The 124,374-nt window shown below is 62.5% G+C and overlaps 2 protein-coding genes across 3 annotated transcripts; both read left to right on the top strand.

Moving 5' to 3' along the window:
* The first annotated feature begins 5,199 nt into the window (after positions 1 to 5,199).
* On the top strand, positions 5,200 to 94,051 carry ZC3H3 (zinc finger CCCH-type containing 3). Of its 2 annotated transcripts, none has more exons than XM_058699296.1 (12): positions 5,200 to 5,329; positions 6,707 to 8,015; positions 9,077 to 9,273; positions 40,714 to 40,867; positions 66,346 to 66,533; positions 71,425 to 71,467; positions 71,553 to 71,714; positions 71,792 to 71,861; positions 73,941 to 74,072; positions 90,553 to 90,737; positions 91,713 to 91,779; positions 93,582 to 94,051. In XM_058699296.1, the coding sequence occupies exons 1-12, from the start codon at positions 5,242 to 5,244 to the stop codon at positions 93,771 to 93,773; spliced, it is 2,787 nt and encodes a 928-aa protein (XP_058555279.1). In that variant the 5' UTR covers positions 5,200 to 5,241; the 3' UTR covers positions 93,774 to 94,051. The 2 variants fall into 2 exon arrangements, with proteins under 2 accessions (XP_058555279.1, XP_058555278.1); XM_058699295.1 differs by having other exon boundaries at positions 91,394 to 91,779; positions 93,582 to 93,755.
* Positions 94,052 to 100,114: 6,063 nt separating this feature from the next.
* MAFA (MAF bZIP transcription factor A) lies at positions 100,115 to 102,794 on the top strand. Its single transcript, XM_058699318.1, has one exon. It carries the CDS (start codon positions 100,478 to 100,480, stop codon positions 101,570 to 101,572), a length of 1,095 nt encoding a protein of 364 aa, XP_058555301.1. The 5' UTR covers positions 100,115 to 100,477; the 3' UTR covers positions 101,573 to 102,794.
* Positions 102,795 to 124,374: the final 21,580 nt, after the last annotated feature.

The following is a 124,374-nucleotide window of genomic DNA, read 5'->3' as shown; positions in this document are numbered from 1 at the left end:
CGTGTGCACGTAGTGTGCGCACGTGTGTTCACACGTACACATGTCCACCACGTGTGCCTGTGCGTGCACGTGTGTGCGCTTGTGATGAGGGAGCAGGGGGCAGGCTGGGGCCGGCGCAAGCTAGCACCCCCGCCCCCCACACGTGGGACATTCCTCAGGCCCTCCCGGCTGCCCAAGGACAAAGGAGAGGACAGAGAACAAGCGGCCAACCGACAGAGATCCAGTCCTGCAGGACCTGAGTCTCCATCAGTTTACAAATATCTTAGTAAATTGCAAGAAAAAGGCAGTCTTCTCAGTAACCTCATCTCCAGAAACCCACAGACTCGGTTTCCTGGAGCCCCAACATCACCCCTCCGTAGTGACGTGGGGAACAAAGGCAGAAGGAAATAGGAGGTAAAACTAAACGTCCTTGTGACCTGCAGCCCATCGACAGGCAAGCCGCGGCAGGTACAGAGTACAGCTTCTCCAGGAACAACCCTTCTGTCCTAAAGTTAATGTCTTACTAGGTGGAAAACCACCTCAGCTTGACAATAGCCAGGCTCAGATATCTTAGGAGTCCTCTTTAGCAGATCGAAGGCCCTCTGGACGCCTCGCATTTGACCTTGCTCCCCCAACTTCATAGCATATGAGGAGCCACTCCTCACGACCTCAGGGCAGCTCTCCCTGCCCACGGGTCCTGGCCCCGTGCTTTAATAAAATCACCTTTTTGCACCAAAGACGTCTTCGAGAATTCTTTCTTGGCGGTGGGCTCCGGACCCCCCACCGTCACCCCCAAACCTCATCGCTTGTACATTTGTATTTGTGTCTGTACATGTTTGCATGTGTTGTGTGCGTTTGTGTGTTGGGGGCTGCGAGGCCCACAGCCCCTACGTGGGGGCTGTCTCTCCTGCAGCCCTGCCTGTGTCTCTCCCTATTCCTGCAGGCAGTCCCCCCACCCCCCACCCCAGGGCACGGGGTCTGGGGCAGAGGACCCAGGCAGGGGCCAGCCACGGGCGAGCGAGAGGAGCAGTGCCACACTGCCCAGGGCCACCACCAAGGGCGGCCCACTGTGAGCCGGCTGCCCTGAGGCTTCCGGGGGCCACCGCCTCAGGTGGGGCGAGGTGGGGTGAGGCAGGGCGGGGCGAGGTGGGGTGAGGCGGGGCGGGGCGGGGCGAGGTCACCACAATTGCGGGTCCACATTTTCAGCTCTTCAGCAATAACCCAAACAGGAGGCCGATGTCAAGCCTAGCGCCATGACCTGGGCTCCTGACTCTAGAGAGGACAGAAGTCAGCCTGAGAGGGCGGGGGTGAGCCTGTGGGGAGGAAAGGTGGAAAGGGTGGGAGGGGATGGCCCGCAGCCTATCCCCTCCCCGGGTCCCATTCCAGAGGAAAGGGGTGGCCCCCAGGACATTCTGAGGGCCAAGGAAGTCTGGGGTGCCATTATGTCCTCCTCCAGCCCCCTCTAGGTCACACTGAGGGAGATCAAGCCTGCCGTGGCCCAGGGGTGGGCGAGCCCTGGGGTCCGCAGCTAGGGCGGACACTGTGTCCCTGACAGCGTGCGGTGACCAGGGACTGGGAGCTTTCGCGCCTGGACGGGTCGGGGAGGCTGGGCTGGGGTGGGGGGGGGGCGGCGCTAAGGTGCAGGAAGGCGGAGGGCGCTTGCTGCCACCAGGAACTCTGCCTGACCCCATCCCGGGGAAGGGGCCGGTGCAGGGGTGGCAGTGGGCAATCCAGCGCAGACCCTGCCCTGGGGTGCCCTGCCCTGGGGGTGTCCGGCCCCTGGCCAAGACGAGGCAGGTTGCTAAGATTCCAGAGACAACCCCGAGGGCTGGGTGGAGGTGGAGGAGGGAGCGGGAGCCGGGGCTTAGGGACGGGAGTCCGGAGGCAGCTGCATTCCATTTCAGGCACTGGGGTGGCGGGGCGGGGCGCCAGGTTCCCGGGGGCTGGGGGGGGGGGGGGAGGGGGGGGTCGGCAGGCCGGTGCAGCGCCCCCAGCGGGAGCCGCTCAGGCCGTCCCGCCCGACCCTCCCGGGACACTCCGGGCGCCCACGCCCTCCGCGGCACCCCGCCCCCCAGCGGCCCCGCTCCCCCTCCTCGGGCGTCACCCCTTGCCGTGTTTGTGTCCCGCCCTCGGGGCCCCTGGGAGCCCTGGCCCGGAAGAGTGGCAGTGGTCAGCATTCGGGACCCGCCCGGCCCAGAGAGCGCCAACGCTGATAGCAAGTCCCGACAGTCCCAGCTTTGGAGGGACTGGGCGACCCGCGGGGCATCCCTCCCGCTGGCCGCCTGGGCCACCCCGTCACTAGCTCTGGACGCTGGGGCGTGCCCGCAGTGGCCTGGTCAGCAGGCTCTGCCCGGCAGGCGCTCAGGCAGCGTTCAGAGGGCCGCCGGGCCGCCTGGGCAGCCCCAGAACAGGGCGACTGGGTTCAAGGACAGCTCCGGGGGCGTGGGCGGCAGGAAGGCACCGCACAACGGCTGCTTCCTTTTGGAGTCCCCTGCTGCGACCTGTCTGGCCCCCTGAGCTTTCTGCCTGCTGGCGGCGGGGGCACAGAACCGTCTCCCACCCCACTGGGCCTCTGCAGGAGGAAGCAGCCCCCTTGCTCTCTCTCGCTTTTTGTATTTTGAGCCTCACTCCCCTCTGCCCTGGCCAGGACTAGCCTTTCCGCACAGCTGGAATCTGGGCATTGCTGGGGCAGGAGGGGGGATTATGGGCTGTTTGCTCAGTGCCCGGCACTGGGAGGTTTGTCTGGTGAGGTTCATCCATCCTGGTCCCGGAGAGCCTGGTGGAGATGCTGCCATTTAGGGAACAGTAGACCAAACACTCTCCTCCCAGAAGGATCTGGCTCAGAGAGTATGAGGGTCGTGCTGTTCAGTGAGGGCTAGTGATGCTGGCGTGCAGCAGGGGTCCACAGGGTCCTCGAGGGCAGCTGTCTTCCACACTAACTTCCTGCTCTCTTCCCTCTGGGACGAAAGGCTTGGGGGCATCCATGGGGTAGCAGTCCCAGCCTGCCAACCACCTGTTCCCACCTGAGTTGGGTCACCTGACTCCCACCCGCCTGCAGATCTGGAGGGAAGGAGGAGGCAGGGAAGGGAGACCCCCAGAGGGGTGGGGGTGCTGGCTGGGTCGGTGGAAGGAGGGAGCGGCTCAGGCAGGACAGATTTGACATTTTGTGCTGTCCATCCTGCATCAGGCCAGCGCTGACTCATTCACAAGGTGACAGTTGTAGGATCCTCAAGAGAAACAACACAGGGCAAGTCCAAGAGTGTTCCCCAAGCTCCCGAAGGGGGATTCCATCTCAATCTTCAAGCACTCCCCTCCCCTGCCCTCATTTTGCCAAGGCCTCAGGATCTTACACCAGTCCCAGTACGTAAGTCACCCTGAGCCTGTCTCCATGGCCGCTCCCCTGGGGTGCCTCTGGCTGCCTTGTGGGAGAGGGAGAGGTGAGCTCCAGTTAGAGTTCGGCAAGGACAGTGGCGGTGGGAGCGGAGGAGGGTAAGACAGAGCATGGACAGGGCTGGGCGGCGCTTGGAAAGGGGCCAGAAAAGGCCCAGGAAGCAAAGATGGTTCCAGATAGATTCTACTTCTCAAAGACATCTGGGTTGGGAGGGATTCCCAGTGGGGTTCTGCAGCCTGAGTGCAGAGGCAGCCAACGCAGGCTGGTCTCCTCGGCCAGGCACATTATTAGCATCATTATTTATATTTTTATCGCAACTGCTTGTTTTCATACTTTTTTTAAGGTTTATTTTCGAGGGAGCGTGAGCGGGGGGGGGGGGGCAGAGAAAGAGGGAGACACAGAATCCGAAGCAGGCTCCAGGCTCCGAGCTCTCAGCACAGAGCCAGACGCGGGGCTCAAACCCATCAACTGTGAGATCGTGACCTGAGCAAAGCTGGACGCTCAACCGACTGAGCCACCCAGGCGCCCCTCTAACTACTTCTTTTAAAGCAAATAAGAAGTGAGAATTACAATATACTAGCAAATTTTCCATTTCCTGTTCTCTTTCTTCACACAGATGTTTCCACGTCCTATCATTTCCCTTCAGCCTGAAGAATTTCCTTCAACATTTGCTATTGCACAGGCCTGTGGCAAACACATTGCCCATTTCATGTGGTAAAAAAAAAAAAAATTACAACATACAAGCTGTCACACAGCTATTTCTAAGTGTCCAATTCAGTGGCATTAAGTACATTCACAGTATTGTGCAGTCATCATTTCTTTCCCAAACTTTTTCATCGTTCCAAACAGAACCCTGTACCCACAACGTTTTAACTCTCCATTCCTCCTTCCCACAGCCCTTGGTTACCTCTAATCTACTGTCTCTAGAAATTTGCCTAGTCTAGATATTTCACAGAAGCGGAGTCATACAACATACGTCCTTTTGTGACCCGTTTATTTTACTTAGCAAACTGATTTTGAGGTCCACCGTTGTCACAACGGGGATCGAGAAGTAGTACATTCCTTTCCGAGGCTAAATCATAGTCCACTTTCTGGACAGACCACATTGTCCATCCATTTATCCTCGGGGACAGTTGAGCCGTTCCACTGACCATTGTGAATAGCGCTTCGTGGAGCAGCGGCGTGAGTCCCCGCTCTCACTCCTCGTGGGTACACACGCAAGGTGGAACTGCTGGGTCATATGGTAATTCTAGTTTTGACCTTTTGAAGAACCTCCAGATTGTTTTCCCCAGCAGCTGCACCATTTTGCACCCCCCAGCAGCGTACAACGTTTGTACATCTGTTTTGCACTTGTTCCCGCTGATAAACCGAAATCTTTCATGTTTTCAGAGCTTCCCCGCCCAGGGACCCCTCGTTCCGGAGTTTCCTCTCCTGCCCTGGCCCACGGGGCAGCGTTAACAGAGAGCCTCTCCGGCGCTCGTGCCACCAGGTCCCCCCGCAGAGCCTCCACAGCGTATTCTAGGCGGAGAAGGAGCTGCGCTGCGGCCGAAGACGGGTCCGGACTTCGGCTCCTCGCCTGGTCCCACAGGGAACGAGAGCCCGTAGCACCGGAGCCAGCTGCCGCCGCACCAGGTCCGAAACCACCCGCCTTCGGCCGTCTCCGGGCCCGTGCGCTCGCGCCCCTGGCCGGCGCGCCTTGCTGACGTCACCCCGCCCCTTGGCCTGTGCGTGCGTGACCCGGCTTTCCGCCGGCGTTGCCAGGACGACGGCGCGTTCCTCGCAGCCCGGCCAACGCCCTGGCCCAGCTGCAGTGCGCAGGCTCGGAGCTTCCGTGGGCCCCGCCCCGCCGGCGGGGAAACAGTCGCGCGGCGATGACGTCTCGGGGGCCTGGCCGGGCGTCGCGGACTCCGGAGATGGAGGAAAAGGAGCAATTACGGCGACAGATCCGTCTCTTGCAGGGTGGGTCGGGTCGGGCCGGGCCGGGCCCGGGTCGCGCGTCCCTTTCTTTACCCTTCCTTACCTCACGAAGGGCCGCTGCCCGCCTCCCCGAAGGGGGTCGCTCCGCGCCCTCGGTCTGGACGGCCGGGTCGGGTCGGGTGGGGGCGTGGGTAGGGTCGGGGAGGCGGTGGGGAACCCCGAAGGGCATCCGGGCCGGCCGGGGTCAGCCCCTTGCCCGTTTCTCCGGACGGGTAGTGCGTGTCCTTCAGGCGCTGCAGCGGGTGGCGGCGGGGCCGTCGCTTAGTAACCGGCGGGAGGCATCCCCCCCCCCCCCCCCAACACCCACGGGCGGGCACTTCCTCGGCGCCCTGTCGCTCTCGGTGCCACACAGTAGGGTGGAGAGCTTGACCTGGTGTCGCGTGGCAAAGCCCCTGGACGCCTCGTCTTGGCTCCTTCCCTTCACACACAGTCCTCTTGATATTCCAAGGCCCCCACTCGCCAGGCCTCAGTTTCCCATCTTTTCAGTTTTTACACCCAAGTTGAGGTTTCTGTTCTGAAAAATTTCCCCGTTTAAAGTTTTCCCATGAAGAGAAGACTTAAGGATTTGGAAAATGTGTATGGGGGAGAGTCCAGGCGGGCTGGTCCAGCCTGCCAGAGGCTTCTGTCACAGCTGTCCTGGCGTGTCACCAGGTCTGGACATGGCTTTTCTTGGGTCTGGGGACGGGACTTGTGGTGGGCAGCGTTGGAACGGAGGACTTAGCTACTGGTTTGCCGGTTGAGGCCTAACTCCCTGGGGTGTTCCAGCTGAACCTGTACCCCTCCGGCCCCGGGACTGCTATCCACTGTCGGGCCTCCAGACAATCAGGGCTCTTCTCCCCTTAGAGGAGGACGGTGTGACATTCCCATCAACTGTGGAGTGCCGACCCCTGTGTCACTTGTCTTACGCTCATTGTCCCGTGCGCCAGGCAGGGGGGATTATTAAGGAGTACTCCTGCCTCCTTTGCATCCGTGGGCAAGCCAGAGGGCCTCCGTGGCTGACCGGCCCCCTTGTTGAGGCATTAGAGCATGGGGCCTTGCTGGTCTCTTCATATCAAGTGACATTTCACCTCAAAGCATTGTGGACCCGGTATAATACTCCCGACAGATTAGGAACATGAAGCCACAGGGGTGTGTTTTCAGTGTAAGCGACTAGGATGGAAGCAGACTGATGGGAAAGGCTCATGGGAAAGATGGGCGGAGGGAATTCGGGCTGAACTGTCCTGGGGCCAGGCGTGGGCTCACGAGGGAGGTGGGGTCTGTGGGGTGTCTTGTCGGCTGATGCGCCTCCGGGGGACTGGGCTGTTGGCTGAGTTTACTGTCAGCCTCTGGTTAATTGAGCCCGTGATTCTGCCTTCTCAGGTCTGATCGATGACTACAAAAACCTCCATGGCAACGCCCCTGCCCCGGGCACGTCGGCCGCTGCCCGCTGGCAGCCACCTGCTTACAACAGCAGCCGGGCCTTCGGTGCCAGCTACCCTCGTCCCGGCCGGAGGGGCTTCTCCCTGAGCCATGGGCCTGCATGGCGCAAGAAATACTCCCTGGTGAATCGGCCCCCAGGAGCCTCAGACCCGCCCGGTGACTGTGCCGCACAGCCACCTCTCAGGGCTGGGAGCAGCCGTGGTCCTGACCCCGCGCAGTATGTCCTGGAGAGGCAGGTCCAGCTGAGTCCAGATCAGAACATGGTTATCAAAATCAAGCCACCATCAAAACCGGGCTCAGCTAGCGCTGCAGGGGTCTCTCGGGGTTCCTTGGAAGGATGTGAGGACCCCTCCTGGAGCCACCACAGGCCTCAGGAGGGCGAGGGCGAGCCCCCTGGTGGGCAGCAGCAACCCTCGAGGCCGGGAAGAGCCAAGGGGAGCTGCGGTACAGAGGACCCCCTTCTGGTCTGCCAGAAGGAGCCTGGCAAGCCTCGGGTGGTAAAGTCTGTGAGCAGCGTGAGTGACAGCCCCTCCGAGCCCCGGCGGACTGTCAGCGAGAGTGCGGTTGCGGCCAAGGCACGCTTCCTGTCCCCCACCCTGCCCCAGCGCAGTGGCGCGGCTCCGGGCCGGAAGGTGGGCTCACACTCTGTGGCCAGCTGTGTCGCCCAGCACCTTGGAGATGGGAGAGTGAATGCTGGCCACCCAGATCAGCCGGCTTCCTCCGGCTCGGTGGCAGGCCCAGCCAGAGCAGCTTCTGGACCCAGACAGGCCCGGGAGCCCTCACTGCTCGTGTCCTGTCGAACCAGCAAGTTCCGGAAGAACAACTACAAGTGGGTGGCTGCTTCAGCCAAGAGCCCCCGGGCCACTCGCAGGGCCCTCAGTCCCAGAGCAGCCTCGGAGACCGTGTGCAGGGCCCCCTTTGGCACAGCAGCACAGGGGGAGAAGCCACAGCTCAGAGCTGATCCGGATGCCAAGCCCAGGAGGTCGTCCGCGTCCTCCACGCTCGGGGCCTCCCCCAGCAAATACAAGTGGAAGGCGTCCAGCCCCTCGGCCTCCTCATCCTCCTCCTTTCGTTGGCAGTCGGAAGCTGGCAGCAAGGACCATGCCTCCCAGCTCCCATCTAGGTTCCCCCCAGGGGACAGACCGGCAGTGGGACCCAGCGGCTTGAAGCCCCTCTTCAGTGAGACCCCACTCTCGGCTTACAAAGTGAAGAGCCGCACCAAGATCATCCGGAGGCGGGGCGGCGCTAGGTAGGTGCCCCTGCCAGCACCCCAGGGTCCTGTCTGGGCAGGCAGGGGGGCAGGCCTGGGCCTGGCAGCTCCCTGCTGGGCATGCGGAGCGTGTGGGAGGGCTCACCTGCGGGGCCGTGGGAGGAGGAGATGAAGCATCACCGGCCACGGGTCCAGCCGAGCGTGGCTGGCGGCGTTACTGTACCCAGTGCAAATGAGGCTGGGGTTACTGGGGTAACCGGGGCTCAGCCAGTGACGACAGGGGGAGCCCTCCCATCTCCTGTTGGTGACAGACCAGAGGCTGCTGGGGCAGCTTCTGTTCCGGGTCCACTGGGTTTGTGGATGATGCTTTATACCCAGCTACGCACTAGGTCCGCAAACCCAGGGCGCACCGGGAAGTCTGCCTCCTTGGCAGCCAGGTGACCAGGGGAGTCACTGTTTCACTGAATACGGGTCGTTTCCCTGGCCCTCCACCTGCAAGGATCGTGCAGAGGCTAAAAAAATGGCGTTGTGGCTCAGGTTTGGTCTGGGGTTCGGACTTCATCACGGCAGCTGGTAACTGCAAGGGCAGAGTCACTCTCACTGTGAGTCCCCTTTGGAGGTCCTTCCTGCTGTCTGACCTTGGTCCTTGGCCCTGCTCTCCCAGACAGTTAAAAAGTCCCCTGCCTTTTCTGGACGGTGGCCGTCCTGTCTCGGCTGATGTGGACAGGGGAGCTGTGAGCAGTAGCCTCTCCTGCAGAGGTGGCTGGGGGCAGCTGGTGGCGGCCCCTCCCCTGCGGTGGCTCCTTAGCGCTGCCCCCAGCCCCCAGCCCCACTGGAGGGTTCATCCGGCCTAGGGACACCGAGGGGACCTGGTGCAGATACACCGGGTGGGGGTCAAGGGTTGGGAGCCGCTCTCCCTCTGCCCCGGCTCCGGGCTCTGAAGTGGGGGAGGAGCGCACGGGCCGCTGCTGAGAAGGCGGGCAGGCTGGGACCTCCCGGGGTGATTCCACGGTGCTGGGGTCTGGGTGGGCAGGGGTAGATGGGGAGAGCCGCCCTGCTGGGGGGGCCCATTGGGACCTGCCTGCTCTTTGTCTCTGCAGCCTTCCCTGCGACAAGAAGAATGGCGCCCCGCCTGCCGCCACCGCCAAGAGCCAGCTGAGCCTGCGGCGGAGGCAGGCCCCCCGGGGGAAGAGCAGCCCCGTGCTGAAGAAGAACCCCAACAAGGGCCTGGCGCAGGTCACCAGGCACCGGCTGTGCTGCCTGCCTCCTGGCCGGGCCCACCCCCCCACCAAGGAAGGTAGGCCCGGGGGGAGGGGGTCATCTCCTGCAGCTGCGCCGGCTCCGCTCGCCTGTTACGAGCCACCTTCCCCGTCCCGGGGACGCTCAGCCTGGGGGGCGGCGGGTGGCTCGGGCCGGAGTGGAGGGGCGGTCCGGATGGACGTCTGTCCCCACAGATGAGCCGTCACACCGGGACGCTGCTCAGGGCTGGCCGTGTCCACAGGCCCCTTTGCGTCCTGCCCCGGGTGCTGGGGGTCTCGGAGGCATGGGGCGGGGCGGTCCCTTCCACTCTCCTGCCGCTGCATCCTAGCCCACGGGCACCAAGACGTTTCCGTAGTGACTTGCCCCAAGGAGGGCGGGTCGGGGCAAGTGGAGATTGGGTGGCTGGGCCAGGGGCCTCAAGATGGTGATATTTCAGTGAAACTTGAGTACCAGGGGTGTGGCGTGAGGCACCTTGGGGAAGGATGTTCCCGTCACGGGCGGCAGTGTGTTGAGTGGCCACGGCTATTCCAGATTCTTGCTCTGAACGGAGGCTGAGGGGAATCGGGGACTGTGGCTCTGGTGCCTGGTGGCTGACTGTGACCCAAGTGGGCCCAGCTGGTCCCAGCTTTCTGGGTCCTCCGTGTGCAAGCTCCCCTTCCTTAGCGGGTCGGAGAGCGAGCAGACAGTGTGATCTGGGCCCCAGATCCGCCCCTCCGGAAGGGCCGCCCTGGCCTGCTGCTCTCAGACCCGCCGGCACCCAAGCTGGGGTTTCTGCCTCTGGCTGGCCTGGGAGCTCCCTGCTTTCTGCCCTGCCTTCTTGGGGGCCAGAGTGCTCCGCAGAGCTGGGTTCCTGGAACGCCGGTGAGCATCCGCCGGGCGTCACCCCCCTTTGCTGGGCCTGGAAACAAGTGTTCGTGGAGTTGCCGAGCCAGGTGTTGAGTGGGGCAGGGTTACACAGACCGCGCCCTGGGCCCCTCCATACCCTTCTTGTGTCCCAGGTGCAGGGTGTCCTAATGGAGGGGTGGGCGCCGAGGGGGTTTGCAGGGCATCCCAGGTGCGCACACTTGACCTCTTCAGCCTGTACTCTTGGTGTAGCTTGGCCGCCCTCCCAGGAGTCCAGTGGGGCTGGCCTTGACTGTGGCCTGGCCAGGCCTCTGCTATCCGTGTCCCCAAGGAGCCTGGTGTGGGGGCAGACAGGCCTGAGCCAGACCGTTGCCATTCCCCATAGCAGGCACCCCAGAGGAAGGAGCGCTATTCGTACGAATACTTCTCCCGTCTTGTTACTGAGGGCCTGCAGCCGCGGACCCCTCTCCGGACGGGGCAGGGGGCGGACGACTCTGGGGCCCGCCAAACAAAGCTGAGCCTTCCTGCCAGGCAGGTGGTCAGGTGTGCCGTGTGCCCTTCCCTGCTCCCAGCAGGAGGACTCTGTGCGGCTGGGGGCTGGGGCGGGGGCTGCCGTGGGCGCGGACTGGATGGACCGGCGGGCAGTGGGCCTGCTACCGGAGCTGCTGGCTGAGGGGCCTCTGGGGAGAGAAGGACACTGGCCACATAGGCCGCGTCCTGGGGCCATGGCCTGGAGCCGGCACCCTCACATAGCGACCCAGGCCAGTATGTTCTAGGACACTCAACTGTGGCTGCCAGGTGGACAATGGCCTGGAGGAGTGAGGGGCTGACGGGGGTGCTGGGTCTGCGGGTTTATGGGAGGGGAGGGTCTGTGTGTCACCCTGGAGCGGTGCCCACAGGCTCAGGCCCACATGCTTGCGTACCTTGCTTATGGGGCCTGGGATGACCGTTCTCTGTCTGGGCCTAGAGCTTTAGCGGGTGTCCCCTGAGGACGTGGAGGTTGCCTCCTGCTGGTGGGGGTGTGTAGTGCTGTGTGAGAGGAGGAGAAAGGCTTTGGGCGAGATGGGGTTGGGGGGGAGGGGGCTGACACAGTCCCCGCCTTTACACTTCTCTCCACTAGGGGGCGAACGGACAAGTTTGTAGTTAGAGGAGAACCCTCCATCCCCACTGCCCTGGCAGGAAAGTGCAGGGGTTGGCGGGGTCGGGGGTGGGGGGTGGGGGGGAGAGGCCTGTTGGGGGAGGGGCTTGGAGAAGCTTCCGCTCACTCATCCACTTATCCATCCCCTCCCTCCATCCTCCCCCCATCCATCCAACTGTCTGTCCGTCCATTCGTCCATCCGCCTATCCATCCATCCACCTTCCATCCGCTACTCCCTCAACCTGTTTATCCGTTTATCCGCGCACCCTCTTATCCCCCGCATCTGCCCTCCATCCCCCATCCCCCATCCCGCATCCGTCCTCCAGCCAGCCATCCTCCATTCACGTGTCCTCCACCGTCCTGCGTCTCCCCGCTTACGCCTCACCATCACCCCAACCATCCGGCGAGCGTGCATCGAGGGCCTCTGTGCAGGGCAGCGTGCTGGCTCCCGTGGGCCCTGACGTGCTGGAGCCGCATCGTTGTCGTGAAGACAGACAGCTACTGGGTGTCGTAAACTAGCTGAAAAGCTCCTCTCAGGTGGTACAAGCGCTCAGAGGAAAGGGAAACGTGGGATAAAGCGGTGGAGAGCTGTTGGGAGGGGTGGATGGTCAGCTTTAGCCAAGCGGTTGGCGTCTCTGAGGAGGGGACATCCAAAGAGACCGGCGTGAGGAGAAGAGAGGCGTAAATGCTGTGCCTGTCCGCAGGTGACGGGCACGGGTGGGAATGAGCTCTGCCGTGCTGCAGGAGCAGAGAGGGGTCCTGTGTGGCCGGCTTCCCTGAGGGTGGGAGGGGCCGAGGCCAGAGGGAAGGCGGGACCTGATGATGGGCGGGTGGGGCAGGCCTCCGTAAGGCAGGGGGCGGTGACATGGGACCTCCATGGGACCTGCATGAAGATGCTCGGGGATGCGAGGTGGCTGTGTTGGGGGCCCCAGGAGTGTCCGGCAGGCCTGGAGGGGCAGTGAGCCGGGAAGGGCCTGTGGCCAGGTCAAGGAGTGGGGTCCTCATTCTCAGAAGTGGGCAGGACGCTCGGGAAAGATGCTGGCGCACGGGCCTAAAACGCTGGGCACGTGGCTCCAGACATGCCACCCTGCGACCTGGAGACTGGCCGAGGAGGTTGTGGTGGGACCAGGAGTGGGGACGAGCATTCCCCTGGTTGGAGGACTACCAGGGAGTCAGTGGGTGACTCCCCCAAGCACCTTCTTCTGTAGGGGCCACAGGCTTCCCTCTCTTGTGTCCCTCCTTCCCCTGCTGCACCTGCCTGTCCCCAGGCCAACTGCGAGCTGCCTCACACACAAGTTTCCGTTTACTGCCGTGGGCATTTGGAGTGCAGACCCTGGGCTCGGGCTCGGAGCCCTCCGGCCGTGCCTTCCTGTGGTGGACAGGCTGCTTTGAGGGTTCCCTTCCCCGTTTCCCCACACAGACCATTGGCTCAGGTCCAGACTTCCTTGGAGCAGTGTAGGGGAGGGACCTGGGCCCCTGTGGGCTCCTGCCGAGTGCGGGGGGGGGGGGTGCGGGGGAGTGCGGGAACGGAGTGAGGACAAGGGTCAGGCTTCCTGAAACTGCCCGCCCCCACCAAGGTCCCTTCTTCAGCCCTGCCGAACGGCCTGGTGGCCAGCAGAGGGCGTCCTTGCCCCTCTTATTCGTCTGTCCACCTTTTTCTGGTAATTGATTGCCTAATTTCCTCTTTATGTGAAAGAAAGCAGATATCAAGTAATTTGCAGCAATAACCTGCTAATGCTAGGCCAGTATCGAAACTCCCCTGTTCATTTCAAGTGGCAGATAAAACACTAATACATAATTATCCTTGCAAATTGGATTGTTTTAAATAACCAAAAGGCTACGGCCAGGAGAAAGCGATCCCATCTCCCTTGAGTTACTATTGCAGTGTAATTGCCGCGTTCAATCAATTTCCCTGGCATTAGAAATTCCATCACAATCAACATTAAGCTTTATTCATTGTGATGGCTAAGAGCCGGGCCATTTCTCCTCTTTTTCTTAACTGGCAAAATTAATCAGGGAAAAGATTTTAAACATTTACCCGTGCGAAAGAGGTCAGCTCTGCCACTATATTGCTCAGCAGATAAGGGGGCTAATAAAAAGAAAATTGAATTACTAATGATCACCAGGAACAGAGTATATAAAACCTGGCAATCGCCGGTTCAGGAAAAGGGAGAATCAATTTTCCTGGGACAAGGTGTGCTCATTTTTTATTTTGGCGCATATTATCAGCAATTTAATTTGAGAGCGCATAAACAGGAGGAAACAGTTAGGGAATAATGAGCCCGGAGGTGTAAGTGCCGCAGGCTATATGCTGTACACAATTTATTTGGCACAACAGATAATCGCTTTAATTGAATTCAAAACTGCATTGTTCAGCAGCCGTGTGGCCGCTGGTGCCTTGGGCCTTGGGGACTGAGCATTATGAAGATCTTGCCCGACTCCTCCTCCTGCTGTCTCCCCTCTGCCTTTCCCTCGGCCTCCCCTCCCGGGCTCCCCTGCCCTCCGACCCTCCTGCCCGGTTCACCCCGAGTCAGACTTTGGTGGGGGGGGGGGTGGGCCAGGTGGCCCCTTGGGGACACCGTGTGACCCCCCCCCCACTTCCTGTGCTCCCCACCTCTCTGCCTCTCGCCTTCCTTCCTCCACTTTTCTTCTGGGGATGAGTCTGTTGGCAGCTGGGGTATCAGGAGGTGACACTTGAGGAGGGGCCCAGGGGAGCTCCATTTGCTGAGGATTGGTGGGATCTGCCACATTTTAGCTGCACAGAGACCCTGCTTGATCCGTCTCAGGGCGTCCAAACAGTGGAGAAAGCAGAGAGAAGAAAACCTCTCATAGACCTCAAGAACGGGTTCCGATTTACCACCCATGTAATTGTGGCAATTGGTGGTTCCAGCTTGTGGTGTTCACAGCGCACACGGCTCACGTCGGCCCCCGCTCCGTTGCAGGGTCTGGGTGTCTGGGCCAGCTCGGCTGGTCTCTGTCCATGCTGGGCCCAAGGCCGTGACTTGGGCCACCCTGAGGTGGCAGGCTTGGTGTGCGCCTGGAGCGTGGCTTGTATAGAGTGGGTATTTCCCAGCCCACTCGCACCCGTGCCCTGGGCCAGGGGGCTTCAAAGTGGCCGCAGGTCATGGGGTCCCTGCCAGCCACTTGGAAATGTTTGCTGTCGTGTGCCAAGGAAAAGCCATGGGTGGGTGGGCAGGTGGGTGGGTGGTGGTGTCACCTCCCAGAAGCCGCTTGGGTGGGAGGGCCCTGTGCCTCACCTGCTCAGGAGGACGGTATTCTGCCCTCCTCTCCCTCCCCTGCTTCACAAGCCTGGGGCCTTGTGCAGGACGCCCCGGACCACACAGAGGAGGGGCTGCTGTGGTGGGTGAGGGTGAGGGTGAGGGTTTGGCGGTCACGCAGGGCTGCGGGGGCAGGGATGCAGCTGGCGGGAAGAGCCTAGTTCTCACGGCGGCCTCAGGGACAGACCAAGGCTTTCCCAGAAGCCAGGCCTCACCCTGCCACTTTGCCCCCAAACCTCTGTCCGCCGCGTGGGCCGCGCGGTCTGGAGGAACTGCCGTCCCCTGTTGCAGATGAAAGCGGGGTGTCCGCTCGCCTTAGGTCACTGGCAGAAAAGGCAGCTGTGGTCTCGGACCCTTGTGCGGGTCTTGCCGGGTCTTCAGCATGCAGCCCGTGACAGTCCCCTGGAGCTGGTATGCAGCAAGGGGGATCTCTGGCTGGGACTGCCCGGTGCTGGGGGGGACCACCCCGTGACCCCAGCCAGAGGTGGGGCACCTATTCCCCGTGTCCAGGTTTCTCCAAGGAAGGGCTCAGGGCGTGTCTCCCCACGAGAGCTCTCTTGGGCCCTGGACCCGGGCACCTCAGCAAGCCCCTTGGGTGGCCGTTCTACCTTCCTCCTGGCCCCGGAGCAGGGACCTGATGCATGCTCAGTGGTGGACCTCCCTACCCCCCCCCCCCCCCCCCCCCCCCCCCCCCGGTCCCTGGCTGGAGACGCTGCAGGCTGTCCTGCCCGTTGCCCATCCCCTCCTGGCTCCTCAGCCTCAGGCAAGTGCACCTGGCCCGCTGTCCTGGGGCTTGAAGGGCTGTCCCGTGGTTCCTGGAGAGGTCAGAGCAGGCCCTCTCAGACTATCTGGGTGTGCCCAGTTTGTGCAGAAACGTCTGCGGGGTTCCTGTTGAGCAGGCGCCAACTTGGGGGACTCGGGCTGTACCTTCAGGGGGTCCACCCATTGCCGGCTCGCTCCTCCAGCAGCCACTTGAGCAGTGGCCCGGGGAGTTCTCTAATGCAGTTCTCCCTTTGCTTCCTTCTCGGAAGGCCTGTGGCTCCCTGTGCGTGGAAGAGGCCAGGGCTGGGCAGACAGGGCCCCCCTCTGGCCAGGGTACCCAGTGACCGGGGCAGGGTGCCGTGGGGCAGGCAGTAGCACTGCAGCGTCCCTCTTGGGTGGCAGCCCCAGGCCCGCTCGGTGCTGGGCAGGCCCGTGTGTAGCGTGTGCCGGCGTTACGGCTGCGGGCGGGTCGGTGGGCAGAGGGAGCAGAGGGAAGTCCCAGATGTCGCCCTGGGCCCCCACGGGGAGGAGGCTTGTTCTCACCACTGGTGCCGATGGCCGTTGGGAGGGTGGGGAGCGGAGGGTCTGGCCAGCTTAGAGGGGGTGCGGTCAGGCGGCGGGGTGGGCCCTCCGAACTGGGTGGCCTCCCTGGGAGGCTGTCGGGTAGTGCCCAGACTCTAGGGCACGGTGCCTGAGGAGCAAAGAAGCTGGGGGCAGGGGCGTCACTGCCCGCCCAGGGCTAGCCTCCTGGACGTGACATGGGCCTTTTGTGGTGGTTGGCTAGCTCTCCTCTACTGAGCTAGCCCGAGGCTGCCCGTTCCAGCCTTGGGGCATGGGAATCTTGCCGTCGACACCAGGGGCACCTCTCTCGGGCCCCAGGCCCTGTGCCGTGGTCAGGGACTTGGTACTTCTGGCCCCAGCCTCTGGAGGGCCCTGGCTCCTGCCCCCCAGCCGAGGGGGAGGAGGGAGGGCTTCCTGTGTCGCGGCAGGGGAGGGAGGGGGGCCAGGGAGGGCCCGGGCTGGGTGACTTTAAGGAGGCGTGTCCCTCCTGTGTCGCCGGGTGCTGGGAAGCCAGCCCAGGGGTTGGGAGCCTTCCACACCTGGGATGGGACCAAGGGTCGTGTCGGGGGTTGCTGCCCTGCTGGTTGAAAGAGCCGGGAGGTCAGGGGGCTGGGCGGGGCTTGGTGGGGTCTGCCGTGGCTGGCGCTCGCTGGTGCGTGGTTGTCTTGTTCGGTTTTACCAGGGTAGATGCCGTAAAGAGCAGTTAAATCCGCAGTCCTGCTTTCCTAAGGAAAAGAGAAAGTGCTGAATTAGGCGCTGTGAGAGGCAGCAGCGGCAGCGATCCTGGAGCCTTGCATAAATTATCAGGCGCATCGGAGGCCTGGATTTCAGTTTGTCGCGGCCGTGCTAATGAATTGCTCCGCAAGGACTGGCGTGGGAGTGCGCGCGTGCGTGTGTGTGTGCGCGCGCGCGTTTGCCTGGCTCCTGGGCAGCTTCGGAGCCCCGAGGGAAGCCGAGGGAAGCCGTGACCACCACAGAGCTGGGGGGCTCCCGAGTGATGCCGTGAAGCCTGTCTGGCTGGGGCAGGAGGAGTGGCGTCCTCAGGGCGGCGGAGCTTGTGTCCCTGGGGAGCGGGACACCCCTCCCGTGGGCCTGGGGCTCTGTGTCTGGTGGTCGGACGCGCTGCGGGCCTCCTCGCCCACCGCTCCCAGCCCGGTGTGAGGGTCCCTCTCAGCCTGGTGGGCTCGCGGGTGCCCACCTGTCAGCGGGCACTGGGGTGCGGGCGAAGGCTCTTCCACCCCCCTGTCCTGCCACCTTTCCTGGGCCCAACCCCTCTCACCCCTAGGAAAGGCTTCAGCGGGGGCCTTCTGGTGCAAGGGTGGGGGTTCGTTCACTTCCTGGAGGTGGGGCATGACCTTCCAGGTCTCTGGAAGTCGACACCTCTCCACAGCTGTCAGGATATTGTTGGGCACACCCTCTCTCAGGCCTGGGGTCTTGTTCCTCCCCCTGGGGCCCTGGGGCACCCCCCCCCATGCCTCTGTCCCCCCACGGTACCCTCGCCATGGACACCTGCGGTAGCACCAGGTCCTCAGTGTGCTCGGGCCAGGCAGGGCCACGGGTGACCAGAGCTCCACACGGATGTGGGTCCTCATCAGGGGGCCCCCGCGTTCCCCCCGACCAGCAGTGTCCCGTGCTGGGTGTCCACTGGCGTGCCGGGGTGAGGTCCTGGCGGGAAGGAGGCACCGGTTTCCTTTGGTGCCCCCGCACGGTGCCGGGCCATCATGGCAAGGGCAGGGGGCCGGGGAAGAGGAGGTCTCTGGGAGAGGAGACAGCTCAGCCAGCGCCTCCTGCCCCTGCCCGTGGGGCCCCGTGTCTTCTTGCCATTTTCTCCTCTCTCTCTGCCCCCAGGAAGGGAACGTCACTGAGTGTCTCCGAGCCCTAAGCTGGGCTAGACATGCGGCCTGGCAAGGCCCCAACAGCAGGGGGTGAAAAGGAGGGGCCGACAGCCCAGATGTGACTCCTGGTGGCAGAGAGAAGACAGAGAGAGACTGGCCAGCTGGCAGAGAGGCAGGGAGGGGGTGCCTGGCTGGGCAGGGCTTCCAAGGGCCAGAGGGCGGAGAGGGGCCCAGGACGCCATGGGGGCGCTCTGAGCAGAGAGAGCCCAGCCTCGGCTTTCTTCATCTGGGATTGCCTGGAACAGGGGGACAGAGGGCACGGGACGCCTACAGCAGCAGGGGGCCTGCAGTCCTCTGACGCCTGCCTCTCCCGGCCCCAGGGGGACTCTGTCAGTTCCTCCCGCTGCTTCATCAGCGGAGTGCTGGGAATGTCTTCCTGTTCCACCTCTGCCGACAGGCTGCCAGTCTCCTGAGCCGTCCTGGCGCTGGGCTCTCGGGGAGGCTGCCAGAGGAGAGGAGAGAGCTAAGTTTACTGAGCGACTGCTGTGCAGCGGAGCTCGGGGTGACCCAGCTCCCGGAGGCAGAAAGTGAGGCCGGGGGTGGGGGTGGGGGTGCGCTGGGCCTTCCCTCTGTGGGCAGCAGTCTGCACCTGACTGTGGGCCTGTGCCCACTTCTGTGGCCCGCGGAGTCACGCCTCGGAGTGTGCCAACCCTCTGGGCTGCGTGCCAGCTGCAGAGCGAGTGCTGGGTGTCCCTACGGGGGTGGGCCCTGGGCTGGGGGGGAAGCTAATGGCCCCGGGTATGGTGGCAGGCACAGGGGCTGCTGTGTGACCAGAGAAGTCCAGCAGGCGAGGAGGTGGGCCGGGAGAGCCCTGCTCTTGTCCCCAAGCCCTGCCCTGGGTCTGTGGTAGGAATCTGGTGCGGGCTGATGGCCAGACTGGCTGCCGTGAACGCGTCCTGAGTGCCAGATCCTAGCGCAGCGTCCGGGAGCAAAGCCGGCAAACTCCTTGTAGGCGCAGACAGACGGAGGACACAGAGATCCTCAGGCTGGGTGGCCCCCGGACTGTGGGTGGCCCCGAGAGGCCTGGGCATCTAGTTGGTAGTTGGCAACGGCCTCAGCAGGTTGGCCTCTCAGTGCCCCTTTTGTCCCATGGGCACCAGGGCTGAGGTAGACCTGTCTTGACTGGAGGCTCATACCTTGGCCCTGGGAGGGCTGGGGGCTGTGGACCCCGCCTGCTGTCTGTTGCCCCCTGTGGCATTTGGGGCTGGAGCCAGGGCAGTGGGCTGGGGGCGTGTGCCCCAGCTGTCCCCTTGGCACGTCCTGGCCCAAAGGTTTTGCCTAACAGAGGAAGGGCAGGTGTGTGATTTGGAAGCTCCCCAGGAGCTCTCCCAGTGGAGCACCGCCCCCCACCCCTGGGCTACTGAGATACAGAGCAGAGCAACGGCCAGGCTCTTGCTCAGGGACGCTCGCCCCAGGGACAGGCGCTCACCCCCAGGGACAGGCGCTGGGAGCTGCCTGGGAGGAAGTGCCCCAGAGGCCTGGTGTTGGGGGTGGGGTTCTTTCCTGCTAAAGGCAGCTGGGTGAAGGAACAGGACATGTGGGGGGTGGGACACGGTGTCCCCAGGCTGGACCTTCTGGTCTAGGCCTCTGGAGAGGGATTGGAGCTGAATTTAGTAGGGGACAGCAGTCCTGTGGTGTGTCCCCTTCTGTGGGCTCAGCTTCCTGATGGTTGTATGTCTGGCCCCGTCGGGGGCAGCAGGGCGAGGCTGCCGTCGATCGCTCCCGAGGAACCCGCACAGAGAGTCCCCTCCCCGGCATACCTAGGCCGGCCCTGTGTCCACCCGGCAGCGGCATACCGTGGGACTCTTGAGAGCAGGCGGTGTGGCCCCGAGTCAGACCCGAGCTGCCCTTTGTGGTTCCTCTGCTTGGTGTGGGGCTCGGAGGGGCAGGTGGGCACCTCACGGAGGAAATGTGGAAGCGTGTTTTTCCTCTGGAGCCCTCCGCACCCTGGCTCTCCTCGCTCCTCGTGTTGTAAAGGGGGCAAGGTGCCGTGTGGGGTTCGTTGTCTAGACCTGGCTCGGGCCGCTTCCCCCGCACGGCGTTGTCCCCTTGGCTTGTGAAGGATGGGGGAGTGGACCCACCGCGTCTCAGGCTGTCCTGGGCACTGGAGCTGGCTGCTGTGTACGTCCTTGACTCTGGACCCTGTGCCTTTGACTCTGAGGGGCAGCGGGTGGGGAGCTGGGGAGCAGAGGCCGGAGGCAGGGGCTCCTGTTCCGGGTGCGAACTGCCCACACAGGCCACGGTGGACCTGAGCTCGGACGCAGTGCCAGGACACGGTGCCAGTGGCCTTAGCTCTCTTTTTTAAAATAGGCACGTGTTATAAATTCCTCCTGAGCGTAGCTGTATCCTGCAAGTTAATTATTCATGTTTTCTCCAAATTGTTTTTCTAATTTTTCTTTGACCCATAGGTTATTTGGAAGGGTGTTCCTTCATTTCCAAACTTATGAGGGCTTTGAAGTTCTTTGTAGTTACCGCTGCTAGCTCAGCCCCGCCTGTGTGCAGCGTGTGAGTTCAAGTTCTTTTGAGTTTGCTGAGACTTGTTTTATGGTCCAGCTTACGGTCAGTTTTGGTAAAGCTCTTGAGGAGAAGGGAGTCCCGGTCGCCGGCTGTGGGGCTGTGGGGCGTCGCGTACCCACCGTGCTCGCGGCTTCCGTGCTCACCGATGAGGCCACAGGGAGGGGCGGGCGCCTTCTCCGCCCGGCCCCTGTGGCACCTGTGGTTGTGAATCTGCCCATTTCTCTAGTTGTCAACTTTACATTAAATGTTTTGAGGCCATCTCACTGAGCGCAAACCAGTTTGGGATCGCTGTATCTCCCTGGTGCATTGGGTCTTTGAAGGTTACGAAATGTTCTTTCTTGTTTACAGTAATACTTCTTGCCTTAAGGTCTGCTTTCTCTGATGCAAGTGTAGCCGCGCCTGATTTCTTTTAGATGGTATTGTAAAATGCACGTGCATACGTGCACGTGTGCGTGCACAAATATCGTACGTGTGCCATGCATACATGTGTTTACGTTCAGCTTCCTGTGTATCACAATTAGAGAGTTTTTGTACCCAGCAAATAGCTGGATTTTAACTTGAGTCTGAGATTGTCTTTTTAAAAAAATTTTTTTAAATGTTTATTTATTGTTGAGAGAGAGAGAAAGAGAGTGAGAGTAGTGGAGGAGGGGCAGAGAGAGAGGGAGACACAGCATCCGAAGCAGGTTCCAGGCTCCGAGCTGTCAGCACAGAGCCCGACGCAGGGCTTGAACTCACAGACCGTGAGATCATGACCTGAGTGGAAATCAGACACTTAACCTATTGAGCCACCCAGGCGCCCCTGAAATTGTATTTTTTTTAAATTTATTTTTATTTTTTGAGAGAGAGATGTGAGTAGGGGAGAGGGGCAGAGGGAGAGAGAGAATCCCAAGTAGGCTTCGTGCTGTCAGCACAGAGCCCAATGCAGGGCTTGATCTCATGACCGTATCATGACCTGAGCCGAAATCAGGAGTCAGACGCTTAACCGACTGAGCTCCCCAGGCTTTCCTATAATGTGTACTTTTTACTTAGTGATATCAGTACTTCGAGATGTGTCGTGTGATTGCTTCCCAGGCAGCAGAAGCAGCGTGGAGTCCTTAAACTCTGTTTCCCTCTCTCCCATCTTCTGTTCTAGAGCTATCATGATTTTAATTCTCTTCGTATTTTAGATTTCACAAAACATTCTACGCATTCAGATTTACCTGCGTGTTTATTTTTCACCTTTTCTCTGTTCTTTCTCCTGTTTGAAGAACCCCTCTTAACGTTTCCTTGAACACCTGCGGGTCTGCTGAGGACCGTGCCTCTCAATAGACGTTTATGCGAACAATGTTTGTTTCTGCCTCCGTCTCCGAAGGGTTTTTGCCGTGTGAAGCGTGTGAGGGTGGCAGGCATTTTCTATGGCGCCGGGGAAGGGTCTTCCGTTGCCTTCTGACGCCAGCGGTGGCGTGGGGGAAGCTGGCTGCTTTTTTTCGCCGGCAACCGGGCTCTTCCCTCTGGCTGTGCCACAGGCCTCCTCCGTCTGGCTTGCAGCAGCTGCTGTGGGATGTTAGTGTGCTTCTGCTTATTCTGCCGGGGTTGGGGGTATTTCCGGACACTGCAGCTTGACAGTTTTCACTTGTGAAAGTTTTCAGCCCTCCTGCCTTTGGTATTGCCTTCGCTCCACTCTTTTTTGCTTTTGGGGTCTCAGCTACATTTACATTAAAGCCTTTCACCACATTCTGTGTGTTTCCTGTGCTCTTTTCTGTATCTGCCATATTTGTTTTTCTATGCTTAAATCTGGTCAGTTTCTTCTGACTCATTTTCTAGGTTGCTTGTTGTCTGTCCAGCTCTGTATAATCTGTTGCACCGTCTGGGGAGGATTGGGGGGCTTCAGTTATTTTTAAATTCCAAAACTTCCATTTGTCTTTTCAAATAGTATCTAGGTCTGTGCCAAAATTTGCAAACTTGTCTTTAAGCCCTTGAATACGTCAGTAGTATTTAAAGTCCATTAAAAATTTTTTTTATAAAGTAATTTTTGCACCCAATGTTGGGCTTGAACTCATGACCTTGAGATCAGGAGTCACATGCTCCACGGACTGAGCCTGCCAGGAGCCCTCTAAAGTCCATGTTTGATCAGTCAGTCATCTGTTCAGTCCATTGTCTGAACAGATTTTTTTAAATATTGTTTTTTTAAATATTTGTTTTTGAGAGAAAGAGAGAGAGCATGAGCAGGGGAGGGGCAGAGAGAGGGAGACAGAGAACCCCAAGTAGGCTCTATGCTGTTAGCACAGAGCCCAATGTGGGGCTCGAACCCACAAACCCTGAGATCACGACCTGAGCCAAAATCAAGAGTCAGATGCTTAACTGACTAAGCTACCCAGGCGCCCCTAAAATTCTTAGTTCTGGGTCATGTCTGATCTGCTTGTGTGTCCGTGATTTTGTTTTTGTTTTTGGATTTTTTTTGTTTCTTTTTTGTTTTTAAGTTTATTCATTTTTGAGAGAGAGCACACGCGAGCAGGGCAGCAGGGTGCAGAGAGCAAGGGGGCGGAGGATCTGAAGCCAGCTCTGAGCGGTCGGCACAGAGCCTGACATGGGTCTCGAACTCACAAACCTTTTGGCTTTCATGACCTGAGCCGAAGTTGGACACTTAACCGACTGAGCCATCCAGGTGCCCTGTTTGTTTGTGTATTTATGAAATGTTTATTTGTTTTGAGAGAGAGAGGGTGCATGTGTCTCGTGTTGGGGAGGGTCAGAGAGAGAGGGAGAGAGAATCCCAAGCAGGCTCCACGCTGCCAGCGCAGAGCCTGACACAGGGCTCAAACCCACGAACCGTGAAGAGTTGAAGTCAAGAGTCAGACGCTCAACTAACTGAGCTACCCAGGCGCCCCTGTTTTGGTTTTGCTTGTTAGTTTTGGAGTTTATTTATGCAATCTCTACACCCAACCATGGGGCTCAGACTCATGTCCCTGAGATCAAGAGCCACCTGCTGTGCAGACCAAGCCCACCAGGCGCCCCCGTCTGGTTATTTTGTGTTGAGTGGTGGGCATTGTGGACGGAGTTATGGAGATAATTCAAGGATGGATGATGTTTCTTCTCCCAGACAGGATATGGGGCCCTCAGGGAGGTAGGCCTGCAGAGTTAAGGGCAGTGTTGGTGGGGTGGGGGGTGCTCCAGGGGTACAATGCCCCAGCAGGCTGGTCTGGCAGAGCAGGGTCTGTACAGGAGGAGGGGTAAAGGTGGGGCACCGGGAGACCACACAGCCCATCCCTGCATCTGGTGGCCCACTTTCCTGTCTGCAGGATGGGGACGCTGGAGTGCCCGTCCCACGCCCAGTGTGTGGCTGGATGGGGAGGATGGGTGGCTCAGAGTATCCAGTGACCTGTGTGTTGGGGACAGGAGCGGCTCACTCGCCTGTGGCCTCTGAGAAGTCTCTGGGGTGTAGTGTCAACAGGGCAGCCTGTGGGCCTCCTGGACGGTGGCCTTGTGCCTGCAGGCGTCTCCCTGCCCCAGTTCCAGGTCCTGAGAGGGACCTCCAGTAGCCATGCTCAGTAGGGATGCGGAGCCTGAGTGGCAGAGCTGGGCAGGCCTGGCGTAAAGTGAGGGCAGTGGAGGCTGGGTGAGGGGCCTGGGGGGGGGCATGCTGCCCAGGGGTGGGCACTGAGCTGCTGAATGGGGTTGAGTGACAACTGGGAAGGTGGTGCCCATGCAGGCAGGCCCCCTGGGGACAACCAGGGAGAGTCTTGGACTTCCAAGGGTGGCCCCTGGGGGAATGGCCCCAGTGCCCAGCCTGCCTAAGGGAGCAGGGCAGGGTCTCTGGTTCTAACCCAGGTCCTGACAAAAGTTGACTGCCTTTGGGGACACTCTCCTTGGCCTGGGTGGGTGGGGCCCCCCTGAGCGCAGGGGACGGCTCTGTTGGCATGAGAGGACCAGGAGGGTGGAGGGCTTCTCCCCTGCGGGACATGGGGGCTAGGGTGGGTCTTGGGGTTCCTGAGAACTCGGCCCTGCTCTCATAACCTGTGCTGGGCCAGAGCTGCCGGTGGCTAGGAGACCAGGGTCTGGGGATACTGGGCCCATCACCTCTGTGCACCCGAGGCCCCACTTCTCCTTGTGGGAGCCTCTGGGACACAAAGGTGGGAAAAAGGCTCTTTGCCAGGAGCCGGTGGGTGGGCGGGCGGACAGGTGGCGGTGCTGTCCTTGCAGCCCCCCGGGCTGTGTCCCTGCAGTCCACCCTGCTGCCGTGTCCTCACAGGACCACGCCGGGACAGATGGAGCCTCTTAGGATGGGTACCGGGATAGGCCTCCCCACGCCCCTGGGATCCGAGCTGGAACCCTTTGTGCTGCTCTACCAAGGGAGGGATCCCTCAGTGGCCCTGGAAAGGGCAGGGTCACGTGGCCCTCCGTGCCCCTACAGCTGTCGGGGCTTCCAGATGGTGCCTGTGTCCGTGGGGGTCCTCTGCTCCTTATGACCCTCCTGCTTTCTTGTCCCCCATCTTGGGTCCATGGGAGGTGGTAGTGGCCTCCCCTAAGGCCTCTTGACAATGACCTGTTTACCGGTAGGGACCCTTGCTCCCAGACAGGCAGCTAGGATCTCCTGGGGAGTGGTGGCGGGTGGAGCCCTGGCCGGGAGGAGCCTGAGGTAGCACCACTGCCGGGCCTTTTCTGGAGCCACCCGGGGCCACGCTTGTGACCTGGGGCTCTCCGTGCTCATCCACGTAGCCTTCCAATGATGAGATTTGGTCTGAATGGACAGAATTGGTGGGATTTGCGAAGGAAATCTGTAGCCGCACGCACACACTGACCGTAAATCCCAGTCTCTCGTCATTAAGCGTCCGATATTTGGTCTGCGGATGGGGAGACTGCCGCGCACCTCGGCTGCCCGGTGCCCTGGCACGGTGCCTCAGTCTGGAACGGCCGGAGCCTGGAGGCTGGCTCCCGTTCCCAGGCAGGTGTGCGGGGCCACCCCCTGGCCGCCGTGGACCCGCCCCCGCCCCCCCAGCGCTCACTGGCCTGTTTGTTGTCATTCTGCGGGGCTCTGCGCTTTCTAAATTAATTCTGGAGCTGTTGTGTTTCCTTTCACAGTGTATTCCGAGCCGCACGGATCTGTGATGGGCTCTGGCAGCTTTTCTCCTAATTGCCCTTTCCGCATCAGCGGCGGAGCGATTAAGTGGCGGGGTGCGAGCCTGAGCGCGGCGGGGTGCAGCAGCCTTAGAGAGCGCGCTCAGCGGTGCGAGAGCCGAGAGCCGTGCCGCGGCCACTGCCCCGCAGCCCCGCCCCCGGCTGCCCGGCGGCCACGGGGCGGTTTCGGGGAGGGCGGTGCCTGCGGCAGCGGGGCGGGGCGGTGAGGGGGGCCAGTGAAGCCTCCTCCGTGCGGGTCGGAAACCACCTTCCCGACGGGGGCCCCCCCGGAGAGCGTGTGCCTCTTGGGCCGAGACCTCTCGCCGAAAGAGGGATGGCCCGTGTCAGAGGTGCTTCCCGGCCAGCGACCGGTGTGCGGGGAAGCTGCTGGCCGGGCCTCGCTGTCCTGGCGGGTGGAGATGTGCTAGATGGATGGCGGGCCGGGCCTCTGGCTTCGTCCGCCCGTGTGGGGAGATGCTGGGGTCACCGGGTGGCTTGGTTGCCGGTCCCCTGGCCGGGCGTTCTCGAGGGCCTCCTGCAGGGCCCTGCTGCCGGCCAGCTCTGGGGAGGCCTGGTCCTAGGGTCGCCCGTGAGCAGGGCACAAACCCGAGGGAAGAGTACCCCCCTCCCGCTGCCAGGCCTGCCCCCCACGGTGCCCGGAACTGAAGGGACCAGGGTTCCTGCCCGAGTGCAGTCTGCCTGCAGGCTGTGGTGTGGCCCTGTCCCTAGAGACACGCTAGTTGGGGCCCTGCTGAGTGACAGGCTCTTGCAGAGATCAAGGGCCGGCAAGTTTTCAGCCAACTGAAGGAAACAGGCCTTTAGTCAGAGAGAAGCCCCTGTGGGTCCCCCGAGGCGCCGCGTGCCCTGAGCACTCAAGACACTTGCGGAGATTGGGCTCTGCTGAGACAGAGGTCTTGGGCTTTATTTCAGGGTTTCCAGTGCTGTTTCTGTCCCTCTCCCTCCCCTGCTCTAAGCAAAGGCTGGCTGGGAGGGGGGGCAGCTCCCGCAGTCAGCACTGGAGGAACCTTAGGGGCCCGTGGCCGACCCCTTCCTAGAAGTCCCCCCCCCGCCACCCCCCCCCCCCAGCCGGGACCTGTGACCACAGCTCAGAACCACGGTGCCTGTGCTGTCACTGGTGAGCCTGCCGCCCCCCTGTTGTGCTCCCCTCTCCGGGCTCGCGCCCCGTGGGACCTGTGTGCGCATGCAGGGGACAGCTGGGCAGTGAACCTGGTGGCTGGCCAGCTGCCTCCTCTCTCTGGCTGGGGGTGGGGCCACGTCCTCGTGTCTCAGGAGGGGAATCCAAGCTCAGAGGATGAAGGCGGGGAGGCTGAGGTGAGGGCCGAGCAGGCTCCACGGAGGCTGGGAAAGCTGCCCTGTGCCCCTGGATCCCCACCCACGGGAGGCCAAAGACCCGCCAGGTTCAGCTGGGCAGGGGCCTGCTGCCTCCCCATCCGCATCCCCGGGGGGTCCCCGGGGGCACAGTGTGGGCCGGTGGAGCCTGGTGTGTCTGGGGGGTGGGGCTGACCCCGCTGCTTCTGGAAAGACAGGCTCGGGGCCTTGTGGGAAAACGCGAGCTCCCCAGCTGCAGGCCCCACCTCAGAATCTGGGGAAGGATGAGGAAGGGAACCGTGCTCTGTGCCAGAGCGTTGCTTGTGTTGGGAGGTGTGGGGAAGCCGGGACAGGCCCTGGGCCCCACCAAGCCCCCACGTGCTGGGGCGAGCCCTGCTGAAGCCTGTGGCTGTCCAGAAAGTCACCGATGCCACGTGTTCCCGTCGCTGCTGAGTCTGCAGCTTGTGCAGCTCTGGAATGCTGACATGGGGGCAGGCCCGACTGCTGGGGCGCCCCCGTGGCTCTTGGGACCTGTTCTGCCCCAGCATTCTGGCCGCGGCGCAGTGGGGAGGCGACGCTGAGCGAGGCCGCCTGTGTCCCGTGCCCCTCTAGGAGACGCCCCTGGTTCCTTCTCTTGGTTCTCTTCACTGCTTGCTCGTGGCTGCCTTCTCCTCAGCCTGGCCTCCGGGTATGTGCGTGCGTGTCGCAGTGGGGTGGCGTCACCCGTGGGAGGCTGCAGGCCCTGGTCCCTGCGAGAAGGCCGTGCAGACGTCCGGCGGCCGTCAGGGGCCTGTTTGGGGGCCGGTGTGCCGTGGTGCGTCCGCCAGCCTGTCCCTGCAGCCGCCTGTGAGACGGAGCGGTCTGAGAGCAGCCCCTGTGGGCCACTGGGCCTCTGTGCTGTGTCCCCGCCTGCCCCTCTCTCCCTTGTCCCTCCCTTCTCTCCTCCTTACGCCCTCCCCAGCGCTCCTCTCCTTCCCACTCACAGAGCACCGAGGCCTGTATCTGTAGGGGGAGCCCCCCTAAAGCTGCCCTCTGGCCTTACGTTGCCTCCTGCGGAGCCTCCCACGTGTGTGGCCCATGTGGCCACGGGGCCATCACTGAGGCCCGTGCTGCTGCTGGCCTGGTGGCTGCACCCTGTGCTGGGGCTGGAGGGCCCTGGGCAGAGAGGTGGGCCGAGCACGGTGGGGTGCCACCTGCCGGGCTGGTATGGGCAGTGCAGGTCCCGCTAAAGCCGGCCGTGTCCCCAGCTCCTCCCTGCGGTCCCCTCCCCGGCCAGGCCCATGTGGCTCTGCTGGGCACTTCTCTCTGCATGTGCGAAGCACGAGCCAGTTTGTACAGGCCTCCCTGTGCAGTAATGGAGCTAGGGCCCCCTGGACGTGTGGCTCCCACACTGCTGTCTCTGGCTGCCGTGGCGAGCTGTCTCTGGCCCTGTGGCAGCCACGACGGACCCCCAAGCAGGACTTGGGGTGCGTGAGGCCGGGACACACCCACTGCCCGGGTGCTCGCCTCTGTGGCCCGCTCGCTGCCCTTGCACCATAGCCCTGTCACTGTGGCCACCAGAAAGGCAGTGGCCCGTAGGGAAACCGGGGAATGTCAGGAGAGGGTCCCGGCAGTCTGGGTTTTGTGAGGGGGACACATGGTTTTCTGTGAGTGACAGCTGCTCTTTCTAGAGGCGTTCTTTGCAGCCTCCCTGGCAAGCATCTCTCTTTAGCCCCAACACAGAGGAAGCAGGGGAGGGACCCTGAGAGAAGGTGCAGCTGTGGTGAGCGGGACGCTGTGCCCTTGCAAGAGCCCCCAGGCCCGGGCTCTGTGGGGAGCTGGGACCGCGGCCCCTGTGAGGTCAGGCTGGTGGAAGGGCCCCTGGGCCTGGGCGGGTGGCCCTCATGAAGCTGCGGTTCCCTGGGGGCTGGGGCTGCTGTGTCTGCTAGGGGGACTCCCCTCCTGGTGCTCCCATCCCTGTGGGTGAGAACAGGGGGTCACTAGGGAGGAGGCAGGCTCTGCGTGCCCTTCCTCCCCCGTGGGCGGTATGGCTGCATTGGCTCTGCTGTTGGGATTGCCGTCAGCGTCCACCGGGAGGACAGGGCGCGCTCTGAGCCTTGCCTTCCCCCACACCAGCATCATTGCGTGTCAGACCTGCACCCGGGACAGGGAGCTGGGCTCTTCCCCGTCTCTCATGGCTCAGAATGTGGGGTGTCTGTCCATCTGGGAGCGGTGGGCCCTTCCCATCACTTTCTTGCCCACCCAGAAGTCCCCCCAGCAGCAGCTACCAGGCGGGGTAGATGGGCCTTCATTTCATGGGCCAGGCTCTGCCCCCTTGGCTGGACTGGCCCTGCTTGAATGTGGGCCCCAGTGCTGTTGGTGAAGAGTGGATGTGGCCCTTCACCTGTCCCTGGTGGACTTGGGAGCCCCCACATTGTTGCCCAGAGCCTCTGGTCTTCTGGGGTTTCAGCCTGGCTGTGGAAGCGAATGCCTTTGTACCTGGTAGGCTGGCCTTCCCGTCCCTGTCTGGCCAGTCCCCCAGATGGAAGGGGCTTCGAGATGACAGAGCACTGGACGTTTGTGAGGCCGGAGACCGCACGCTAGCAGGCCCGGTGCGGGGGAAGGTGTTGGCGGGCACCGGTCCTGCCTAGGTGGTGGGGGCTGTGGCCTCAGGCCGCTGCACTGGGCACGTGAGCCCTAGCAGTGGCATAGGTGAGACGCCTTGGGAGGAGACTGTGGCCTGCTCCCGGGCCTCTCCTGCTGGGCTGGCTTCAAGTCCCGTCCCCTGGCAGGTGTTAGTGGGGGGGAAGCGGCGCTGGGCTCAGCTCCGTGTTTACCGACACAGGGGCTCCAGCAGGCGGCCCCCACTCTGTGCGTCGTCGCACCTGGGTCACAGGGAGGACGGGCCACCAGCACCGGGCCCTGCCGGGCAGCGAGGCCTGCACTGGGGTCGAGGGAGAGCAGTTGGCATTAGGCCGGCAGGACCGCAGGGTCATCTAGGCTCTGTGTCAGGCACAGGATGGGCTACCTTGAGAGGAGTTCAGGCATTTCCTGTGGCACTGGCCCCGGAGTCCCTGCAGCTCCAGGTGGGAAGGCCTCGCGCAGGCTGCGCCCTGGCAGGGACCCCGCGGTTCTCCAGGTTGGGGGGGCAGCAAGTGCTGCCACTGCCTCCCCTCCCCTGACGTGTTCCCTGGGGGGGGGGGTCCCTCCCTTCCTGGGGGCGGGGTGGTCTCGGGGGGGGGGGGAAGGCTGGGGGGTGCCCACCTGCCAGGAGAGGACCTTGAGGGGCTCGCTGAGCTCCCTGCTTCTTCCCAGTGCACGACAGGTCTTGCCAAAAATGCGTTGAATGAGCGAATGAGCAAGTTCCTGCCAGAACCTTCTGCAGGGGACACAGCGGTGTCGGTGCTGCCTTCCATCAGAGCCTGGCCTGTGCGAGGAGCTGGGGGCCAGAGTCCGCACCCCTGTGGCAGCGTGCCCCGCGTGGAGTCCGCTTCCTTCTCAGGCCTCTGCTCTGCTCTGCAGTTGCTTTCCAGACGCTGTTTTCACTGTTCGCGTCTTAAACTTTCCTGTTGTCCTTGGCTGCATGATTCCACGGAAGTGGTAGATGGACCTCAGGCCACCTAATCCTGGGGCTGTGAGATGGGCTCGCCCGGCTCGGTGCCTGGCTGTAGACGACGGACCCCGAGTATCATGGCTGTCAGCGTGGGCCTGGGGGCCGGGCCTTGTGTTCTGGGGGCTCCGCGACTTGGGATCCAGAGGCCTGCACGCGAGCACGAGCACCGGTTGGCCTCAGAAGGGCTGAGGGGTCCCCAGGGTTGCCAAGGCCAGAACTGGGCTCTGAGCACAGGAGGGTACAGGCCCGTCCTGTGACCTGGGGCCAGGGGAGGAAGGGACCAGAGTGGGCCCCCTGGCCACGAGCTCTGCCTTCCTGAAGCTGGAGCTGAGCCCCCGGACCCGCCACGCACCATGGACAGACTCCGGCGCCCTTCGGGGGCGCCGGCCACTCCCTGACGCATGTGTGCTTGCCTGAGGCGCTGGTGCTCCCCGCGTGCTGTCCTGGGGTGCTGGGGTCCTGCAGGGCGTGCTGAGCCAGAGTCGTGCCCTGCCTGGAATGTCCTCTCCCTACCTGGATTCCTTAGCTGCCTGCCACGGTGCCCCCGTGGCCTTCCCAGTGTGTGGGGGTGCCTCCTGACCTCCCAGGAGGTGCTGGGCCTCCCTGCCCCCCGTGCCCATGCCTGCGGCTGGGGGATTGGTGAGAGGTGCTCAGTCTCCCCCTTGCTCTGGTAGGTAGCACCGTGGTTAAGAGGGGAGGGACGACCCACCCCCGTAATCTATAGCGACTGTCACGGAGCAAACTACTCCCATCTCATACAGACGGGTCAGGTGTCGGCACGATCGATGGCTCACGCACAATAATTATAGGAACTAGCGGCTTGTGTTGCTTGAGTGAGTTTAAGAAGAGTAGGGTCTCAATCTTTCCTCTAATAGGGCCCTGACAGTCCGTGGCGGCGTTGGCGCTGCGTCTTGGGCTGACAGTGTCGTCATTAAACACCAGGTAGTGTGGGACGACAGCGAACACGGCCCGCTGGGGGACAGGCAGCTGACAGCCCTTGTTTGTCATCACCGAGCCGCCCACGCTCTTCAGGCTGCAGGGCCGATGGCTGCTCGGTGACGTATGGCCTGTCGGGCTGCCTCTGTGATTTGATCATCGCTAACCGTTTGTCAGCGGCCGGTCCCCGGCTTGGATGACGGTGCGGCGGAAGGCTGGCGGCGAGCGCCTGCAGGCCGCGGGGTGCACGTGGGAAATCAGTGGGGCTGGATGGACTGCTGCCCCTCAGACCCCCCTTCCCGGGCCCTGGGGTCCCTATGGCTCTGTCACAGAGGGGTGTGTGCTCGGGTCCGTGCTGATTTGGCCAGGGCGCCCTTTCCACGGGCTGGCCTCTGAGCAGAGGGAGCACAGAGCCGGCCTGAGAACTTCCGCGGGGGCCTGTGGATGCGCTGGCCTCCGATGGCCCCAGGGTGCCCGGGAGGGTCTCCAGCTGCCCTGGCTCCTTGTCCCCGGCCACCAGCAGAGACGAGGGCCAGACCATCTGATGGCAGCGGGGCTCTTCCAGCACTGGAAGTGCTGGGAACCATCAAACACAGGAAAAGTGGAGTGATTTATTAGACTCATAAAAATTCATACTTTGTGATTCCAGTCATCCCACCACTGAAGCTTGTTAGAGCTCAGTCCCTGGCAGCTCCTGGCGGGTGAGCGCTGGGCGGGGCGCGCACTGCCTTCTGCCTGGGCTGCTGTCACGCCTCATTTGGAGAAGTGGACGGGCCCCTGCAAGCACATGAATAAGTGTTCACAGGGTGGGGGCTCTGTCACGGTACGGCTGTGCTCTCTCGGGTGGGAACACGGTGGCCAGGTCCTGTCACCTGTGTGCTTCCTGCACCTGCGGGGCCTGGGTGGACAGCAGGGCACCTGTGCGACGGTACAGGTGGAGGTCTGTGGGCATGTTTATAGCGGTCTTTACGGGGCAGGATGACGTCTGCCTCCTGGCCGCTGTTTTCCAGGCTGGCGTCAGTGGAATCGAGCTCCTCTCCTGTCCTTCCTGAGGGGCCCTGGGCAGAGGCCCCTTGGCCTAGCGCCGACCTGCCCCAGCGGGGCTCCTCCCTACATCTGTACCCCGAGGGGCCAATGTGCCCTGTCAGCTGTGCTGTTCGTCGGGCTTTGTGTGTCCTATGTGGAGGGCAGGAGGGAACGGAGGCTCCCCCTTCTGATGAAGATGTTCCACTAGAGCCGGCCAGAGCCAACCCTGCCTGGGAATCAATGCCCCGCACACAGTGGAGGGGCCTGGGGGCCGGTGGGGGGGGGGGGGGGCGGGGAGAGAGGCTGGGAGCCTTGTCGGGGAACCTGGGACTCAATCCCCTGCACACAGTGGAGGGGCCTAGGGGCCTGGGAGCATGTGGGGGGGTGCAGGGAGAGAGGCTGGGAGCCTCGTGGGGGAACCCGGGAATCCCCTGCACACGGTGGAGGGGCCTGGGGGCCGGTGGGGCGGGGGGAACCGCTTCCGTCTGCCTCCTGGCTCGCAGCCTGCCGGTGCGCACCTCCGCGCCATGTGGCCACCCGCAGGGAGCTGGCTTCTCGCTTGGCCGGCGGGAAGTGGTGCCCAGCAGCGCTAATCTCCCGCGCCCCTCGCCGCCCCGAGGGGCCGTGCTGCCGACCCTCGCCTCCTGCCGCAGGTGGGGTGCCGCTGACAGAGCAGCTGGGAACAGCCTGGCGCGGGGCCTGGCGGGGGAAGCCGGTGGTACTTTCTAAGCCGCTGTGTCTGAGGCAGCGGCGGGTAGGGGGCGCCGGAGGTTCCCTGAGCATCCTGGCGTCCGGGCAGGGGGTGTACGTTCGTGGGGCGGTCTGGCGGACGCTGCAGCTGAGCTCGGCTGCTGAGGGGCCCAGACGGACGGGCGGGGGATCAGGGAGGAGGTTTGGGCTGTTGACCAGAAAGGACGCGTGCTTCTAGGCTCACCAGAGACTAGTCTGCAGACGGGGCTGGGGGAAGCCGGCACGGGGCCCCGCTGGCGCTCAGGCGGAGGGGCCCCCGGTCTGCAGGCCTGGGAGGCCCAGACGCCTCCCCGCCCCCGGCAGCCCCAAGCGCTCCGACACAGGTGTGGCAAGGTGTCCGCTTACTGCCCTAAACGCGCTGACCCGCGAACTCAATTAGAAGGCAGAGATCGTCAGAGTAGAAAGGCTGAGCTGAAGCCAACGCTGCCCACAGCGGTAGCACCGCCATCCGAATGGGACCCGGCTTGGTGGGTTCTGCCCGTGGTTCCAGCTGGGAGCAGGCCCCCGGCTTCCTGGGTAGAGCGGCCCGCCCTGTTGCCCGGGGCCCTTGGCTGAGTCTTTCCCATGTGGTGGGCCTGGGGGGGGGGGGCGGGGGGGAGAAGGGCAGTCCAGCCCAGTGTGGAGAGATGGCCAGGTTGTTGCTCGGCGTCCTGGAGGAACCCTGCAGCTCGCCCCCAGCCAGGGGGCACCGGCGTCAGTAGAAACTGGGGCGTCGGTGTCCTCGCCCCAGATCCCAGGGCTGGATCCCATTCCGGGTGCTGATCTCCCAGTAGCACAGAGATGGGGGCCCATCTGAGACGGGGCGGGGGGGGGGGGTGTGGACCAGCCCCGTGTCTGGACACATCCTTCCTGGTTAAGCGCGTAACTGAAGGGTCTGGGCTTGTGCTGCAAAAGCCCTGGTGGGTCTCGGAGGGGCTGGCAGGCAGGCCACATGCTCAGGAAATGACCGCACACGGTGTGCATACATCTGTGCCGGCCCCCGTGCGGAGCCTCGGGCGTGTGGGCCGGGCCGTGCGGCGGGACTGCGGTCAGAGCCGGGGGCACAGAGTCGCCAGGGCGGAGTTCGGGCCAGCGTTCCCTTGGCAGCTACTGCGGACACTGGGGAGCAACCGGCCTGAGGCTGAGTGGGGAGGGGAGGGGAGAGCAGGCCTGGGACCCCCTTCGGCGGCACCCGACGACCAGAGCCCGGACCCCACAGGCCTTCCTTCTGGCTGCTTCCTGCAGATGGTGTGCATCCACGGACCTTTCCTGGTGGCCTCTGGGGTCGGCTCGCCCCTCCTAGGAGTGGGGCCCTTTTCACCCCCAAATGCGGCCCCGGTTCCACCGTCTCCAGGACCGTGGGGGTCACCGAGGGGACAGCTCAGATGACGTTGACCTTCAGAAATGCCCTGGTGGACGGGCGGTGTCTAGAGAGAGCGGGCACACCTCACTGTCCCTTCTGAGGCCGAGTGGGGCTTGGGGCCCACCCCACAGCCCTTCTCCGGGCCCCAACCCCCGGCCCTGCCACAGGCAGACAGGACGTGTTGCTGCTGTTCACCCTGGTCCTCTCGAGCACTGCCCGTCCTGCCAGGCCCAGGGCTCCGCAAGCAGCTCGGGTGCCCCGCGGGGTTTCAGACGTGAGGACGCCGTGGCACGTTGAAGGCTTCTCAGCTGGTGCGCCTGCTGGTCTGCGTACGTTGCCGTGGCCGTTTTGCCAGGAGTGCGGCACACCCGCCGTTAGTACGGAGCCGGGCTCTGCTGGGGTCCTGCAGGGTTGCTGTGACATGTGCGTTTGTGGCCACTGTGCAGCCCACCTGCCACCAGCGGGGAAAGTGGCCCGCCCCTGCGGCACCTCCCGCTGCCGAGAAGACCAGGCGCCTCTGGGCTGGCCTGCACCTCACCTGCCCCTGCCCCCTGCACCCACGGTCTGTCGAGTGGCGGTCTCGGGTCAGGGAGGTAGGGTAAGGCCCTGGAGGGCTGGGTGATGCACCTCGAGCTGGGTGCGGGGAGCCTGCCTGGGCCCAGTCCTACCGTTGGCTCTCTGTGGGCTCCTTGTTGCCTGCGCACCCTCCAGACCCGCCTGGCTTGCTTGGCCCTCACTTCTGCCCCTGTCACCGCCCCTGGGGTGGTACAGAGTCTGAGGGCGAGGTGAGGCCTTGGCCGCAGGTATGAGCCTTTTGCCAACCTGGAGGCGGTGCGGGGAGGCCCGGGCCCCGTGCTAGCCGGCTGCTCCTTTGTCCCCCGGGAGCCCCCAGGGCACCTCCCCGCTTCCTCCAGGAGAAGCCAGCACCCTGCTTGCCTAGAGCTGTTCCCTGCTTTTCACTGCCTGGGGCCTGGGGCTGTGCTGTCCCTTCTGTTTGGACCCGACTCAGGCCCCTCCCGGTCCTTCCAGGCTGGCGGTGTCACTGCTGGGGGCACTCGTGACAGGTCCTGCCTGCCGTGTGCACCTCTTTGCACCCCTGACCACCATCAGCTGCGGTCACAACCGTATGCTGGCCGCTGATCTGAGAGCCTTGCTCTTGCTGGAGAGCAGAATTGTGTCCGGGGCCTGCCCCAAAGGCCGTGGCTCTCAGGAACTGCCCAGGGAAGAGGCCCCACAGGGGACGGGTTTGTGGGCATGCAGGTGCCCAGGTGCTCACAGGGGCCTCCCACCCTCTCTCTCGGGCACATCAGCGACCCCACTGCCAGGTGCTGTCCCACGTCTGTGCCAAGGAGGGGGCCAGGCTGGTTTCCGTGGCGCGGCCCCCTCCCTGCTCTGGCCCCTCTTGTCTGCCTTAGGCCAGGCCTCCCTCACCCAGTGCCAGGCCCGGGGCCGGGTCAAGTTGGCACCTCATCAAAAACTCCGGTTAAGGCTGGAAGGAAGACCTTTTGGAGTGAGTTTGGGTGCACACAGCTTGCCGGCAGTTGGCACCCACGGGCCCTGGTCAGGTGGGGGCCCTGTGCCCATTTCGGTTGGGGGCTGTGGGCGGCCTGACAGGAGGCAGGTGCGGGTGGGTGGGGGCACTACCAGCCTACAGCAGGGTGACCAGCTGGGACCTGAGCCGGCTGAGAGTGGACAATGGCTTCTGTGGCAGAAGAGCAGAAATCCCTGTGACTTCTGAAATGCTGAGCCGCAGCACGGCCTTTTAGAGCTGTCTGCAGCCTGTTCGCAGATACTGACGCATCAGGGTAGCTGTTGATGAAAAGCGGATCAGGCAGAGGGAGTTGAATCTCCCTGGACTGGGAACTGGGGAGCCTGGGCCAGCAGAAGCCCTTGGCCCCATGGCCACCCCACCAGCCGGGTTCCCCACCCTCAGCCAGAGGGGTCTCCCCCCCCCCCCCCCCCCCCGCCCCATGCTGCCGCAGTCCCGAGAGGCCAGGGGTCTGGGGCCAGTCTTCCAGGAGCATGGCTTGGTTTGGAGGGTGCACGACAGGCAGGCTGGATCCCGTCTGCGGGCTCTGTCCAGTCCTGTTCCACTGGCACAGGTGAAGTTTGTGCTTAGGTACCAGTCACTCGCTTTTGCTCAGCTGTCCTGTCCCCCAGCAGGGAAGAAGTGCTGGAGACAGCCCTGCCCTTAGTCTGTGCCTCCACCAGCAACACCCCCGCAGCCTCTTCACAAGGCCAGAGGCTCAGGGAAGAGGGTTCTGGAACGGGGTGCGAAGCCAGCTGTGCACAGGTCTGTCATCTTCATGGGGCCTGTCTCTGGAGGCCCCAGTGCCCCTGTCTGTGGGCCGCTGCTGGGCGAAGGCCAGAGGCTGGTGGATGGGAGGCCACGGAGCCAGGGGCGCGTGGTCCCCGCCCCGCCCCCCCACCAGGCCCCTCCCTAGGGGGCCGGACAGTGGGGCGCTGCTGGGGACACTCGCTCAGCCCTGAGTCTGCCCGCCTGTATGGGGAGCAGCCTCAGGCAGCCCTTTGCACAGTCTTGTCTTCTCCTTATTCATTAAACAGTTGTGAAATTAGCAGCTCATTTTCTACCTAGTTATTGCCCTTTGAAGTTCCATAAAAATCTGAACTCCGTCTCAACTCCTGCTCTGCACTAAACCAGAGAGAGCCGTGACCTCCGTCTGATAGGCTCTCCCGTCTGGTGGCTGGTCAGGAGGGGGACTGGGGGAGCCGGGATGGGGCAGGGCCCTCCCTTTCCTGCCATTCGCCCAGTGCTCTGGGGCCCTGGGAGGGGCTGGTGTGTGCCCCGCTTCCACAGCTGGATCACGGAGGGCAGGACGTGCTGGGGGCAGGAGCCAGGCTGGCTCGGCTCCGCCGCTGGATGGGTGTCCCGCCTCCCTGGGCCTCAGTGGCCTCCCTCCCTGCCACCACGCCTGCCCCGCGTGCCCGTGCTCGGTGCTCAGGAGGGCTCCTGGGTGCAGCCTAGCCCCCCCACTCCGTCTGGGGCCCCCGAGCACGGGCACGCGGGGGAGGCCGGCCCCCGGGCCGACTGTGCAGGCGCGAGGGCTCTGCTGATAGATGGGCTCATATCCCACTCAGATATGATGCCAGCAGTTTTCTGTAGTTCGTCTTCCATTGCGGTAGTAAAGTTTTTAATTAGGAAAGCTAATGAGATCGATTAGTCATTAGAAGTGACCTCTGCACGGCAGGGTGGAGAGGGCTGTGTGTGTGGGCCTGATAACGCGGCGCCCGGGCCTCGTTGGCAATAAAGGCGCGAAGGGTTTGATTTGAGTGAAATGTGCCACAGGGAATACATCATGCGGAGAAAAAAAATTACAACCCTGGGAGTCTGTAATGAAGGGAATTAAACCCACATCCTATCTAAATAACATGATTATCTACACAAACCCTCGGCCAGCCGGGGGGAATGGCCGGCTGCTGGGCTGCCTTCCCAGCCGCGGGGTCGGGGCGAGGCCTGGGCTCCCGAGCCCCGGGGAGCAGGGTGGGCGTGTGCCACCTTCGCCCTGGGGCGGGCCTTGCCGCCTCCCACCCCAGCTTCCTGGTCCCCATGTGCAGGCACAGTGTTAGGGTCCCTGCGCCTGTTGGCCACGGGGGCACACACCCAGCTGTGTGTTCTTGGCATGGGCGCCCTAGGCGGCCTCTCTGGGGTCACTGCCGTGAACCCTTCCACTGCCTATGCCTAAACTGCCCATTGAGGAAAGATGGGGGCCAGGAGTGACCAGCAGGCCAGGCTGTAGGGGTCACAGCCCCGCCGTGGGGCAGGGTGTGCCCTGCTGTGCCCTCCCCTCCCCTTGTTGCTCAGGACCACGGGGGGTGGGGCCTCACGGATGACAGTGTGAAGCAAAGGACACCAGGCTGCCTGTTTAAGAGGAGATCTGCCTTGTTACTTTGTGTTTCCCAGAAGTGGTAATTGGGCACTAATAAGTAAAATGCAGTAAGTTAAGCAAAAAGTTGATTTTACAACAGGCCTGCGCTTTGCAGGAGTGCATCCTGAATGCAGTTGCCTGTTAACTTGAATGCAGAGTCCAGGCCTTTGGGCGTGGGGGCGGGGGAGGGGGCTTCTCAGAGGTGGCAGTGCTCACATCCGGAAGAGGAGAGTGGGGCTGGGCCAGGCCTGGGTTCCCTATGCTCAGGACGAACGGGGTGGGGCTGGTGAGTCAGCAGGGCTCCCGGGCAGGAGTCCAGCTGCAGAGCCAGGGCTGTGTGGCTCCAGCCGTGCCAGGGCTGTGTGGCACCTCCCATCCCAGAGCAGCCAGCGGCCGCTGCCTGGGAGGCCTGGGGTCAGGCGTGCTGTCCGGATGCAAGGGCCGAGGGAGCAGGGCGGCTGTGAGGGTAGCTTGGGGCCCGGATGACTTAGAGGAAGGCTCTTAGTTGGAACAAGCTGTTATTGATTTTCTGTGGTCCATCCTTGCTTGTAAGACCTTGAAAATTCAATTCAGCAAACATTTATCTATCGATGCCCACTGTGTGCGAGGCTCTCCCCTGCGTCCCAAGAGCGTGTGGGGTGCTCAGAGCTAAGGATCCACTCACTTTGGTCACTCAGCAAGATCAGGTGTCCCTGGTGATGCCATCTCGCCCTTTGGTTTTGCTGACCTTCTGTTTTCTCCCCAACTCCCTGGAGCTGCTGCTCTTGGAGGGAGGGAGAACCGAGGAGAGACAGAGACAGACAGAAGGGGTGAGGGGAGAAGGGGGGTCTCCCCTGTTGCCGGGGTGTCTGTCCTGGCCTCACCTGGATGTGTCGTGGCTCCCTTTGGTGGGGAGCTGCTGTGCGTCCCTGCGCCAGTCTGGTGACCAGAGCTGTGCCCTGCCCCTGGCACTCTTTGGGCCTTGAAGCCCATGTCCACCTCTGACAGGTGAAAGGGCCCTGCACAGTCTCCTTGGTCTGGCAGCAGGCGTGGACCCTCTAGTCCGGGGCACTCGGGAGGGCTCTGACCCATGCCGTGTCCTGACCTTGCCGTGTGGGTTGATGGGTACCCTGGCAGAGGGTGAGGGGACCCCTGGAGTAGGGGCTCTTCTGACATCCGGGCAAGGGGCACAGTGCCAGATACCAGGCTTGTCCTGCTTATTCCCGGCCAGGTGTCCCCCTGGGTGTAGTGGGTTCTGGCGGGCCGGGCAAGCCTGGAGAGGAGGTGTGTGAAGCCAGGAGCTGGTTCGGGGGCCTGGCTGTGGGCTGGAGTCTGTTGGGTCTAGGGCTCTGAAAGATGGGTTTTAGCTGTCTGTGATTCATAACAGCTCCTTGCAGGCCGGCAACGGGGAGGTTCCCAGTCTGGTTCGGGATCTGTGGGTTCTGGGAGGGTCTAGCGGAGCAGGCCCGGGTCATGGAGCGCTGGTCCGTGCTGTCGGAGGAGCCAAAGGACTGGCACCGAGTGGGACTAGCGAGGGGACGTGGGGGTTTGGTGCCGCCCCGTGCACTTCTCCCTCCGGGCCACCTGGGGCCCTGGCAGCCTTTGGCTGAAGGGTCACGGGTGTGCTCTGGTGCTGATGCTCCGGCAGTGAGACCCTGTGCGTTTTCCTGGGGGCTTCGCCTGGCAGGCACGCCGCCCCTCCCCCCCCCCCCCCCCCCCCCCGCCCCCGCCACTGCCCGACGGCCTGACCCGGCATAGCGTCTCTGTGAGTGGGAGCCCCAGGAAGCTACCCATGCTGGGGTGCTGTGCCGGCAGGCTGGATGGGACGAGGAGGAGCCCACAGGGAGCCTGGGTCCCAGCGCCGGTCCGAGAGGGGAGCTTCCGGAGAGGCTTCAGCGCCCCCGTCCCGCGCTGCGTTCGCTTTAATTATCTGGGCAGTTAGAGCTGTATATTATGCGAGCCGGGCAATTAGGTACGTTCCTCGAAGCTGTGGAGAAATTGCCGGCTATCAAGTGGAGGGGAACTCGGGCAAAACAGATCCCTGTTAATTGCATGAACCATTCAGCAAAAGAGAAGCTGTGGTGTACATACATCCCCCGCAAGATGCTATGAAAACATTGGTGATTAAATACATAAATCTGCGTGAGCATGTGCTGGGGGTGCCCAGAGAGGGAGGTGAGCAGTCTGCACCCCGGCCTCCTGCGCCCTCCTGCGGCCCCCTCCACGCTACTCCTGGAGGCTCTGGGGAGTTGGGGCCAGAGTGGGGGTCCTGAGTCTGGGGGCTGCCTGCTGAGGGGCACCAGCCCATGGTGCCGCCCTAGTCAGCTGGCCCCGGGGCGCTTCTGCCGCCCCCCCCCCCCCCCCCCCCCCCGCCGCCCACATGTCACTCGGCATCCCCAGTGCCCTGTGTCTCAGGACTCCAGGCCTGTGCCCAGCTCTCTGGAGCCTCGGGCCCCTGGGTGCTCTGGGGCTGTGTGGGGCGGGGCTGGAGTGAGTCGAGAGGCCCCCTGCTGACCTCCACTGACCCCCTCTGTGTGCGTTTTCTCTGCAGCATCCAGCGTGCACACCCTGCGGACGCCTCCCACCAGCAAAGTGATCAAGACCCGCTACCGCATTGTCAAGAAGACGCCCGTGTCACCTCTCAGCGCCCCCCAGTCTCCTCTGTCCCTGCCCTCTTGGCGGTCACGGCGGCTCTCGCTGTCCAGGTAGGACGCCCTCATCCGGGCTGCCGTGGGCCTGGGGCCTGTAGGGGACCGAGCTGGCCACGCAGAAGCGCTTGGTCTACAGTTTGCCGGCCGTGGAACAGGCTAATTTTTCTGTGTAGCAGTTTCTGCAGCAGACCTGCGGCCAGCCTGCGCATGCTGCGTGCACTCACGGACGCACGCGTGCACAGACACGCATGCCCTCCACCGCTGTCTGTAGGCTGTTAGCTGGCAGGGGACGTCCGTGGGGGAAGCCACCATCTGGACAGTTGAGGCCACACCGGGCTTTGTTCCACTTCATGGAGAAACTTCTGGTTAGAGGTAGGACCTGAGCTGCCCTCTGGGAGCTGTGGCCCATCTTTCCTTCGGCACACGGGGCTACGGCCCTCTCCATGTCCCCCCCAGTGGGTGCTGCCTGCACCCCACCCCCCAGTGCTGCAGCCTTGCTCTGGGCCGCTCCTGGCTGAGGGCGTACAGAGTGGGGACAGTTCCACTTATTTTCTGGGTGCCCTGGCCCAGAAGTGGGAGGGCTCTGTTGGGGCAGCAGCTTTAGGGGATAGAAGTCGGGGGCCCCTGTTGTGAGCCTGCTGAGCCCTGGGGCCTCAGGAGGCCTGTTGTGGGGGGCATGGCCCCTTCCTTTGCTGAGGTGGGGGGTGGGGCGGCAGCTCTGGTGGGTGAGTGGGAACGGGGCGCCCTCTGGGAGCCTCTTCCTAGGGGAGCAGAGTGGGAGCTCCCTCATCCAGTGTCGGCCTCCACCCGGGTGCGGTGGGCACTCTGGCCGAGGGCTGTGGACAAGGGACCGTTGTGCCCCACGGGACTGGACTACACAGAATCCTGGGCAGGGGCCATCCTGCTAGCCCACCAGGAGCCCCCCCACCTGCTGGCCAGTGGCTCCCTGGCTCTGGGGCTGTGAGAGGAGGTGCTGGCCTGCTGGCCTGTGGCAGGGCGATCGGCCTACCCAGGCCGCGGCACCCACTCCCTCCTCCGTTACCGCGAGGCTGCACTGAACTTGGCCCTGCTGCTGGTTTTTCTGGAGGCAATAGCTGCAAGTATATTTTAAATTAATTTTACTGCACTTTTTGTAATATTTTTGTTTTAAATAGATTTATAAGTATCTTGGGGGCTATTTCTACAAATTTATGAAGATAATTTTCACTCTCTCGATAAGGTTAAATTTACACCTGCTATTTCCATATTAATTCACAGTGCTAAGTGGGTCTAATTTTCTTCCGTTCTCCTATCTAGTGAGCATGGCCTTTCCTAATGCAATTTCCCCCTCACTAAATCACTGTGATCGGGAGTCATGATCGAGCTAAATTAACTTAAATTAATTTACTTAATAAGAGCCCCAGATCATCGTGAATGAGGTTCAGATTTATTGATCTTGCTCCCGCCTCCCCTCCCGCGGTCCGAATTCCGGTCCCGCCTCCCCCAGGGGGCGTGGCTGGGGGCTGGGGCGGCCCTGTGGGGGTCACTGACCAGAAAGGGCTGCCAGGCCCAGTGGGGCGAGGCCTACTGGGGGGGGTGGCTGGGTGCACCCCCCCTGGGCCGTAGCCGCCTCATAACCAGGCAGAACGTCAAGTCCATTAGGTGGGGAGCAGCCCAGTCGGAAGCAGGACAGAGAATACCTGCCTGCGCCTCAGTGTGGGAGTTGAGCAGGTGGGGGTAGAGAGGGCGCTTGTCCATATGCCGTGTGGGCGGGTCTGCGAGGTCTGACCTCCCGGCTCAGGTGGGTGGGATGGGCCGTGAGGGGAGGTGGGCCTTGTGCTGTGGGCACCGTAGGCCCGGCTCAGAACAGGACAGGCCCGGACCCAGCTGCCCACCCTGCTTGGCCACGGCTCCCCCCGGGCCGGCTGCCTTGCAGGGAGGGCCGTGGCCGTGTGGGTGCCCCAGCACAGGGGCCCGGCTATGGGTGAGGACGCCGCTCTGGTTGGCCCTGTGACGCCCTCTGCCAGGCCGTGCTGGTGTCAGACGGCTCAGGTCCTGTGGCCCTGACTCGTGCGCGATGGCTGCGGGCTCAGGTCAGCTTTGCGGGTGCTCGAGGTTTCCAGTGCTCGCTGTGTGCGCAGGCGTGGCTGGGCCCTCCTCCCCCCAGGACCGGTACACGTAATCTGAGGCCACGTGTGGAGGCTTTGCTTAGTGGGGTCTCCCTCCACCTGACCGCTTTACTCCAGGTCTGTGTTACCCATTGCCAGGGCTCCGGGACACACCCTGAGCACAGAGTCCTAGGTTCTTGGGGGCCAGGCCCCCGGGCTTCGCGGGCCTGCGGAGTAGGGTGTGGTGGAGGCCGAGGGCTGAGCGGCTCAGGTCCTGGGAAACGTGGCCGCCAGCGGACTGGGCTTCCTTTGCCCACGGTCAGCTGGACCCTGGTGGGGGGTGGGCTTCCTTCTCAGCAGAGTGGCCGCCCGCCAGCCTCCCGACCTGTCGGCTGCGCCCGCCTGGGCTTGTCTTGTTGAGGCAGCGGAAAGGGCCTGTCTCCAGGGCCGGCGGCCAGTCTGGTGCCCACTCACCTGCTACTTTCAGCTCCGTCAGAGCTGGGGGCTGCCTGTGTGCGGTCAGTGGGTCCAGGGAGGCTCTGGCCGACTGGCCTGGCCTGTGGCCTTGACCTCCACCCTGTGCATCTGCAGGCTCTTCAACTTTTCCCTGGGCATGAGGAGGGGTTGAGCCGGTGGCTGGGCCCAGGCCAGTGTGGTCTGAGGGCTCAGGGGTGAGAAAGCAGGGCTTCCCGCCGGGTGGCCAGCCTGAGCCCAAGGCCCGTGAGCTCTCCTTGGCCCTCCTGATCCGGACGCACCTCAGAGGGGAACACCCCTGGGGGGTGTGGCAGGCAGGCCCCGACAGTCCTGGAAGTCTCAGTCGGCAGTGTTGGGGACTGGGAGACACAGGCGGGAAGTAAGTCAGGTGACCCGGTGGCCGAGAGTGCCGGTGTTGGCATGGGTGGCCCTGGATCCCACCCTCCTGCAGACACCCGCCGTGGAGAGAAAGCTGTGTATATGTGTGTGTGGAAATGCTGCCGTCGTGGGGGAGCCTGGGGAGCGCCGCTGGGGAACACACGCCGTGTGACCCTGAGCGAGCGGGAAGGCTGGGGGGCGGAGCTCCCAGAGGCCCCTGGGGCTGCCTCACGGAGTGGCCAGGTGTCCTGAGCAGGGCCGGGGCGGAACCTGGCTTATCAGCTAGATAGATGGCCAGTGGTCGTGGCAGGTCCGTGCCCTCCCTGTCCGGAGGGATGACACCCCTCGTTGTGGCGAGGGGTTGCCACACTCGGTCCTGTGCCACAAGGGGCCTGGCGTCAGAGCGAGCGTGGGGGCAGCAGGGCCGCTGCCACTCTTGCTCCAGGCAGATGGGGCCGCGCTTCCCGACTGCCTGGGACTATGGGGTGCAGGCCCCTCCTGGCAGTGGCTGGTGGCCCCAGGGGCTGCGGGTGGGATCGCTATGGGACCCGCAGGATGTACGGCTGGGCCCCGAGGACCGCACGCCGCTGCTGCCCAGACCGGCCCTGGGGTGTGGGGTGTCTTGGGGGGCGGCGGAGGCTCCCGCCGAGCGAGGGTTTAACGTGTTTGTTCTCAGGTTTGTGGATTTGCCTGTGCCCTCGGCGGCTTCCAGCAAGTTCATTAATCTGAACTGCGGCTGAAACGTGACTTATATCCCTAAACCGCCTGTCACTTTTCACTCCTTCCAAACTCATTTGACGTGAAAGTGCGGGGTAAACAGAAGCCGCTGAGCTCAAGCAGATGAGTCTGGAGGCCGCTCCGTCCCGACTACAAATGGCGCTGTCACAGGGGCTGCCGCGCGCAGGCCCGCCTTACTTTATTTTATTTTATTTTAGCGCCCGTGCGGTAAATCTTAAGTAATCTCTGGCTGGTTTGACGAGGCTCGGGCTGCGATTTTGAAGGCTCTGAAATGCGTCTCCAAAGTGACGTCTCATTAAAGAGGAATTCAGCCTGAGGAGGGGTTGGGCAGGCTGTGGGGGGGGGGGGGTGCTGTGGGGTCCCGTGTGCTTCCCCCTCATGCCTGGGCCCCCCCCCCCCCCCCCGGACGCCCAGGATCTCCCTAGAGGCAGCGGGGCCCGGCCCCGGCCCTCGGGCCACTGACGCGGCAGGCTCTGTTCCGGAGGCTGGCCGTCTGAGGTGAGGGTGCCAGCGGCGCCCTGTCCACGCCGCAGGCAGCTGCTTCCTCAGCGTGTCCTCGTGTGGCGGGACAGTCCGCTCTCGGAGGGCGCCAGTCCTGTCGGGGGGCCCTGCCCTCGCGACTTTGTCCAACCCTAAGCACCTCCCAGAGGCCCACCTCCGCGCGCCAGCCCATTGGGATGAGGGTTTCAACATAGGGATTTGGGGGGCACAGCGTTCGGTCCATCCAGGGAGCATCTGCTGTGAGGGAGCCCCCACGTGAGGTGGGTGCCTCCTCCGTGTCATGGCCACGCCCCAGGCCCTCACGTGTCTAGTGAGGGCCCTGCTCGGCCGTGTGCACACAGGCTGCTCCCGCTCAGCCCAGGCCAGGACCCGTGACGGGACTAGTAGAGAAAACTGGGCGCCCCGTCCTGGGCCGGGTGCCCGCTCTGCTCACGGCGCTCTCCTCCCATCAGGAGGCGAGCGGAGAAGTGAGGCAGGAGCCCCCACAGGGTCGTGAGTGTGGTGAAGCGCCGACAGTGTACCCGGGACAGACGGGTGCTCAGGGAGCCCAGAGAAGGCCGGTCTCGGGGTGGGGCAGGCGTGGTCAGTGTGGGCCGTGTTGCCAGGGCCTTTCCCGTGGGCCTGGGGAGGGAGCCCTGCTCCTGGGCCGGCAGGGGTGTGGGGGTACAGCAGGGGGGCTGCGGCCCTTCCTCCTGGCGAACCCCTTCCCTGGCTGTGACCACTGGGTTCGGGCCCAGGGCGTGTGCCGCGGCCAACCTTCTCTTGACTTGGCTGCCATGCTCCCGGGCATGCCTGCCTGCACCCCCACCCACTCTCTGACATTCCGTCTCCCCCGTGCCCCAGCCGCGCCGTGTGGGCTCTGTCTGTGCACAGCCTGTACCGACAGCCTGAGAAGGTGCCAGGCCAGGCACGGCTCCCACTGCCCATGAAAGCGCTGAGTGACCGTGGCCAACGCAGCAGGAGTTTGAGTTGGTTCTGGTACGAACAACAGTGTCTACTTCGAGCGAAGAGAGATATCCGGCTGGTTTCGCATGGGTGCCTATCCGGGCCCGGCCCGCTCTGTGCGACGGGCAGTCGGCGCTCCTGGTCTCCTGTCAGATGCAGGGGAGGCCTGACCTGTGAGTGTCTGCGGTTCTGCCCATCTGGTGTGCCCGGGGAAGGGAGGGCACCTCTTCTGCCGGGAGACAGCAGGTGGGGAGGAGCCTCGGCGTGTACTGCGGGGACTGCCCTCTGCCCCACACAGGGCTTTCCTTGCTGGACTCAACGGCGGGTGTGCGCCTGCGTGTGGCGGCTTGGGCTTCGTGTGTGTGACCCCCGGGAATGGCCTGTCCTGTGGGCCCTGGGGAACGGCTGCCGTCCACTCTTCCGCTCGACGGTGACAGGAGAGCCCACGGCAGCGTGCTCACGGGCCCCTGACCCTCTCCAGCCAGGGAGAACGGGGCGGGGGCATCACCGTCCACACTTGGGGTTCCCAGTACTGACTGGGGTGGCCAGACCTGCGTGAGGTGGGGAGCTGCCGCGAGGGCCCAAGGTCGGGGGGGCGTTGGGCCCAGGCCCGGGGCTGGTCCTGCCGGGGCGACTGGCGCCACACCAGCCCTCCTGGTCCCTGTCGCTCACCTCTGTGTTGGCGGTCCCCTCGAAGGGCAGTAGGGAAAGTGAGGTGAGCCGCACAACCTGGCGTGAGCCGCACAACCTGGCGTGAGCCGCACAGTTGGCTGTGTTGACATCCAGGTCAGGAGCTCTGACTACGTAGTGACACCGCGAGCCCGGGGCTCCCGATGGCTCTGATGGGGGCTTCCGAGCGCTGCGTGCTGCAGAAGACAGCCCCCCGCCCAGGCTGGAGCTGGGGGGGGGTGGGTTGCGGCTCTCAGCTGGGCGGCACCTTGGCTCCTGGGTGTTGCGGTTCGGGTCGGGCCCTGGCAGAACAGGCGGAGGCCCCCAGGAGGTGGCTGTAGCGGCCCCTCCCAGCCCTTTGCCTTGTCCGCCCGCTGTCTGAGGTCTGTGGCGGCTGCCCTGGATGGGGTCACCCTGCCTGTCTGGAAGCTGTGGCCCAGGAGAGGACAGATCCTGAGCTGGTAAGTCACAGAAGTGTCCTGGGCCAGCATGCCCGGAGGTCCGGCAGGCCCGGGTGGTGGGCTCTCCTGGGCCTGTCTGTAGCCGTGCATCTCAGCCAGGCCTGGCTGTGGTGAGAGGAATGTGGCCAGGCACGGAAGGGGTCTCCCGCGGCATGCACAGCATGGAGGAGACCCCGAGAAGCCTGAACAGGCAGAACAGGTTCAAGTGCAGGGGCGCCTGGGTGGCGCAGTCGGTTAAGCGTCCGACTTCAGCCAGGTCACGATCTCGCGGTCCGTGAGTTCGAGCCCCGCGTCAGGCTCTGGGCTGATGGCTCGGAGCCTGGAGCCTGTTTCCGATTCTGTGTCTCCCTCTCTCTCTGCCCCTCCCCCGTTCAGCTCTGTCTCTCTCTGTCCCAAAAATAAAAATAAAAAACGTTGAAAAAAAAAATTAAAAAAAAAAAAAAAAAAAAGAACAGGTTCAAGTGCAGAGGCTTGACGAGGCCCCAGGGCCTAGCCTGGGATAGTGGGTGCCATACTCTGGAGCCCACTGGGCAGCCTAGACTTGGCGGTGCTGGGCTCCTGCTCCAGGGCGTCTGGACTTGCTGACTGCATCTGCCTCTGCCCAGCCCTGCGGATGTGCTCTGTGGCTTGTGGCCTGAGTGGGCCGTGTACTGCCCCCCTCCCACGTCATGCCCAGTACGTTGCCTGGATGGCGCCTGTTGCCACTGACCACCCATTGAAGCCCAGACGGTGAATTCCCGGGGCCGCCGTGGGGGTCGTTATGTTGGGGAGGGTCAGGGTGGGTCTGGGGCTGTCGGAGAGGGAGGTAGGGAGAGGATAGTCACAGCGTCCTCACAGGTTTCTCGCATCTAATTTTTGGGGGTAAACACTTTGGGTAAAAAATTTTGGGGTATGTCATTTTGATATACTTTTGCACGTAGAGAGAAGTTGCAGACCTTGTATTGTTCGCCTCAGTTCACTGACTGCTTATGCTTTGCCCCATCAGCTGTATCATATTTCCCCTCTGTGTTCATATACGACCATTTGGGTGGAATTTGCAGACCTGGTGCCCCTTGACCGGGCGCTGCAGTGTGGTCCCTGAGATCCGGGAGGGCTGCCTGGAGGCAGAGCTGGTGTGCAGCCCCATGGCGGTTGGGGGTGGCATGTTTTCAGCATCCTTGAGGCTGGACCCGGCCCTCAGCCTCGCTCCGTCTTTCCTGACGCTGATGTTTTGGGGAGCGGAGGCCAGGTGCTTTGTGCAGCGTCCCCGGGCTCGGACGCCTCCTTGTGAGGAGACTCAGATCTGCCATTTCAGCAGCAATGTCACGGAAGTGCTGGGTGGCCTGGAGGACCTGGCGTCTGGCTGCCTGGTGCCGGCGGGGGGGGGGGGGGGCTGGGTGACCTGACTGCCTGGCTGGCGGCCCGTGTGGGTCCTCAGGCATCCGGGGGGAGGCGTTGGCCCTGCGTACAGCACCCTGTTCTCTGCTGGGCTTCACCCATGCATCCTAGACCCTTCGTGAGTTTAACCCTGTGTCCTTTTGTCCTGGCTGCGTGGCATCCTACCAGGAACTGCTGTCCCTTATCCCCCGTTGCTTTATGTATTTGTTCATCTGTTCATGCTAGTGTGGCATCGGATTCGTACTTTATCTGATAGGCTGTAACCTGTCACCGTCGTGACTCGTCCGGCCCTCAGTCTGTGCCAGCCTGGGCTTCGGGGCCCCTTCTGTGGCCCGGTCCTTTCCACACGGGGCGCCCCACGGGACTTTCGCTCTGCCAGCTCGGAACCAGCCGCCTGTCACAGAACCTGGCTCCTCGTGGTGCAGTGGCCCTTGGCTGCCCTCAGTCCCCCACAGCCAAGGGTCTCGTGGGCCTGGGGTGACAGGGGCACATATCAGGGCCGTCCCGGCTCGGGTTGTATGTCTTTGCCCCCCGGCCCCGTTGAGTGCGTGTGCGGACCCAGCACCCGGAATTCATGCCATACTGCCAGTTCCGGCTGGGCACGCTTCCTTCTGCCTTCCCCTGGGGCGTATCTGTGACTGTCCCCCATGGGGGACACCTGCTCAGTAGAGCTCGACGTTTGTGTCTAGTTCTTCTCGGCTGACGTGGACGCCCGGGGTGGCGCACGAGGCTAAGTGTCCGGCTCTGAGCTTTGGCAAACGCCGCCCCTGTGCGGCTCGGCCCTCCGTCGACGTCGGGGTGTTCTGTCGCCCAGAGTGCTTCCGCGCTGTCCCCGTCGGCAACCCACACCCAGGAAGCCCGTCCCGCCTGTCCACACCGTGGATTTGCAGACTCTCGAGGCTGGATCTGGAGCGCTCCGGCCTCCGACCCTGGCATCAGCACCACACAGCTCGTGGCCCAGGCCCTCCCGTTGCTCCCACCCCTGCTCGTCTGTGCTCCTCCCGGTGGATGAGTGAGTTATTCCCACTTCGGGACGGGAACCAAGGCAGCCGACTCCTCTCCCCCGGCTCTGCGTAGACCCGTGTTCCCGTCTCCCCTCAGTGCACGCCTGGGAGTGGGGCTGCGGGGACACGGGAGGATGTGTTTGACTCCACGTGAAACCGCCAAGCCTTCCCCAGAGCGGAGGTGTCCTTTCTGTCCCCATTACGGCACGCGGTGTTACGGGCTTTCTGATTTTCACATTTTCCGTGGCAGCATCTGGTTGTGGTTTAATTTACATTTCCCTGACTTCCCATGATGTTGAGCACTTACTTGTGGGCTTACCTACGGCCGTTTGGGCTCCTTGGCCCATTTTTAAGTTGGTTTGTCCTTTGTTCTTGAGCTACGGGAGCACATTTGTTTCCGGCTGTGTGTCTTCCCTGCCAGTTCAGGCTTCCCTGGTTGAATGTGGCCTTGTCTCCTGTCCTGGAGTCTGGTGGTGGGTGGTAGGGGGGCCCTCGGTCCTCTGGGGGTTGTGCCCCTGTGGCTGCCGTGCTGCCGGTCTCAGCCCCGAGTTCAGTGTGCAGAGTTAGGGACACCTCCCCCCGGGAGCTCTCACCCGGCCCTGGTCTCTGTCAGCATGGCTGTGCCCCGATTCCAGGAGCTTCCAGGAACCCTGGAGGCTGCGGTCTCCCTGGGGGACCTGGAGCTCCCCAGGGAAAGCCCGGCCTCTCAGGGGAGGGTGGGCTCCCGCGCGGTGCTGGCGCACAGGGCACCTTTTTGTTTTTTTAATTTTTTAATGTTTGTTTATTTTTGAGAGAGAGAGAGACAGAGAGAGAGAGAGCGAGCATGAGAGGCGGAGGGGCAGAGAGAGAAGGAGACACAGAATCCGAAGCAGGCTCCAGGCCCTGAGCTGTCAGCACAGAGCCCGACGCGGGGCTGGAACTCACAGACTGCGAGATCATGACCCGAGCCGAAGCCGGAGGCTTAACTGACTGAGCCACCCAGGCGCCCCAGCGCACAGGGCACCTTTGCTGGACCGCACCCTCGGCCCTCACACACGTCCCTCTCCAGCCCGGGGCCCCGGCCTGGTCAGAGCACAGCCTTTCTTCCACGCACGGGGACACCCGTCCACCACCGCCTGTCCCACTGCCAGGCGAAGAAATGAGAGCGGGAAGTTTGGCCTGGGGATGACAGGTGCTGAGGCTCTGGCCAGAGACCAGGGCAGGGCCTCCCGTGGGCCCCAGGGCAGGGCTCTGGGAGGGAGCCTTGGGGGTGACCCCCGGGCCCCGCCCGCTTCCCCATGCCGTGCTGAAGCAGGCCTCCTCCGGCAGGTTTTTTAGAATTTTATTTTATGAGAACAGGCGGTTACGGCTCCCCAAGTACCGTAAAAGTTAATGTGATGGCCTCCCTGCGCCTGTGCTCATTTTTATAATTTTTTATTTTATGAAACAGGACAGGGAGCTTAGTGACTTATTACTATTCATTTCGTTTCAATGCAGTAAATATTGATTCAGTTGGGGGTTTTCAATTTAAACCACTCGGCGATTATATAAAATATTACTGGCCTCTGAAATTATGCTTACCGATCCCTTCGGCTGCTCATTAAGGAAGGAGTGCAATTGTAGGTCCCTCTGCCTTCATCATTCTAATAAATGGGCTGAGGTGTGCTTCTGCTCGGGAGGTGCTGCAGAAACCGCTGGCGGGGGCCTGACAGCGCGGATGCAACTCTTAATTTGGAAGTCAGTTCAAAGCGCGCCTCGGTTATTTATTTATTTCTCTGTCTGTTTGAAGCACGCAGGCCTTTCAGCTGTCAGCAGCCCCGTGGCAGCAGGGCTGAGCGCGTCCTCCGGAGGCCGGGACACCTGCCTGTGCCCCTCGGCACAGTGTGGGGCCGGGGGCGGGGGTGGGGGGGTAGGGCGGGGGTGGGGATGTGGGATTGGCCCGGATGGGCGCTGAGGCCGGGACACCGTCAAGGGACACCTCATCTCCCTCTGGAAGCTCATCTAGAGGAGGGGACCTTTTCCCAGTGACACTGGTGCCCAGCCCCTCGCTGCAGAGCTGGGCCTGGGACGCAGGACCCCGAGGGGTGAGGAGACGGCGTCTGGGTGCCTTCCTGCAGCCTGTGCTCACGGTCAAATACCTGCCCAGTGTCGGACAACACGTCGAAGCCTCCCCGGAGCCCCCGTGGCATCAGGCCCTCAGGACACCAGCACAGGCCAGCTGGTCGCTCTGGGTCTGGGATCTGTTCACACGTTTGGTCCCTGTCCCTGCCTCTAAGATGGCCCCATGTGGTGCTGGAGGACAGTGAGAGGGTCAGGAGTCCAGATCTGCAGCCCCCGGGAGAGGCTGCGCTCGGCTGGGCCAGCACAGTGCCCCGTGGCACCTGTGCCCCCCGGCAGGGGCGCCCCAGCCCTATTCCAGGCTGCTTCCTCCTTGGCTCCGTCGGGGGTTGGCACGGGGGTTGGGGGGGTATTGGCATCAGCTGGAGGATGTTCACGTGGGCTGGGGCCGGGGTGGGGCTGAACTGCCATATCCCTGTCAGTCTGAGCCTCTGCCCGTTCTCCTTAGTGGTCACGTGGCCCCTATGACCGATATCCCGTCCCCCCCCCCCCCCGTCTCCCCCCCGCCCCCTCCGGTGTTTGTGTCACCACTTGGGGCGTCGCTAGCCTTGGGGATCGCTGGGGTCCGGCCTGGGTCACAGACATCGTAAAAAGTATTTGTGGTGAGACCATGTCAGAGGTGGCTCCCGGGCTCTGTCTGTGGATGGCGTGGGCGGGGAGGGGCCCTAGACCAGGCCTGATGCAGAGGCCTCGTGGGATAGGAGGGTGGCAGACACCATGGCCCCCCGCACCCCTCCCCCCATCTGCTCTGTCTCAGGCTGGGACCTGCCCATCATGCAGGGCTGGTCACCTCCTCTGGGCCTGTGGTGAGCTGATCCCTGGTATCTGTGTCCCAGAGGGCCATGCTGCTGGGTAGGAAGCCCTGGTGGAGCTGGGGCCACGGTCGGGGCAGTGGGGCACTCATACCAGCACGGCCTCTGTCATCGCCAGCCCCCTGGTCCTGCTGGTCTCACGTGTGTGAGTGTGTCTCTGGTCTTTGGCCACTTTGTCTTTGGTCTCTGCCCTTCCCCTGTCATCGCCTCCACGTGGCTGCGTCCCTCCCATCCCTCCTCTCTGTCCCTGCTTCTCCGCAGCACATTTGTCCCCGTCTTGCTCCCACTGCCTGGCACTCTTAGACTCTTACCGTGGGGAGCTGCATCCTGGTACCTTGGCCGTGCCGTGGGTTCCAGAAACAGGGAAGGTGGGCTTCCCAGTGAAGGAGGGAAGCCAGAACGAGTAGGTGTGCGGGGATTTCCGGCCTGCGTGCGCACGGGGCTTGGCCGTGGCTGTGAGGCGGGTTCCAGCCCCTCTGGTGGCCCTCCTGCCTCCCCATCGCTGTGCCAGCCCTGACGGGTCCGCACTCTCCCCAGCTGTCTCCCACCCCCGACGTGCATGGGCCCTGGGCCATCTGCCCCTGGGTGGCCCTGTTGGCAGGCTCACTCCCCCTCGCCGGGGTCGGCCCATGTTTCCTGCTGTAGCGCACGCACCGGGTCTTGATCCGTGTGACGTGCACGTGGCTGCTTTCCTCTCTGGAGACTGGCTTGAGTGGCCGAGTCCTGCCAGCAGCTCTGGGGGAAGCGGCAGGAAAGGGGCTGGGCCGCAGGCGCCTCGCCCCCTTGGGAGCAAACCCTGAGGAGGACAGGACCCTCTAAGAGCTGCTGCTGCCATGGCTAGCCCACAAGCCATGCTGTGGCCTCCCGTGGGCCAGCAGTAACCGCGTCGGCCAGGCATGTTTCATGACAACATGAGACCGTCCCTTGGTCTGCCGGAGGGAAGCTTCATTCTGAAAACAGCAGGACCGTTGGGAGGGGAGCCTAAGAAGGTCCTGGCTCGTATCTCCCCATGGAACCTGGGGAAGATTGTCCTCAGGTTGTGCCTGGGCCCCTCGGCCACGTCTTGCCAGCACCTCGGGCCCTCACGTGACAGCACTGGTGACCCCTGATGTCCCTGCAGATGAGGAGCAGAGGAAGCTGAAAATACTGCCTCTGACAGGAAGAAATAAAACGTTCTTGTCATCCAGTGGTACCTGGGTGCCTTACATAGTCAAACACCGTTTTAAATACCACTTTCAGCCTGGTTTTAGAGGTAGTAGCAAAGCATCACTCGCATAATCAATATCCTATTCAACTCTTCGCATATATCAACTCTTCAGCCTGCTCTTACCCCAAAATATGGCTCCCCTCTCGGGGCTGGGCCAGGGCCTGTGGAGACGGTGAGGGAGACACTGCTCCGGGGGCTGGGGGGCACAGGAGAGCGGGTTCCTGTGTCAGCCGAGGTGTCGGGGCTCACAGCCACTGAGGACCACGGCCAAAGAGCTCCTATAAGCACGTGCTGGCCTAGGCGGCCCGGCTGCCACCGCATCCCAGGGCCGCACTGTGGCACCCACAGGTTCTCTGGGGGGAGGCTCCTGTGGGGTGCAGGACAGGGCCAGGTGTCTTACCCGTGCCAGGGCTCTGGCAGTTAGCCTCACCTCTGCCTCCCTGCTCCCCACCTACCTCCCCCACTTCCCTCCCCCACCCCCACCAGTGGCATGGGACATTGTTCTTAGGCATGGGACTCCGTGAGCCCCTCCTCTACTGCCCTTCCTTCGGGGGCCTTCCCTCGCCCTTCTGGGCTAGGACCAGGGTCTGCGTTGCTGAGGCAAGATACAGCCCATCCATCGCCCATCCCCTCCTCCCCTCCCACCTGGCACCCTCTTAAGGCTGTCCGAGGGTCTCTCTGCCACCACACGTGCAGACTGGGAACGGCTCAGGGGTCCTGGGGATGTCTGAGAGGTGTTCTGTTTGGGTGGATGGGGGCCGCAGCTGCAGAGACCTCCTTGTGCTGGGACAGGCGCAGTGACCCCTGCGGGCCCTTTCTCCAGCTGCGCACCCCCCCCCCCCCCGTCAGGGTGGCCACCATGGCCAGGGGGAGCCCTGACCCCAGCTTGTGCTGAGCCTGGCTCAGGGCCCGCACCTCTGGTGCCCCTATCTGAGAGCCAGCGGGCAGGTGCAGGGTGGTTTTATTTTCCTCTGACTTTCCTCGAAGTCAGCAAGGTTTCCCTGGCTGCCCCGCCCACTCCCCAGAGTAAGGAGCCCCGGTTTAATTTGCGGTTAGATGTCTGTTAAGATTGCGTCCACTTCCCAAGTCAGCACTTAATTGGCAAGGCACTTGATTTAACAGCGTGGGAGCCTCCACCGGAAAAATGGCTTGAATAAATCACCGCCTGACGCCAGAAAATAGATATAATCTCAGCATTAACTACATTAATAGTAGCAGGAGCCGAATTAAGAAAGCCATAAAGCATAGGCGGGGGAGCATAAATTATGGCCCCAGCTCTGTCCCCTAGGCGGGCCTCTCTCTTCTGGGGGCGGGGCAGGCCGAGAGCCGGTGGGTCTCGCCCGGCCCCGCCCCCCCGGCCCCGCCCCCCCGCCTCCCCCTCCCCACCCTGACTGCGGTGGGCGGGGCCGGGCCCGAAGGCTTAGCGCCCCCTTTGCCCCACCCCGCGGGTGCTCTGAAGCATTCCGCACCTTGCACACACGCACACCCCTCCCCCTCCCCTGTCCCCAGCTCCTACTTCGGTTCGGGCCTGGCCAAGTGCTTTCCACCTGGAACGTCCTCTGTCTAAGGCTGTACCGCCAGGTGCTAGCGCCTGTCATCCACACAGTGCTAGAACAGGGAGTGGGCGCGACTCGGGCTGGTGCCAGACTCAGCTCCCACCTGACTCACGACCCCCGCTGCCTCGACGTCCTCCCTGCGACACGTGGCCTTTGCCCTCTGGTCTGCAGACTGGAAGGCTACTTGGAGGAGTGGACGTTTGTCTTGCTGGCTAGGTGGACACACCTGGATCACCAGCTGGGCACCCTTCAGACCTGGCAGCTGCAATTCCTGCTGTCATTGTTCTTCTGCCCACCAGGCTTAGGCTGGTTGGGGGGGGGGGCCTGCAGAGCCCCCACGGGCCTTCTCCCACCCTTCTCTGCCGGAGCGCCCACCCGCTGCCAGAGGCTTTTGGACTGTACTGGACGAGAAAGCTGTCCGATGTTAATTTCAGTTTTATTTGTATTCTTTGTCAAGTTCAACATTTCAGATGTTTACCGTTCATTTGCCTCTGGCCTGTTTCTAACAGGTTTGCAAGACTCTTTAAGTGCTCAGGCTGTCACCCCTGTTTTATCATAGACCGTCCGTCGTTTCTCAGTTTGAATTCTGCCTTCCAGTTTTGTTCATGAGGATTTTTAACAGATCTTTTTGCTTTTCCGTGTACTTAAATCTGCCGGTCTCTTAAGACTTAGCCTGTTGATTTGTGTAGAACAGCCTTCCCCGCCTAAGATTATACAAGTTCAGTTATATTTTCTTCTAGTGTTAGGGTTTCAGATTTTACATTTAAAGCTTTAACCTACCTGGAATTTATTCGGGAATATGCTGTAAGATTAAGGTTCAAATTTAATTGTGTTTAATGGCTATCTGGTTGTCTCAGGACCATTAAATATCAGACTTTCCTGTTATTTAAAACTGACGCCTTTATTGTGTGGAAATGCTTGTTCCTAAACTTGGCTTTCTGCACAGATCTGTCTTTAATTTTCCCTTGTAAAACGTTCGTGGTTTGTTTGTTCGGTGGTCAGTTCTGTGGACTTCTGTCCTGTGTACCCACCACTCAGGTCAGGTCTCCCACCCCGGCCCACACGGTACCCCCTCCCCCCCTCCCGCTCCCTTGGCCGTTGTCAGGCCACGCTAGCCCTGCCTCCGAGTTCTCGAGCCCAGGGGGAACAGAGTCACACAGTACGTGCTGCTTGGTGTCCGGCCGCATTTGCTCATGTTTGTTATGGCCTGAGTGACCCCACGTGTGGCTGTGTGTGGAGCTGGGGCCTTACAGAGGTCATTGAGGTTAAATGAAGTCAATGGGGCGGGACTCTCATTTGACAGGATTGGCGTCCTTCTCAGGAGAGGAAGAGCCACCGGGGCTCTCCCTGCAGACTTACAGAGGACTTGGGGACAAGGTGGCCTGTCAGCAGCCAACCATGCTGGCTCCTTGATCTTGGACCGTAAGAAAAGAACTGAGAGGAAATCGATTTCTGTGGCATACGTCGCCCCGTCTGTGGCTTGAGACCCTGTCGTTCCCGGGCCCAGACGCGTCCCCGTGGGTAGCAGTAGCTTGTTCTCCGTCCAGGCATGTGGACGCACCACGGTGCGGTCACTGTGCTTTCAGTGGGTCGTTCTAGCCTTGCTGGGCGTGTCGCCGAATAGCTCGGAACCCTCATTTCCTTGGACTTGCTGCCTCAGAGGGTGGGGGTGCTGTGCGGTCGTAGTAAGGCTGCTGCCCTGCAGGGGCTGTCCTGGTCGGCACAAGAGCACCCCAGCCTCACCAGCACCTCCTGGGCCCTGTCCTCCCCTTTGTGGCCACGCTGGTGGACCGTGCCTGTCTCTCACGGAAGTCTTAATTCGTGTGTCCGGTGACCTACAGCGTCAAGCATCTGTCCCACCTTAATGTCCGCTGTTGTGCCCCTTTGTGAAGTGTCCCTTGGAGCCCTTTGTGCCCCTTTTTATTGATCTGCTGGAGTTCTTTACACATTATGGATCGTTTCTCAGATCTTCTCATGGTCTGGGGCTTGTGTTTTAACCGTGTCTGATTTATCAGTCTTGTTCTTTTATGAGCAGTGGTCTTGTGTTCTGTGTAAAAAATATTTGCCTACCCCAACGCCATGTTTTCTTCTAGAAGTGTGACTAGGTCACCTGTGATTCTTCTTGAAGTAACTTCTACTCGTGATCTAAGGTAGGGGCCACGGCTTCTTTGTGTCCCCACAGAGACGTATTTATTGAAATGAGCCCTCGGCTGTGCCAGAGTCCAGGGGACCGGAGACCGTGCCGTCTCTGGACTCCGCGTCCTTACAACTAACCTTCCTAGCCTTCATCACTCCTAAATGTTTGTTCCTCCAGATGAACTTGAGAAACCTAAGCTCAGTTTCTCAGCCTTCCCCAGTCAATCAGCCTCCAAAGCAGCAGAGTTGCATTTAATTTGTTTCTAGGTTTATTTATTTATTGGGGCGCCTGGGTGGATCAGTTGCTCAAGCATCCGACTTTGGCTCAGGTCATGATCTCACGGTTTGTGAGTCCCAGCCCCACATCGGGCTCTTCTCTCAGTGTGGACCCTGCTTGAGATTTCTTTCTCTCTCCCCCTAATTCGCTCTTCCTCCCCACCCAAAATAAATAAATAAACTTCTTGTTTTTGAAATTTTTTTGCTTATTTATTTTTGCGAGAGACAGAGTGAGCACACACGTGGGAGAGGCAAGAGAGAGAGGGATAGAGGGGTTCCGAAAAGGGCTGCCCACTGCCGGCAGGGTGCCCTGCATTTCATTCTCCTAGCCCACCCACCGCGCAGGAACCCCGCCCACTGGCGGGAACCCCTGGCCGCTGGGCTGCTTGCTCATCCCACCTGTTCGAAGTGTTGCGGGTGCGACGTTCTAGGGCTTCTGCACCGCCGCTGGGCACACCTGCTGGGGTTGCCCTCATGTTTAAGTGTGTTGCTTTCTTTCATATGCGCCAGCCTGCTCTTGCGGGGGTCTTGGAAGGCTGTGCCTCTCCGTCCCCCCGAAGGCAACTCCCTATTCGCCTTCTGGCTGTCGAGCGTTGGCTGTTGAGCTCGTGTGCCTTTTCCTGATGTTTGTGTGGTGTCTGCGTGGCCCGCTGAAGACACCGGCCCCTTTCCAGGGGAGCCAGGCTGCACTTGCTCTGTGATCCCCTCTGGTTGGGGTGGGGGGGGGGGGAGGCACCTGGCTCTTCCACCCCCTCAGTCCATGAGTCCCCTCAGGTGGACACGAGGGCTCCACGACGGTCAGGGCTCCTGGCGTTCTGTGTGGGTCTCGCTATGTTTTCACTTTGTCACGTGCCTCTGGCGTGGGCTGCCCCCTGGCATCCCTCAGCCCAGCTGTGTCCAGATGCTAGGGCCCCTTCATGACACATGCAAGCGTGAATGCCCTAGGGGGCCACCGCGAGGGGCGGGGGTGGCTCATGTGTGAGACCAGGGGTGAGGAGGGAGTGCTGTTCCAGGTGGAAGGTGCTGGAGGCGAGGGGCACAAGCTTGGGGGTGGAGCTTGCAGGGGGGATGTGGAGCACGGGTAGGGGTTCAGCCTGGATGTGACTGTCCCTGTGGGTGTCCTCAGTCCTGCACCGCGGTCAGGAGGGTGGTGGACAAGACGGGCCAGGTGGCTCAGGCCGGGTTCCCTTAGGAGCTGTCAGCCAAGGAGCCAGTGAGCCAGGTGGGGTCTTGACCTCCTGAAGTCTTCTCAGAGAGTCCTGGGCAGGAGGTCCGGTGGGTGTTCTGCTGCCCGAGTCGCCCTCCGTTGGCTTGCCCCTAGCGTGGAGGTGTCTGCCCGATACAGTTCTGGGGGCTGGGGGAATGGTCAGCCTGAACTGCACATGCCCAGTGAACAGGGCGGGGGGCAGGGGGGCAAGAGAGAGACGGTGAAGGGGCAGGTGGAGGGAGAGGTGCGGGGGGTAGACAAGGGAACAGAGAAAGGGCCGGCCCTGCCCCTCACCCGCTGTCACGGGCCAGGGCGGGCCTGGGCTGACGACCTCGCCGGTCCAGGGCCCTGCCCCCGCCCCCAGCCTGGGCGCCTGCCCTCTGCCCCTGGAGCTGGACTCTGCTCCAGAATAGGGCCACTGAGGCCCAATACCTGGTTTTTGTAGCTAACGTACAAAACGCCAATAGCTTCAGCTGAAATGGATTTTTAAAAGTGTCATTTTATGGAGAATTTTACTTTCCATCTTGTTGTTTATTAGGCTCTTAAAGGGAAAGCTTGTAATGCATCCATTGATCGAAATACCAATTGAATAGATGTGAGCGCATAAAACAGTCCCGGCCCCCCGTAATGGAGCCGCGGCATTTGTAACGGAGGCAGCACAATTAGCACTGCCCACCAGCACGCCGCTGGCCAGGGGCGCCCTGAATCACTGCCGTCCGTTACTGGGGAGACACGGACGGGAGGTTCCTCAGAGCAGCAGCACCTCAGTGATGAAGCCCTCAGGTCAGCCCCCTGCCCGTACCCCCACCCACCCTCCGATTCCACCCAGGCCTCAGCCCCCACCCCGGACCAGCCCCTCCCCACTGGACAAGGCTGCCGCTCCCCTCCCCCCCCGGGGTCACATAGCGCCGCCTCCCCCCCCCCCTCAGCTCCCACCCAGACCCCTGGCCCCTTGTCTGCTGCGGGATGTGTCCCGGAAGGCCAAGCCGTCGGCCTGCCTCCGCCCCACGGTGGCCCGAGGACGTGTAAGGAGGTCAGCGCGCAGAGCCCCCGGCTAGGCACGGAGCCCCAGCCCTGACTCACCGGGATTGGGGGTCCCTGGAGCTGGCCGTGGGCCACATCGCCCTGGGGGGGCCCGTTGTGTGGCTGGAGGAGGATCTTAGGAGACCAAGGTTGCCACAGTGGTCATGAGGCCTGTGCCATCTGCCAGGTCCCTGGCACTGAGCCCCGTTTCTGAGACTCCTGCCTCTGGCCTGCACTTTGGCCCAGCCTCTCACCTCCCACCCTGCCGGTCCTGCCTGGGCCCCTCACCTGAGACACTGTCCCCCTCCCCCTCAGAAGTCTCCCCATAGACCGCCCAGCATTGGCGGCCCCCCCGCCCCCTGCCCTGGCTCCGGGCCGGGCACACGTGTGGGCAGGGCGCCGGGTGCTGCTCTGGGGGCCGAGTGGGCCGCGGCCGGGCGGGGGGCAGGCCCCTTGCAGGCCCGTGTGGGCGCACTCAAGCCCCCCGAGCCGAGCTGAGGTGGCGCCCGTCAGCGTTTCCGTGGAAAGCCCACTTAAGCACTTTGCAGCCTGTCACGGTGGCGGCTGAGCCTGACCTACTTGGGATTCGCTGTGCAGAGCCGCCTCCCCCGGGCACTGCTTCTGCTGACGGCGCACTCCCTGCTCGCCTCGAAGCTTCGCAGAACCGTGCTCCATTTCCTGAAAAATGCTTCCCCGGTTGTTTTCTCTGCTCCCCAGTCCGCCTGCCCGCCTCCTGCTTGGTCACCACTGGCTTGGAAGGCCTGACCTAGAGAGGCCGCCGGGTCCTCGGCCACGCACTGACCCTGCCCCAGCCAGCGGGGGTCGGAGGTTGAGTTCCGGTCAGGAGCCTGGCGGAGCCCCTCTGCTGGCACCCGCGCCCACACTCCTGTGTGTGGTCACCTCGGCCCTCTGCCTCCCCCAGCTCTGCCCAGCCGGCCCCGGACAGTGGCCACAGGCTCCTGCACTGCACCCACCCGCCGTGCTCACGCCTGATGGTCTTTCCAAGGGTCCGCGCTCCTGTGTGCTCCCGCCCCGCCCCTGCCCCCGCCCCCAGCAGCACCGCCTGTGCGTTCGGGCCCCTTTGTTCTCGGGGAGCCCCTGCTGCCCGTTCTCCCTGCCCGACTCTTACCTGAACCGACCCCAAGAGGGCCATGGTGCGGGGGACCCCAGGCGGCACCCAGCCCCTCCCTCCTGGTGTACCTGTGCCCAGGTCAGGGGCACCGTGGTGAGCAGGGCCCAGTGTGCCAAGCTGTGATAGAGCACTGTATGGGGCTGGTGGCCCGTGACAGCAGGCCGTGGGAGATCGGACAGGCTCCCTGAGGTCCTGACCTCTGAGCTTGGTCTCAGGGATGGCCCGGAGAACAGGCCTAGAGGCCCATGCAAGGAGGGGCCACAGTGCCTTCCAGGAAGCAGAAGTGTCCGGTGTGTCTGGAGTCCTGGCTGGGGGCGGGGGAGGGGTGGTCTGCGAGCCCAGCTGGCAGGGGTCTCCTGACAGAGCTCCCCATGAGGAGAGCGGGGGCTGCTGCAGCGGGTCAGGGGAGCGGGGGCAGGACTTGGTCAAACATGCTGTTTTCAAACCAGCTGGCGGGACAGGGGGTTGCAGGGACCCAAACAGGGAGCTCTGAGTCAGGGTGGGGACCCGGCCTGCATCTGGGGGGTGAGAGAGTGGGCCAGCTCAGGTGAGGCGGGTCCCTCGGTGACTGCGGTCACTGGCTGGGTGAGGGTCCCCAGGGAGGGGAGGGGTCCGTGTGGAAGGTGGGGAGCAGTCTGTGGGGCCATCCCGACTCCAGGAGCCCTCGCTGAGGGAGGCGGGAAGAACCCACCGGCAAAAATGCCTCCGCGGGCCTGACAGCGTTCACTGGGGGCAGGTGGCCACCAGTTCCCGCCAGTGACTTTCCATCCAGGTGCGTGGCCTCCGGTCCTGCACACAGATCTGTGCCCAGCCTTTGTGTGGCCCGTTGGCCCGGCCCTGTCCCCCAGTCTGGTGGGCCCACGTGGGCTGTGACGTGTGGTTTCCTTGGGGAAACCTGAGGACTGCCGGGAGCCTGAGTGGGGGCTGGGGTCCCCTCAGCTGCAAGGTGGCTGTGCGGGGCAGCCTGAGATGGTATTTGTTGAAAGGTGCCTTTGGGCCTGGTGGGGAGGCTCCTAGTTTGGGACGTGCGCTGTCCCGGGCTTCTTGGAGGTGGGGACCACCCCACCCCTGCCCCTCATCCACTTGCACCTGAGCCTACCCCTGGTCTCCCTGGCCTCACCGGCTGTGTCCTCAGCCCCGGGTCTGGGGGCGGGGGAGCCGGGTGCGCCGGGGCCTCAGGAGGGCGGGCAGGGTCCTTGTGCTCACGTGTTTGGGAGCCTGTGTGCCTGTCCGCCCCTCACGTGCACGCGCTCACTGGAAGACACCATGAGTGGGCCCGTCTCCGCAGACCCAGCGGGCAGGGGCGCCCGCATACGGTGTTGGGGGCTGCGTGGACCCGTTGTAGGCAGTGGCCACAGGAGATGCCCAGAGGGTGGGGAGTGTGGTGTCCAGGGTCAGGAGATGGGCGAGCACCGTCCTCCCTGGCTTCTCCGGAGAGCGGCCCTCTGTCTAGCCCAGACCCTGCCGTCCCTCCTCTCGGGCGCCCCCGGGGGGTGGCCTCCGTGGCCTCAGGCTGGAACTTGCCAGCTGCTCCCCAGGCAGCAGACACGTGGACAGCTTTTCTTTTTAAACCTACTTCTGTGGTGTGTGTGTCTGTCTCCCCATTACCACTGCTTTTCATTTAAAATGTTATCTCCCCCCACCCGTTCCTCGTGCCCCCCCGGGGGGGGGGGGGCGAGGGGCCCAGCCCTCACCCTGGTGTAGTCAAGGTTATGGTGATAAATCCTGGGGCATTGTCACTTCTATTCGGAGTAAATTGGCTGGCCGCTTTCGGGCTGAAGGAAAGATAATTTGCTGTAGTATTTCAAATGGATTAGAAATGGATTTGAAGGGAAAGTTCATGCCTCCCATTACAAAGGCGAGAAAGAGGACTATCTTAAGGCACGGTTCCCTCCCTGGCCTTCATTATCCACGCTTAATACCTTTCCTATTTTCCAGCGTTAATGAAATTTCCTGGCGGCATGGGCCTGCCGGACGGATGGGAGAAGCCTTTAGATCTGAGGCTCCTGTTGTAGAAAAGGAATTACAGGGCCCGTGCCGCGAGGGCAGGCGCGTTCTCCGGGTCCTTGGCCCGGCTATTATCTCATTAATTTTATCCCCTCTTCTCAATACAGTTGGTTTCCAAAGGCTGTCCTCTCCATTAGGGTAACAATTTACTGGAGTGCCGTGACACCCAGGCACTGAACAGCTACAAGGCAGCCCCTGCCCGCCCGGTGCCTGCCTGGCCACAGGTCCCAAGTCAGCGAGTGGAACCAGCCGGGGTGAGGGAGGGGGTCCTGTGCAGCTGCAGGCTGGGCTGTGTGCGGGCAGGTGGGCCTTCCCCAGCCCAGGCCAGCCCTCCCCGAGTTCTGTGGCTGCATCCACCTCCTCCAAACAGTCCTGCGGCACCATGGGGCTCCTGCGTGGGCCCCTGGAGACGGTGGGCCCCGGGGCTGTTCGTGGAGGTAGCCCCGCACCCTGGGCCGTGTGCCCACCTGTGCGTAGACCATCCACTCTGAGCCAGGGCGTGAGAGCCGAGCTGCTAGGCCTGCAGCCCTGCCAGGTGGCCCGTGGTCGTCCCATAATTGCCATTCAGACCCAGGGGCGTAGTTTTTTGGGGGGAGAGGAGACCGATCTTTCAGTCTTGGTCCTCCATAAGAATAAGTGTGGGAATAATCAGCGATGTGTGAGGTATGCCTTGTAGCCAAGAAAAACCACGGAGGGCACTTCTCCCAAGCAGGGCGTTGGGTGTGTCCAGTGCCTAGCCGAGGAGCCAGGAGCGTGTCCCTGGGTCCCGCTCTCAGGGGGAGCTGTTAACCCCCAGACTGAGGCTCTTCTGTGTACAGAGCTGTGGGATGGGCCTGGATGGGACCACCCTCGGGGCCGGAACGCAGTCTATCCTGAAGCTTCTAGCTCCTTCTAAACTGAGAGCCTGCCAAGCCTCCACCTCCACAGGTCTCTGCCTGGGCCTGGTCCCTGTCTGCGGCTTCACCTGTGTGACTGCCCCAAGGAGTGGTGGGTTGTCTCTGTCCGGCCTCGGCCAGGGGCACGTGCCGGGGGGTGAGCTCCCCCACCCCTCGAAGGGCTGGGTTTCTGGGGCATCCGGGGAGGGGGCCGGATCCTGAGGTGCCGGGCCCAGGGAATGGGGTGGGGCACGTGTCTGCCTGCTCACCTGTCCCTCATGATTTGTGGCGTCCTGTGGTGTGGATGGGGTGCAGGTATGGTGGCGGCCCAGGAGAGGAGGGTCTGTGCCCCGAGGCAAGAGGCAGCTGCGAGTGGTGCCTTATTCCGGTAAGCGACATCTGTGCCATCTCGCTGCGCAGCCTGCCGGGCCGTCTGGGGTCTGGCCCTGAGGGCTGAGTGTGCTGTGTGCGCGGGCTGGGCTTACTGCCGGCGCACTCGAGCCCCGGGGCTGCAGAGCGGAGGCTCCCCAGCTGCCCCTCCCAGTGGTGACGCCGCTGAGGGTTCTGGACGTCGTGGGGCTGGGGGCCAGGGCTGTTGGCGGCCCGTTGGCCTGTGGCTGAGCCAGCTGTGGTGGCCACTCGCCCTGGGCTCAGCTCTCGGTCGTGGGGTTAAGACTCAGGCCAAGCTGTGCCCTGTGCACAATGACCCCGGCGCCCGCGGAGGGTCCGGAGCCACCTCTGAGCTCACGGCGTTCTGCGGCAGGTGCGGGCACACGGGATGGACCTGCCCGGCCCCACCCTCCTCATACCTCGGCCTGGCCTCTGAGCTGGCCAAGGGGACAGGCAGGTACTCACCGGACACATAGATACCCCGAGACCAGGGTGGGTAGAGCTGGGGCCCCAGGGTCTGAGGAAAGCCTGGAGGTCTGTCTTCTCCCCCAGAGGACACCCCCCCACCCTGCCCTCTTTCTGCCAAGATGTACCCTGTGCAGGGACAGCTGGGGCCTGTAGGGCACGCATGGCACGAGCCAGGCCGGCCGCGGTCCCTTGGCAGGACTTTTTCCCAAGATTGGTGTCTGTGAACTTGAGTTTTAATTAAGGGAAACTGGGTTAAGTGCCGTCGGGCTGCGGTGTCCTCGGCCCTCGCTGCCTGGCCTGTCCTCACGCTGAAGCTGTGGGTCTCCTGAGCTCGGCTCGCTTGCGCACAGGATCCGTCTAACGTGTCCTCAGAGGCTTTGGCTGGCGAGAATCACCCCCGAGTTGCAAAGAGACCAAGGCCCAGGGGGCCATGTGGTGAGGGTGGCGTCAACCCCCCGGCCGCGATGCCACCACCCCTCCACCAGCCTGGGTGCCGCCGGGAGGCCCCGCCCCGCCCCGCCCCGCCCCGCCCCGCCCGGAAAGGGAGCTGCAGGGCCGTGGGGTGCACGGTGGCGTGAGGACGTTGGAGAACCCGAAGGGAAGGCGCCATGGCGCTGCTCTGGGCCTGCTCACCAGGTCCCCGCTGCCGGTGGTGGTGGTGCCCGCGGCCAGGCCCACCCTCCTCACGCCCTGCCCTCCTGCTGCTGGCAGGCACCGGCACTCACAGCCCCAGATTTGCCAGTGGGGCGCAGTGTGGACGCTCGGTGGTAATAACATTATGAGCAGAGTCTGAGCTAATATGGAATTAAGGTCAATTTGCATAAACAAATTGCTGCTGAAATGTGTCCTGAGGGGGAAAGGCCCCACACCCTTCTGGAGTCATGAAGCTGGCTGGTCTCCATGCCGGGCGCCCTGGGTGGGAGGCCCTTGTCCCCTCATTTGGGTGGCAGCCTGCCCGTGTGACCCCTGGGGGGGGCGGGGAGCGGGTGGGCCTGGGGGCCTGCGGCCGCCGCCCACCACCCACCACAGTTGTGGTGTCTGCAGGGGAATGTCTCTCTAAGTGGGGGTATCCAGGGCCTCCTCCTGATCCACTCCGCCCTTGGCTTCCCCGGGGGGTGCCGGTTTCTGGCAGGACGGGGCCCAGGACCCCGTGGGAGGAGAGTTTGGAGGGAAGGAGTGGGCAGGTGGCTGCCAGGGCCATCCAGGCCCTGGTCTGCCTTCCCTGCCCGGGTCATCCACTCAGCGAGTCCCGCAGGCTGTCCCACACCCCTTCCAGCATCTCCAGTCTTTCCCCCACATGGCTTGCCTGCGTGGGGGTCTGTGAGGGTCTCGATGCTGGGCTCTCGTGTGGTGGATAGAGGGGCGGGGCAGGACTGGCCGTGGGGCCTGCTGGCCCCAAAGCACCTGCTGTCCCAAAGGCCAGGCTGACGTGGGCTGGAGCAGCATCTGGGGGAAGATGTTCCCAGGCAGTGGTGACGGCCACCAGTCTTGGTGTGGACCTCAGGAGCCTTCCCCCCGCAGTGGACCTCCCTCGAGAGATACTGTCAGAAGGCCAGGGCCTGGACAGTCACGTGCAGCGCTGTACATGATGGAGGGGGAGACTTGTCCCCTACCTGTGCCCTTTCAGCCTGGCTGAGTGGGGTTGGGGACAGTGGGTGACGGACTGCGGGCGGCTGGGGCCAGACCGACTGGGCATTTCTCTGTCTCTGCAGGTCTCTGGTGCTGAATCGCCTGCGCCCCACCGCCGGGGGTGGGAAAGCACAGGCCAGCCCCCCTCGGTGGAGGAACAAAGGCTACCGCTGCATCGGAGGGGTCCTTTACAAGGTGTCGGCCAACAAGCTCTCCAAGACCTCCGGCCGGCCTGGCGGCGACGGCGCCACCAGGCCCCTCCAGCGCACAGGTGAGGCTCCTCGGAGGTGGGGGCCAGGAAGCCTTTGGGCCTGGCTCCTGACCCCCCCACCGCGCGTCGTCCATCGTGGGCGGCTGCTGCGGCTCGCCCGTGACCCCACGCTCCCAGGGAGCCGATCCCCGTGAGCGCTTCCCAAATGGGCCACGGCCCAGGCCGGGAGTTCATTTTCCCCTTCAGTGCTTGCCGGGCCCCCATAGCCGTCCCTGTCGGAGCCGACGGGGCAGCCGGAGCAGCCCGGGCACGGATGGGGAGGCCTCTCAGCCCCCACGTCCCCTGGGGAAGCCCCCGCGTGCGCTGCCTCTCGCTCGGCCGAGCGGGCCCTGATTTTCCACGTTTTGCTCCTGGACAAAGGAGATGAGCCAGGGATGGTGAACACGGTCCTGGCGGGCGAACACCTGGGGCCACGGTGCCCCGTCATCTCATTGGCAATGCCTCCCGCTGTGTCTGGAGGCAGCCGCCGCCACCACCACGCATGCCCCCGCGGCCTGGGGAAACAGGCCGAGGACAAGGAAATGCTTTGGATTCGCCTATTATACAAATTAACTAGAAAATAGTTTGGTTCCAGTCCAATTTTACCCCCATCCTTTTCTGTCAAGAAAACAAGGGTGAGGTTGCAGGCAGTGTGGGGCCTGCAGAGACCCAGCTGCTCCCGGCCCCCACCCCCCGAAGAGGCCTGGACCAGGGGCGAGGCGGGCGTTGGGACCATCTGTAGCTTGGGGGCCCTTCCCGGAAGCCCTGCCCAGCTGTGTCCCCAGGGCCTCTGTACGTGGGTCTAGGGGGTGGGCGGCGAGGTGCACTGGGGGGCCCGAAGGCCACGGCTCTGTGCTGTCTCTCTGCCTCAGTTTCCCCATCCCTTTCTCAAGGGATTGGGCTGTGTGATCTGAGGGCCTTTCCACCTTGGCCTCAGCTAGCTGCCCAGTGGAGGAGCAGGTACAGAGCCTTGGCTGGGCCTCCTTTGGGGACTCAGGCCCCAGGGCATGCCACTGTGGGTGAGCAGACAGCCCCCTCCCCCTCAGCCAGCCCATGGCATCCGTGCTCATGGTCTGTGAGGCCCCACACGTGGCCACCGGTCCTTCTCTGGGCTGTCCCTACCCGGGCTGCTGTGTGGGGTGGACGGAGCCACAGAGGGCTGCTGGGCAGCCTTTCTGCGGAGTGATATTCTGGTCGGGCCCGAGCAATAAGGCCCGTTCTGCTGACATTTCCTCAGCACCCTCACCTCCTGTCGACCCTGGTGATGCCGGGGGCTGCTTATTCACACCGGGTGTGAGGGACTCCTCCCTGGCCCGGCCAGACATCATCATTGGCCATCCTGGCATTCACACTGTCTACAGCAGGGACCCGAAGTGGGTTGTGGTTTGGGGCTGCGTGTGGGCCACTCCACGTGGGCCCTGACCTCAGGCGGGCTGGTTGGGCCTTTGGGGGTGGGGCCGCACCCACCACCCGCCCCCTCGAGTCCATGCTGGGAGGAGGGGCACCTGGAGGCAGAGAGGAAGAGGCGGGTCTGTGCCGCGTGGCGGCCGCTTGAGGGAGGGAACAAGAGAGGCGAGCCAGAGCTCCCGGGAGACCCCGGGCCGCCCGCCGCCTTGGGGTGGGAGAGCAGAGAGCAGAAGGGGCTGTGGGGCTCCCCCTCCCTTCCCGGCATAGGCCGCACCACACCTGAGCAGACGGCTGTCCTGCGTCGTCTCACTGCGGAAGGCGCCTCGCCGAGCCCACGCCCCTGCAGGTGCACAGCCGCACAGCATTCCAGTCTCCCGGTGTCCCGGCCGCCTGGCCTCGGGCCATAAAGAGAGGACGCAGGCCTCAGGGTGCAGGCAGGGTCCCGGCAGCCCCCACCCCCACCCCAACTTCAGGGCAGGCGGGGGCTGGAGGTGGGACTTGGAACGCAGACCACTGGGTGGCGTGTCCCGGGTGTGAGGCAGAGCTGGAGCCAGAAGCCACCGAGGACCACCACCCCCCCCCCCCCCCGCCCCCGCCGCCTCCAGCTCCAGCCACCCGGACCCCCGACCGCTTGCTGTGGAGAAGGTAGGCCACCCCCAGCTGCAGGAGCAACCACTGGCCAGTGGCCTGCTTAGACGAATAATAATGAAAGAAAGAAGTCTCTCCTTTTCTCTCAGCAGAACTCTGACCCGGCAGGGAGGTAGCCCGCCCCTGTCCTGACTCTGGCTCCCGGCCGCTGGGCCTCTCTGGGACAGTGTTGGCCCCTGGTTGGGGTCCCCCGAGCCACGGGGAAGGTGGAGGGCACCCTCCTCCCCCCGAGCCCAGTGACCACGGACTTCCCTCCCGCTTCTCAGGCCTGCCCACCCGCAGGGCCCAGCCCCGGGGGCCTCTCCTTGTGTGGTTTGGCCCCCCGACCTGGGTGCACCCGGGCGTGGGCTGCGGCTCGTGCTCCACCAGGCCTGGCGTACGTCGCAGACCCAAGAGCCCGCTGGTCCCTGCCGTGGAGCAGAGGCCCCAAGTGTGTCTGCCAGAGCCACCTCCCCCGGCCTAGGCTGCGGGGCCGGCCCCCAGCTCCCGAGGGAGGCAGACTGGAGTAGGCTCTCTGCTGCTCGTCGGCCACCACACACCCCTGGGCAGGTTATCCAGTCATCTGTGACCTGCTGACCCCGCCCTGCGCTGAGAGGGCACAAGAGAGGGCTGGGAGCCACGCACCCAAGGCCCCACCCCGCTGCCTGCCTCCCTTCCGGATGCCTCTTCCTGGGGCCCCCTCCGCCGAGGGCCACGATTTCCTGGGAATGCCCGGGCCAGCCGGGGCGCCGCGGGGCTGCGGAAAGCTGGCTGTGCTGCCCGGCCGCTCCCTCTGACCCCAGAGCCCCTGCCTGGGCTCGCTGGCCTGTGAAGGGTGAGGCGCTGCCCGGTGGGGGCTGGCAGGGGTGGGGCCGCGATGCCAAGCTCGCCGGGTCTATTTTGGGAAGATCCCCGGGCAGCACAGCTCTCGGAAGGCTGGGCACCGCCTGCTCCGCGGTTGCCGAGGTTTTCGGCCGAACCCTGCAGCGCCCGCAGCACCTCGCGGCCTCTTTTCCGGCAGCTGCTTTATGTGTGTGTTTTAGCACCGCTCGGGGTTTGAACAGTGCCTCCCGCTGCGAGCCCCACACTGGTATCTTTTTAAGAGCAAACCACGGAAAGGGGAGTAAACCTGTCCCTTCCCCGCCCCGCCCCCGCAGACACCAGGCCTGACAGGCAGACACATGTTGACCGTGGGCCCTGGCAGGAGCAGATGGCGCCACAGAGGCACCGGCAGCCTGGGTGGCAGCCCGGGAAGCCGCGCTCCCAGCAGCGATCGGATTGCACTCCGTCATCCCCGGGGCGGGCAGGTGTGCGAGCACCCCGTGCCACCTGGACTGGCCTCCAGCCGGTACCCCGGGACCTGCACCCCCAGCTGGGGAGCCGGGACTCCGCTGTGGCCCGGGACGCCCAGCTCCTCTCCGCCCTGCTGCCCACTCCCCGCTCTGGAACCGGCCCCGTTCCCGTCTCGGCCAGCCCCTGGGCCTGGGCCCCTGGGCCAAGCAGTTCCTTCTCAGTGGGGGTCTCACCACGCAGCCCTGGAGCCACCCCGCTTCAGCTTGAGGGGACCGAGGCTCAGAGAGGGGCAGACACTGGTCAGGGGACGGTGGCCCAGAGAGGGCACATGGAGTGTTTGTGTGGAGTGTCCACTGAGTGGTTAGGGCTTGGCGCAGGCTAGATGTGGAAGGGGGTGCCTGAAGGTCCAGCCCGCGGGCCACATGCAGCGTCAGAATGCTTGCGTGACTCGGTCTGGAACTCTGGACGGGACTGAGCCGAGCGGGTCCTGGCACAGATCGTCCTGGGGAGGCCGAGGGAGGGGCCTCTGGGTGGCTGGAGGGCCACCTGCCCAGGCCTCCCACGCAGCTCCGATGGGGGCGGCTCAGAGCCAGGCAGCTTGGGGACATCCCTTTTTAAGCCTGGGATGCTTTGTCATTGCCTCAGGTCCCTAGAATTTCTGAGTGACGTCACTTCTGCCTCTCGCCACCGGATCCATTTCAGCAGCTCCCTGTGGGAAATGGAATCTGGTCTGGGAAGGTTCACATGTTGAGGAACATCTGAGCAGTCTTGGGCCCTGCCCGGCCCACCCTGGTCCTGGGGGGGCAGTGACCTCATCCACAAAAGGGAAGCAGGGGGCTGTACGTCAGTCTGCACTCCTGCCCCCTGCCTGCACAGGACAGACATTGCCCACCTGCCCCTTGTCCCCTGGCTTTGAGCATCCTGTCACCTGCTCCCTTCTCATCACCACCGTTCACTTCATGAACAGCTCCCCTTTGGGCCACAGTCAGTGACCTCAGAGAGGACTTGACGGGTCTTTGCACTTAGGGTTTGGGGGAGTGGGCACCCGCCATGGCCCACGAAGGCCTCCGGGCCGGATGTGCTGGTCCGGGGCCTGTGTAGGCCCAGGTCGGCACGTACGTCCCTGTAGAGCCTGGGAGTGAGGACGTCAAGCTTTGTGGCCACGTACTTACTGTTATATTTCCATTTAACCCTTTAAATTCATAAGAATCGTCACTCAGGTCTCATAGCCCCAGGCCCTGCCCCCGGCAGAGGAAGGTAGTGGGGAGGCCCCCAGCACCTAGGCTCTCCTAGGACCACCTGACTTGAGGTGAGGCCGCTGCTCAATAGCCAGTGTCGCCTGGAGCCGTGCTGCCAGATCTGGTCCCTGTACGGGCCGCGCCCCCCCCCCCCCCCCCCCGCCCTCCGCCGCACGGGGTGGGCGTGGGTCCGGCAGCGTCTCAGGAGGGCAGGCAGTCTCCCCTGGGGGGCAGCAGTGCCTGAGCCGAAAGCGGGGCCCAGGGGGGAGCTGCGCCCAGCAGGTTGGTGGGGAGCAGGAGAGCCAGCTGCCCGCGGGCCTGACGTGACCCGGCCTCTTGCCCCACAGGCCGGTTGGACCCCGCCAGCAGCTGCAGCCGCTCCCTGGCCAGGTACGTCCCTCGGGGTTGGGCCCGGGGCTCACGGGGTGGGGGCGAAGGGGTCCCCCGGGCTCACGTGCCTCCGCCCTGTCCACAGCCGGGCCGTGCAGCGCAGCCTGGCCATCGTCCGGCAGGCGAGGCAGCGGCGGCGGAAGCAGCAGCAGGAATACTGCATGTACTACAACCGCTTCGGCAGGTGCAACCACGGCGAGCACTGTCCCTACATCCACGACCCCGACAAGGTGGCCGTGTGCACCAGGTGAGCCTCTGGGGCGGGGGCCGCAGGGGTCCCTGCCCGCGCCAGCCCCTCTGACGCTGTTCCTCTCATTTGCACAGGTTTCTCCGGGGCACGTGCAAGAAGACAGACGGGACGTGCCCCTTCTCCCACCACGTGTCCAAGGAGAAGGTGAGCCCCCCCCCCCCCCCGCGCCCCCCGCAGGCACTGCCCCACGGTTCTCGGCTCGGGAGCCGGCTGTGTGGCCACCCCTGCCACGTGCCCAGGAGCAGCGGCCTCCAGCTGCCCCCCGGGGTGGGCGCCCGGCAGCGGGCTGAGGCAGGGTGTGCCGGAAGGAAGGCCAGAGGAGGACAGGCAGGTGCACCACTGGGCCCCTCCGTCCCGGGCCCCTCCCCTTGGCCTCGGTGAGCACGGGGAACCCCTCTCAGCCCCCCCACCCTGCTCTGGGGCCGCGGCAAGGTTAGGGGAGGCGGGGTCGGGCCGAGGCTGCTGCCGCTACAACAGCTTTTCCCCTTGAGGAACTTGAAGAGAATCAGCATTTTTCTCCCTAATAGAGCTTCGAAACTCTGTTGTGAGCAATTTGGAAATTCACGTCGAGTTTCAGGTTCATTAGCTCCGGCTCCGAAGCTGGCGCACATTCCGAGCTGTCTGATGTGGGCGCCCGCACGAGCGCCCTGAATTAATGTTATTGTTATTTGTGTGGACGTGGTGGGTGCAAACAAGGTTAATTGAAACGAGGATGCTGCTTCCTCTCGGTAACGGCCGTGCTGACAGCTAGGAGGGGCTCCGTTGGCTGTGAGAGTTGGCTTTATTATCCCTTTTTATTAGAGCTAATTTGGGCTCTATATCAAAAGCCACATTAAGGGAATTGTCTGCAGCCGCACCACCAGCAGCCCCAGACGGGCCGGCCCTTCTCCCCCGTGCGCTGCAGTTAAAAGACAATTAAAAATAAACTCTTGCACGTTAAATCACCCTTTGTTTCTTTGCTTTCTCCCTCATTCCCTCACTGGCCTCCCCTCTGCCCCCCACCCCCCGAGGCCCCTGTGTGGGGCCCCTGGCAGGCCGGCGCCAGACCCCGGAGTGCCAGCCGGTGGAGACCCACTGGGGGCCGGGGGGCTGCGGTGGGGTGCGTGAGGGGCGGGTCCGGCAGGAGAGGGGAGGGGAGGGGAGGGGACGGGAGGGGAGGTCCCAGAGAGACCCCCCAGAGGGTCAACAGGCCTGCCGAAGGTGGAGAGACCCCCTAGGGGGTGACCAGACGGCCCAGGAGGTGGCCTGGGGAGGGGCCCCAGAGAAGAGTTGCCTGGCAACTGCAGAGGTCAGGGTGGGCAAGATCAGAGACCCCTCCTTGCTGGTCCTCAGGCTTCAGTTTCCCCCTGTGGGGAGAAAGTGGGCCGCCTCTCTGTGTCCCAGGGGCCAGGGGGTGCCGGGCCACACGGGTCTGCCCAGGCTGCCCACTCCGTACCCGCCCCGGGTCCCCCTGGGCTCACCTGCTGGTTTCTGGGGCACTGGAGCCAGGCCCCTTGCCAGGCCTCCGCAGCGTCAGCCTGTGGTCAGCGCAGCCCAGGCTGCTCCGGGGCACCTGCCTGCCTCCCCAGAGTCCCTCCACAGGCTTCCCTGGGTGGAGTCAGGCCTCCGGCCCACAGATGCTGCCAGGTGCCCAAGCAGTGGGGAAATCTGCTGGACCTTCCGGGCCTTGTCGGCCGCTGCTCTACCTAGAGCCCCTGTGCTCTGTCTCCCCCTGGCCCTCCAGCCCCTGCGCTTTTAGGCGCCTATCCCACCACGGCCCCACTGCCTGGAAACTGGGGCCGTCTCAGAGCAGGTGACAGGCTCAGGTGATAGCACATCTGGGCCCGAGCCGTCCTGCAGGCCTGGGGCCAGCCCCGCCTGGATATCCTCGCCTGTGCCCTGCCCCGGCGGCCTTGCCTTCTGGGGAAGCCAGGGGTCTGTCTGCCTTTAGGGCTGGCAGCCCCCACCTGGCCTGGCCTCAGGTGCTGGCCGGCACTGCGCGTCCATTTCTCCCTTGGGGGTGCGGGTCTCCGGCCACGGTCTCCGCACGGCTCGTGCCTGGCCTCGGAGCCCCAGGCGGTCGGTCCTTCAGGGGGGACCCGCTGCCTTACCTGTAAAGAGGGGGCAGGTGCCTGATGGAGGGCTGGACGGGGGCTATGGTAGTACCGGGCAGACGGGGCCCGGGCGCCCAGGGGCGCTGCAGGGGGCTGCGGGTCCTCACCACCTGCTCCCTTGCCCCCACAGATGCCCGTGTGCTCGTACTTTCTGAAGGGGATCTGCAGTAACAGCAACTGCCCGTACAGCCACGTCTACGTGTCCCGGAAGGCGGAGGTCTGCACGGACTTTCTCAAAGGCTACTGCCCGCTGGGCGCAAAGGTGAGGGGCGCGGGTGGGTGGCCGGCAGCCCCGAGCCCCCAGCGGTGGACCAGCCACGCTCCTCCGAGCCTTCCTTGGAGCGCACGGAACCCCAGGGTGGCGAGGGTAGAAGGGGCCGGTGTGAAGGGATTAGGGAACTGGGTCGCAAGGGCCACCCGCAGGCTAGCGCCTGCTTTGCCCCCTGTGTTCGGGCCCATCACTGCTGCTGCCCTCGCCTGTCGGCGAGGGGCTGCTGTGCTGGGGCTCCCCGGCAGCTGAGCACCCCGGCTCCGTCCTGCTCTCCAGAAGGGGCCCCTCCTCATCTCCGTGGCCCGGGCCTGCCAGGGCAGCAGTGCCCTGGGCTGGGAACCCCAGGACAGGCCTCTCTAGCCCCTGGTGCCCCGAGAGGGAGCCTCCTCGCCAGTGCTGAGACCTGCAGTCTGGACTGTGGGGGGACCGGAGCTGGGACTTCCTGGGGACGGCCGGTGGGCAGGGCAGCAGGACTGGGCCTGGGCAAGGGGAGCGCGCATCAGTGCGTTTCACACCGCAGCGCCCATGCCCCTTCCCTCCCTGCGTCCTCTCCCTCCTGCCGCTAGGCCAGGGCCCGGGCCGGGCCGGGCTTGGCAAACCTGGGGACCTGACCCGCAGCTGGTGGTCACCCTGAAGGACGCCCAGGACCCTGGCGGAGAGGCCCCGCCCCCATGGGGCGGGGCCTGGGAGCGGCTCAGACCAGGGCCGGGTGGGCTGGGGTGCGGTGGCAGGACCCCCCGCGGAGGCTGTGCGCGATTACTGTAAGATATTCCCATTTAAATGAAAGTATCAAAGTGATATTTAAGTTCTGCTGCCGCTGGTGGAAGTGCTTACCGTGTCCCTTTCGGCGTGTCGGTGCCGTGGCTGCCACATGATGGATAGCAGCTTGTAATTATATATGGGGGAAAGCGCTGAGCAGGCCAGATCCAGCGGCAGGAGCGGCAGCAGCCTGGGCTGGTGAGGGTTAATTTTATTCTCTAAATAATATAAAAAGTGCTGAGTCGTCGCCTCGTGCCTGAAGTACAAGTCCTCAAATGGGCCCCAGAGAGTTTATAATATTCCACTGAATCAAGTGAAATTGTTAACCTTGCTTCATAAAGCCACGGCTTGTTAAAGAGGCGCGCTCCCTTTTCTTGTGAATAATTTAGGCCGGGAGTAAATCTCTGCTCCCTTCCCTTTTCGGGGGCCACACCGCCGCTCTGGACAGCTCAGAGGTCAGCCTCCGCCCCGCCCACCGGGCCCTTGGTCTGACCCCTTGCCTTCGCTCAGGATGCACTAGCCAGGCAACATGGGGTCGCAGTGGGTTGTCTCTCCACGGTCCCAGTGGTGGGTCCCCACGGCCGCTCGACCTGGCATCAGCCAAGGTGCCCTGCTTGTCCCCTCTCTGGGTAACGTGTGTGTGTGTGTGTGTGTGTGTGTGTGTGTGTGTGTGTGTGTGTGTGTGAGTGAGTGCCTGGCCTGCATGGGGTGCCCAGCCTGTGTGTCAGTGCTCGGCCTGTGCATCATTGCCCGGCCTGTGTGTCAGGGCCCGGCCTGCGTGGGGTGCCCAGCCTGCTTGTGGGGCTCCTGGCAATCGGCCGAGTTGCTGGGGACACTCCCACCACGGCCCCTCCTGTCTCCTGATGTGCCCTGCCTCACAGAAGCTCTCGTGTCCTCTGGCTCCAGAGTCACAGGCTGAGTTTGCATGGATGTCATCAGCGATTGACTCTGCTGGGGTACCGTTGCTTAGGCTGAAATCTGTCCGGTGTGTGTGGATCACAGTCCTTCCACCATCCCCCTGCCGTCCTTTTCCAGGACCTGCCCCCTCCCAGGGCCACTGGGACCCTCTCCATCCTCCTCCTGGGTGCAGCTTTGAGGCCACAGTGTGGGAGGCCTGAGGGAGGCCCTGGGGCAGGGGCTCAGGCCCTGGCCCCCCTCCCCGCACCCCCCACCCCCTTCATCCTGCAGGGCCTCAGTTTCCTGTTCGGCAAGATTGGGCTAATGAGGGTCTCGAGGGTCTGGGGGACTGTGGTGATTAAGGCCCCATCTGCCCCCTTCCGAGTAGGCCTGGGGCAAGAGCAGGTGTCGCTGACTTGGCTGTGGTGTGAGGTAGGACGTCACTTAGTTTTCTTCCACACGGGGGGTCCTGTCCCCCAAAACCACCCGTGAAACCACCCCTGTCTCCACTCAGCTTTCTGTGCTGACGGCTCGGAGCCCGGAGCCTGCGTCGCATTCCGTGTCTCCCTCTCTCTCTGCACCCCGCCCCCTTCAAAACTAAATAAACGTTAAGAAAAACGTATTGAAGCCCAGCTTTATTGAGGCCCAGTGCACACATGACCTGGTTCACCCGCTGCAAGTACACAGTCTGCTTTGCCAGAATCCAGGTTTAGGACGTACGTGTCCGTCGCCCAGCAGCCCTTCCGCCGTCCGTAGTCAGTCCCACCCGCGCCCCTCTCCTGCCAGGCACGAGGAACCTACCTCCTTTCTCCGCAAACTCGTGTGTTCCTGGGCATTTCATATATTGAAATCTGCAAACACATAGACTCTGTTGTCCAGCTTCTTTCCTTCCTTTTTTGTTTTGTTTGTTTGTTTGTTTGTTTTTTGAGAGAGAGAGAGAGCAGGGGAGAAGGGGAGAGAGAGAGGGACAGAGAATCTCAAGCAGGCTCCACACTCAGCATGGAGCCCAACACGGGGCTTGATCTCACGACCCTGGCATCATGACCTGATGCTTAACTGAGCCACCCAGGTGCCCCTGGCTTCTTTTTTTTAAACTTCTTTTTTTTTGTAAACTTCTTTTAACGTTTATTTATTTTGAGAAAGGGAGTGAGTGGAGAAGGGACAGAGAAGGAGAAAGAATCCCAAGCAGACTTCACACTGTCAGCGCAGAGCCTGACACAGGGCTCTATCCCACGACCCTGGGATCATGACCCGAGCCGAAACCAAGAGTCAGATGCTCAACCACCTGAGCCACCCCGGTGCCCCTCGTGGCGCCCCTCTTTTAACATGATTTTGAGGGTTGTCGCATTGTGGGCTAGATCAGGCCTGTGTTCTTTTCGTGGCTGAAAGCTGCTCCGTTGTGCTCGGACCACGCCGTGGCATTCATCGGTCAGTGGGTGGACCTTTGGGTTGTGTCCAGCCGGGGGCCATTTGGAACCGTCCAGCTGTGAAAGGTGTGCACAGGTGTCTCTTGGGTAGACACCCGGGGGTGGACTTGCTGGCGACTGCGGGTTGGACTTCCCACGAACGTGGCCACGGCAGTCCACGTTCCGACCAGGAGCGGATGAGGGCTTCCTTCTGTCACGTCCTGGCCACCACCCGTCCCTACCTGCCCTGCGGCTTCGGCTTTGCTGATGGCGGGAGGTGGCTTCTCACTGTGGTTGCATTTTGCGTTTTCTTGACGGCGCGTGATGCTAGACGCATCGGCCGCCCCTCCGTCTGGTCTCCAACAGCTTTGACATCTGATTCGCAGAGCATACAATTCACCTATTTAAGTTACAGTGCAGTGGGTTTCAGTATGTTACGTCATTCATTTTTTTTGATTGCAGTAAAATAAAGATAACATAAAATTTGCCATTTCTGTCTGTATGATTCACTGGCATTAATCGCATTCACAGTATTGTCCAGCCGTCGCCACTGTCTATTCCCAGACCTTCTCCGTCACCCCAAACAGAAACTGTAAACGTTCAGGGGTGACCCCCCCATTACTCCCTCTGGGCCTTGGGCACTGACTAATTTACGTTTTGTCTCCGTGAATCCTCCCGTTCTCAGATACCGATGTAAGTGGAGTCATACGGTGTGTGTCCTTTTGTGTCTGGTTTCTTTCACTTCACGTAATGTTGTCAACATTCACGCACAGTGCGGTCTGTCGGTGCTTCCCTCCTTTTCGTGGCCGAGTAACATCCCCGGGACGCCTGGGCCACTCCTCTGTCCATTCGTCTTGGGATGGACACTTGGGTTGTGGCTTTTGGATACCGTCGCCGCCGCCGCGAATGTTGCCACGTAACGTCCATTCAGATGCCTGCTTTCGCTTCCGATGAGCGGACACCCAGGAGTGGAGCTACAGGGTTACATGGCAGTTGTGTGTTTAGCCTCTTGAGGAACCGCCATGCTGGTTGTGCTGTTTTGCGTCCTACCAGCAGCGTGTAGGGTTCTCGTTTCTTCGCATCCTCACCAGGGCTTTGTTGGCCTCGCCCCTTTTCCTAAAAGCCACCTTCGTGAGTGTCTGCTTCCCCCCGGCAACTGATGATGGGGGCGTCTTGTCAGCTTGCTGACCGTTGGTGCATCTTCTTTGCAGAAATGTCCGTTCGGCTCCTTTGCCCACTTGTGAATGGGGTTGTTTGGGGTATTTCGCTGTTGCTATGGACTTCTTTTATGTTCTGGAAATCAAACCCTTACCAGGAGAGGATTTATGACTGTTTTCTCCCATTCTGTCTTTATTCTCTTGACAGTATACTGTGAGGCACAAAAGTCTCTCCTTGATTGAGAACACTTTATTTTCTTCCTATTGCCTATGCTTTTGATGTCATATCCGAGAAATACTTGTCAACCTGATGTCACTGAAGCCTCTCCCCATGTTGTGGTTGTGGTTGTGGTTGTGGTTTTTTAATACGAGTTTAATAGTTTCAGTCCTGAAATTCAGGCCTTTGACCATTTTGAGTCCATTTTTGTGTGTAGTGTGAGATGAGGGCCCAACATCGGTCTTCCGCTTGTGGACAGCCGTGCACCTTCCCCTTTGAGTGGTCCTGGCACCCTTGTTGACATTCAGCTCATCATATACGTGGTGGCTCGTTTCTGGGTGCTGGGTCCTGTTCCATTGGTCTTGGTGTCTGTCCTGAAGCAAGTATTTTGATTACTGTAGCTTTATAGTAATTTTCGAAGCCAGGAAATGTAAATTTCTCAATTTTGTTCTTCTTTCCCAAGATTATTTTGACCTTTTGGGGTCATTTGAGATTCCATATGAATTTTAGGATGGACTTTTCTATTTGTTTTTTAAAGACCTTTGGGGGACGCTCAGGGGGCTCAGTCAGTTGAGTGTCCAACTTTGGTTCACATCACAATCTCACAGTTCATGAGTTTGAGCCCCAGGTTGGGCTTACTGATGTCAGCGCAGAGCCCGACTTCAGACCCTCTGTCCCCCTCTTTCTCTGCCCCTCCCCTGCTCACTTTCTCTCTCTGAAATAAATAAAACATTAAAAAAATAAATAAATTTTATAAAAGGCCTTTGGGATTTTGGTAGGGATTGCATTGTATCTGTAGATCACTCTGGGTGGTATTGTCACCTGGACAATAGGAAGTCTTCCAATCTATGAACATGGGATGTCTTTCCATTAACTTAGACCTTCATTAATTTCTTTCAGCAGTGTTTTCTTAGTGTATCTCTTGCCTCCTTGGTTAAATTTATTCCTAAGGATCTTACATTTTTTGATGTTACTGTAAATGGAAAATTGGTTTTTTTAATTTCCTTTTTTTAGATTGTTCATTATAAGTGGGTAGTGATACGTTGATTTTATGTGTGTGTTGATTTTATATTCCAGAGTTTTGTTGAATGCATCTATTAGCTCTTACAATTTTTTGTGGATTGTTTAGCGTTTTCTATACATAAGATCACGTCATCTGCTAACAGAGATAATTTTCTTCCTTTTTTAATTTAGGTTTGATATGCATATACATACACGTGTATGTGTGTTTTCTTTAATTTTTATTTATTTATTTTGAGAGAGAGAGAGAAAGAGTGCATGAGCAGAGAGAGTGCATGAGAGAGAGAAAGAGTGCATGAGGGGTGGGGCAGAGAGAAAAGGAGAGGGAGAGAGATAGCAAGAAAAGAGACAGAGAGAAACAGAGAGAGAGAAACAGAGAGAGAAAGAGAGAGAGAATCCCAAGCAGGCTCTGTGCCATCAGCACAGAGCCCAGTGCGGGGCTCAGTCCCATGAACCATGAGATCATGCATGATCCAAGCCAAAATCAAAAGTTGGATGCTTAACAAACTGAACCACCCAGGCATCCCTATGTTTTTAATATTTATTTAGCCTATGGGGCGCCTGGGTGGCTCAGTCGGTTAAGCGGCCGACTTCGGCTCAGGTCATGATCTCACGGTCCGTGGGTTCGAGCCCCGCGTCGGGCTCTGTGCTGACAGCTCAGAGCCTGGAGCCTGTTTCGGATTCTGTGTCTCCCTCTCTCCGACCCTCCCCCGTTCATGCTCTGTCTCTCTCTGTCTCAAAAATAAATAAATGTTAAAAAAAAAAAAAAAATTAAAAAAATAATTTATTCAGCCTAATTGCTCTGGCTAGAATTTCTAGCACTGTGTTAGATAAACATGGCAAAAGGGGGCATCCCTGTCTTGTTCTTCATCTTAAAGGAAAAGCTTTCAGTCTTTCAGCAGTTAGTACGATGGTAGCTGTGGGCTTTCGGGTACGATTCTTATCCTGTTGAGGAGGTTCCTTTTCTAGTCCTAGTTTATTTGATGTTTTTATTATAAAAGGTGTTGAGGGGCGCCTGGGTGGCGCAGTCGGTTAAGCGTCCGACTTCAGCCAGGTCACGATCTCGCAGTCCGTGAGTTCGAGCCCCGCGTCAGGCTCTGGGCCGATGGCTCGGAGCCTGGAGCCTGTTTCCGATTCTGTGTCTCCCTCTCTCTCTGCCCCTCCCCCGTTCATGCTCTGTCTCTCTCTGTCCCAAAAATAAATAAAAAACGCTGGAAAAAAAAAAAAAAAAAAAAAAAGGTGTTGAATCTTGTTGGATATTTTTTGAATCAATTGAGATGATCATGCGGTTTTCTTCTTCCTAAATTCTACCAAAGTGGCCAATCAGGCATACCGACCACCTCTCATCATAGTTACATTGGCTGGTTTTTGTATGTTGAGCATCCCACTGCTGAATTCAGCTTTCTAGTGTTTTGTTGACGATTTTTGTATCTGTATTTGTGACGAGCATTGATCTGTGGCTTTCTTTCTTGTGGTATTTTTGTCTGGTTGTGGTATCAGGGTAAAGCTAGCTTCACAGATTGTTTGGCTGTTTGTTGTTAGGAAGAATTCCTTACTCTTCCGTTTTTTGGAAGAATTTGAGAAAAGTAAGTGTTGGTTCTTCTTCACATGTTTAGTAGAATTCACCAGGGAAGCCCTCTGGTCTTGGGCTTCTCTTTATTGGGAGGGTTTTGATTACTGATTCGATCTCCTTACTATATATAGAGCTAGTCAGATTTTCTTTTTCTTCTTGAGTCAGTTTTGGTGACTGTGTATTTCTAGGAATTGGTCCATCTCATCTAAGTTGTGAAAATTACGTGTGTAGGGTTGTTCGAAGTATGCCCTAATTATCCTTCTGATGTCTGCAGGGTCTGTAGTGATCCCTGTTAATTCCTGATATTGGAAATTTGTGACTTTTATCTTTTTTCTTTGCTTTGCCAGAGGTTTGTCAATATTATTGATCTTTTTAAAGAGCCAGCTCTTTGTTTCATTGATTTCTCTCTTATTGTTTTTTTTTTGTTTCTTTTTGGTTTTATTGACTTCTGTTCTTATCATTACTGTTTCTTTCTGTTGCTTGGGTTCTATTTTGCTCTTTTCCCCCCCCTAGGGTCTGACGGTGGGAGTTAGACTATTGATTTGAAATTTTTCCTTTTTTTTTTATGTTTGTTGACTTTTGAGAGAGAAAAGAGCAGGGGTGGGGCAAAGAGAGAGGGAGACAGAGGATATGAAGCGGGCTCTGCACTGAGAGCGCAGAGCCCAACACGGGCTCAAACTCACGAACCATGAGATCATGACCTGAGCTGAAGTCAGATACTTAACCAACTGAGCTGCCCAGGTGCCCCTGGAATTTTTCCTCTTGTATATGAATTTAGCTAGCTGAATCCTACCAGTTTTGAGATGTATTTTCATTTAGTTCTGGTTGTTTCTTGTTTGTTGTTTTTTTCGTTTTTGTCCACCGCACCCCACCACCGCCGCCGCCACCACCTTGAGACTTTCTTTTTGATCCACAGATTATTGTTTTATTTCCAAGTGTTTGGAGATTTTCCTAATATCTTTCTGTCATTGTTTTTTGGGTTTTTTTTTAAGTTTATTTATCTATTTTGAGAGGGAAAGAGACAGAGAGAGAGAGAGAGAAAGCACGTGGGGTAGGGGCAGAGAGAGAGAGAGAGGGAGAGAAGCTTCCAAGGAGGCTCTGCATTGACACAGTGCAGAGCCCAAAGCAGGGCTTGAACTCACGAACCGTGACATCATGACCTGAGCCCAAATCAAGAGTTGGCTGCTTAACTGACTGAGCCACCCAGGTGCCCCTCTGTCATTGAGTTTTAATTTGAGTCTGTAGTGGTAAAGAATACACTGTGTATGATTTTAATTCTTTTAAGTTTCTTGGGCCTTGTTGTATGGCCCAGGATATGCTTTATCTTAGTATATATTCTGTGAGCACTTGAAAAGAATATGTATTCCAGTCTTGTTGAGTGGAGAGTTTTATAAATGGCGATTAGATTTTGCTGGTGAAAGGCACTTTTGAGTTCTTCTATATCCTTGCTGACTTTCATTAATTGTTGGAAGACTGATGTTGAAGTCACCATCTGTCATTTTGGATTTGTCTCTCCTTTCATATCTATCAGTTTTTATTAAATGTATTTTATAGGGGCGCCTGGGGTGGCTCAGTCGGTTAAGCATCCGACTTCAGCTCAGGTCATGATCTCGCGGTTTGTGAGTTCGAGCCCCACGTCGGGCTCTGTGCTGACAGCTCAGAGTCTGGAGCCTGCCTTGGATTCTCTGTCTCCGTCTTTCACTGCCCCTCCCCAACTTGTGCTCTGTCTCGCTTTCTCAAAATAAATAAATAAATAAATAAATAAATAAATAAATAAATAAATAAAATAAAATGTAAAACTTTCTGAGGGTTTTAACAACAACAAAAAATGTATCTTATAGCTCTTTTATTTGGTGCATGTAAATTTAGGATTGCTATGTCTTCTTGTTGGATTGATCCTTTTATCAGTATAAAATGTGTCTCTCTGGGGTGACTGGCTCAGTTGGTAGAACATGTGACTCTTGATCTCAGAGCCGACCATTGATCTCAGGGTCGACTCTTGATCTCAGGGTTATTGAGTTCAAGCCCCACATTGGACATGGCATAAAAACATGTCTCTCTGTGATTTTCTTTACTCTAAAGTCTGCTTCAGGTGGTATTCATGTGGCCACTCCTGCTATCTTTTGATCCATGTTTGCATGATATACCTTTTTCCATCCTTTTACCTTAAGCTTACCGATAGTATTGTATTTGAAGCAACTTTCTTATAGACAGCAGATAATTGGGTCATGTTTTAAAATTTACTCTGCCAGTCTTTTAATTTGTATATTTAGGCCATTTACACTTAATGTGATTATTGCTGTGGTAGGGCTTCAGTCTGCAATTTGACTTCTGTTGGTTTCTGTTTTTTGTTCTACTTGTCATTTCTGTCTTTTTGTGGGTTACTGGAACAATTTAGAATTTTGTTTTGATTTATCTGTAGTGCTTTCAAGTGTGTACATCTTTCTGTAGCTTTTTTAGTGGCTGCACTAGGCATTGTGTTGAGTATCCATAACTTATCACAGTCTACTGGTGTAGAAACCTCACCTTCCTTTATGTCCCTTTACCCTTCCCGTCTATAACCACCTTACATATGTCCTCTACAGACATTTAGAACCACAACAGACACTGGTAATTTTTGCTTCCGTAGTCAAACACAATTCAGGAGACTCGAGGAAAGTCTGGTATGTTTACCCGTGGTTTGGTTATCTTGGCCTGCCTTCCCGTCGCTCCAAGGCTTGTCTTTTATCGTCTCCTTTCTGTTTACAGAACGTCTATAGTCATGTTTAGGGCAGATCTGCTGGTGACAGATTCTCTGGGTTTTCCTTCATCTGAGAATGTCTGGATTTCCCCCACATTCTTGAAGGCTATTTCTGCTGAATATGAGGTTCTGAGCTGATAGTTCTGCCCCTTCAGCTCTTGTAAATGTTATACCACCTCCTCTGGCCTCCATGGTGCTTTAGGAGAAATCCACTGTCATTTGAACTTTCCTGCGCAGGTGAAGAAGTGCCATTTCTCTCTGGCTGCTTGGAGGATTCTTTATAGCTTTTACAAGTTTGACTATGATGCAGGGTTTCGTGGATTTCTTTGCTTTTTACTGATTGGGGTTCGCTCAGCTTTCTGAATCTGTAGGCTTACGGTTTTTGCCAAGTTTGGGACGTTTTCAGCCATTACTCTTGAGTTCTTTCTTCTTCCCTTCCACAGCTCTGGATGCATGAGAGTTGTGTTCCCACAGGCCCTTGAGGCACCATCCATGTTTTAAAGTCTGCTCTGTGGCACTCAGATTGGTTAATTTCTGTTGCTCTGTCTTCTAATTCACTGACTCTTTCCTCTGTGCCTCCCTTCTGCTGTTGAGCCCATACAGGAGTCTTTTTTATTTCGGTTATTGTGCTTTTCAGTTCTAAAATTTCATTTGGTCCTATCTTACATCTTCTTTTTCTTAGTTGAGACTTTCTATATTGTCATCGTTTCCAGCACGTCTTTAATTGCTTGTTGAAACACGTTTATGAGGGTGCCTGGCGGGGTCAGTCGGTGGAGCGTGTGACTCTCGATCTTGGGGTCGTGAGTTCGAGCCCCACGTTGGATGTAGAGATTACTTAAAATAAAATCTTAAAAATAAAGAAAAGAAAAGAAACACATTTATCATGCTCCTTTAAACTCTTCGTCAGATAAACCCAACACCTCTGCAGTCTCATGCCGACAGGCGCTGATTGTCTGCAATTGCAATTCCATTCAGTCTGAGGTCTCACCTTTTTCCACTATGCTGAGTCATTTTCTGTTGAAACCCGGACATATTGGCTGTTACAGGGGTCTGGATCTCGTTTAAACCTTCTGTTTCAGCTGGCTTCCTGCGACACCAGGGGTGGGATGGGAGTGGAGGTGGTGACGCACCCCCGCCAAGTACAGATGGAAATCCATGTTCCCCACTTGACCTCCACTGGGAGGGGAAAGGGCCCCGCAGCCCTGATTCTTCAGGGCCTACTCTGGCCCCACCCCAGCAAGGCAGGAAGGAAATCCTGGATCCGAGGGTCCGTGGGCCCCCAACAGCCTTCTGTCCAACTTCAGAGTCTTCCTGTCCTTGTCACGTGTGTAGACGTCAGAGCCCAGGACAGACAGTCATTTACCGTGTTTAATAAACTTGTCATTTGTAATAATTGTGGATGTACCCAAAAGCTGCAGAGATGGTGCAGAATCCCCACACACCCTTCCCCCGGCCCCCTGCTCTGAACCTTCACCACAACCAGCACCCAACCATCAAAACTAGAGAAGTAACACTGGGCGTATTGCTCCCGGCTTGAGTCCAGGCTCTGATCGCACCTTACCCGGTCTTCCACAATTTCCATTTTCTGTTCTAGGATATCACATTGGATTTGGTCACCAATTTGGGGGTGAATGACTGAGTGAATGAGGCAGACCTTAACCTAAATAGCCAGGGAATGGATGAGGTAGATGCCTTCGAGAGCTGTTCAGAAGGGGTTGGGTACAGCGAGAAGGAGGGGTGGAGAGGGAGGGGAGTGTGGGACTGTCTCCAAGGTGGGGAAGGGGTGGCTTTGGTTCTGGAGGGTGGGAGGGAAGCCGGTGAGTCACTGGGGACAGGACTGATGAGCCGGTTCTTTGGCGTTGCTGGTGGTGGAGGTGGGACCCGGCCCCCTGGAGAGTGGGGGTGGCAGTCCGAGGACAGAGATGGGCTGGCACGACCCAGGAGGGGTGGGAAGGCTGGTGGCCGCCGTGGACGAGCTAGGTGGCAGATTTGGGCCTAGACAGCCCACCCGAGTCCTGTCCCTCCCGCACCAGCTCTTCTGCGGTCCTGTCTGGCCTGGAGCAGGCAGCCGGTGGGGCCGGGGCCTGGGAAGGGAGCAGGGACCCTGGGAGCCCCTCGGTGACTGTGGGGGCAAGCACAGGTGGGCAGTGCGGTCCGTCCTGGCCTCTCACGGCCTCACCCCTGTGAAATGGAATGTGCTTCACCGAAGGCAGCCTGGCGTGACGCAGGCTCCGCCTCCGGCCCTCGGGGATCGGGGCTGTAGCGCGTCACTGGCAAGGCCCCGGCCCGGGTCTGGAGGGCACTGGTCTGCTGTGGTGGACAACTGAGATGGCTTCCCGGCGGCTTCTGCCCGTTCACACTCGTAGACCAGTTTTCTTGCCCGCACTTGGTGACGTTCAACCTCTGTTTTTCTTTTTGACCGTTTGAAGGACAAAAGGTTACCTCATTGCATTTTTTAATTTGCCTTTACTGGATTTGATGAGGCAAAATGCCTTCCCTATGTTTGAACCTTTTCGGCCTCCCTTTCTGAAAACTAGGTGGGGTTTTGTTGGGTTTTTTTAAATTTTTAATTTCTCTTTAAATGTCTATTTTATTTTTTTTTTTTGAGAGAGAGAGGGAGAGCACAAACAGGGGAGGGGCAGAGAGAGAAGGAGACACAGAATCCGAAGCAGGCTCCGGGCTCCGAGCTGTCAGCACAGAGCCCGATGTGGGGCTCGAACTCACAGACCGCGAGATCATGACCTGAGCCGAAGTCAGACGCTCAACCGACTGAGCCACCCAGGCGCCCCCTGTTGTTTTTTTTTTTTAAGTGAGGGTGGGGACATTTTTCCTCTGGGTTGGTTTCCTCTTGTGGATTCAAGGAAATTTATGAAATCTAAATATGAACATAAAAATACATAAATATGAAACATTCTGGGCGTTAATCTTTTGTCAGTCATATAAATGGCAGTTATCTTCTTTGTAATTATTTTTTTTCCTTTTTCGTGGTGTTATTTCGAAGCACAAAAGTTCTTAATTATAATGGAAATGACTTTATCGGTGGTGAAGGTTTGCACATCTGTGTCTTGCCGGAGAAATCCTCCTCCTTCCCCGAGCCCCTAGGCCGGCCTTTCACATGTGGGCCCGGCCCCTTTAGTCCCGCCCGGGACAGCTGTGCTGTAGGGTCGGGCCCAGGGCCGTCTGTCCCTGTCCCCGGGGTCTGCAGGCAGCGCGGCGAGGCGGGCTCCCTGCCCTGTTCCTTATGTCCCCTTGAGCCGGCTGGTGCTCTGGGATTACTTGAACTTCGCGGTAATTCCTGGTCATAGATTCTTTCACCTTGTCCTTCTCCACAGCTGTTTTCACTCTCCTTGTCCTTTATCCTCCCAGAAATATATTGTAGATCCAATGTAAGTTAAAAAAGTAAAATAAAAAGTTGGAATTTTTATGGAGATTGTCCTGAATCTCTGTCTCGGTTTGCTGAGAATTGGCCCTTGTCTGCCCGCCCGTGAGTGAGCCGGGCATCTGGCTCTTACGTAGGCCACTCGTGTGCTGCCTTTTACTGAAGTTCTGTACCTTTGTTAGATTTATTTGTCACTTTTATTATTTTTATAAATAACAAAATAAAAATTCTTATTTTCTGAACGTTCATGGGTATCTAGACATGGAATTCGTTACATTCATTGTGTTTCCAGGAACCTCGCTGAACTGTATTAGTGATTGTTACAATTTATCCATAGATTCTTTTGGGTTTTCCTAAAGAAATGTATCTTCGGCAAATAATGGCCATTTCTTCCCTCCTTTGAGTTCAAACGTCTTTTCTTTCTTTTTCTTGTCTCTACTCTGGCTATGACCCCAGCACAGTGTACCAGTGATGGGAGTGGGCTTCCACCCTTTCCTCGTGACAAGTGATGCTTTTGGAACATTCTTCTCAGAAGCCCTTTATATTAAGCTAAGAAAGTACCATCCAATCAGTAATCTGTTAAACTTTGAATTCATGCTGGATCTATTAAATACTTTTTGTAGCTGTTGAGGTGATCATATGATCCCATGTGTTGAGTCTGTTACTGTGCGAAATTCTGCTTGTTGATTTTCTAATGTTAAACTAACCTTGCATCCTTGAGGCGCACTTGTCTTAGTCCTGGTCTGTTAGTCGGGATACACGGCAGGACTCCCATTTGTTTACAATGTGTGTGTGACCTTTGAACCCTCAGGCATGAGTGCAAATGGCCTCTGTTTGTGATCTCATCGGTCAGGTTTTATTTTTAGGAGTGCCCCAGCCCTGTCACCGGGTTGAGGAGTGTCCTCTCATCCCTGTTCTGTGGACCAGTTCCTGCAGGGTTGGGTAGTACACTGAATATTGGTAGAACTTCCAGGAAAACCCTGGGCTGGAACTTGCTTTAGTTTTTGACTACTGGTTCACATGCCTTTATGGCCATAGGAGTATTTGTCCAGGTTTTATTTTTTTCTTGACAGTTTTTCTGGAATTTGTCAGTTTCATCTGTGTTTTCAAGTTCATTCGTGTAAAGTTTCTTCTTGATGTTGTATCGGTAGCGTTTTGTTGTTCAGCAGGGTCACCAGCTACGGCCCGTTTGTCCTTCCTCGTGTTCTGTGCTGGCCTCTTCGTCTCCCAGTCCGTCCTGTTGGACAAATCGATTCATTTCTTCAGAACCAACTCTCGGCTCTCTCGGGTTTGCTCCCCTTTTGGTATTTCTTTTCTTTCTGTTTTTACCTTCTGTTTCCTTCCCTCTGCTGGGTTTGGGCCATTCTGCTGTCCCCGCGTGTCGAGCAGGAGCCTCTCTGCTGACAGAAGCCTGCAGGCTGCGACCTGTCTCCCGGCGCGGGAGCTGCTCCTGATGCGTGGCTCAGTACTGGCGCCCAGTTCTCACCGTTACCTCATTTCCGTGATTTCGTGTTTGACCCGTGGAGAATTCAGTAGCGTGTTTCTTCATTTCCAGGCCTTTGGGGGGTTTTCTGGGGCTCCTGCGTGGTTGTTTGGCTTTGCTCCCGCATCTGTGGGCTTGGTCTGGACGAAGACGTCCGGCCTTTGAAATTGGAGACTCCGTTTGTGTCCAGTATGTTTCTGAGTCGCTTTTTGTCCATCATTTTCCTTTCTTGACGGCCTGTGGATGGTTTGGGAACATTCTGTACCTTCGACCCTCGACGTGTGGCTGTGCCAGGGAGGGGGCCAGCTCAGACCAGCACCATCCAGTAGGCCAGATGTGAGCCACACGTGAGATTCTGAGTTTTCTTGTGGCCACCTTAGAAGAGTAAAGCAGAGCAGGTGAAATGAATTGTATTAACCTGACCCGTCACACCTTCCACCGCACAGTCACGGAGGAAACATCGGTGTGGCCTTTTACGTTCGTCCTTGTCTGCCGAGCCCGCAGCACCACCGTGGCTCGGAGCCTCCGCGTGGCTCGTGGGCTCCACACGGGACAGCGTGGGCCCAGCCGCCCGCCGGCCGCCCCCCGATATGCACTCGGCATCCGGGTCACCTCTTGTCCGGTGCCAGGCTCTCTCCACCCACCACTCCCCTGCAGAAGGACCCGCCGCCCGCCCTTGCCCTGGTACACCAGTGCCCTGTACTCTCCTGGTCTTAGAGCGGAACCCACGGCGGCGGGGCCCCTGCGTTTCAGGACCCCGTGTCCTGAAAGCAAGCGAGCACACATCAGCCTTCTCTCGGGGGCAGGGGGGGCTAGCTGGGAGGGGGGTGCAAGTGTGCGTTTGGGGGTCCTGCTGCCCAGATGGCCCCACCAGCTCCGGCCCCCTGGCATGAGCGTGAGAGGCTTCCAGTCCATCGGTGGCAGCCGAGGGGCAGGTGTGGGGCCTGAATGGGGCCAGCGCCCAGATTGTGCTCAGAGAACGGGCACGCACTCCGCGGGGTCCTCAGCCAGGCTCTTTGTCCTGGGTGCTGGGAGCAGGGCCCAGGTCCAGGGCTCCGGGGACGGGCTTCCAAGAGGCAGGTTTCAGAGCTGTTGCCACATATTTCCAAGTGGTTCAGCCAGCACACAGCCTCCCGGACTGGGTGTGAGCACTGCGGCCTGGCTGCTTGAAACTCGGCTCTGGACGGATTGGCGGGGCCCCTGCAGTGGGTCCTGTCAGGACAGTGTCTCTCCCGGTGGCTGGTCCAACACGAGGGACACTTGCTACATTCCACACACCCCCCCCCCATTGTGCCCCCTAAGACTGGCCATGGGCAGGGGCTTCCTGGCTCCCTGTGGGCCTGGTGGGCGGAGCTGAGGCCCCGTGCTGCACGGAGCACCTGCTGGATGGCGCGTCCCAAGCCGGGTATAATTAGCCGCCGTGACAGGTGGGGTGGATCGGGTGTGCGGCTGGCCTCAGCCGACCTGGGCACCCCTGGGCTTGGAGCCTAAACCCCATGCATAAGGCCCTCCACGCATTGAGCCTCCCCCCACGTCTCCATCTTCAGCCAGGATGGGGTGCTGCGGTCCAGAGAGGGGATTAGTGGCCTGAGAATTCCTATACCAGCCTAGGAGACCCCTGGGCCAGCCCGGTCCCTGCCGTCAGTCCAGCCCAGGGCCCTTCTGATCACCCAGGGGGCACGGGCGGGTGGGCGCGCAGGCTGCTCTGGCCTGGGGGTTTCAGCCTTCCAACAGGAAGTCTCTGGCCCTCAGGCCCTGGGGGACTGAGCAGGCAGGGCCGCCCCGCCTGGTGCAGAGGCCTTGACCTGCTCACCCGGCTGCCCTCTTCCCCCCCCCACAGTGCAAGAAGAAGCACACGCTGCTGTGCCCCGACTTCTCTCGCAGGGGCGTCTGCCCCCGGGGCGCCCAGTGCCAGCTGCTGCACCGCAACCAGAAGCGCCCTGGCCGGCGGGCGGCCTCAGCCCCGGCCCCGGAGCCCAGCAGCGCGTCACCCAAGAGCAAGGCCGCCTCCAGCCACGGACCCAGGTGACGGGGCCCGTGGGTGCTGTGTGTGTAAGCTTGGGACAGTGGGGGGGGGGGGGGGGCGGGGAGGGGGGTTCCGGAAGCAGTCCCTCCCCACGCTGGGAGACCATCCTCCCGGGGAGACCCTACACCCCATCCCAGCTCTTAGAGCTTCAGACCCAAAAAACACCTCAGTTCAAAGTTGAGGATCCAGTGACCTCCAGAGGTGCCCCACCCTACACCTCCAGGCTGGACAGAGCCAAGGACATCCCTGGCCCGGACCAGCCTATGTGGGAATGCCCAGTCCCTGTCCCATGGAGGAAGGTGGGGGCTTCTCAGCTACCCACTCCCACTTCCCAGGAAAGGGAAGATTCTGGGTGATACTCGTGGCTGGGGCCCCACGTGCTCACCTGTCCCGTGAGTGGACTGTGGCAGGTGAGGGCAGGGTCAGTGGGAACTGGGGCTCACCGGCCAGGCTCACCCCAGCTGCCTCAGGCCAGAGGCCCCTTGTCGTCACCGGCCTGTCCTCCGGGGCCGAGGGCTGGCCTCAGACCTGAATGGCGATGCCCGGTGGCTGCTGGGACAGGTGCCGCATAGCTGGTCGGCTGGTGCCCTCCGGACTCCAGCCCTGCCGGGCGGCCACCCACCCTCACACTTCTGCTCCCCTTCCTTTCCCACAGGAAGTCCTCGGCTGCCCAGCGCCCCACCAGACAGACGCCCAGCTCCCCCACCTCTGTGGCTGCTGGCTCAGCCTCCCCTCCCTCCTCCCCAAGGGTGTTAGCTGCAGCCTCGGGCTCTCCCCTGTCAGCAAAGCCTCCCTCCTCCTCCTCCCCTTCCTCCACCCCCTCCTCTTCCTCCCTCCTCTCCCCCTCCTCCCCCACCCCTCCCTCCCCCTCCCTGTCCTTGGACCAAGAGGAGCTGTCTCTCCGGGAGGAGGCTGCCTCTGCGGCGACGAGCTCCAGCAGCCTCCCCAAGCTGCCTTCCTTCATCTCCCTGCAGTCCTCGCCGAGCCCAGGAGGCCAGCCCAGGGCCCGGACCCCCAGGAGCCCCCCAACTAAGGACTCAGGTAGGCAGCTTGGCCCCTTGAAGCCCGGCGTGGCCCGGCCGGGGGCTCTTTTTCAGTGCTCCCCACAGCCCCACCGGGTCAGGACTCCCAGGTGGGGCCCGGATGGTTCGTGAGCGCCCCGCATGGGCCCCTACCCCCCCACCCCCACGCTGGCAGGGGCGCGCCTCGGGCCCACGGGGACAGAGCTGGCCAAGGTGTGAGCGCAGCAGCGGCCGCCCGCACAGGCCACCCCAGCCGAGGGCTGATTTAATTAGAAAGCGCCCATTTCTGTTAATTTGTTCTGGAAGATCACCGCACACTCCTGGAGAGAACAGATGTTCCCTCTCCCCCGATGAACGTTTGGGGCTTGGTAAATGGCTCCACTCAGCCTTGTTTAGGAGAGAAAAGAGGATTTTATGGCTGCAAACGACCCTTTCTGTAAACATTTTACAGCTCTCCGCGCGTTTGAGTGACGATAAACCCCACGCAGCTCGGCGGGCTGCAAATTTGCGACCATACGGCCATCATTTTATTGTCATATTTCACGGTCGTAACGTTAATGGAAGATGCTTGCCGCAGCCTTCCCTAACGGCCCCGCTGAGCACGCTCAAACGCCTGCCTCCGAGGGGCCGGGACCCGCGGTGCCTGTGTACAGCCCCCGCCTCGGGGCCGCTCCACCTGCCCGCCTGGGACCAGGGCACCAGCACCTTCCATCCGGGTGGGCCTCCCTGGGGTGGGGAGGGGGCGGATGGGGGCCCTGAGGCAGCCAAGCCCAGTGCCAGTGGAGGCTGGCCCGGGAGAGGCCACAGAGGCTCCCGCTGGCCTCGGAGGCCCCATCAGCCTTCATTTCCTGCCCGGGCCTCCCCCACCCTGGCCGGGACCGGAGCTAGAGGGGCAGGCGGAGGCAGGTCCAGGCTGGCTGGCTGCACCTACTCAAGCAGTCACCCAGTAGGGGTGAGGCCTGTGGGCAGAGGCCAGTGCAGTGTGCAGGCCTGGAGCCCCGGCTGGGCGGGCCTGGCTTCTGGGCTCTGGCTCGGCCCAGCCGGTGACTGGAGTCCTCAGCCCTGAGTGGGGGCCCAGGAGGAGAGGCGGGCTCCCAGGGGCACATAGAGAGTGCGGTGCCTGTGGGCAGCCACATGGAGGCGCCCGTGGTGGGGGGGGGTGGGTGATGCCAGCCTGAGCCGGGGCCTGGAGCCCTCATAGCAGAGGGCGGGCACTGACTCCCAGGGAGCGCCGGGCACACAGGGTAGGGACCCCCGCGGACGTGACCTGACCGTCTGCCCCCAGGCCCCTGCTGTGCTGGGGGAAGACCTCCCTGCCCACCAGACCACGGCCTCTCCCTCCCTGGCCCTCCTGCCCCCAGGCCCTGTCACCGCACCCGGGACCCAGGTCCCTTCCCCCCTGCTCACACGTGTGACTTTTGAGGTTGAAGGCACAGCTCAGCCTCCACGTGTGCGTCTGGCAGCCGTGTTGCAGGTGGGAGGGGAGCCGTGGGTCTCGGAGTCTGGCGCAGGCGGCGTGCACCTGGTATTTATAGCTCAGCCGGCAGATCGCTGTGGCTCCTGCCTGGGACCCGGCCTGCGCACCGCGAGGCTGCCGGACCCCAGGGGGGGCGGGGCCGCCGGACCCCAGGGGGGGCGGGGCCCGAAGGCAGCCTAATCGGAGCGCTTGCCCTCGTTCGCAGCCCTGCTGGGCAGGCCGGGGCTTGATGGAGTCGCCCCCCTCCTGACCCAGAAGCTTTGGCGGGAGGGGCATTCCTCCCCGGCTGCGGGGGGTGGGAGTGGGGGGATCCTGGCACCTGACCTTTGCCCTTCTCGGAACAGGGAAAACTCTGCACATCAAACCCCGCCTGTGAGGGCCCAGGGGGCCAGCCCGCGCCTACCTCAGCCCCTCGTTCCTGGAGAGGAAGGAGGCTCCGCCTGCCACCGCCCCAGAGGAGGGGCCACCTGCCACCGAGCCCCACCCTGGGGCCCCGGGATCGCCGCTCTGCCTGCCTGGCTCCCGGCCTTCTGTGACCAGTGTGTGCCCAGGGGCTCACCTTCTCCCCTGGGCGGGGCCCTGTCCTGCCACCCCTCCGCACACTCACCTTCCCACCCCTGGGCCCTCAGCCTTGCACCCGGGTTGGACCCCGACCCCCAGCCCAGAGGGGTGCCGGGCAGGGCTCGCCGAGGGGCCTGTCCCTGCTGTGGGTGCGGCAGCCGCCGCGCGGCACACGCCCTAGCCCTCCCCCCCCCCCCCCCGGGACTCCCCGGTGGGTGTTTTGTGTTCAGCAATAAAGGTCCCGTCCTGTGTCTGCTTGCCTGTTCTGGCTGCTGTCACGTGTCACACCGCCACCCGGCCTTGCCGCGCACCAGCGCAGATGGACGGCATTGGGCCCTGGGGGCCGGATTTTGAGGGGCTGGCCACAGACTCCTGGCAGCTACGGGGCCTGTGGGCAGGAATGCCTGCCCTCCTCCCCGCCTCCCTGAAATGGCTCCCTGAAGTGGCTCACAGGGTCAGGGACAGCCTCTCCCCTGCGGCCAAGCCAGCGTGATTTGTGGTGAGGAGAGGCCCTGGAGGGAGCCCTGGGGACGTGTTGGATGCAACAGGCTGGGGCCAGGGTCCCCCAAGCCCCCCAGCCCCCCCCCCGGCCCCTCCCCTGGGTGTCTCAGGACAGTGGCTGGGCCGAGGCAGGGGCTGGAGGGCAGGCCGGGGCGGCCTGAGCCATGAAGCAGCTTGTCCAGCCTCACCCCTCCCATGCCAGAAGTGTCTGTGCTTCTGGAGGGAGTCGGGGCCTCCTGGCAGGGGGTCGTAGCCTCAGCTCAAGGCCCTGGGATGGAGTCTGGTCTGACAAGGATCGAGGGGCACAGAGCCATTCAGGGTGTTTCCCCGGCCGCTCCGGGGCTGGCCGCCACGCTCCTCCCTCAGTCGCTGCTGCCCCAGTGGCCTCGGCCTGGAGCACCCACGAGGTGGCGGTGAGGGTCGGAGTGGGGGGGCTCCTGCTCTCCGCCAGTCCCCGTCTGTGAGGTGTGCCAGCCCCAGAGGTGAGGAGGACCAGGGCTGTTCAGGGCAAGGCACCTGGTCGGTCGGACAGAACAAGAGTTTGACGTCCTTGGGACCCCACGCGGGCGTCCCCGGGGCTCCTGGGCCCTGCTGCGGCCCATGCAGCCGGGTGGTGGACTCTGGGGTCACACCGGCCGGAAAGCAAGCGACTCCCCATCAGCAAACGGCGGAGTCCCCACTGCGGGCCGGCCCTCCGCCCCAGCCACCCCTTGGGGTCCATCCGTGTCAGCCTCGGCCCGGGCCCTCGCAGGAGCGGGGCGGATGACGCAGTGGGGGCCAGAGTCCGGGCTCGGTACCGACAGTGGGGAGACTGCAGAACCGGGGGCGCCGGCCTGGGACCGTGGCGGTCCCGGGGGCTCTCGGCCGGCACGGCACGAGCACGGCACAGCCAAGGGGGCTTCCTGCCCCCTCCCCCTCGGGGCTCCCTCTTGGCACCCACCATGACCTCCCCACAAAGGTTGAACTTTTGGTGAGGGGAGGGGCCTGGGGAGTAATCCTGCCTCCTTTCCCAGACAGATGGACACAGGGTTGTTGGTCCAGCCCCATCTGAGCGGTGGCCGCCTCAGACCCTCGCCTCCTCCCCTGCACTTCCCTTCTCAGTAAACAAGGGCGACACAGGCCCCCCAGGCTGGGGCTCCCCCAGCCCACCGGGCGGCCCCACGCTCACCCCAGCACTGCCCGCTGGTAAAGCCAGTGTGACAGTGGCTCCCACCCAGGCCCCACTGCCCCACCGTGCAGCTGGTCTGACGAGGGCCAGTGTGGAAGGCTCCGGAAGGGCTGGGCACTCCAGGAAGCAGATGCCGGGCCAGCGGCTGCCCTCTTCTGGGCCTGGCCCACCTCCCCACACACTCCCTGTGACCCATGTGGGGACCTGGTCAGCCTCAACCTCTGCCTGGTCAGAGTCCCTGCTCCTGCGCCGGGCGAGGGGGCAGTTCCTTGGACCTGAGTGCCCGCTGGTCACTGCCCGCACCAAGCCAGACAAAGTAAGATGCCAGCTGAGGGCACAGCACGGACTCCTACACACCTGGGAAAGGCCGCCTCTCTCCTGGACCCTTATCATCCTTGCCCCGGGCCCACGCCCTCCCAGGGACTGCCCTGGTGCAGCGGGGCATGCGGCCTCCCTCTCGGAGATCCGCCCCACGAGGGCCGCCTGCCCCCCGGCCCTGTGCCCCTCACTCTGGCTGTCCTGCCGCTTGCTGGTGGCCAGGGCAGAGATGGCTGTCGGGGGGAGCCCTGGAGTCCTGTGGCCAGCGGTGGCACGGGCCGGTGGGCCAGCTCAGACCGTGGAGCAGGGCGGGGAGGAGACACTTCACTGGCCCTCTGAGCTGGAGGTGTCGGGCTGGGCCCCAGAGAGGTGGGCTTTGGAGGTCAGAGCCATGGGCCACGTCTAAGCTCTGAGCTGGCGGGGGGGGGGGGGGGGGGGTCTCTGGGCATCTATCTGTCTGGGGTTTCAGTGTCAGGGTGTAGTGAGGTAGGTGCCTGAAGTGGGAGCACCGCCGAAGAGGTGTGGACTGGGGCAGGGTGGGCCTGGCCTCACCTGAGAACTGGGGGAGCACCCCTGGTTGGATGGGCATCCCAGCCTGGAGCCCCGCCCCAAGGAGGCACCTGCCACCCTGCTGAGCGTGCCCCCCCCACCCCCGCCCAGTGTGCCTGGCACACAGCAGGCTCCTCGTTTAAAGTACAAATGAGCCCCCTAAGTGGACAGGGCATGACCCTGGACCCTGCTGTCACTGAGCCCTGGAAGAAACGGGAGTGGATGAGACCCTGCCCCGGGCTGAGCAGGGGGGGCAAGACAGAAATGACCCATCCAGCTGACATTCTCTGTGGGGTCAGACATCAAGGACCCAGTGGCTCCACGTGGCACAGCACAGGCAAGGGTGGAAGGGTGGCTTCCTGCGGGTAGATGAGGTGCGTGGGGCAGGGCGTCAGGCAGGCCCGCCCCCCCTCCCCCCACACCACCACCACCACCACCACCACCACCACCACCACCACCGCAGCCGGGCTCCCTGCTGACCTCAAACCTGCTCCCGCCTGGCCTGGCCCCTCCCCCTGAGGGGCAGACGGGGACATGCTTCCCACCCCAGAACCCAGCTGACTTGTCCCCTGATGCTGTAAGTCTCCCGGGGCTCTCCTCCTTTGGCCGAGTGGGAGCAGCTTTGGGGTCGGGGGAGCCGAGGGCGTCCGCCAGCCCCCTGGGCAGCAAGAAGCCGGGGCCTCCGTTCCCCAGACTCCAGGAAATGGCCCTGCTGACCACCCACTGAGCTGCAGGGGTCCGTCCACGGAGGGAGGGACTGCACGTGACCCCACCTGGGCTCTGCGGGACCCGAGCACAGACACAGAAGACACGTGGGCTGAGTGGCTAGACGTGGAGTGACTGTTCCTAACAGCAGGAAACACTGACACGCTGTAATTCCCTAGCGTGTTACCGTGTGGCTAGTTTTCTGCTCGCTGCCTGCGAGGACACTGTGACGGTAGTGTTCTCTACACGGTCTGCCGGACGGTCGTGGCGTCTGTCCCTCCCCTCGGATGTGGACAGGCCACCGCCACGCCTCCACCAACCGTGCAGTGAGGGACTCACAAAATCGCCCGGCACATCCCCCCGGCTCTCTCGGGCCCTCGGGGAACCAGCCTCCTCGCTTCGAGGAAGCCCAACCAGCCCACTGGGCGACCGTGTGGCGACCCCGCGGGAGCCGAGCCAGCCGAGGCCGCCCCGCCCTGCCAGGCGTGAGCCCAAAGATGCTGCCGGTGGCTCCGGCCAGCAGCTGTCCTCTCACCCCCTGCTTTCGTGTCCTCCCAGCCGCCGGGGTCAGAGACCAGCCCTCTCACGCCTGGGACAAACCCAGGCAACACAGCCCACGAATGTGGTGAAAACCTGCCTTGTGTCGTCACGCTCCAGCGGGCTTGTTTTCAACCAGAGATCTCTGGGCCACCTTCCGGATGGAAGATGCCCCCGGGGCCATACAACAGGTACTCAAGGAGTTGTAGGGTAGCATTTATTTGTTTGAGTTTATTTATTTATTTTGAGAGAAAGAGAGAACATGGGAGGGGCAGAGAGAGAGGGAGAGAGAGAATCCTAAGAGCCTGATGCGGGGCTCGATCCCACAAACCGCGAGATCGTGACCTACGCTGAAGTGAAAAGTCACTTAACTGACTGAGCCACCCAGGCGCCCCTGGGGTGCATTTAACGATGAGCCACGCGGTGGTCCCCACGGAAGTCCATTGCTTCAAGCACTGACTGTCGGTGGGTGTGAGGCCCTGAGAGGGCACGGAGGTGACACACGGGCAGAGAAAGAGCCTTTTCAGGAACCACACGGAACCGGTGTCTCCCTGCCGGCTGCAGACGGGCCGTTGAAGGGTCCGAGAGGACAGCACGCCCGTCCGCTTTGTCTGTGACAGGTGGGAGGGCGGGCCTGGGTCCTCAGGGACTCGGCCCCCAGCCCCGGCTGTGAGTGCCCTCCCGGTCCTGAGGGGGGAGCAGCAAGCTTGGAGGCTGCTTGCTACCTGAGCAGCAAAGGCCAGCACCTTCCCCGGGCTGAGGAGCCCATCACGCCCGTTCTGCGCGGCACCTGCAGGGGTGAGCCCTTCAAAGCCTGTGTGCAGGGACTCTGGGTCACTTCCCCACCCAGCCTGACTGTGACTAACCAGCGGGAAGAGGGCTCTGCTGAGGCCACACAGAGGTCAGGGAGCAGACCGAGAAGGTGGTAAGAGCCCCAGGAGCGGGCAAGAGCTGAGGGCAAGCCTGCTGGCCCAAAGGACTTCTAGAAAGCTAGTCTGACCCCAAGGCCAAATCCAGGGCTGGGGAGCTTGCCCAGTGCCTAAGCCAGGCAGGGACATAGGTGCCCTGCTTGGCCCCAGGAGCCTCTCCCCCGGGGCAGTGAGTGAATGAGTGGGGGCAGGAGTGACCGAGAGCCGCACGCCTCGTGAAGGGGTCTGGTCTGTGTTCAAGGGCCCAGCATCCTTGAATATCACATTTGGGGGCTGGATGTGGGGAAAACTGTCCCCGCTTAGCTGGACTTGGTGATGGCTGAGTGTGGGCCTCCCTCTGAACACCGGGGGACTTTAAAGGGAGGCCCAAACCCTGCAATGCCTCTGGCAACCCGTGTAACCCGGAGCCCAAGCTCCCAGCCACTGGCTGAACCATCCCTGCAGCGGTGGGAGGACCCTCACGGTCTGCGTGGCCCTGCCTGCCCAGCAGAGCCCAGCGGGCCCTCCCTGGAGGACGATGGGAGCAAGAGGAAGGGGTGAGTGGTGTCCTTGGGGCACAGTGGGGATGGGCCACCCCATGACATCTTAGGAAGTGGGCTTTCACTCTCAATTGTACGAATTTTTGTTATAAACTAACACACATTTATGCCTGCAACAACCTAAACAGCAAACTGCCCTGGGGACTTCCTGCCCAGGTCCTTCCAGAATTTTCTTTCTACGCACAGATGTTAATATTTAAGATTGAATTTGTTAATTGTAAAAGTCCTATAACAGCAGTATAGCAGTTGGGGGGTGGAGGGGACAGAGCGCTCTCGGTCACGTCGCAGCACGGTGCGTGTGCCAAGGACCGCTCTCCGCTTTGGGGGCGCGCACAGCCCCACAGCCTGGGGCAGCCGGACGCACCCGCGCCGCGGGCCCCGGTCCTCGGCCCGGCGCCCCGTCCCCGCCGGCACGCGCTCTTCTTCCCCACCTGCGCCGCGCACCCTCCGAGCCGGGTGTCCCGCGATGGAGCCGCCGAACGGAGATGCCAGCAACTTTGTTGACTAAATTCCTGAACCCGCCCGAACCGCGGGGCTAAAAATAGCCGGCACTCCCCTCGCCGCGCCCGACCCGGCCGCCCAGTGGCACCGGTGTCGGCAGGCCAGAAGGTCCAGGCGCCGCCACGCTATCGGGGCTGCGGGGTCACGGCCCGCGGGGCGGCGGGGAGACCGAGGCACCGAGGGGCCTCGTCTGCTCCCCGAGACTCTCCGGCCTCCCCGTCGCGGGTGCGAGGCCCTGGAGGCCGCAGACCGGGCCCCGCGTCGCCCGCGCTCCGCGTTCTCCGCACCCCTCTGCCCCGCGCCCTCTGCGCGTGCAGTGCCCCCCGGTGGCCACCAGAGGGCCCTGCCCCCTCCTCTCGCCGGCGGCCAGTCAGCACCCCTTCCCACAGCTGTTCCCCGCAGGAGATTGACAGCTGGGCTCCGGGTTGCCATGGGGATAGGCAAATGAGGGCGGCGGGTCCGGGGCTCCGATTGGCCTGGGGGCTCGCGCCCCGCCCACAGAGGCGGGACCGAGTGCCCTGCTCTATAAAGGGGAGCGCGCGGCGCGGCGCTCAGCCGTGGAGGCGGGGCCGGTTGTACGCGGGCGGAGCGCGGGGAGCCCGAGCAGCCCGAGGCGGCGGCCGCACCGCCGCCCTCCCGGCCGCCCGCCCGGCCGCCAACGCGGGCACGAAGAGCGCGGCCGGCCGGCGCCACCCCGCCCCGGGGTGCGGCCAGGGCCGCCCGAGAACCCTGCCCGGCGGCGTCCCCAGCGGCCGCCCCTAAGTTGGCCGCGCGAAACTTTTCCCCCGCGCGCCTGGGCGCCACCCCCGCCGAGACCCGCCGCCCGTGGGAGTGAAGGGGGGGGAGAAGCCCTCGGCTCCCTCCCCCCCCCCCCCGCCGCCCGGCCTCCCGTCGGGGCGCAGCCGGGCGCGGCGGCGGCGGGGCCCCGGGCGATGGCCGCGGAGCTGGCGATGGGCGCCGAGCTGCCCAGCAGCCCGCTGGCCATCGAATACGTCAACGACTTCGACCTGATGAAGTTCGAGGTGAAGAAGGAGCCGCCCGAGGCCGAGCGCTTCTGCCACCGCCTGCCGCCCGGCTCGCTGTCCTCGACGCCGCTCAGCACGCCTTGCTCCTCCGTGCCCTCCTCGCCCAGCTTCTGCGCGCCCAGCCCGGGCACCGGCGGCGGCGGCGGCGGCGCGGGGGGCGGCGGCGGCGCGGCGCAGGCCGGGACCGCCCCGGGGTCGACGAGCGGGGGCCCGGGCGCCGTCGGGGGCGCCTCGGGGAAGCCGGCGCTGGAGGATCTGTACTGGATGAGCGGCTACCAGCACCACCTCAACCCCGAGGCGCTCAACCTGACGCCCGAGGACGCGGTGGAGGCGCTCATCGGCAGCGGCCACCACGCCGGGCACCACGGCGCGCACCACCCGGCGGCCGCCGCGGCCTACGAGGCTTTCCGGGGCCAGGGCTTCGCGGGCGGCGGCGGCGGCGGCGCGGACGACATGGGCGCGGGCCACCACCACGGCGCGCATCACGCCGCGCACCACCACCACGCCGCGCACCACCACCACCACCACCACCACCACCACCACGCCGGCGCGGGCCACCACTCCGGCGCGGGCCACGGCGGCGGCGGCGCGGGCCACCACGTGCGCCTGGAGGAGCGCTTCTCCGACGACCAGCTGGTGTCCATGTCGGTGCGCGAGCTGAACCGGCAGCTGCGCGGCTTCAGTAAGGAGGAGGTCATCCGGCTGAAGCAGAAGCGGCGCACGCTCAAAAACCGCGGCTACGCGCAGTCCTGCCGCTTCAAGCGGGTGCAGCAGCGGCACATTCTGGAGAGCGAGAAGTGCCAGCTCCAGAGCCAGGTGGAGCAGCTGAAGCTGGAGGTGGGGCGCCTGGCCAAGGAGCGGGACCTGTACAAGGAGAAATACGAGAAGCTGGCGGGCCGGGGTGGCCCCGGGGGCGCGGGCGGGGCCGGCTTCCCGCGGGAGTCCTCGCCGCCGCAGGCCGGGCCGGGCGCGGCCAAGGGCGCCCCCGACTTCTTCCTGTGAGCGCCGGGCCCGAGCCCGCGCCGCCGCCGCCGCCGGCCAGAGGCTCGGACTCCGCGCTCGGGCAGGCCCCGCGCGCCCCGCCGCCGCGTCCGCAGGCGCCGGACCGGAGCCCCCCCACCCCCACCCCCCCCGTCTCGCCGCGCGGCGCCCCCTGCCTTCCCGGCTCGCCGTCCGGACGTGGCCGCGGCCGCTGTGCGCGCGGGGCGCGGGGCTTCCCAGGAAAGTTGAGCCGGATCGAACTTCCTTCCAGGCGTCCGCTTGTACATACGCCGAGCGCGGTTCCCCGCCGGACGCCGCCCCGCGCGACCCCGCCCCCCCCCCCCCCCCCCGCCTGTCTTTGCCGCCCCACCTTCTTGCCCTTTTTTACTACTCCTTTTTAAAGCGATCTTATTTTCGAAGTATCTCTATTTATTTTGCTCGGTGATTAGGAAAGAAAACCCCGGAGGAAGCCCCCTCGTTCCCGGCCGGGGTCCGCCCTCGGACGTCCGCGTGTCCCAGCATGTGTCGCTCGCTCGCTCGGAGGGGCCCGGTCCCTGCCTGCCCTCCTGCCCGCCTGCCCCCCACCCTGCCACCGGCGTCCCCTAGAGATTGAAGCCAAGGAGTATTACCTATGCCGTGTTCAGTCCTGCTGCCCTACAGTACTCACGGGGGGGGGGGGGGGAGGGGGGGGTCGCCGCGCTCTGCGGGTGGGGGCTGGCCCGGACCCCCTGCTGATATTTCTCTATGCACCAGATCGTATTTATGACTCCTGGGGAAATATATCTTATTTTAATCTTCAAGAGAAGTGAAAGAGAAGAAAAAAAAAAAAAAAAGTAATGCACAGTATTTCTAGCAAAAAAAAAAAAAATTTTTTTTTTTAAGAGGAGGTTTCAGCCTGAACCTCCCGGCATGGGGGCGAGTGAAGAAAGTGTTTTTATTTTAATTTAAATTGTGTTTCGTTTTGTTTGTGGAATCTTTTAAAAAGCCCCAGTGGCTTTTTGGACTAGCCCGCGGAGAGGAGGTAGCGTGGCCACTGGCGATGTGAGCCCTGCAGACCTCCAGGCCCCTGGGCACCCGCGAGGCCTGCGCTCCCCCCGGGGCCTGCTCCCGCCCGGCGCTCTGAGCAGAGACGCCGTAAGTCGTTCAAAGTTTTCTTGTGTTGTTGGGTTTTGTTGGATCATTTTTTCATTTGCTACGAAGTTGAGGAAAGGGGGGAAAACACACAAAATAAATCCGTTTAGATCCAAAAGTCACTAGAGCCTGGTTGGTTTTTCTGTGGCTTTCATTTTTGCCATATTTCTCCCTGAATGGAAAGAAAAGGGGGTCCCTGGACAGGGCCCTGCCTTAGCTCTGGGCCACCCGCCTGGGCCAAGCGGAGAAGCCGAGCAGAGTGGTGGCCGAGGCTGCTGTCAGCCGCTGGGCCCCGAAGGCGGCCGCCCCCTCACCCTCTGGGGCTGCCCCGCAGGGAGCAAGGCTCCCACTGAGGCGGGATTGAGGGAGCGGGGCCCGGGGCCGGGCTCGGTGGTGACTCCACGCGCGGCGCCATTGCATGCTGGTGGCAAGTACTCTTTCGTCCCCAGTTCTTCCGAGCCCCCAGTCTCCCGCCCGAGGGGTGGCCTGGCCTCTGTCTTCTAAAGGGCAAGCAAGGCCTGGACCGTGGGGGCACCCGGGAGGAGCAGGACCTCCGGAAACGTCACCCTAAAGGGTCCTGGGCAGCCGCCGGACCTCGTTGACTACCCCCAGCCTCTGCAATGGGACCGAGGCAGGTGAACGTCTGTGGTCCGCATGTTTAGAAGGACGAGCTCTCGGGCGGCCACCCTCAGCAGGGCGCCCCGGGTGCGCGGCGAGGCTCCCCTGTTGGAGACAGCGAAGGCCCTCCCTGGTCGGGGCGGCTGCAGTTCCGTGCGGGGCGCAGGGTCCTCTTGTCTCCATCGGAAGGTGCTGTCGCCTCCCGTCTGCCTTAGAATAAAACTTGTAGCAAAAAGGTTGGGTGTCTGTGGGGGGTGTGAGCAAAATCCCCCCACCCCGCGGCTGAGATCTGGAGCCCTCAGGAGGGGAGCACGATGTCTAGTGATGCGGAGATGAGTGGAAATGTGGGGGCGCGGGAATGAACTCAAGGACCAGGTGCGGAGGAGGCCGCAGCCCGGGGGGGGGGGGGGCGCCACCACCACCAGCACCCACGGCCCAGCCCACTTCAGGACGGGGACCCCAAGGACTCAAGAGGACCACCAGCGGCCGGGGGTGTCCCTTCCCGCACGGGCGGGTCTGCTGGCCAGTTCTCGCCGAGGACACCTTAGTTTCCGCTGTTGCTGCCAGAAGAGCGAGTTTTCCTCCGGCAGAGAAAGGATCGAGGACCAGACGGGAAGCCTGGCTCAGGAACTGTCTTTTCCAGGAGGTAGTGGCAGGCAGGGAGCTGCGCTCAGCGCTCTCCCCGCGGCACCCCGGCCTCCCTCCCGGATCCCAGCACCTGAGAGCCTGGATCAGGCTCCGGGCCCCTGGGAGAAGAGGGCCGTCCGCACATGCCGTCCTGGGTCACGGCGCCACTGGCCTCGTTTCACTTTCTTCTTCTCTTTTCTTCCTCCCCCCATCCTCTCCATTCTCTTTCATTCCTTCCTCCCCCACGCGACCCCCCTTCCTTCTTTCCGGTTTTGCCCCAGGATAAAACGCGGCTGGAGAACAGGGAAACCATTGCGGGAGGCAGGAGGTGTGCTTATTTTTGTGTTTAGAGACAGATCCTTTCCTGGGCAAACAGCCTATTTGGGGAAAGCCCTCTGGCCGCGGAGCTGTCCTGTGCCCACTCGGCGGGAGTGCAGGGCTGACCGGTGCTGGGGCCCCAGCAGGCCAGGCCTCTCGGGAGGGGCTGGACTGGGGGCCTGGCGGGCACCGGAGAGGGTCCGGAACGGTGAGAATCAGAGGCCTCACAACTCTGCCCCCCTTGGGGGGTCCTGGGTGTGATGGTGCATCTGTGAGGAGCCTGCAGACGACAGGGGAGGGGGCAGTGGTAGCTCGGAGCCGCTGGGCCAGAGGTGTGAGAGGAAGCAGGGCAGCCAGGGGGCCTGGGCCAGGAGCAGGAGTGACAGCGGTGCCCAGGCTCCGGGACAAGCCTCCACTCAGCACCCAGGGCCCGGCGCCCCCCCGAGAGGGGTGACCGGCACCCTCTGTGTGGATGTGGAAGGGGGCCCTAGTGGCACCCTGGCCTCAGCCACTCAGCTCACCCTGTCCGTCCTCTGCCCTCCCAGAGGAGGCCCCAGGAACCCTCTCTCGGGTGGAATGGGAACATCTTGGCCTTGCGGCCTCCAGGCACCCTGCCCTCTTCCCCCCCGCGCCGCTTAGGGGGCACTCATTCATTTACTCCTGTGTCACTTCATTCTGTCCAGAGTCCCTTCTCTGGGCCAGGCCCTGCAGGGACCACGGCAGGGACCCAGATGACAGCCCCGCCCAGAGCTTCAGAGGGAGACTCGCTGGGCACGTGAGTGGGTCAGACTGGAGCGCCTGCCAAAGGGAGGAGGGGGGCTGTGGGTCTGCCAATCAAAGCCATGGGCTGGGACGTCTGGGCACATCCAAGCCACCTAGAGGGTGACAGGAGGATTCCGTTCCCAGCAAACCCTCAGGCCACAGGGAGGTGCGAGAGGGACCGCGGGTGCAGACCTGAGTGGGGGGGGGGGGAGGGCTGGGGGAGTCCATGCTTGCCCCCGTCACAAACACGGACTCCACGTGCCTAGGCTCGGTGCCACGTGTGGTCACCACGTGTAAATTGGTCCCCTGCCCGGCTGCCCCACCGGAGGTCCCTCTGCCACACCCTTACCTGGGGCAGCTGTGCTCAGGACCCAGTGGAACCCCCCCCCCCCGCCCCCATGCTGGGCCACAGCCACCCCGCCAGGAGCCAGGGAGCTGCCTGAGCTGAGACCACCCACTCGCCCTGGCTGTGCCCCTGCCCAGCAGCCTCTGGGGGCAGCGTCCTCTGCACGTCTGCAGGGCACCTACACCCCAAACGCACACACACAGCGCAGTTGCCCCCTGGTCCTCCAGCTGGCTGAGGACTCCGGGGAAAACTCTAGGTCTGAGATGACTGAGCCCAGCCCCGGCCCCAGATGCCAGCTGCTGGCCCTCGGTGGGCCCCAGGTCTGCTCTGTACTGGGGGCCCCCCACTTCTGTCCGCGCCCTGCAGCCTCTCTCCGTGGCCACACGAGTCCTGCCTGTTGCAGCCGGTGCCGTCCGAGGGCCCCTGTCTGGTTTCCTATTTATAGCTGGCTCCGAGGGTGGCCTCTTCCCCAGCGTTCCCCCTTGAGGACGGGCACACACAGGCAGGCGTGCAGAGATCTGGGCGACAGAAACAGACACGTATGTACGTGCAGACGTGGCCATGTGTGTAGGCAAATGCACAGACCTAGACACCCCTCCCCTCGCCACACACACACGCACACGCACACATACATGGCCACACGTGCCCAGGAATACACACATGCTCACTCATGACCTGCACACACGGGCCCCGTGGATTTTGTCTGTCCTGGTCCCTTCACCCCATATCCTGGCCATGTGGCCTCGTGGGCTCTGACTCCAGCCACCCAGGGAGGAGTTGCCCTCAGCCACCACCGGCTTGGTTGCCCCTGACCCCGGGACCCCGCAGCCCTCCCCACCTGCCCTGGGCTCTGCTGCCTCTGTCCCAGCCGGCCTCCTCAGAGCCACCGGCGCGGGCCCAGACACCCTTCAGGAGAGAAGGGCCCCCCGGGCTCCAAGAGCAGAGGCCCTCCCTAGGCTCGCCCAACCCCTGGGGATGGATGTGCCACAAAGCCCAGCCCAGCCCCGCCTCCGTTGGGACCATCACCAGTTGCGCTGACTGGAGGCCGTGTGTCCAGGGCTCACCCACTCAGTGGGTACCGGGTGCAGCCCTGGGCCGGGCCCACGCGGCAGCCTGGAAGGGCTCAGAGGCCTGCCTGCAGATGGGGAATGGGCAGGGGCCAGGGCTGTGTGACCTGCCTACTGGCCAGGACCTGGAGCCTGGGGCTGGTGGCCCCTCCTGGGTCTCAAGGAAGGTCAAACCACCCCTAGTCTGTGGCCATGCATGGGACCCTCTGGCCCAGGGTGTGGGGACTTGGGAGCGCTGTGGGCATTAGAAGGAAGCTAGCCTGTCCCCAGAGCCCAGTGGAGCCTGGGGTTCCTCCCCTCTAGCTGCTCTGGGAGGCTTTGAGCCAGCCGCCGAGGTGGGACAAGCTGGGTTGTCCCCAGCACTTGAGGGGACGGACGGCGGGCGGACAGGGAAAGGCCCCCAGCCCCGCCTGCTGCTCTGGACCCGCTCTGTCACCTCCCTGGGCCTGGCTGCATGCTCAGCAGTTACCGAGCCACGGAGCCCAGCCTCTCCTCTCCCGGCCCAGGCAGGCGCCCACGGGGACACCTGCACCCCGCTGCCCCAGGAACGCTGGCCTCGAGAAATCTGTTGGCCATGACAGTGGGAGGAGGGCTCATTCATTCACACAAAACTATTGATTAGGCGCCTACGGTGTGCCTGTTCCAGGAGGCAGGAAGAGATTGGGAATTTGTCGGTCGGGAGCCTCCGATGCGGACCATCCTGGAGGGCGGCAGCCAGCTGGGCCCCAGGGCGGAGGCTGCAGGGAGGCAGCTGAGGAAAGGGCCGGTGGCAGAGACCCAGCCCCGACCCGGCGGGAACAGGTGGAGGGACCTGGCGAGGGTGGTTAAGAAGAGAAGACCGGGCTGGACGCTGACTGGGGCCCAGAGGGGCGGCGGTGGCTCCGAGCAGGGAAGGGGCAGGGGGGCGTGTGAGCTGTAGGGAGCAGCCTGGCTGGTGGAGGAGCAGGGCCGCGTCCCCTCCCCTCCGCTTAGAGAGGGTGCTTAGAGCCGGCGCTCCCTCAGGAGGGGTGCCGGCCTGGGCCCCAGGGTCCCAGGACACTTCCCTGAGGGACGGCTCCGGAGGGCTGGGGAGCGGGCAGGGCCAGAGGAGGGAGGCTGGACGTGGAGGTCAGGGAGAGGCTCAGTGTCCCCTCTGCTGGGACGGGCGAGGGCGGAGGTCCGCAGGGAGGTGCGAAAGGCTGGGAGCTTTTCACACCTGTCCGGAAAGACGGGACGAGGGGGCTGTGCACGGACGCCCATCCTGCGCGCACACGCACACGCGCGCTCGCGGCCCCTGCACCAGCGGAGCAGTGACGAGTAATTTGCTGTCGGCGGGCTCAGCGCCTGCCTAATTCGCAGTGACACCGCTCAGCTGCCGAGGGCTCCAGCTGTCACAGCCGATTAGCCTGCGGCGGCGGAGAGCCGACGGGGACCGGGGGCGGGGCCGGGGCAAGGGGCGGGCCTGGGAAATCCCGGACCCGCCCGGCGTCCCCGGGCTCAGCCAGGCCTCCCGCCCCGCGGGCCGCACCTCACTGGTCCGCCCCCTCCGCCCTCTCGGCTCCCTGTTCGCCCACCTCCCCCTTGCTTCCTCCTCTTCCTCCCCGCTTCTCTCCCTCCTCCACCTCCTCCCGTGTGCCCTGCTGCCGGATCCTGCTAAAATGCACATTCCCGGGGCCCCTGGGCGGGCCGAGAACCTGGATTTCTAGGGCACTCAGACCCGAGCCTCAGAGGCCACGGCTGCAGTTTTCTCTTGGGGGAGGGGGGGAGGGGATTTACGAGGAGGCGAGTTTCTGGGCGGCGGGGGAGGGGGCGTGGGCTTTCACGCTCAGCCCAGCGGCCGAGACGCCCCCTCCGCCCGACCGCCCCGGGAGCCCAGAAGGCTGGGCCGGAGGGCGCGGAGGGAGGCCGGGGACCTTCCAGCCGCCCAGCGCGGCGCCCTCCTGCTGTCCCTCTGGGCCCTGGGGCTCCCCGAGCCTCGCCACCTCCTCCACGCGGGCCTCCCTGACTCTGGCGCCCTTTCCCGGCAACATCCTGGTTAGGTGCCCTGAGGCCCGCTGGGGTCAGCATTCCAGGGTCAAAGGCTCCCCTTCACTGGGCCGCCGCCTTCCCAGACAGACGCACCGGCCGCCCTGGAACTTGCTTCCGCCGCCGCCCGTCCCACCCTGCCGGCCGTTCCCTTCGCAGCCCCCCTGGGGGCAGGCTCCTCCCTCTCCAGCCCTGCGGCCACTTCATCCTGGTCCTGGCTGGCCGGGCACTGGCTTCTCCGCCTCTCCTGTGGATCCTCCCCTTACTGCCCTCCCTCCCACCATGTCCCCCGAGAAAGACCAGAAGGGACACCGTGAGGTGTCCAGCACGCGCCAGGTGCCAGATCTGTGTCAGCTGGTGGCCTCCTGGCAATAGGCCTGGGGGCGGCAATGACCAGTCTTACAGAGCAGGGCGAGGGTGCAGAGAAGCCCGGGACTGGCCTGAGGTCACTGGCGCGGGGTGGGGGTGGAGGGTGGCGCAGCTGGACTGCGAGACCAGGGTTGGCCCCTTTTCGGCAGGGCACTGGCCCCAGGGGGCGGAACCCACCACTTCCAGAGACGGGAGGGGTTGTATTTATTTTTTATATGTTTATTGATTTATTTTGAGAGAGAGTGAGCAAGCAGGGGAGGGGCAGAGGGAGAGGGAGAGGGAGAATCCCAAGCAGGCTCCGCGCTGTCAGTGCAGAGCCCGACACGGGGCTCGATCTCACGAAGCGGGAGATCACGACCTGAGCCGAGATCGGGAGTCGGATGCTTAACCGATGAGCCTCCCAGGCGCCGCAGACGGGAGGGTTTTAACACAGCCGCCAGGGGCTCCCAGACCCCCTCCCCCGCGTCTCCGGTGGGGGCCTCCGGGCCTTCCTTTTCAACCCCAACGGGCTGACGCCCCTGTGGCTCCCGAGTGCCCTCAAGCCCCAACCCTGGAGGGATCCGACCCTTGCCCTGGGCCCTAGCGCTCTCTGTTCCCGACCCAGCCTTGCCCCTCCTTCCTGACCCCAGCATCCCGACTCCCCCCGCCCCCCAGCAGTGGAGACACCCTCTGGGTTCCGCCCCAGCTCCAGCCCCACCGCCTGGGGCCGCCGCACCACGAAAGCCTCCCCGCCCTCTGGGGCCCCCTTGGGAGGGGCCTGGGGGCGTGGCCAGAGGGCACCCCGGGGGGCGGGGCGGGGCGAGGTGTGGGGTGGCGGGTGAGGGCCGGGCCGCCGCGGGAGCCCTACCCTGCGCCCTCCAGCCGGTGCGGCCGAGGGTGGGGGCTTTGCCTTGCCGCGGTGGGCACGTGACTCTGCTGTCGCGAGTGGCGGAGGGTGTGAAGCGGTGGCGCTTCCAGATGTGTGTCTCCGTGTGTGAGACGTTGCGGGCCGTTACTCCGGGGTGGGGGGTGAGAGTGCCGTGCGCGCGGGGACAGCGCTGGCGGCACACGGGGGGCCGCTCTACTGGGGAGACAGCCAGTCAGCAAATTAAATAAGCAACTGATGGAGTAACTGGGAGAGGGCCGCACGCGCTGGAGAGAGTAAAGCAGGGGAAGGAGGAGCGAGCGGGGAAAGGGGGAGGGGCGGGGGGAGAGCAGAAGGAGGGAGGTGGGGGGGGGGAGACGGGCGGGGAGCCCCCACCCCCACCCCGCAGGCGTCCCGGTGCCGGAAGTGCTTGGCCAGGCCTGAGTGGAGAGCAGGGAAGGGGCCGCGGGGAGAGGGCGCAGGGGAGGGCAGGTCACAGGGTCCAGTCGGGTGGGGACAGTGTACAGACAGATTGGCTGCGGCGCAGGGAGAAGCCAGCCTGGCAGCGAGGCCTCGATTTCTTCCTCCCTCACCTGCGCAGGGGCTTAGAGGAGCCCAAGCCCTCAGTTTCCACGGCTGCAGCATGGGGATGAGGGTAACGACGGGCGGAGAGATTAAATGGACTGTGGCGGTGTGCGTGGGTGGGGACACGCTGTCACCTGAGGGCCTGGCCCTTCTCCTCCTTGTTCCTGCTGAGGACAGGTGCTCACGGGTCCCGAGCCACGGTGATCTTAGCCCTCTGGACTGTGGGGTGCCCTGCCTGGGTAAGAGCTGGGCGGAAGTTTGCCCCATTCCGGGCTCCTCATTTGTGGCCTGGGGGCGACAGAGAACCTGCCCCTCTGGGTGTCATGAGGTTAAATTTGGCCCCAGCACCTCCCCCCACACCCCTGCCTGGATGACCAGCCCCAGCCCTCATCCCACCAGCCTCAGAGGTCGTGAGTAAGCAGAGGCAGGAGGCGAGTCTGCGAGCCCCCGGGGGACACCCCATCAGCACCCCAACACCCTGAGGCGCAGGGGATGGGGCGGTGAGCCAGGAGGGGACGCGGTGCCCCTTCTCTGGAGGGAAGCAGGGACTGCCCTCGCCTTGGAGGTAGGTGGGGCAGAGCGGGTGGGCGGATGCCAGGCCCTGGACGCTGGTCAGGCCGGAGGGATGCCTCCCCCCACCCCCCCGCTGGCTCCCTGGGCTCCTGCACCTGAGCTGCTGCCCCATCCACACCAAGGCCGTGGCATCCCGCCCGGCCAGAGTCAGGCCTGATCCCACTCCCACATCTGCCCCACCGGTGCAGGTGAGGGGGGCAAACTTCTCTGGGTTTAGTCGTGTCCCCTGTGAGAAAATGAGTTCCCCCCGCCCACCCCCTCATCCACAAAGGGTGTCGTGGGGGGCAGATGAAAAAAGGCAAGTCCTTTGTCAGTCTGGGAAGGCTTCCTGGAAGAGGCGGCTCTGTATGGGGCAGGGTTTGTGGGGAGGTTGCCCCCTCATCCGTAGCCAGAGCCATCTTGGCCACATTTATGGAAGCCATCACCTTGCGGCAGGGGGTGGGGGGGGGGCTGAACCTTGGGCTCCTGGTCCCGGTGAGAGGGGGCGGGGCAGGGGGCTGCACAGAAGGGGGAGTTCAGAGCTGTCCTGACCTCTGCTGCTCAAGTCACCTCCATCTGGGTCTGTCCCTGAGCTGCCCCCACACCAGGGGCTGTTCTGGACGGGCACTTCCTGCCAAGGTGGGCGGGGGGGGGGGGGAAGCTGAATTAAGCTGAGTTCAGAGAGCCTGGGGCCTGGACAGGGTGCTTAAGCCACATCAAAATGATGATCCGGGAAAGCAGGACTGTTAGTCCTGGGCAACCGGTCCACAATGGATCCCTCGGAGCCTATGGCCACAGGCCAGGCCGCTGCTGGGGTTGCAGCCGGAGCCCGGGGTCAGGACTGGCCACCTGGGGTGGCTGGCTGGCTGGACAGACGGACAGAAAACGGGACGGATGTGTGGTGGGAAGACCCGCGGGAGGATGCTGCCTGGTTGGTGACGACAGCAGTGGGGTGGCTTGTGAGGGAGGCCGATGGGCGGTGACCGTGCGGGTGGACAGGAGGCCGTGGGCACCGCACCTTCACACCTGTCCCCTGCCCTCCTGTCTTCGGCGCCCCCCTCAGTCTTGCACCCCTGGTTTTCAGGAGCCCGTGTCACTACAGGGGAGCCGAGCCGTCCTCTCCCCTGCCAGCCTGGCTCCTCTCCACACCCTATCGTGCACCGAAGTCACCGCGGCTCCTGACCGCGCCCACTCCGCGCGTCCTCAGTGCCGCGTCCCGGGCTGAGGACAGGGCCGGGCCCGGCTGGGACAGCTGTTGGGAGGGGGGGGCAGAGGGCAGACTGCTGGAGACACGGCCCCTCGCCCCTGCCCCAGCTGTCTTTCCCACTCCCGCTGGCTGCTGCCTCCAGGAAGGCCCAGCCACTCCCAGGGCCCCCGATACCCGCCCGCCCTCCCCATCCTCGGCCTCGCCCGCCCCCTGGAGGCAACCGGAGCCACTGTCCCTCTGCGGCTGCCTCTTCTCAGACTGAAGTCTGGGTCTTACCTGAGGCCCCCGGGCGGGCCGGCAGAGAGCGGTGGGCCCCCCGCAGGGGAGACAGTGCCCCCCTGAGCTGTTCTCTGCTCCACGCCAGCGGAGGGGACCCCTCGTCCAGCAGGTCGGTCGCGGTCCCCTCTGCTCGCCCAGCCGGGCGCACCGACTGCTGCTGTGTGTCCTTCCTGTCTGCCTCTGTTCCGCACGTCTCTCTCTGTTCCCTCTGGAGAGACGCCTGTGCCCCAAAGCCATGTCCAACAGAAGTCTGCGCTCCTGGGATTTGAAGGGGCGGGGGGGGGGTGTCTCTCCACCGAGCCAGGACCAGCAAAGCTGAGATGTCCTCCCAGTCTGGGGCTTGACTCCGGGGCCGGGACGCTAGGGGTGAGGGCGGGCGGGGCTGGAGCAAGGGGCTGGGGTGGCCAGGTGGAGGGCAGCCAGCACCTCCCCTAGCTGCGCAGGGCTGAGGCCTAATCCCAATCCCAGGCCCTGGCCTCTGGGCCTGCAGGCAGCGGGAAGGGGTGAGGCCGTTGCAGGAGTGCCCCTGCCTCCCCAGCGCTTGTCCCCATTAAGGGGACAATGGGAGACTAAGCACGTTCCCTTCTCCGTGTCCCCTGCTGTCTGCTAATATCATACTGATGATAATTTCTCTTTAATGGGCTATTTGCGGTAATTATGATACACTGAGTGAGTAATTGTATCTGACTCCCAGCGCCCACCACTGGGGGCGGGCGGTGGTTCACAGCCTTTGGCCCTGTCCGCCCAGGTAGCTCTGCCCTCTGCCTGGGACCACCCCCCGCCCTTGACCCTCTGGTGCCGGCGTCCTCCTCGGCCCCACCGTGTGGGCAGTGCACGTCTCCTCCCCGAGCCTGACTCTGGGTCTCTTAGCTTCCCAGAGCTTATGGGGCCTGCTGCCCTCTGACTCCTCCAAGGGCCTGTTGGGAGGGCTGGGGGGAGGGGGGAGCCTGTCTCTTCCGCGCCCTGAGCTCCACAGGCGGGAACTTCCCAGCCCGGCTCTGGCCGCATCTGGGCAGAGGCGCACGGTGCGGGAGCCTTGGGCGGGTGCCTGGGGCCTTCTGCCCCATCCTCCCGCGTTAGGGAAGGGCCGCCAGCCCCTCAGACCCACTGGGAGGCCCTCTGGCCCCACCAGCCCCCACCTCTTCTCCACGCCCCAGGAGAGCCCCTCTCTCTTTCCTCCCCCCCATTCTTGTCCCTCTAGCTCCCTATCATCTACCAGGCCAGGGCCCAGCTGGACAGAGGACAGTGGGGTCCCCAACAGTGACTGGACCCTACTGCGTGCCTGGGACGTGCCAGCCCCAGGAAAGGTCAGAGGTCAGATAGAGCTCTGCCCTAAGGCTCCCCGTGCAGATGGTGAGGTCAGGCCCAGGTCTCAGGAGACACAAGAGCCCCAGAGCCCCACTGAGTCTCTGACGAGGGTCCCCCGCCCCCACCAAACCTCCTTCCAGGCTCTGTGCCCGGCACTGTGTTCGGAGTTCAGCAAGAGCACTTAATGGGCTGAGCGGCGTGGCCAGACGGGCCAGGGGGTGCGCTGGGGGAGGGCACCCCCAGCATACCCGTTGGCCCCCCGGGGACGGGGGCTACGGGCCCCAGGAGAAAAGGACGGGGTACAGGTGTGGCCTCCACTCGTGGGGAATCCAGGCCATGTGCCCAACCTGCCTGGGGCCACTTTGGGTAACCGCGGTCTGTGGGCAAGGCGGGTACAGGTGCAAACTCGAAGGCTAGATGTGCGCAGTGGGGAGGGCTCAACCCCCGAGACCCGGGAGAAGTGGGCTGAGAAGGTAGGAGCCCCCCCACCCCCGGGGCCGAGGGTCTCCTGCCTCCCTTACTCCTCGACTTACCCCCCCGCCAATGCCGATGGCCAGGGTCTCCCTGTATGTCTTTTCTGGTCAATAAACCTCAGCCCCTGGGGGGCCTGGGGGTGTGGGCTAATGGTGCTGCCCCACCCCCACCGATGCACCCTGTCATAATTAAGCACGTGCAGTCTAATTAATTGAGTGGTCAGGATGCTAATTAGCAGCTTGATTGAGACTGGAGGAGGGTGAAGGGCAACCTTGGCAGTGAGCACTCCTCCCCTGCCGGGGTCTGCTCTCCCGGCCCCCCTGCCCTCAGCCCCTCTCCCCCTTCCTCTCACTCCTCCCCAACCCGCTCCTGCTCTCTCGCCCTTCCCTCTCTGGGTCCTCCCCCAATCCCCTTCCTGGCCTTCTCCCCATCTCCCAGCCTGGCCTCCACCTGGAGGCCCTGATCCTCAAGCCAGACCTGTACCCCCGTCCTGATGACCCTGCTCCCCTCTGTGCCCTGGCCCTGGCGCCATGACCCCCCCTTGTCCCTCTCTGACCACCTCAGACAGATAGGCCCTCGGTCGCTCTGTCCCCTGCTCGGCATCCGTCCCCAGAGGACAGCCAGTGTGACTTGGGCTGGTCCAGGGACAGCCCAGCCCCTCAGACAGCCTTCTCAGGTAAGGTTGTGTCCCAGAGCCTCTGGGGAGACCATGGCTCCCAGCCTTAAGGACGGGGCGCTCACGCCTCAGGGCAGGGTTCTCGCCCCTATCTAGGGTCCCCGCCCATCTGTTACCACCCAGGCTCCTCTGGGCTGTGGCTCTCCCTCAGGCGGCTCCATGTAACCACAGACCCTGGGGGGTCTGGACACAGTGGCCCGAGGGGAAGGTGACCATGGCCAGGCCCACGTGCCACCTGAGCCAGCCTCCTTTGAGTGGCTCCTCCCGCACAGGCTCACTGGGTGAGTAGAGCTGTGGGAGCCAGCAGGGAAGCTGATGAGGGAGGGGAGAAGGGAAGGCTGAGGCCAGGAGGGGAACTGACTGTCGGGGGGTGGGGGTGGGGGGTCTGTCCCAGAGACCTTGGCCATCCTTGTCCAGCCCCAGGCCTGTCCCACCCCTCCCGGATGAGAGGATCCTTCCCTTCCTTTCCCTGAAAGAGCCAATGTGCAGGAGAGGAGGGGGAGCTCTGCCGTAAGATAGCCACGCTCCCTCTGAACCTCAGTTTCCTCATCCGTGAAGTGGGTGGCAGTGACAGGCCTCCCTCCCAGGGACGGTAGAGCTGGCAAGGGGTCAGGCCCCTCAGGTTTCTGCTGATGGCCTGAGTTTGCTATGCTGGCGGCAGTGGGGATGGAGACGGGGGTGGGGAGCCCGCAAGCAGCCCAGAGCAGGGGTCTCCCAGGGTGAGGAAGGCAAGCCCCTCCGGGATCTGGATCGAGCTGCTTTGCCTGAGGTGCGTCTGGGGCGTGGGGAGGGGCAGTGGGGGGGGGGTCCAGAGGCCACGGGTTGCAAATGGGAGAGGAAATGTCCTTGAGCACCGACCCCAGGAGTCAGGTGACCTGGGGAGGGCTTGGGGGCCAGACGGGGCCGGCCCAAACGCAGGGGCACCGGTGGCGGGGTGGCGGGGGTGGGGGGGTGGGTGGAGGGCGGCTGGTGCTTGAACCTGACCCGGAAGGCCCCAGAGCGCCCACTTCTGGGGAAGGGGAGCCAGGTGGCTGTTCTTTCTGGGGCTCCACGTGGGGGTCAGGATAGCGCGCCTCTCTGCACCCTCCCCTACCCCGGTCCCCCCCCCACCCCAGTCTCTCCCGCATTCCCTGCCTTGGTCCTGGTCCTGGGGGCGTCACCCAGAACCGACAGGGGCTCCGCAATCTCGTCCAGTGGTGGCGACCGCGGACTTGGGGAGGGGGTGGGGACGCCCCCAGGTCCCGGCCCCGTAGCTTGGCGCGGCTCCACGGCCGACAGATGGCGCGGGCGGGGTGGGGATGGATAGGTGGGGGGTGGGGGGCGTCAGATGGCGCGGCCCCGGGCGGACCCCCCGCCCCCGCCCGCCGCCGAGGAAGCGCGCTGGGGCCCTGGGCTCTGCGCATCTGGAGGGGCCGCGTGCCCGCTGCGCCGCGCGGGTGGCAAGGGAGGTGACACGCCGAGCTGCCACCGCCGGTGCCCGGGGCTGTCCCGACATGCGCGGGCGGGGCGAGGTGGGAACCGCGCGGGCGGGCGCAGCTGTCTCCCGGCATCTGCGCCGAGACGGGGCCGGAGCCCAGAGCGCATGCGCGGCGAGGGCTCCCGGGGCAGGCGGGGATTAGCGCCAGCGCCCCCCCCCCCCCCCCCCCCGCCCCCGCCACACGGTTCTGGCGTCCCCACCCCCACCGGCCGCACGGCCCCTCCCCACTGGCCTCCCCCACCCCCCCCGCCCCCCCCCCGCAGCACTGCCTGCTCCCCCCCCCCGCCTCCCTCTCCACCTGCCCAGGGTGCCCCTCAGGCCCAGGTGAGCTGGCCAAGCCAGGACGGTGGGGGTGATGTCAGGATTTGCTCTAATGTACAGGAAACCCAGAGGGGAAGCTAGAACATGGAGAGTCTTGGGGATAAAAGCATATAAAACGCAGATACAAAGAGGTGACGGTGTCAGGTTTTTACCAGAGAGATAGGAGCGTGCTTGCCCTGCCCCATGAGGACCCCTCTCTGCGGCTCTAGCTTCCGGTGGCCCAGCTGACCCAAGGGTCACCCTATCACCCTTGTCTCCATGTCAGAAGTAGAAAACACGCCTGTTCCCCTGGGGGCCTGTTCCCACCAAGACTCCTACGCCAAGGACCCTACTGGAAGGTCAACCCATAGAGAAACTTGGGGTGTTCGGGAGCTGCCTGCTCCTAAGGGGAGGACACAGATTACAGTGCACGGGCAAGGTGGGCTCCAGAGGGTCCCATGGAAGCTTCCAGAAGGTCCAGCTTAGCCCAGCAGGAAGTTACTGCAGGGAAGGGCTCCTGGAGAAGAGCGGGCAGGGCAGCTCAGTGGCCGTTCTCGGGGCAGGAAGGAGAGGGGCCTGTCTGACTTGCTCACCAGGCCCACCCTCTGCACGGGGACCCAAGCCTGAACCAGGTGGCCCTGTGAGAGGCCCTGTGAGAGGAGCCACTCATTCCGTGAGGGGGCCAGCGCCCAGATTCGTCCCAGTGGGGCAGGGGGCTCTCTCTCTCCCACTCAGGGCGCTCACTCCAGGCCAGCCACACCCAGCACGTCGGGAGGTGGGTGTCTGACGGTGAGGGGGGAGCAGGTGGGGGACACGCAAGCAGCAAGCACGTGACTGCGGGGACATCCACGGGATGAGGGTGGGGCCCCAGAGCAGTGGCCCAGGGGAAGCAGCCCCCCACCTCTCTGAGCGAGGCACTTGTCTGCGAGCACCTGTAAGGTCCCCCGGTCTGGCGGGGGGGGGGGGGGGGGCTGGAGACCAACGAGGGAGCAGCAGGCAGGGCAGAGCTCCGGGCTGGGGCTTCCCTGACCCCAGAGTCGGCCTCCCTGAAGGAGCCTGGGGTGGGGGCGGGAGGTGCGTGAGGGGTCACTGTGGAGAGGGGACCCTGGGCAGAGCGCTCTCCCTGCTCGGTCCCGCCGGGGAGGCCGGGTCAGCCTCCTGGGGCCCCAGGCCGAGTGGACCCCCTCACCGTCCCGGCCGCAGCGGGTGGACCCTGTGCTGGGTGCTGTGGGCAAGGTGAAGGGGCGCAGGGGTGAGGGTACCGCGCGCCAGGGCCTTGGGGGTGGGGGTGGGGGTCCCCAGAGGGGTGGCGTGCTGCCAGGCCCTGGAGGAGATGTTGGCAGTGGGTTTGGGGAGAGCACCCCAGCTGGTGGGGCCCGAGGGGAGCAGGCATATGGGTGCTGTGGGCACTGGGGTCAGGCTGCAGAGCGTCTCAGGCGCCTCGGGACCTCATCCTGTGTCTTCTCCTGAGCAGAGCGTCCCGTGGCCCTTGGCTGCCGTGGGGACACCTCAGCCAAGGCTCCCGGGAAGGGAGGCCAGCTCAGAATGATCTGAATGCTTGGGGTCGGGGTGCAGTGTGGCCGATGGGGGACGTGCCTGGAGGCAAGTGGCTGGGTAGGGGCTGATTGCTGTGGAAGGGGGCGCCTGGAAGGGCTCTGGACCGTGACCTTCTTTTAAAAGCCACTTGCGCCGCTATGTTTTTATGAAAACAAATAGAATTTAATTCCAAACTGCATTTACTTTGTTTTTTCAAAGCAATGAAATTCAGCTCAATATGTTTTCCCAATCAAATCCATTTGACCACAGTGGAATATATTCATCACAGATAACACATTCTGGTGGTGGGGGGGTGAGTAGGGGGTTCAGCTGAGAAGGGGTGTGGGAGGGAGGCCAAGGCTGCAACCGGGACTTCTGGCTGTAGGTTCCCGCCCTCCCAGGTGGCCCGGTTCTGGAGGGGCGGTGGCCACACGGTTAATGGGTGGCTTCTGTGACAGCCTTCTTCGGCACTCCCCACGGCAGTGTCCACCCTGCTCCAGGACAGTCCCAGCCGCACACTCCAGGCCCCACCCTGGGGAGCCTAAGGCCCAGTACGAGGTCTGAGAATGTGCATTTTTCAAACACCCCAGAGGCCTACTACTACTCCCCTGGGGACACCTGGCATCAGGCCAGGCACGCAGGAGGCCAGTCGTCAGGGTAGAGGTGGGAAGGGGCCGGAATGGGAAGGGGTGGTGGTCTTGCTGGGAGTGGGCATCTGGGGATGAGGGGGCGTTCCCAAGCAGGGGCGCCAGGTGCAATGGTGGGATGGTCCAGTGGCCGGGGGCCTGCCCAGAATCTGCCCTCCGGGGGGGTGGAGAGGGGTGGCAGAGACAAGGCTGAGCACGTGGCTAAGTCACAAGGGCCTCGGGAAGGGGGAAGGACAGTGGCCAAGAGGAAGGGCTTCCTGGGGAGGTGGCCTCTGAAACGGCCTCACAGGTGACCCACAGCCAAGACAGAGAAAGCGGAGGCCAGCCAGGGGACGGAGAGGGCAGAGCCCTGGCCGGGTGACCGCAGAGCAGGCCCCCCCCCCACCATGCTTTCTGACCTCGCCTATGCCTGCCTCGCCTTTCCTCCCTGCGGAGGGAACTGGAGCTTCGGGGTTGGATTTCAAGCCACTCTGCTGGCCGTGAGGAATGCAGCTGGCCAAGATTGGAAGGTGACCTCAGCCCAGGGTTGGGGGGCACCCCCAGAGCCTCTTGCCCGCCCTGGCCTCCCCGCTGCGAGCCCAGCCACTGGGATTCCCAGCCCCAGCCCTGCCTGGGGACCTAGCTGGTGGCCCATCTATGCCCCGGCCCCCCTCAGCCACCAAGCCAGGGACCCCCCCCCACCCACCCAGGCAGCATGTGGCCAGGGCCACTGCGCTGAGGCCGCAGGGCAAGCGTGGGGAGGACAGCTTGGGGGTAGGGATGGCCTCCTCCACATGGAGAGGTGGGGGCCTCCCCAGTGGGCTCACAGCTGGTCCCCCAGACAACCGAGGAGGGGCCAGGCCCACCAGGCTCTGCTGAGGCCACACATGGGCAGGAAACTTTCTGACCTGAGGACTAAGAGAAGATCCTAAAAGCCCTAGGGGTGGGGACGGGCCACAAAGGAAGAAGGGAACGACAAAGGGAGGCACCAGAAGACAGCAGAGTGGCCCCCACGGCCAATTTGCAACCAGAATTCTGGGAAATAACATTTTAATGCATGCAAAGTCCCCAAAGTTCTGCCTGCCTTGTGTCTTTTCTGAGAAAGTATGCATTCTTTTTTTTTTTTTTTAAGTTTTACTTATTTGGTGGGGGGCGGGGGGCAGGGGCACAGGGAGATAGAGAGGGAATCCCAAGCAGGCTCCACGATGCCAGTGCAGAGCCCCATGTGGGGCTTGAACTCACAAACCGTGAGATCGTGACCTGAGCGGAAATCGAAGCCGACGCTTCATCAACTGAGCTACCCAGGCGCCCCTGAGGAAGTGTGCAGCCGGTTAATTCTGTCGCTATCAGAAGAAACAACGTGATGATGTGGGGGTGGGGCCATCCCCTCCCAGTGGAAGGGAAGGGGGGTCTCTGAGGGGCCGGATCCACTTACCCCAAAGGGACCCAACCCTCCTGCCGATGCCCAAGTCAAGTCACAGGTGGGGAGACAGGCGGGTTTAAGGCCTGGGGGGGCAGGGCTGGCTCTGTCCCTCTGTCTCTGTCTCTCCCTCCATCTCCCCCACCTGGGCCCCGCTCCCCAGACAGGTCAGTTGCTCATTCCTGGCCGCAGGAGGGTCTGACTCAGGTACAGTGCCTCCCTCAGCATAGCGGCCCCCGGCCCACCGTCTGCCCACCCTGCCGACAAATGAGCCCGCTGGCTGGCCCCGTCCACCCCAGGTCCTTGGCCTGCCCCCGGGTAGCCCCTGGGTAGCTGGGGGAGGGGCTGGGAAGGGCTCGAGGGGGTGGGCCCAAAGGTACAGCCCAGGAGGCCCTCCTGGCAGAAGCGGCTCCCCATCAACCCCGTCACCCCATCTCGGGCCAGTTCCTGGGCTTTGATGTGCTCAGACCGCACCCCCAGCCGGCGGATGCCCTCTCCTACACCCACTTGATCTCCCTTCAAAAGACCTAGGGACCCCCCCTACCCCCCTTGCACTGGCCCGCGTGCCCCCGCCACCTGCGGGTCCACACAGCCTCCTCGCGGGCCCCTCCCTGGCCCCCCAAGCCAGCGTTCACCCCCAGCAGCACAAGTCGCAGGGCACTTAGCCCACAACACGCCAGTGCGTCTCCCTCGGGCTCCGCTGGTGATGATCCTGCTTTGGGACCCTCCCACTTGCCCAGAATGTCCTTCCTGCCCTGTCCGTAACCCTGGATGGGTTTCCACAGACCCGGAAATCCCACGTCTGACCCCCTGGGGCCAGGACAAGCCTGGCCTGTGGGGGACTCAGCCCTCAGGGCCCTCAGGGCTGTGGCGCGGGCCTGGAGGCCCCGGTATCCCGGAGGCCTGCACTCACCCCTGTCTCTGCAGGACCTCACACGCCTCTTCAGCCTGTCACTCAGGCTGATGCTCTCTGCCCGCTGGCTCCTCTGCCCCTCCAGGCCCGCAGGTGGTGGGGGACGGGGTGCTGTCTCTGCAGGGGTGAGGCCCTCTTCAGTCCTCCCGCCCCTGTCGCACTACGCACGGTTCTGGTTCCGGCCTCCCCGGGGCTGAGTGGATGCCCGGTGAGCTTCAGGTCCCGTAGCTCCCAGGCCCCCCACCTTCTTGAACCTCCTGTGCCTGACTCAGACCCCTGGCCTGTGGTCAGTGTCACCCCCAGCCGTGAGGGAGGGTGCGGCTACTTAGGGGGCCCCAGTGGCAGTGGGGTGCGGGGTCGAAACCCAGCTGTCCCCTCTCGTGCCGTTCCCGCAGCCTCTCCTGGGAGACCCCAGCCCCCAGCAGACTGGCAGGCCCAAGGTCAGCGGTCTCCTTATCGACGGCATCCCTCTACCCCGGGGCTGGTGGAGGACGGAGGGAGGTATTCGGCTCAATAAGGCCCGTCTTGTGAGACAATAAATTTGGCCATTGACCCGGCAAGCAGACATCGATAAATGAATGGTTAATATAAACATTGTCCTTCTCAAATTAATCCGGGCTGCAGGGGCGGGGCGCAGGGCAAGGGGAGGCTGAACTAAGAGGAGACCGCAGAGCAGGAACGGGTCTCTGCAGGCCTGTCTCTGTGGACACAGGACTGCCTTCTCCTCGGCAGGGTCCTGGCTGGTGCTGGTCCGCCGCCCTGAGGTCAGCCAGATTTAGCAAATAAGAACCCAAGAGGCCTACTTACGTTTAGATTTCAGACCACAAAAAGATCTCTTTATTACAGGGATCTCGCGTGCTCAATCTGGGAGATACACGAGAAACTCCTCGCTGCCTGTGTAAAATGCCTGGGTGACCTGCGCTTTATCTGGAGACTCTGGCATGACTGCAGAACCCGACAGGGTCCACGCGGCCCCCGCCCCCGCGGGCCCGGTCCCCAGCGCCGCCGTCCCCAAGCAAAGACCAGCAGTTCGCGAGTGCTGGGGGTGGGGCCGGGGCGCGGGAGTCCCATAAACGCAGGTAACTGTGGTCTAGTACCTGGGACCTGACTCCCCGTCCACAGCCCTCCCCTGTGTGGCCCGGCTTCCCCCCCCAGCAGGAGGACTGCTTCGCTTCCCGGGGTGGCGAGTGGGCCCCTCTGTGGTGGGGCCTCGGTGTCTCTGGGCCTCGCCCCTCCCCCCCCCCCCCCACCCCGGGGCTGGAGTTCCTGGGCACCACCCAGCAAGAGCCCTATAAATAAATAAACTGTGTCATATAAATAAACCGCAGCCTGCAGTCTTGACCAGACCATCTCTTGTGCCCAGGGCTTGCCCACAGCCTCCGGGAAGAGTGGGGGAGCTGGCAGCCGCTTTCCCTGGCCCCTTCTCCCTGGCCGACACCCCACAGTCAGCAGTGGCTCAGCCCAGTGAGGCCAGTGGCCGGACCCTGTCCCAGGCTTCCGGGGGCCCGGCTGGCGTCCCGTGCCCTCTAGCCGGTTACTGGGCAAACTGAGGCTCAAAGCCCCCAGCGGGGTCAGTCCCCTTCCGGTGGGTGGGTCATGAGGGCTTGAGGTCACCAACCAGCCTGACCCTGGCTCCCCATGGCCCAGGCACCTGCTCTGGCCGCCAGCAGGGAAGCCACCTCCTTTCAGCATGTTTTCTGGGTCCTAAATGACATCCTTCTCCAGCCAACAGTCCTCTGGAGGGCCCATGGAGGGGGGGGGACTGCCCTCAGAAGACCCCCCGCCCAGACCAAGGTGGGGGAGCCTGCAGACCCCAGGGTCGATGATTGATGGGGACCTGGGGGGGCACAGCCCCGCCCTGAGCTGGGCAGATGGAAGGGCAGCTGTCAGCACCTAATAGGCCCTTGACAAATAGGATGGGGGCCTGCTGAGGGAGTTTCCGAGCTGTCCCTGCCCCCCACCTCAGCAGCACCCGAGGGCAGGGCACTTCCGGCCTGGCAAGAAGGGGTCATCCAGGGGTCTGCACTGGACAGGGCATCGGGGGGTCTGCGCCCCCCTCCCTAGTTCTGAGATGGGTTGTAGTGGCCCTGATGGGGAAGAAGGAGGCTGGGAGAAGAGGGCTGAGGCGCCCCCCCACCCCTGCCCCCCCCTCACAGGGGGACGCTGAGCTCAGCGCTGGCTGACCTAGGGCTTTGGGGACCATTAAAGACGCTCTGGGCTGCTGGAGGCCTGGAGACATCAATTTGCTGCTGCTGCCCTGTACTTACCGCTGAGGATCCCCCTCCCCCGCCCACACCTCCTCCACCTAACCCTCCACTCCTGGGGTCGCCCTCACTGCCCCACCCCTCCCTGGGTGAGGCCCACCACTCTGACATCTCGGGCCTGGGCAGGATACCCACCCCTGGGGGACAGGCCACCAAGTGGAAGGTGGTAGCCACAGGACAGGGACAGACGGAACTGGGGGGTGTGGGTGCCGGGGGGCGGCGCTGGGGAGGGAACGGGAGGTCGGCGTGGCACAGTCTGGGAGGGTGGAAAAGTTCTGGAGCTGGACAGTGACGAAGGTCATGGGACAGTGGGAAGGCACTTGCGGCCACTGAGCTGTGCACTTAAAAATGGTGAAGACGAGGGTCACCTGGGTGGCTCAGTCGGTTGAGCGTCTGACTTCGGCTCAGGTCACAATCTCGCAGTTTGTGAGTTCGAGCCCCTCATCGGGCTCTGTGCTGGCAGCTCGGAGCCTGGAGACTGCTTCGGATTCTGGGTCTCTCTCTCTCTGCCCCTCCCCTGCTCATGCTCTGTCTCTCAATAATAAATAAATGCTAAAAAAAAAAAACGAAGACGGTGAATTGTATGTCTATTTTACGAAATAAAAATTTGTTAAAAATCTAACCGTGCTGCCTCACCCCCACAAGGCCATCCCGGCCCCTGAGGAGACTGGACTGAGGGAGGCTCTGTCCTGCAGTCCCCCACCCCCACCTCCTTCCAGGGCTCTCATGGCTGGTGGCAGTGCCCGAGGGGTCCCAGGAGGCGGCGGAGGGTCCGGCAGGAGGGGCGCTGCCTTGCTGACTCGGCTCAGAGATCCCGGGCTCGGTGATAGCAAAACGCAGGCCGACTTTTAGCTGGTTTATTGGACTTTTCGGCTCTGCAGGCAACCCCCCCCCCCCCCACAGGCCGGGACCCAGCCGTGAGGGGGCTCTGACCACGTCCGCCCGCCCAGCCCACGGGGTACAGGGTATTGGGGGCCCTCAGGCCTGGGGAGGGGGGCCTCGGCAGAGGGTGTGAGGCGGAGCCCGAGGAGAAATTCTGTCTCAGGCCGGCCGCCCGGAGGCAGCGGCCCCCTGTCCCGACAGCGGGACGATCGGAGCCCAGCGGGCACCTGGCCTGCCT

This window comes from Neofelis nebulosa, chromosome 14 (genome assembly GCF_028018385.1).
Source record: "Neofelis nebulosa isolate mNeoNeb1 chromosome 14, mNeoNeb1.pri, whole genome shotgun sequence".
Lineage (NCBI taxonomy): Eukaryota > Metazoa > Chordata > Mammalia > Carnivora > Felidae > Neofelis > Neofelis nebulosa.
The sequence above is the reverse complement of the archived record's forward strand: the minus strand, read 5'-3'. Positions and strand labels throughout refer to the sequence as shown.

Coding starts and splice junctions, on each gene's coding strand:
- MAFA (XM_058699318.1), top strand. CDS start 100,478: ATGGCCGCGGAGCTGGCGATGGGCGCCGAGCTGCCCAGCAGCCCGCTG.
- ZC3H3 (XM_058699295.1), top strand. CDS start 5,242: ATGACGTCTCGGGGGCCTGGCCGGGCGTCGCGGACTCCGGAGATGGAG. Junction 9,274..40,713: donor CCACCCCCCCACCAAGGAAG/GTAGGCCCGGGG, acceptor TTTTCTCTGCAG/CATCCAGCGTGCACACCCTG. Junction 74,073..90,552: donor ACTGCCCGCTGGGCGCAAAG/GTGAGGGGCGCG, acceptor CCCCCCCCACAG/TGCAAGAAGAAGCACACGCT.